Source organism: Streptopelia decaocto (assembly GCF_964273445.1).
Source record: "Streptopelia decaocto genome assembly, chromosome: 5".
Lineage (NCBI taxonomy): Eukaryota > Metazoa > Chordata > Aves > Columbiformes > Columbidae > Streptopelia > Streptopelia decaocto.
In genome coordinates this window covers 63,491,984-63,634,112 of record NC_138659.1, presented here as the reverse complement: position 1 = coordinate 63,634,112, position 142,129 = coordinate 63,491,984, and the positions used below count along the sequence as shown (strand labels likewise).

The following is a 142,129-nucleotide window of genomic DNA, read 5'->3' as shown; positions in this document are numbered from 1 at the left end:
TAAGAAAAATCTGTCCCAAAAAATTTTCTCCCTTAAGTCAGCTTACAAACAGAAGGAGGAGAATGAATGAAATTCAGCTGTTACTCTCAGCAAAGTGTGGCTGGCACATGAGATCTGGGAACCTTTGGTATTAAAGATCGCGACACTCACTAAAAAACAAGCAGTCAGCCCCCTTCCCCAAAAGACGGTTTGCCTAACTTTCACGATTGCAGAGAAACTTGAAAACATAATCTATGAAGACAAAATATATAGTTTTAAAAAATACTTTTCTATTTCAAGTCAGGTTTTTGACCTGGAGAAAGCGTGAGGAGGAATGCATTAGATTTTGTCTGTATGATGTCTCTACACTTATTGTGAAATTATTTATTTGTGTGAGAGGAGAATACAAGATTACTTTGGAACGTTTTTGTCATTTCTGTTGAATTTGTGAATTGCGTGATAGAAACCAAGTCTTGTGAACCAGTAGGATCTCTGAAAAGACGCGTGTTTCTCCTATCCAGTTCTATTTATAAAAATACCCAGCAGCTGGTGAAAAATTAAGTCTGTGTATCTCGTGCTGCCCCAGAAGTTGCGAACAGCAGCTAAATGCAAACCTGATGGGGCACGGAGATGCTGTGAGCCAGAAGCTGCATCTGTTCACTTCCACCCTGGGAAACAGATGAGTATGAAGGCAGCGAGTGGGAAACCTCTTCTGGTCCTTTCTTCGCTCTTTATTCCAAAAAATTGATGGAGGAAAACAGGTTTCCTTAAACTTTAGAGGGCATTTTGGAGGTAGGAGAGCAGCAGGACTGATTCCCTACCTTCTCGCTGAGGATTTAGAATTTTTGGAATGGTGCTGCAGCTAGTCCAAGAAGCTAAAATATTTCCACCCTTGCAACACTGAAACAAAATTAGAACATAATTTGGAATCCTTAATCAGGATCCCAAGTGGCTGTGGCCCACACAGTCTCTTCAAATTGGCAAAATTCTGAGAAGATCACAGAAACATGAAGCAAAGCAGGAAAGCCTGTGAGGTGTCAGGAAGACGCCTCCAGTCTCTGCGTCACCTCCTCCCACTGCAAAAAAGGAAAGTTTATTTGCAGTTTTACTTTTAATTGGCTAGTCATTATTTACTACACCTAATCTGTAATTGATGGCATAGATTTTACATCCTGCAAAGTTAAAATATCACTTTTTTTTCCCTAATAACTGATTTTATAAAGCTTTTCAATGTTATCATGTGCCATTTTAAAAATATACAGGATTCCAGAATGCTCCTTCAAACAGGAATCACAGAGTCTGTATAGAGTAATGTGGTAGAATAACACGTAGAGTAACACCTACATTGCACAATAACATTGCAATCTTGATGTTTAAACTGCAAGTTACAAGAAGTTAGAACCAAAAACTGATGCCTCTCTCCAATTTAAAAAAATAATAATATGAGTATGTCAAATTCTCACATGCCTCACTGAAATACAGGGAAAAATGTATATCCTGTGGACATAATATAACAGAGCTCATAATATTGCAGGGAGATATTTCCATCACATTGGTTCTTTTTGCAACTTGGGACCCTTTCTGCTGGCTTCTGCATTCAGACAGGAGCTTGGGACCTTGGGACGCTGTCAGTCTGTAGCTCCTGGGGTCCTAGAGCCCACCATAAGGGCACAACGTCCGCCGTGTCACTCAGCTCTTCTCTGCAATGGGGCAAAGCTGAAGATGAGAGGGCTGCATTCAAACTGACCGAAAGGCAGACTAGTATCGGGGAGTCAAAACTCTTTGCTTCTAACTTTGAATGCATCTCTTCATGGGGGACTTCAGCCAGGTCTCTAGTGAGTCAGGAGGTACAGTTTGAAGGCTAATTAAATACAAGAAAACTCTCCTGACTGACACTGTGGCCTTGCTATATTGTACGGTCCTTGTGCCAAATCCCTAGACCACTGTTTTCTTCTCACCCGCTTACCACTACTCAGATAAGCTTTTTATTAACTCACCTCAGCCATAGATCTAACAGCTGACAACTGCCGCGCCAGCTGCAAAGGTTACAAAGGCATCTTTAATATCTAGAGCTGGCTAGCGCACACAGTGCTTGCTGTGCAGCAGTAAAACATCACAGGAGGGTGATATGAAGCCATTTCACTCTCTTATGGGTCAAAGCTGCATCAGGGGAGGTTTAGACTGGTCATTAGGAAACATTTCCTTATTGAGAGGGTGGTCAAACACTGGAATGGGCTTCCCGAGAGGTGGTCAATACCCCAAGCCTGTCAGTGTTTAAGAGGAATATGAACAATGCCCTTAACAATGTGCTTTTAACTTTTGGTCAGCCCTGAAGTGGTCAGGACTAGACGATCGCTGTAGATCCCTTACAACTGAAATATTCTATTCTATTCTATTCTATTCTATTCTATTCTATTCTATTCTATTCTATTCTATTCTATTCTATTCTATTCTATTCTATTCTATTCTATTCTATTCTATTCTATTCTATTCTATTCTATTCTATTCTATTCTATTCTATTCTATTCTATTCTATTCTATTCTATTCTATCCTATCCTATCCTATCCTATCCTATCCTATCCTATCCTATCCTATCCTATCCTATTCTTAATTTTATGTCCATATGCCAATGAAAGCTAGAAAAAAGGCTGTGAATGCATGATTAAATATATTTGGAAAATGTGTTTGTACTCATCCACTTACATCATGCATGTTGAATAGAGAAATTTTCTCTCTCCCGCGGTTACCTGAGATCCAAAGTATTCATTTTCCATTTTTTACATTCGCAACATGGAGACTCCCTTCTCTTTCCTTTAATTGTAGTTGGCTTCATGGCATCTTTTAGTTACCACTGCTCACAACTAAAACCACATGAAGGTAAACAGTGCAATATTTTCAATCAATGGAAGTTTTTGACTACTTGTCCCCCAAAACCATTTATTACTGACTGAGTCATGCTGTCACGTTGGATGACTTCTTCTCTTCAAAGGCATAGACCTGAAGCAACTTCAACATAGATTTTCACACATATCTCTGACACATCTAATAGGTGAGAAGCTGTAATTTCAGCCAAGGGTGGGATACTGGATCTCTGTATGGATAAAAACCACCACCTCAGGCTATACCAATCCTGTGCAACCCCAAGATGCTCAAGGAAATATCAGTTCTCATGTTGACACAGTGTCACCTCAGTTTGTGCTTCTCCGTCAGACCTTACCAGGCGGCAGAAGTAACTTCCTTGCAACTTCTGTACTACCAAAAGATTAGTACCAAGTCAGGGTGTTAAGCTTTGTGATTTAAGGCTCCAGTTTAAGAAACAATGTAAATTCACTTGTATTGTTTTATACACACAAATCCCCAGGAGCAGAGCCAAATCCTCCTCTTCTCCAATGTAAACCTTATGCTGTCCGAGGTGCCAGAATTCCAGTTGCTTTGGATTTGTACTACAGCAAGCAGGATTTGCTTGGTGTTTTTTGTCTGAGATTTATTTCTTTCTCCCGATTGGCCCATCTCTGATGAGAGTTTAATATGGTAAAATGAATAACAAAAGAAAAAAAGCCACTACCCAAAGTACTCTAAAAACACCAAGTTTCCCACTTCCTTCACCATCTCACTTGTAGTTCCTCATATGGTCATATTAATTAGGGTGAACTTGTGAAGCTAAGAGTTTAAAAGGTGATCACCTTTAACCAGTTCAGAGAAAATGAATTTGTCAAGTGAGCTGACAGGCTGGTCAACCCCTACAGCTGTGTAATCCTACCAGGGCAAGTTCCCAGCTCCGTGGCAGCACTAACAATGTTCTATCTGCCGAGCTGATTACATTTTCTGCTATGTCAAACTTAACTAAAGAAGGAAAAGACAATAGAAATTTATGTTGGCATCTGCCTGCTGAAAAGATCAACAGTAGAGCCTAGGCATTAAGGAGCACAAAGACTAGAATATAACCCTAAATTACTGTTGCCTGGATTGCTCGTTATTTAAGAAGCTCCCTCTCGTACCCTTAATCCTTCCCATGAAAAATGCTACATTGACATATGAAAAGTAACATACCCGTACAGCTACAGATGTTGTTCTAGTACCACATTTTACTCCAGAATTTAAGAAGCTCCCTCTAGTATCCTTAATCCTTCCCATGAAAAATGCTACATTGACATATGAAAAGTAACACACCCGTACAGCTACAGATGTTGTTCTAGTACCACATTTTACTCCAGAATAGAAAGGAACCAGAAACAAAAGAATTTTTTGGTATTTAAACAGGAGTTTGACTCATAATGGGATTCTCTGTAGACTGTCTTTTTGAGGGCTGCAGGTGAACTCACTTCTTTGAGGTTCTCTGGACACTTCTTTTGGGTGTGGGTACCAGTAGACAGTCCTCCTGTTATAAACATCTGAACACCTCCAACAGTTACTCTCTGATCCCTCTCAGACAGGGAATTGTTGTCTTTCTCCTTCAAGGACAATTAAGGTGTAGAGCAATGAAGTTACTGTTCTGGATGACCCAAGGCATCTAGATAGGGATGGGAATGGACACCACAATTCAGAATTCAGTCCTCTGATATGGGTATTATTGATTTTTCTGAGTCAGCTTTTTTTTTTTTTTTTTTTTTTTTTTTTAATTTATGTTTTTTCATTCTGCAGCATTGAAATCCAAAAGTAGTCCATCACAGATCAGCTACATGACTTGCCTTGGAAGGGAAAGACAGGATTCTTATCTTTGATGACTCTACCATACATTTAGGTCATTGTCTAGATCTTTTTAACATATGTACCTCAGCCCATGATATAACAGTGTTTTTACCCACAGGAATTTTCATACCTGAAAGAAAAACTACTTTGAAGCTGTACAAAAGTAAATGACCTATACATGACAGAAATGAATTTATCAATATGAGAAGCAGGTAGGTTCAACAAGGGTTCTAGTATTTCAGCCCTGTGCAGAACACATCTGATGTTTAAGAAAGAATTTTACATGTTATCTTTAAGAGAGAATTTACAGCAAATTTGTGATTTAGTCCCCCGCAGTATTGTATCTAACCAGCTACATATGGGAAAATGCTCCAAAGGGTGACAAAACTTATCTTGTGGTACCTGGGAAACCTTTAAGCTTCTCAGCATTAGAAGCATGAAGAAAAGATCACACATCAATTAGCTTACTGCTGAAAATTCAACACTTCCTTGATACTTGATGCAATTTTTTGGCTGTTGCTGGGTTGGTTTGTATATGGGGAAAAAAATTACTCCAGAAGCACTACCTACTGCAAATGAGCACATAAAAACTATTTCAGAAGCTTGTTAAGTTTGTGTAGTGCTCTGTTTGCTGGATGAAGACGTGCAATGCTGAAGATGATCTATGAGAAGAAATAGAGCTTAAAGATATCTGATGATACAAGGCAGAAAGTTTTGGAGGAACAGAAAAGTAGGTATCAAAGCAACAGAGTGTCTCATTAACAACTCTTTTATTTGCTTGACTGGCACTGGGGATATAATCATGTCGTGGTTATACTGATGCTGGTAGTGAATACAGAAAGGCTTGATATTCCTTTTCCTTTACTGGGAAGGGATACCATGCAAAACTGTGGTAAAAAAGTTAGTCTGTATGTGGAAAAGAACAAGCCAAATCCTGAGATATTCAAAACACTTTCCCATTGAAATTTTAAAATGTACCATAATTGGAAAAAGAAGAAAACAAACCTCAATTGTTCCAATGAATGACTGAAAAGGGTAAAGAACTGCAGAGATACTATTAATTTCCCTTCTATGTTTTTAAAATATATTTTTAAAAATCCACATCTTCACAATTTGTTAATGAAATAGAACATAAATGTATCTGATACAGGAATTTTGCTACTTTTAATCATACTAGAGTAAGTGCAAGGCTTTGATTCTTGGGAGAAGGTAGTCTTCACAGAATGGTTGATTTTGGAAGGGACCTCTGGAGGTCTTCTGTCCAAGCCCACTGTTAAAGCAGAGTCTCCTAGAGCAGGTTGTCCAGGATCATGTCCAGTGGATAATGTCCAATTCAAATACCATGTGAATTGATATGATGGGCATCAACACTAACATAAAGGTTTTCATCCCGTTTCTCACTTGATAGTTGTGGTACATTTGTGTACAAACTCTGTGGAGATAACTTGTTGTTCTAGATCAGTAGGAGGAATAAGAATGACATAATGAGTGAATGAAGTTCTAGGGCATGAAAGAAAACACAACTCAGCTTTTGAAGTCATTACCTCTGAATTTTCAGCATGTAAAGCAGAGCATGCTAAACCTCAGATAATTTGATAATTTGTTCTTATAAAAGCATGAGGTGTGTTTTATATTATGTCAGCCAGTCCAGCATGTTCCATTTACAGCATCAAAGGGACGTGAACTTGAACCTCAGCTAAAACAGAGACCATTCTAGATAGTGCCCCAAGATTCAGCAATGTTTTAAAAACAAGTTAAATGTAAGTCTTCTGTCCTCAGTGGAAGAAGTTATCACTAGTTCTGCAAAAATAAAAGAATATCTTATGTTTCCCAGAGTAAAAAGGACACCACAGACCGAGAATCCAGTCAAAATCAGGACAACCTCACTGTATATCATGTTTATTTTAGCTGTATATCTTGAGCTAATGAAGAAATCACTTTTGCAATGGGCAAAAAGACAATATTTATAAAGGTTCAGGCAACCAAGCATTTATAATTTTACTGTAGATGCATATATCTTTCTGAGGCAACAAACATACAGCAGACTGAATATTTTTCCCCACTTGAAAGAGGAGAAAATCTGAAAAGGCTGAAAATCCATTGTGTTTTAAATACCATGAAAAGGATTGGTGCTTTTCATATCTATATTTAGTAACAATAAACATGTACACGGAGATTCATAAACCTCAAGAGGGTACTGAAACCTTTTTGTGCTCTTGTAAGAAATACCTGTTCTCTTAGTGAGGCAAAATGCAGCAACTGTTTAATGGGAAGAAGGAGATGCAACAGTTTCCCAGGAAACTATCTTGTGGTTAACACAGGTATTAAAAGATACCTTTAATTCATAAATCCTGCTAGAATCACACACCATTATTCTTCCTTTTTATTCTAGAAGGTGACAATGGGAGCCAAAGTCGCTTCACATTCCTATTAAAACTGAAGAGCCAGTTGCCCAAAAATCATGAGTCAGAGGCCCAAGGAAGACAGACCACAAAGCTGTCTCCCTCAGACAGCCCAGACCAGATCACTCAAAGTCCTGCAATAACGTGTGCTATTTCGTGTGATGGTGCATTATCTAGGATGACACATCTCCCATGGACCTGAAAAGGCAGGTGTCAAAAATGTCTGTGTTTACATGGGTGCTGATGAGGCACTTCCTTGCGTGCCTAAGTTAGTTAAAGAAGAATCTAAAGTCATACAGGTGAATCCACACTGGCAGGTTTGGTCACTTGTTTTGCACCTGCACGTATTCAAGCGTGTCACAAAAGGCAGGACGCGCCTCCCAACGCTGCTGTCAAAGCAAAGGAGTCGATCTGAGTAACAGCCTGAAGTAAAATTTTTTACTAAATTTAACCACACAAGTTATTCAGTATTCTGTCTCCTTTGCCTTTGTCCGGGTACAGAGGTATGACCAATGTGCCTGGTGACTCATACCAAGAGACAAGAATAGCATCAATGAATTACTTGAGTGTTTACAGCAGGGCTTGCCAGAAAGGTGCCTCGTTCACAATTTTAGATAAGACTCCAACTGCACTTTGTCATACGAAGTCCAATTGCTCTGAAACCTGAAAAACTCTGACTTCATTAAGCTTGTCTCAGCTAACAGTTGCTATTTCTGTACCTCACATTAGCTGAACTTCCACATGGGTCTTATATTATTTCAAGACTTGTCAGAAATCTCTCAGTGGGAGCAGTAAACGCCAATGAACTGTAAAAGTGAACCATCCGTTTCTAATAGCATACTGAAGGAGGGTGATAACTTGTTGAGTAGATTATCAGGAAACTTTCTTACATGATAAATCTCTTCCGTCATTCAAAAATAAGGAGAGACTGAAACAGGCCTGAAGAAAACAACTTATGTAATGCAAATCTTCCCAGAACCATCAGACGTTTTAGTGGGTTTTTTCCTCAATTCTAGCTTTATTACCAGAGCGTTGCTATAACTCTCCAGAGAACTGTACACACTGTATTTATGAATAGTGTAATTGTGAAACAAAAGTACCAGCTCAAATGTTTACTGTTGTTCTCGGTACTGGGACAGCAAGTTATCTGCAGATAGTATTCTAATCAGATGCAAATACAATTTCATTACATTTTAATTTGAAAAATGTTTAAATCAAGTTAAGTTTGATGGTAATAATCCTCTAAAAAGACAATGAGTGGCAAATTATTACGTCTGTGATTATAAGACTATGCATGTTGGTTTTCTTTAGGTTGTTTCTTAGGGAGGCAGCACGTGAATCTGCCTTAGAAGTACAACCACATGCACACGTGAAAAAAAGCTATTGAACTCCTCTGGAAATCTCCATGAAAAGAGTAAAATGTCTACCTAGCATTTCTAATGGTTTTAAAATATATAATGTGCCTTTCTTTTTTTTTTCTTCCTGTGGGTTATTACAAAAAATAAGTCACTCTGAATCAACATTTATGTGATAAAAACTCCAAGAACTGCAAAAAGGCTGTTCAGGCACTCTGTTTACAGATGTCTTCATTCAAGGATCTCTAATATCTCCATGCTCCCATGATCTGCGTTGCTCTACACAAATATATGTACAGACAGAAACATTGTTCAGGTATAACTGCACTGGTTTGTCTATCTCTGCCATATATAGGTGAGCTCTTCTTTTTCCGTCACCTTTTCTAGTAAGGCCACTGTGTAGCTGCTGTTCCTCAAGACCACTGCATGACTCTCTTGAGGTGGTGGCAAAGCCACCTCCTCTGTGAGTCCACTGTGGAACCTGTGGTTTCATAACTTAGCAACTTCAAACAGAAACAAGCATGACATTGCTTTTCTACCTCTAGCAAAGTAAATATAAAATGTCTGAATGTTCTGTGACCAGGTCGACACAGTCAGGTGTTGTGGAAAAAAGTCTCCACTTTGCAGCCTTTCATTTCATTCTTTTATTTCCCAATCCCATCCACTCTTCTATGCTTGTCCAACATCTGATGAGTTCATTAAACAAAATATTTTACTTGGTAAACATCTCAAAGAACTAGTTTTTTTGGTGCTGTGCAGGATAAGGGCATGGAAAATCAGACTCTTGATTCCTGACCTCCACGCAGTCCTTAGCCACCTCTTGTCTTTCTGGTGTTTCTGCCTGAATACTATTTTTTAAAATCACTTTAACAAAGCTAAAACTCAGCTCCCCCTGTGTTTTTCCAGTATTTCACCATTCTTAAATGCACAATTTCTTTTCCTTCACTTTTTCCCCTTTACTCCTGAGTCACTCCAGGATTGTTAGACCAATGAAGACCAGAACCCTCTGTGCTGGTACCACACTTACAGCTATTAAACTACATTGGAGCCTTTAGCTCCAACAGCCAGATGAAGGAAAATAAGTGGATCAATGGTGGGTTCTGCAGTGATGGTAGGATCAGGTATAAATGCAAGTCCTAGTAGATCCTAGTTCTTTTTCTAAAATATATTTTCTTTTCCTTTTGTGCATCATGTATCTGGAAACCCTTCATTTACCTCTAAAGTTTTCAGGTGATTGTAGCTCACTTTGAGTGTCTTTGCAGGAAACTCAGTTGAGCAAGTGGGAAGACCTAGTCTGACCTGGGAGAAAACTGTCACCAATGCCTGTGAATCACACAAACATGATTTGCATTTCAAGCTGACCTGGTGCATCTAGCTGTTTCATAATTAGAAATTTACTGAAATGATGCTGTGTCTGCCTACGCAGCCCTTCATAGCAAGGCACTGATTGCATTGGGGATCAGAGCAAGCAGCTTTCATCTGCATTTTGAGAGACTTGCCAGAAGAAAAAAAATACAAGTTTAGGGTGTTTTTTTTAAGTGAAAAATGATTTCTTGGAGGAAAAGAAGCAGAGTTGCTGGTCCTCAGAGTACATTTTGCAATGATACTTGCTTATTCTTATCCTGCCCCTCCAGCGACAGTGAAGCAGCAGGTGCCTTTAGCTATATCAGAAAGGGAGGCATTTGGTGCCCATAAAGTTATTACATGTGGGAAAAAAGACTCGCATTACCCAAAGGCTGCACCGTCAGGGCAGCAGTTTGGAAGCCATCCCACTTCCTCATGGTCAACAGTTGTTTTCATCTGAGGCTGCAAATCAGTCTCTGAGACTTCACTGAATTTACACTAACTCTTAATGGCCATCTGTCTAGATTACATTTCATCAAACATGATATGCTTTTAGCAAAGGGGCTGAAGGAAGAACGGGCGGGAAAACCAAGCTGCCCTGTCACCTCCTATAAGCGCTCCCCTAGGCAGACAAATCAAGGAGTGAAGCTAGCAGTGACAAGTGCTCCTAGCCAGGTCTGATAGCAACAGAGCTGAGCCTCCATGACCGTTAAAACAACACCCTTTCACTAACTGCAGCCAACCCATTTCCTTCCTTATGCTACAACCCACTGGGGGTGTGAGACTCTGAATTTGCACGTCTGAGCTCTGGTGGCAAAGAGACGCGCTAAGTGATGGCAGGTGCTTGCTCCGAGTGTACATGTGTGGCGCTTACAGAGGCTTCTGAGGAGGGAAGAAGAAGAAGAAATAAGACTGGGTGCAGCAATACAGTCTGTCCTTTCGGTTTAAAGTTGGGAAAGATATAAAACAAGACAGCTGGAAAACATCACGAGGATGGCAATCAAGGTATCAGATACTCAGCTCCTGTTTCTGGATGAGATGACTTTTAGGGGACTGTAACTTGTGTTGAATTCAATTATAACTTGTGGCTGAAAAAGCTGATTGCGGAATTTTTCTTAAATGTAAACACATTTTCCTTTGACAGTTTTTTAAATGAAATATTTCCTCTTGGATACAGCGAACCATTTTTAATTTTAATATTTTTCAAATGAAACTTCCCCTTTTGAAAATGTGTATTTTGCTAGAATTGTATTTAAAATTAAATGTCTCAAAAAAGAACACTAAATGAACTGAAATCTTAAAACAATAGAGCTTAAAGGGGAACGAAACATAAAATGTTTGTGTCCTTGAAACATTCCTGCTTAGTTTTTGTCCAGAATTCAATCACTTTCCTCTGACTTCTTTTTGAGTTGGGATGCACTGGGTGAAAATCCCCTATATTTTCCTGCAGAGTAAAGGCCATCAATAATGCTACATAACATGAGTGGAGGTTAAACTCTGCAAAGGTTGAGCAGAGACAGATGGCGGCAATAAACCTTTCCACAGACTACTGCAAAAATACACCTTTGCCACTCTTAGATCATTTTGTTTGAGGAAACCAAAGTAAAATGGCTTGGAAAGATAATACATGGTGTGTCATTGACATTAGGAGCACGCAGAAGGAGATCAGCAATGGAAAATGTACCTTCACAAGATGCTGTATCTGCTAGGGTTTTTTTCTCCTCACAACCTAAGTGTTAATCAACACAGCCAGTGGTAAAGGCTTGACTTTTGGGGCTTCACATAGTTGGAAAACTTCTTGTAGTTGTGGCGCTGACTTTTACTGCATGCATTCTTGATGGGCAGGAGGGGAATGCAGAAAGCTCCATGTTGTTTTTAGACTTACTAACCGAACAGAAGCTTTCTCCCAGATTTAACTGTGTATTCAGATCGTTGAACCTAAGTAGATTTTGTCTTTTAATAAACTTTCAGTGTCTGTAAAGAATATGAACAGAAAACTGCAGTTACTTATAATTTATAGTATACTTCTTGCAAACTTGCTACACTAAGCACACACTAACTTCCTACGTTTATATGAATTTCCGCTCTGCAGAAAAATAAAGCAAGGATGGGGCATGGTGGGTCCCTTGAGATGACGGAAAGTAAAAGGACAGTTATGGCCCCCACACTGACACTTACTGCTTTTTAGCATCTGTATCATTACACAAGTATACTAGACTGATGTATCTCCTGCATCTGTCAACATTTTTAGCACAATTCAGTCTCTAAGCTGTGTTGCCACTCAGTGAACCAGGCACCTGATCCGCACTGGAGCACCAGAAGGAGTTTGCTCCTTGAATCTGCCCTTCGCTGTGTGTCACGTAACCCTGTGGCAAAACATGCCAAAAATCCAATGCTTCATTGATTCAGAAGGATGCAGGAAAGGGGTTCTTAAGAACAGATTTGATTTCTTAGAATGCATTTAAAGACTACCTAGAGTTTCTTTGGTATCTATCAGAAAGGTTGAAAACTCTCTCAAAGCTTATACAAGTATTTTAAGTGGAAGCTTTCTAACCTGAAGCTAAATGAAATAAAATATGCACTGAAGAAAAAGAGAACTGAACCATTGTTTCACTTTTTTTTTTTTTTTTCTCTTTGTGTATTTGTAAAATGTTTTCCAATGGCTGCACAGATCCATTTATTGCAAATTGAAGCAGACCCACATCAGGCTTAATACAGCTTTGTCTTGCTTTGTATAACACAGAGTGGTTTCTTCACATCCCAATCACCCAATTGCTAAAACACTACAACATAACAGTATCTATAAAATCAATATCTTTATACCTGCTGTGGAGCAAAAGAGGTACTTGGTTCTATCAGTCCTCCATATATAGACTAGATATCTATAGTTTGTCTTAGTAACTTTTTATGCAGCAGAGAGACACAATACATGAAGAAGTCACAACAGCTGACTCAGCAAATCAGTCAGTATCGTATCATTTAATATAAATACAGGGGAATCGCCCTGTGTGTGGAATGCATTGCATTTCATTTGTATTCAGCAGTCTGAAAAAAATTCTAAACCAACATGAAAGCATCTCTGTTAGATGCCTAAAGGAGTGCGAGAAAATGTCAGGGGAGCGGTGGTTTTAATAGCAACCTCATACAGTATTTTATAGGTTTATAATTGAGAAGACTGTGTATATATATTGTGTGTGTGTGTGTGCATGTAAACACCTTCTTCCCCACATACTTGATAAACAAGCAGTGTAGTAGGATTCTGGAAATCAGTGGCTTTAATTTTTAGCATCACCATTGGCCTGTCCGGTTGATTTTGACCAAATTCATTTTCTTTCAGTGCACATTCCTCAAATACTTTGATTAAATCACTGACAGTGTTGGTGAGTCATTATGAACACCTAATCTAAGTAATTTAGCACAAAATCTGGTGGATGTTTATCTCAGTTTTCTGGATCCAGTGGAGATGAGGTGGGGCCAGCTTTGTCGTTTGACCCTGGATCAATCTGATGTCTCAGACTCGCGTGTTCTGTACAGCCCAACTCTGTACTGGAGGACAAACCAGTTCAAGGCACTGGGATGGACCTGAACACGGCTGGGGAAACCCTCAGGAGCTGGTCATCTGGCCCGTGCAGTTGGCTTGCTATACATGTCACATTTTAGCGAGAACAGCAAGTGATAGACCAGGAAGTCTGGGATGGTCCTATAGTTAATAGCTCGTGCTTAAAATGAAAAAATAAGCATGGCTGGTGTCCATTATTGTAGGAATACAGATGGTTCAAAACTGTTTTTCTAAGTAAAGGAATTAAATCACAGCGAGTTGAACAGCTTGTGGTTACTTGACAATGTAGTTTTCTCCAGCAGAAACCAAAGAAGTCTCTTTTAATTGATGTCTTCTTTCCAGAGAAGAGTGTGCTCCCTCCTAACGCTTGGATCACGGACAGGCCTGAACCAGACCACCAAGCAGCACAAATTTTGGCCAGTGGCTGATGTAAAGGCAGACTCAAATCCAGATCTATAAATCCCACCTCTGCCATTTGTCAAACTGAAGCAATTAGGGAGTGCCAAAGGTTCAAAGCTTGTGAAGTCACATTATTTTCTCTAAAAGGCTTAACAGTAACCTGTAATTTAAACACAGCTCCATGTACGCAGACCAATGCAGGAACAAACTTAGATTTCAGGAATGTATCTCAGATTTATCCTGATTTCTCAACCCTTATATTGACCTTCTTTGCAACTTGCTTTCTGTAATGGAGGAGAAGAAGACAGAAAACCTGCATTTTATTATCTGAGAACCTCTTCAGAACATAAATGGGGATATAAATGGGAAGATGGGCACAGGCCCATCCTAACGTGCTTTCTGACATAAATAGTCTGTTCTGCAGATGGTCATCAACATGATAAGTCTTCTGAAATACAATATTTTCTTTATACCCCAATTATTTTTTAGCACTAGAAATGCAAGGCATTGTATTGAGTCAACAGTGGTATCCTGGGATCACTGGATGGTATAGACAGTCCTTTCCAGCTCTCTCTGAATACATGGAAAACAGCAAGTAGGTTAAGTGTAGCCACGATTCTTTGCAGATCTCCAGTTGTTTCATGAAACAGTCTATCAAAAGACAGTAGAAAGGAGACTTTCGTCTCTTGTTCCTAATTCACTGCTGGAGACCAACGTTTCCCAGTCTTACTTCATAACCTGCCTCCAGTATGAAAATGAACTAAAAAAACCCAGACTTTTTCACATACCTGTTCCTCAGTTATTGCTTCGTTTAGAACAACATTATACATGCTAGATGTTTAATATTAGCACAGCATTAAATCACAGATGTCGAACTGAACCTACATCAAACATTTTCCAGCTCACTCAGTGGCTCTCGGCCATGCCTGGTTTGGAGAAGGTAGCAGGAGGCTGGTGGGAATGGCCAGGAGCACCACAAATTCCAGCAAAGGACAGGAGAAAGGCAGAGACAGCACTGAAACAGCCCTTCAGAAATCAGGTTAACTTCTTCCATGAGGCTGAGCTTGAGTATTACTTGCTTTCAGCCTCACGGTTTAGAAATGTTATTGCTCATCACGCAAATTTTTTTTGCCAGACTAAAATGATGAAGAAAACACAGGTGGCAATCAGATGAGCTCTTTACCTTCGAATATACAGGTTCCCACCCTAAAGATTCCACACGGGAGCAGAAGGTCCCATAGGTCTGTGGCCAGTACAGCACCCAGGCACAAAGACGATTTTGAGCCAGGCTTCTGAATCCATGGCTGAGTGACATGGAGTGGGACAGTTCATGCTCCTCATGCTCTGTTTCTTCCTGTTAGAGCTGGAGAAATGCTGTATCAAGCACTCGCTTTGGTGTTTCTACCTAGCTAAGGGCTTGGGAAGAAGTAATTCCCTCCATTATATTCAGGTTTTCTTTGCAACACAAAATGATGTGAATCATTACTTCAATTAGACACTTTTGAAACTGAGTCACTGGAGGATCACTGGTAGGGAAGTATCACTCCGATCCAACACGCACACCCTGTGAATACAAATTGACAAACAGAGGTTTAAACTCCATTTTACGAGAAAGTTCAGAGGGAACATGAGACTTGTTAACTTCCACAACAGCTTGAACAAACCTTCAGGCTGAATTTGTGATGTAACAAAGGTCTTGCTAATGCACTTTATCGCCCACAGCCCAGGTACTGCATGTGCTTCCTATTCCACGTGCCCATCACATAGTCTCTTCCCTTTGATTAAAGACAACAGATATTTTTAGACCCCATTACTTCTTTTTCTCTAATTTCTTTTGTTCATGCTTGAGGCCCCTGTAATTGGCCATGGCCACGTTCATTGTGAAAGAGGTGTGAACAGGTTGGTCTCCTGGGACTTTCCTTCGTGACTGGGCTTTTTTCCTCAATAAAGAATAAAAAAAAAGGAACAAAGAGATCGCTGAACACTTGCCTAATTAACACAAATATGTATGGCTTATCAGGGTGTTAGATGTAAGGAACATTAAAGAGGAATAAGACCTGGCTTTTCAAAAGGATTGAATTAAGCCTGTAATGGTTTGCAGACATATCCAGCAAATCTCCAGGTAATTAGGCCTGTTTCTGGCATACCAAAGCAAATTGTTTAGATATTTTTCCCTTTAAAATCACATTATCCGGAATGGCCTCATTGATAGCTGAAGGATGAAGCTCAGAGGCATAAAATACTTTGTGCAAAACAACACAACTGTAATGGTCTTTTCCACTAGTTTCTGCAAATTTCATTGTTTTTGTTGGACAAACTGCCACTAAAGAATCAGGCAGCTTTCAGAGCACATGCATCACCTACCACTGCTGAGCTGGTAACCTGGAGTGAGAAGGGGCAGCATCATCTCAGATGGATGCACAAAGAAGAGCTCAAATGACAAAGTGCTGACAGATTGCTGCTTTCTCCCTCTGCCTTCTCAAAGCCCTCTAATGTATTGTCACTTCCATTATTAGCTAAATGAAAACATACAGGGCTTTCCTGCCTGTGGAAAATGAATGTATTCCCATCTATTGCATACATGTGAAGCCAAGACAAAATTAGTAAGAACTTTGTTTTAATACCACGCTGAGAAGGTTTGATTCACTGAGTCTCCTTGCCTCAAGACATGCTGCTGCCTGAGAGCACAACTCCCACACATCCTGGTTTATTACCAAAGCTCACATTTTATAGGCAATTCTTAATCCTTATGCTATTTTGTTACTCAGACAAATTTATCTAAGTCTATCTGCAAATTTTTGCAAATACAGACTGTGCTGTCTGAGGATGAAGGAGTCTGGGACTAGCTGCATAAGGGAGTACAAACATAATGTTTTTCATTTGCTCACAAGCTGCAAGCCAGGAAACTCTTCAGACCCTTTGAAAACTCCCTTTTGCTGCACTCGTAGAGGTAAAGGCTGGTAAAATGATGCTTACTAACCCCATCGTAGTCTGAATCTTGTGATAGGAAGTGCTCTAAACTTATAAAAAGGGACTCCTGGTCTCTCTTCCCAACTGCAACTTCTTAATTCTGGGGTGGAACCCCACAAATTCTCTTTAACTCTATTTTATCGTATGTAAAATGATGGAACAACATGCATCTCTACCCTGTACATTGGCCTCCGCAGATGTGACAGGAGAGTGTATGACTTAGATCTCCATTTCATGGGAGCATTGTCTTCTGGCTGAATTTCTCAGTTTACCACAGCTGAGGATCTGTCCAAATAAGTGTGAAAGTTTTTTCATAATACCTCTTCCTTCACCAGCAATGCATAATTTAATTGTGTCTTTCTGTCGTCCCTTAAAAAAGTCCAAAATCCTATGCTTTGTTGATTCAGAAGGATGCAGGAAAGTAGGGTTCAAGAGCAGATTTGATTGGTTAGAACACATTTAAAGAATACCTAGAGTTTCTTTGGTGTCTATCAGAAAGGTTGAAAACCCTGTCAAAGCTTATATAAATATTTTAAGTGGAAGCTTTCCAACCTAAAGCTTAATGAAATAAAATATGCAGTAGAAAAAAAGAGAACTAAACCATTGATTCACATTTTTTCCTATTTGTGTATTTGTAAAATGTTTTCCAATGGCTGCACAGATCCATTTATTGCAAATTGAAGCAGACCCACATTAGGCTTAATACTTTTAAAGAGCCCCACATGATGTTCCACCGAACCACAGGGACCCGTGGGTCATCAGATGGAAACAACTGAACTGAATTTCCAAATATTTCATTATGCTGCTCACAGATACATTCATCAATTCCCCACACATCCTGCTACAACATAAAAGAACCAGACCTATAATATCCCATAGTTTACACAGTATGCATGCTACAATTCAGCATAGTAGAGAAGAGAGTGATTGGTAGGATAACTCAAAGCATCAGGTACTTACTACTTGCCATGAACAACAGGAAAGAACCAACTCCCCCACTGAGTTCTGATCTCAGTCACTTAAATGTCAACCTGAAACAGCTGCTCTGAAATTAATGGATTTACACCTGCATGGTTGAGAGCAGAATCTAATTCTGAATCTATAATTTAGAGGGGGATTGCCCTGCTACCTTGTTATTTTCCACATTTTGGATTGCTCCAAAGTGCATTCTGAATCTTTAATGTGCATCATTGATTTGTGGAAAAGGCATCATCATTAAACTAATTTGCTTTAGACAATTCCATTCACCTGGAAGTTTCAATTCTTTGTATTCAACTGAAAGAATAAAGAAGAAAGCAAAAGGAAAAGGACAGAGTCCCTGGAAAACCAGGTACTTGACTTTAGCCATCATCTAGTTATAGTGCTGAACTAAATAATCAGCTTTCCATTTCAGACTTGTTCAACATTAAACTTGAAGAAAAGTGGTAGGTAGCAGTTACGGTGCAAATTCGGTTCTATACTGCAGGAACCATGTTGTAAAGATGTTAAAAAACAGTTAAGGTATGGGTTTGTGTATAAACTATTAAAAACTCCATAGGAGAATCTCAACACTAAGTATTAATAAATTACAGTGCTCTGGGCTTCCAGATGCTCTGAGGAGCATTGCTAGGCTTACATGAAAGTGATCTTCATTATCATTAATTTTCAAATGTGAGACACAGAGGTTAATCAAATGATGCAGCTTTTAATTTTCCCCTTTTAAATCTCGGTAGAGTAGTCGTGATTTGATATTTCATCTCTAACAGTCTGCCAGCTGGAAATGCTGATGTATAATGGCAGGTTGCTTTCTCATTTTCAGACTTTGGAGTAACCAAACACATATACAGCAAAAAAGCTGTAAAAGGAGGAATAGATCCATTTAGTGCTGCTGAAGGTTTCCCATTGAAAACTCTATAAAAATACCGTGTAATAACTAGTCTGGACTTTAGTGGAAAGAGGGGAGAAAGGCCATATGAGTCTTTGCATTTCTAAAGCCTTAGGCTGAATTGTGATAAACTAGTAACATGCAATTTAACCAACTTCAGTTGAAGTGTGATGGAGGGAGAGGATGCTCTCCCTCTTTCTACCAAGCTCTACTTGCTAGCTCACCCATTTTTCTGTTGTTTTTAGAGATGCATCACAGTCATAAAATCTGATTTTGAGCAATCGCCACCTATTAATGCCACAAAGGGTAGCGCTTTCCTCGTCTAGATTCATATGTTTCTGTTAGGAAGGCTATGGCAAAAACATGGAGTCAGGTTGTTCCTAATTACTAGATGAGGTTATCCTTAGCTCTTTTTTTTACTGCATGTTGTTCAACAGCAACAACAGAAGGGTGAAGTCCACCATCCACTTAAACATAGCAATGAAGAGCCAAAGAGCCCTGGAGGGGACATGTGCTGGATGTTTTTCCAGGAAAACAAGCTAACTCTGGAAAGTTACAGATGGCTTTAAGATTGAAAGCCCATGGAGTGGGTCTCTCTCACTTCCAACCCAAATGTCAGTGTTAGCTTCTGTAACTGTTGATATTCTCAAAAATTACTTTGATATCCCACCTACATGGACCATCTGCCTGTTCTTTTTGGAGCCTGTGTGGCTGCTGGACCACCACCGGTGGCTGGGTACAACCTCACAACTGGCTGCTGGACTGTACAGCTCCCGGCAGTGAAGAGATAGGAGGAGAAAGTACTTTTATTAACAGAAAATAATAACCATAGGGAAGGTGTCCTGTGTAAACAGGCTTCGGGATGCAGCTCTATAAGTGAGCAGATCAAAGAGTAAACAACACTTGACACTGCTAATGAGTCACTTTGGCTGCGTAAAGGACAATGATTTTGCGGAGCTGCTATTTTACAGCTGCTCTATAGAAGATCTGCATTAGACTGAAGCTTTTATTTCACACTTGAAGAGAAAAGCATGGGCTGGAAAGGAGATGAGGATTCCATTCTGAATTCAGTTAAATTCTTCCTTTTCGTAAGTCAGTTATTTTCTCTTTCCGTATTTCAGTACCTGAGGTACATCCTTCTGAGGCAGCTATACTTATGACACGGCTGGTTTGATACATTAACATTTAAAGAGATATTTGAATAGATATAAAAGATAGATCTGCATTTAAACTAAGATATATACACATCACTACTGCACTGATTACTGTTTTACATATGCGAACTTCTAATAACACCATTGTGTTTAGTGGGACTATTTTGGATTTTCACTATCATAAATAAGACTGAGATACCAACTTGATTAAGAAATGATTGTAAGTATGAAAGGGTATGGCAGTGTAATTCTGGTTCACTTAGTACAGGGGTATAGATAAAGATCTGTCTATAGATTAATATCACTTGCAGGAAACCTTTCAAATGCATGATGCTGGGAAATTCAAACTTCCCTTTGTAGCCATATGGAAGCGTATGATGTCGTTCTTTTGGGAGTTTATTAGGAACATGGGTCAGCAACAGGACATATATGTAAAATGTCTATGGAAATGTTGCTCATCATCATGTGACCTGTAGAAGCTAAGGTCAAACTTAAAGCTGGATTTAATAAAGTCAACTATATTCAGCTTAGTTTCTACTTCTTTGGGAAGCTACCTTAGTTTTTTTATACTCCCAAGAAAAGTTTGAAAGATAAATTATTTTTTTTTTCCTACTCTCCTTATTGATATTGAAATAAATTTGGGAAGAAGTCATGGCAAGTTCAAAAAAAGAAAGTAAATATTGCTCTTTGGGCTGAAGAACCATGGTTTCTTTAGCATTGCTATTGACAGAAGCCAGAGAAAGGGCAGCAAATTTAAGATTTCTGACTGTCCCTGGTAACCAGCATTGCTCTCAATCAGCTGAGGATGGAGAATAGAGTGACAATTCAAGCTATCTTTTCCAATGGAGTTTCAGGTACCTCTCAAGATGGTAATGACCTGCAAGCAAAGTAAGGATGTAATATTTCAAATGTTATGAGCAAGCAGCAAACAGGGCTTTTTAAAGTGCTGATATTGTCACTATGAGGTCCAGATGAGAAAGGAAAGGGAACAAATTGACTGTACAAAATCTTCCTTAGTAATTTTAAACAATGCACTATTAGCGCTGATGTGAAGTGACTCCTAAAATGTGCGCTGATAAAACTTGGATCATCAAAATACATTGTGTTTTTGGTGTTTGAACTAAGATCTACCTGGAGAAAAATTAATTTAACAGGTGCTAGAGTTACAGACTCAGCAATGGAAATTAAGTAGATGTCCCTGCATTGGTCAGGATCATATGCTCTTGTACCTTTCTTAATGTTTCGTTTAGCCTCATTTGAGCAAAGTGAATTTCCACATTACATTCATTTCCATGTACCTCAGAAAAAAATAGTTTACATTTAAAAGCATGTTCCAATGACAGAAAGAAAGAAAACAGCAATTTTAATAGAAAATGGCTCTAGTACCTAGAATATTTAAGTAAAATCGCAAAATTAGAGAAGTTAGAAAGGTGGTGCTTTCTTGTGCTCAACTATTGTAATAGAAAGTACATTTTAGGGCAGTAAAGAAGGACGAGGTAGAAAAAAAAGGCAGAGGCAGAAATAAAAAGCCAAATAGTCATAAAAAAAATCTATAACTGAGTTGGCAAAGCTACATGCCAAGTTTCATCTAAGGACATTGAATTTCAGCTGACAGATTCATCTAATTTACTGCTTTGTTTTGGACATCAGGTTAAAATACTTTAAAGAAAAGCTAGACCAGCACAGCTATGTCCTGAGTTTTCCAAGCATGATGAGCTCAGCTTGGAGAAGAAACTGAGTATTTGACCTTACTGTGCAGAACCTGGGTTCTCAATTTTCTTTCTTTCCTATTATATTTTAAAAGGGTTGTTAAATCATGTAGCTTATCAAGAGAAAACATTTTCAGGGCAAGGATTTAAAAGCTCAAGAAGGACTTCAGACTATACTGACATAAGGACTCATGCTTAAGGGTGGAATTCAGACTGCTTACTCAGGTGGTGTTTAAGTCTAGTCTTGGAGAGCAACCAGGTCGCACTCCATCAGTGCCCAACATCAGGAGAACCTAAAAGCCACCTCCATGTCTGACATTAAGTTGAGGCACCCACAGGCATTTGGGAGGGCCAAAGCACTGGGGTGCTAGTGCTTCCCTTTGGGACAGCAGCAGTGGCCCAACAGCCCACTCCTGCTCGAGCACTCCCTCCCCCTCCATCACAGGGCTCATGCTGGGAGCCATGGCTGAGTTCCTGCTCCGTTAGGTGGCTGTTCTTAGAGTGAAACACATTCGTGGTCTGAATGTGAAGTGGACAAATGGATAACGACTGGTCCTGACTGGTGTTGATGGGCAAGAGAAGAAAGGGATTTTAGAAAGACTTCCCATGCAAATTGTTTATAAGTACCTAATCTTCCTGTACAGTCTGGGAGGAGAGAAGAGTGTCCCACTTAGGTACCATTGGCCTTTCCTACAAATGCATAGAGAAGTCCTGACATTTTTCTTACATATTCTCAATCATTTACAGGTGTAGGTATCAGTTAGCAGCTGTGGGATGAGGCATCTCTACAGTTTAGAGATTGTTGGTCCCTAAGGTGGGGTGTGTGACAAAACAACTCACGCAATTGGGTCTTTTTAGAAATTGATTTTAAGCACATGCCTAGCATCTAACCTAACACAGTCACATTAGTTATTCCTCTGTCAAATGTTTCTCCAATACAAGGTCAGCTCTTCGGCAATTGAAAAGCCCAAGCAATGGGTGTATTATCTCCAGATTCAAGCTAAGGCAGTTACTTCCACTTTACCTATGATTTCCAAGTGATAGTACATCAGGGAGCAATACTTTAAAAGTTGTTATACATGTGATATTCCTGCACAATGTGCAATAGGATTACACTGCCATATGATAAAGTGGTACATTAATATACTGGTCTGTATTTGCATAGCCCTTAAGTGACCTCTCAGATGAAGGGTGCTATGTAAACTTAAGTACACGTTAAGATCAACAAACTTTATTTCTGTCGGCTCTGTTGAAAATTTAGCTTGAATTTTCATCTCACAACTGTGATTATTAGTGTCATACCTCACTTGGCAGACCCTAATGTTAGGAGAGATGTTTGACATACAGGCAAAAATTTCCTGTCCCACTTCGCAGTAGTTTGGAAAAGTTTCTCCCATCGTCTTGTGTGTCTCAAATGAAAATCAGTAGCCTGGTTGCTGCCTATTTGCTGCGCATTCCCCGTCACAGTAGCCAAGATTTTCAGCTTCAAACAGCATCCCTGAGCCAGAATGAGCTGCAGAACCTTGCAGCTCCCAATGATTTCTCTTTGCAGCCAATGTGCAGCTAGCACCGGTTTGTCATTGCATCCTTGGTCCAACTTCGAGAGCGGACCACAAAGGCAAATGAAGTTACTAATCAAATTATATTCTCCATGGACATGTGTCCTTTTTTTCAAAACACAAATAAAAACATAGATGAAACATTTTGGAACGCTACAGCGTGATTGAAGTGGTCAACCGTGAGGATGTCTAGTAACCAAATAGCAAGTGATGCTGCAGATGAGAACTTAGATGAGCTGGCAGAACAGCCTGAGGTCTGTAGGCTCTGTTGCCTAGCCACATTTTTAAATCATGGTAATTACTCAAATAGTCTAGAAAGTCTGCTCTGTCTTTCACCTTCCCAACATAAATAAAGTCATGAACATGTTGGCTGGATTTATTTTGTGTATTTTTGCTTTCTGCACATTCTTTCTGGTTTAGGAGAGAGGTATAGTCCTCTCATCCACAGAACAGGCCCAGTCCTGGCAGTAGCTCTTCAGGATCAACCACATTTGGGGATGAAATGTACTGCATAAAAATGGCTGTTAGTGTCTCCTCAGCACTGTGCTTCAGCTTGGTTCTGGAAGGACGTCCCAAAAGGAACTTCAGTTTTCCATTTTTGTCAGTATTTCACCTTTCTGCAAAGTCAGCCTAATGCCAGTTAGCTATGATGGTATATTCTTGGAGGGTGGCTACATGACACCATCAATAATAGGTACGAAATAGGTATGAAGGGCGCAATGCTTGTTTGCTTCCTACTTGGACATCTTCCGGACAACAGAAGTTCTGGTTTCTTACATGAATAAGCAGAGTTTTTGTAGATGTAACCTGAACAAAAATGTTATCTATATGAACAAAACCTGCAATATTTTATGCGTGCTTCCGTCCTCCTGGACACCACATGACTTATCAGAAATCTTGGGTTTATATTCACGGATATTGTAGCATATCTGCTGCATGCTCTTCTACAAACTTTGCTTGTGGATTTTCTCTCAGAATTTTAAATCGACATTACAGGGAGCCAAAGTCCAAGGATTTGCAAATGTAGTGATTTAATCAACTCTAGAACCACACGCCCAGGTATATATTTTCCTACAGTTTCAAAATAAGACTTTCATAGCCAGATGATTCATTCTCTTTCTCGTCTGATGTGTAATTTTAGCAGTGTTACTTGTTGAAGAAGAAAAGCAGCCAAGGTCAAGCTTTAGCTGGAAAGCAGTACGCTGTTTTGAGGCACTTGTCATTGTCAGGGGAAGTAATGTCAAAAGAGACAGGGAAGCGAAAATCATTTTTGGATTCCAAGGTTGTGAAAGCATTTGTTAAGTATTTGTGTTGTGCAAGGCTCTTAAAAGAGGCATTCTTCTAGCTTTTTTATTTTTTTTCCTCTCTGTGAAAAACATCCAAGTTGCTTTGAATTCTCAGTGAGTTTGTCTAGAATTTGCAATACCATTCAGGTGAATTTGCTTTCGTTATTGCTGCCACCTTGGAGCTACGGTCTCTAGTTCACAGCAATGGCAAAGTAACGTAAGTTACTGTGGTCCTCACAGTATGAGGTCACTCAAATAACCCTGCTGATGACATAGGCCACAAATGTTGAACTCATCTTCTTATGTTGCTGTAACTTGACTTCACACAGAAGAATATTTAATTTTTTTGAAAATACCCTGATGCACCAAGGGCCCCCAGTTAAGGTTCAATGCCTGTGACACTGAGTCAGGGATGTTCTCAACAGCCACAAAAGCTCCTGTTGTCACCTCCACCACTTCAGTGGGGATTAGGTGTGAAGCCAAGACCCTCATCTGGGGTCATGATTTCCAGCAGCAGTTTGGTGCTCATTGGAAGACGTTTTATTACTGTTGATGCCCTTTGGTTTGGATCTGAGCTCTCTAAGGATCTTCCACAAAATGCTGATCTATGGATGTGAAAACCCGCAGCCACATCCATGCTGGAGAATGTTGTCCTGGCTGCCTAAGCAGATCTAAGAAAATCACTGATAATGAATCTTCCAGAATTTCCTTTGTATATAAACTGGTATTTTCCCTTTGTATATAAAGTGCTATTTCCCTTTTTTCCTGATAGATTTTGTTCAGTGAATTATATCCAACACAGAAGCATAGCTTTTTAAATATAGAAGACCTAACGATGCGTAGCTGTCACAAACAGTTTGTAGTTAAACATATTAAAAACGTGTTCTATACCTAAAAAAGAGATTAGTGATCTTTGTTGCCTCCATTTATAGACACCAGAAGAAAAACAGCCTGGTGTTCAGAAAGTGCTGAACAATCATCCTTTGAAAATTAGATCCATTTGAGAGAATGTTAAGTTGGGAGTCCCAGAGTTGAGTGCTTAAGCCACTTAAAAATATTTAGAACAGAGAGCTCACCTGACTAATGTGGGAACAGTAGAGCACTCCTAAGATTTACAGAGATGAAAGATTTTATGGTGGACTGGCACTGCATTGAAGATTCCTGCTTGATATATCATTTAATTTTGAACTTAAAGCTGCTTAGGTTATTTGATTTTTTTAAAATTGTGTTTGTTGAAAAATGTGCCCTGTGAAAGTGTTCATAGGTTTTAAAATCAAAGGAAAAGAAGGATTCCAGGAGATTAAAGATGAGAGTGCATTAACCCCCCCAGATTTAGGTTGACAGAGCATTGTACAGTGGACAATATCTTGCTCATATGATGGAGGAAGTGTACTACTGAACTGGCATGCATAAAAAATTTGACAATAGATATTAGCCACCTGGCCATACCATTGAAAGAATCTGTTTTAAGAAGTTGTGTAAATAAACTTTGATAGTTTGCATAATAACATGTTCTTATCTTCTCTGAAGCTGATGAGTTCAAACAGCAGGACATCGGAGATTAACAACAAGAGCTTCCTTGCAAGTGAAATTCAAATTAATCTGTACTTTGAACAGACTGGAACATTTTTTGCCATCATGAGAAACTCTCACAGATGCATGATAGATTTCTTTTATTTTTTTTTCTTCCAAGTTTTATGTATTTATTTTTTATGGTAAATGGTACCTGCAGGCTTAATTCAGGGCTTTTATCTCCTTTTTCACACTGTGGAAGGTTTTCATTAAGAATGCAGAAAATGCAATGCAACCTTTCAAATATCAGGCTAAGAAAAAAAATGATCTAGGAAATGCTTTTTACAACAGGGCTGTTTAAATATAATCACATATCTGTCATCATGCAGGCCTGCTTATAACAGGTTGTCAGTTCTCCTGGAGAGGGGGTGATCTGCAGTTAGAGGTTTTAAATAAGTAAGAGTGTAGAATTTTTCAAAAGTCTATAATGGACATCTAAGAAAAAAAAATCAATAATTTTCATCATGTATTTCTATTAAAGCAGCACTCAGCAACCCCAAGTTAGGGTTACAGCCCCACTGTGCTAGGCATGTAGTAAAAATTAGTATGTGCTTATGCAGCTATGTGTTTAATATTTATGGGCAGATCTCTGCTACAGTGAATAAGCTCTTTGCCATCAGCAGCAATGCGCTCGGACATAGTTTTGAAAAACGGGGGGCCAACAAGTAGACTCTACAAAGATCATAGTCTTCCAAAACAAACCTCTTGTAGAATTTGTCTTATACGGTATCCAGTCATAGAGACTATGTCTATACCAGCAAATTACAGCCATGTTGAACCTTTCCTTGGCACTCAGAGGATCTGGCATTGAAGAGCCCAGATGTTACCAGACTCTCTGCTTATAAACTGCCTGGCCCCAGCAGCAGCTCAGCCCTACCTTGGCAATGTTGGGAGCGGTGGTACTTGCAAGCATCAGGCAGGCCGGGGACTACCCTAACAACTTGCTTTTGCTTACCGTGCTGGCCTGAAACATCTCACTTTCATTTTATTGGACTCCCTTTGCACATAACATCCAGGTCCTGCTTCTTAGTTTATTCTTGGATTGTCGGTTCTTCTGGGCAGGCAGTTCCTGCTGTACATGGTCCTTCAGTTGCTGGGCATCTGGTGCAGCACCTCTACACCTGCCATGTACAAAGACACGCCATTTTGTCTCTGGGCAAATGCTGACGTTTAAAAATGAGTTTTCTTTCTCAGTAGGAAAAATAACATGAAAATTATTTTACTCCGATTTAGAACTGATTTCAAAAGTCAAAACTGAGAACACCCCCAAAAAGCAAAAGATATTTTAGCTGAAGTTGAACAGCTTGATATTCGGGGAGCAGGAAGATAAAGTATTCTAGAAAGTTGGACCATTACATTTTTCTAACTGAAGAAAAAAATGAAATGCCATTAAAATTGTCAGTTTTGCACAGAAATTTGTAATTTGATGAAACAATAAGCAGAAAAGCTTGCCTAAAATATTACTAAACAGTACCAACAAGGCCAGTTCTTAGTTATGGTCTCAGGGATTAGGAACCTGATATATATATACACAAAGAACTGAGTACTCTCAACTCCTACTGCCGTAAAATAAACAAACCCAAGTTAGGGAATCTGGAAAAAAAAAAATCCTAATGTATTATTTTTTTTTTGTCTGAATTGTATGTCTTAGATGCTTATTTCCCAATGTTACTGTAATGTACTAGGTGCTTCACATTTCAAGTCCCTTCATTTTACTAAAAAGGGAAAACAGCACATTGTTTCTTCCAATATTTTCCTTAGAGAAAGCATTATCTTAAAAGGAAAATCAACTAGGGGAAGGTGTGAAGGAGTTAAAAAGGCAACTTTCAGTAACAAGCCAAGCTGAGTATCCCACATATGCTGGAATGTGGCTTTGCAAGTTAGTCCTAATAAAACATGAGAAAATAAGGTTAGAACATCAGACAGGAATTCTTCAGAATTAAAGGTAAAAATAAACCAGGCCAGAGGATTCATGTACAATTGCAGAAGCTCCCCAAGAAAAGGCTTCCTGACCATCTGCCTGTCTGGGTATTCGCACTGGAGCACCCCAGGATTCCTCAGTGATGTGGAGGCCTCACAACTCCACCCCAGGACAAGGCTTCCCACCTTCTCTCCTTGAGCAGGAGATGTCGACCCTGGCAGACTGCTGGCTCCACTTACCTCGTTCGTGATCTTCCAGGTGCTCAGCGCCAAATAGCCTGATAGAAAGAAAGTTAAGAACATTGATTTGCCACTCAGACCTGCATTACAAGGGTAACAACCAGGAGACCAGGAGATGTCCTTGCGGCTTGTCCAAAGCCATGGAGTAAATTTCTATGGGGATTAAACACAGCCACAAACCCCACCTCCTGCAGACACTGCAAAGGCGACCTCTGCAACAGCCCGCGATGGGAAGGCCCATCCCTTTGCTTGCACGTGTGTAGGATCCGTTGCATTTTGGTGGAAGACAGAGCTACCACAGTGCAGGATCAAACTCTATGTCTGATGCTCTTTTGTTTTTTATCTGTTCCAATCAATTGACTCTTTATCCGTGACAACAAACTTAAAAAGCCAATAAATATTGTGAAGACAGGTGCATCTCTGGCCAACATCAACATTTTTTTCAACATGTGATCACACATCTCTATAAAAAACCTGATAAAAATCTTTGGACCCTTTAGGACTTAGATGTAGTGTTAGGGAATAGACGCGTCCAGCTCAGCTGAACTCCACGTGCCCTTCTGGAATTCCTGGACATAATCCTCACAGTTCAGGAAGGTTTTTTACTTTACTTTTTGTACATTGCTGAAGCTTCGGTGGTACAAGCAACGGGACATTTGTCTATAAACAGATAGGCAAGAGCAAGACATTGGAATGATGGAAGCAGAACTTCAAATTTTGTAGAAGTAATTTATTTTATTTTTCTGGCTTCTGAAGCTATTTTTAAAGCTGCTTTCTTAAGATTAAGCACTGCTAGGGAAATAAACCTGTCATACCGCTGTTAATATCATTTATATTACTATAATGTGTAGGAGTTCCTCTCAGGAAAAACTCCATGGCACTAGGTGTTGTGTACACAAACGAGGAGAAGAAGGTCCACTGAGAGCCTACAATGGATGCACACCACCAGGCAACAAATGATACAGTGCAGACAAGGAGATATTGTTGGTTTCAGAGCTAATGATCTTAGTCCAGGACATCCTACATGTCGACAACATTTCCGTGTTGTAAGAAAGGCTTTGCCAGCGTTGATGAGGAAATCTTTTTGGAAATTAAGGGAAGCCTCAGAGGTAGTTTCCACAAGGTTTAAAAGATTAATACTAGACAATGGTGCAGAAAGAGGAAAAAAAATCAGGGGCCAGGAGTTGGTATCTTGAAAATTAATAAAACTTCGGAGACAGGAGATGACTATGCTGTGAATGGCATGTTGAAATATGCGGAGGTGCAGCATATGCTTGTTACTAGCAAGGAGGGAGAGCTGGCAGTTGGATTCAAGAAATATTCCAGTCATCATCCCTCAGGCTACAAAACCAACACTTGACATAGTCACATTTTGGATAGCTAAGAGCAGGACAAGATTCTCTTAACTAACATGGCATGTTGAGATATGAGGTAGAAAACCTTGAACAAATGTTCAGACTAGAGAAAGGGACAAAAGATGGGGGAAAAAATCTGCAAAAGTACAGATACTGTCCAAATGCAAGGACCTAGTGAGATGCTGAAATCTGAATGAATGCTGAAGTTCTAAGGCTTGTCTGTCATCAGCAGGACTGTTTGATAAAGGAAAGGAATGACATTAAGGAATAGTGAAGAGATGATTGGGAGTTTTCAGCTGCATTTAATTCTTCAAAGGAAGATAAAGGGTGAGACTTAAGCTTGATAGAAAGAGACCATTCTGGAGGAGTGAGGAAGGGCAGGTGGTTGCTAAACTTGGTACCATCCAGAGACCAAGCGTGCAATGGGAAGGGGGAAGGAAGAGGAGTTCCCACCAAAAGCTGGAGGTGAGGAAGACAAGGACTGTTCAGCCAAAGACATGATGAAGGAGCAGTTCCCAAGGGATGCAGAAAGCCAGAAGGAAGCACAGAAGCAAAGAAAATAAAAATTTCAGAACTTAAAGACTGGTTGCATGTGTTGGAGGCAACTGGCAGGCCAAGAAGACTGAGGAGATTTGGTTAGCAAGAGATCATTAGAAACCTTGCTGAGAGCAATTTCAATGGTCAGCACAGGGACAGCCAAATCAGTGGGATGTAATATAGAAGTGAAACATAGGAAGCAGGAGCTCTTGCCAATGCACATTTCATCAGTGTAAAAAAGGGAAAGGGATAGAAAAGTTAGGAATATTCTTTTTTCGAATAAGGGAAAAACTGCATTTCTCTTGTGAGTGAAAACAGCTACAAACGATAGTCAATGGGCTGCAAGCTTTGGGAGAACTGAGAGATGAAGTTTGTCCTGGTTTAGAGTGAAAAAGATCAAGTGGTAGTTACTAAGAAGAAACTCAGCAGAGATTAATGAGAGGAGTGCAGCGATGGAGGGATAAATGCATCTATTTGCTGCCTGGGAGAAACACATGAACTCCACTGTCCAGCTGGAAGCAGGAAAATACAGGAACCTACATGTTCGGCTTTCACACGGTTTATATCATAGAGTCAAAATTTCTACTGATCTGGGTTTCCTCCCAAATTGAGGAGAATTCAGTAAACTTTAATGCTGAGATCTACTATTGTAGTACCATGCTGGAATGCAATCCTAGTGGAGCTTTCTAATCTCCTTGGCTGACAAAAAAATTGATATATCATTGTTTACAACAGTCCTCATATTGTTAAGCGGACAGGTCAGAATTGCTTCAGAATAACTCATCATTTTTTTCTGACACTTTCTTTACTTGACTGTGAGCATTTCTCAGTTTAAAATATACAAGTTTTCCAAGCTAACAACATAAACTTGGGTTTTTTTTGCAAATAGCAAATTAGCTCTTTCCTGGGACATCTTTAATCATAAATATGAATTTCCTTCAAGACTGTGAGAAGCTTCACCATACATTAAATCCAGAAGAAGCCTGATCATTTTTTTGCTTGCTGCCGCACGAGATACTCCACAAGCTTTCTGCATGTTAGGAGAAGGTGGAAAACAATGACTATGACAGGTTCATCTGAGCTGGACTGTTCTTGGAAAAGAGATGCATGCCTGCTGTCAGATATCTATTATAAGGTAGCCCCTCCTACTGTCAAGACCAAAACTGTGATATGAAGAGTCCCAGAGGGCATCACAGCGATTAGGAAACCACAGGATGTGAAAGCAAGAGAGACCCTAAACCAAGTGTGGAAGAAAAATATATAACTATGTGAAAAGCAACATACTAACATAGACCAGAAGCAGGCCACAAAGTTGCTGAGACTCTCCAGCCACTAGCATTTAAAAATATGTATTTTCTAAAATCAGAAACCTCACTGTGTGCTAGAAAAATATGCTTACACTTTTTATATATATAGCATCTATCCTACTTCACTCCTCTTGCTAAAGTTCTGTATTTTTCCTGTATTTTATGCATTTCCATATAACTTTAGCTTCCTTTGATTCGAGTCTACAAATAACAACAGCACTTTACAGCACTTCCACTGCTAAGAGCATGGCAAAAAAGCTAATTAAATCCACCTTCTTCACTCAGCTGCAGAAAGGAGAGAAAAATTTAAATGACGGGTTTCTCAGTAGCCACCAGCAAATTTCCATTGGATTTAACTGCCATTTAAGTACTGATGCTCCTACACACTGCTTGGTACATTTCAATTTTATATTCTCTCCTGTGATTCCATTTGCGGAATGTATTAAGATTTGCTGAATGTATCAAGAACATATTAAACTTCTGAAAAACTGTTACATCTCTCATTCTTAGTGATCTCTGTATTTTTTATCAACCCAAAATAACAGCTTGGAAAACAATACAGCTTTAGTCAAGTCATGAGTGTGTCACTGTGCACAAGGAGAGGGGGGGAAGGTGTAGCGGCTGCTCACACTTGCTGCTGACCATCAAACTGCTGATTCTGCTTTCCTTAAAACAGGTCACACGTGCTGTCATCTCAGATGCGGCGTTCATACCTTTGCCAGGGAAGCGATGTGCTCTCCCAAGCCTTGCTGTGTAAAGAAGATATTAAACCTGACGTGCTGCCTTCTCTTTAGTAAATATAGTGTTAGAACGGCTTTTCGATTCTCAAGGACAATAACTGCAATCATAGCTTCAAAGATAAAAAATAACATTGCAGTTCCATGGTGGATGGAACTCACAAGTGAATATACAGCACAAGGGTAGATTCGACTAAATATTTGGTTTTACTGAAGCAACCTCTTCATTATTATCTCACTACTCCTTAATATTGCAGCTTTGTTCAGTGTTTGGAAAAGATGCCCACTCTTCACCGCCTGGTGTTAGGAGCTCTGAGCACTGCTAAGCCCACGTACTCTGCTTAATGGAATGCCTGAGACAGGAAAAATAGGGAGACATTTTAAAACTAAGGGTTACAACTTGCTAATGCTTTTCCAAAAAATGGAAGAAACAACATGTGCTGCTGTAATAATACTTTAGAAAGCTATTCTTTTATGCTTCAAGGCTGCTGTGCTTGAGGAAGAGGGCAAAGGAGAACAAACTGGCTCTTGAAAGCCCAGTTACAGCAAGGGAAGAATTTTGTTACAGGTAGCAGCACACGAAACAGCCATCATGTATTGTTTTCAGTTTTTGGTGGGATTCTGTGCACAAAAAACCAGGTTGACAGGCAGAAATGAAAAAAAAAAAAATCATACGAGGCAGCAAGGTCATGATATTGAACAGCCACGGGAAGCTACTGCAGATGGGAAGGACAGGGCAGGGAGAGAAGCCTTTGAAAGCTCCATCTACCCAATCTCCAGGTAAGTTCCTCTTGGCAGTAGAATGACGAATCCCTTGCAATAACAAGAAAATATCTCAGCCCCATTAGCAAATTTCAAACGAAAGGCTCCTTTCCTTTGCTTTTAGAAACAACCTAATTAATTGTTTCCTAGAGCAGCAACTTTGCAACCACAGAAACCTCTACCGGGCAGCAGCTTCCTGACTTGCGGCAAAACGCACATAAGTTTCTACACAGAATGTAAAAGTCTGTGTAAATACAGGCTTATTGTTCTAAGAACACTTAGATAAAAGTAGGGGGTGAAGGTGTCCTTTCAGAGGTGACGACTGAAGACAAGTAAACTTTCAGCTTTGTGATCCAAGGCAAATGCTCACCAGGATGCTGAGAGATCACAGGACCTCGCCTAAGCCAGCTGAGTTAGGCTTGGCAGAAGGTTTAGATGTACTTTATAACAAAACACAGAACTTGCAAATAAATTTGTTGGAATATTTGTCAAATTCAGACTTATCGCATCAGGCTGAGATGAATGTATTTAATCTGGATGGAAATCAAAGAAAGTTAGCTGAGTTTTAGAAGTAATATGTATAAATGTTTTAAATATTTGAATAGATTAATAGACACGAGGAATAATCTTTAGCAAAGGAGGAAAAAAAAACCCAACATAGCTCCACTACTATTGCTGGGGCTCACCTATAGTAGGTATGTAAGAACTTCAGGCATATGATGCTTTCATTCTTGTATCAATTTCATCCTTGTATCAATAAAAACATAATGAGCAGCATAAATAAGGGATTAACTTCGCAGGTACAGTGGTGTCGGTCCTCAGCTGTGCTGGTGCACACGAGAAGCCTGTATGAGTACAGGCGGTCCATATGTTCTTAGTCAAAGCTGCAAAACCCAAGTAAAACAATTCTAATTAAACAATTGTATTTTTTTAGAAGCTGCTGTTCAACTAGGGCTCAACCATAATTGTTAAAATTAAACAGGCACCCACACAGTGCAAACCATGGCACCGTTTAGCCCCAGTAACACAGCTGACAAACAGCGTGTCAGAGGAGCTCAGCGCAGCGAGAGCTATTCCAGCCTCCTCTGGGGTCTCTGCAATAAACCAAAGGCCCGTGACTCATGCAGCGCAGCATTTCTCATCTCTCCTATGCGCAGAAATGGGATAAAAGCAGACCTCTTGTTTTCAGACCACTGGGTAACCCTGGAGCTGGGGAGTCCTGAGGACTGCACGCTGTTTCACCAACCCCAGGTCACCGAACGGCCGCCTGACACCCACGACTGCAGGGCCCTGTGGGAAAGGGAGTGGGAAACAAATAGTTCACGTTAATTAAAGGATTTTAATCAAGCTGTAACCCCTTAAAGCAGATTTCATAACTTCAACATCTACATCCATGTAAAGATTGACAGACAAACCCAGCCTTGAAAGAAAATTTTTAATGTTTATTTTTCCATGAAAAAGCTTTACAAGGAAAAAGAGGTTTCACAGGAGAAAGAGTACATTCTTTAATCACTGTTTATTTGTTGAATTGACATCCGAGGTTGACATTTCTTCTACAGTGTATTTATTTGTTCTCATAATATTACAGGACATTTACCTTTTATTTAAAAAGGATCATAATCCACGAATATTGTTAAGAACGCTATTAGGCAATGCTGTATGTGAAGAACTTAGACAATCTACATCAGCTGTAGATGAAGTGCCTTCAGTTTTAATTCTTCACATATTTTGTAGCAACGAATACAAAACATATTTTAAATGTTCAGATATTTGAAAGGCTTTGTATCACATGTAATGGAAAAACAGAGGTTTAGTATCTCAGAGAGCAGACAAAAATATTCCAATGTCCACAAAGCAATACTGAAGTTCTCAAGGAAGAAAAAAAATGCCTGTCTTTCCCTGTAAACCATATGGAGACGTTTATCAAGGTGTTAAGTGCTCAAATGTGACTTTCTTCACTAGTATTATACTGCTGGGATTTTTACACACCCCAGCATCTAAATGAAGTTACGTGGTTTCACAGTGAGAGAACCTCACCCTTCCCAGCTGCCTCTACACAAAACCTTCTGCTATTTAAAGAATCTTTGCTGATCTGTAGAACAGGAAAACAAAACACCGACAAAAAAATCAAAACCAACCAACCAACAAAACCCCAACAAACCACAAACCAAAACAAAGACCAACCCTCAAACACCAGGAAGCATCACCCTCACGCCTTTACATCAATGAATGTCTTGCTTTCCATCTCGTATCACAATTTCAACAAGCTGTTTGAAATCTCCCTGCCAAGTTTGTTCTGAAGTGTACAAAAGAGGTAACAATAGTTTCAGAAGTAAGTTCAGAAGACTGAGAAAAAGAAGTACTTTGTAAGAAGATTAGCTTGAGCAAAAAGCACCTTAATTTTAACTTAATTAAAAAACATGAAGGAGAAGTCTTCACAGGTTCAGAATTAGTAGAATTAAAAATCCCTGAAACTTGCAAGCCATGAAGGTCAAATACCTTATTTCCATCAGTACTCCAGTATTTCTGTAAAGAAACACTTTCAAGTATTGTTATGCAAGGCACTGATTTTTTCCTTCGGCCAGCATGATGTAATAAAAGAGCTGAATTTCTGTCACACTGGGCAGGTATTTTCTACTAACCTTGAGCACATGGATTACACCCAGTTTTACAACTATTTTTCTTTATTCTTTATAAAATAACGTAGATCCATCACAGGTTTTTATGATACAATGATTAATGGCACAAAAATGGTAATGATTTACAGAAGAGAAAGTTTTAACTCCACTAATTCTCCTTTAAAAGTGAAATTGGGTAGTTTTGAAGTTAAATATTCAAAATATAAAACATTTAGCAATTCTGTTCCTCTACCATAAATTCTAAGTGTTTAAAATCGGGAAGCTACTTCTGATACAGGCAACTCACAGGACCAATCGATTGAATTTATGGTTCAAAACCAAGTATTTAAGTTTAATCAGAAGTTTGAAAAACAAGTTCTAAAAGACATGAATGTAAAATCAATTGGGAAACATTATCTTGCTTTCCAAGAAGTCTAACAATGGCCAGACGGGTTGAGTTTCTAAATACTTAGTCGAAAGGGGGAAAAGAGAGTGTGGAATATTGCTTTTCTGAGGCATATTGAGTGCACAGCATCAAATTAAGGTAGACTTATGAACAGATTTTTACAACTGGGATTTCCTTAGCTTAAAATTGACGGTGTTTCAAAGGAACTAGGTAAGACTCAAGAAATCCTTGCAATTCTTCTGCTTAGCCCTAGGGCCTGCAATTGGACAACGAGCTTTCTGGTACACTTGAAAGCAATGGATCAGAGGTACCCTAAGCTGTAAGTAATTACAGCTGCACAAACACTGCTCAACTTATAGGCAATGTTTCTAGTTTTTCAGCTGTAACAAAAATGTGCTACCCTTTGAAAATAATTAAGCACAAACTTTAACAAGATGGCAAAATAGGGTATCTTTCACATCACCTAATAGCCCAAGTATTTAATTTATATTATTGAAATTTCCTGAAACCAAGAGCCATCAAAATCCCTGCACAGGCTACTCAAGTTTGACGGGATGCTCTGGGAGACCCAGAAACGACTTCAGGACCTCACTGGACAGGGCCAGAGGTAAAGGTTAACATTTCGACAGTAGCTGCACCAGGGTAAAGCTTGATGAAGCTGACCTGAGGACATCATCTTATTCTAATGCTACCTAGAATCATGGGGGAGGGTCCAGATAGGTCCTAGAATCCGGTAACTATCACCACGTTATTTTAGGACTACTAGTGAATCAATTGATTGAAGACTTTTGCAGTGACAGTTAGGGTAAAATTCTTGCCTTCTTTATGGAGCAAGATTTTAGAGGCTGTACACAGATGAGAGCTACAAAGCAGGTAAGCCCAGAGAGCCAGTATGCGCCAGGTCTGCCCATTTTGAGAATAACTCATGGTGTAACTCATCCCAAAACCCTCACCACAACTACACCCTTCTGGAGAGAGCTGCCAGGGAACGTTATCTTTATATGGGACAGACCTATAGCACTTGCAGTTTACATCCCAGCCCTGTAGGACTTGCTGTTTACACCCCCATCCTCAAAGCAAGGGAGAGGCAAGGAGCCACCAGAGGGAAGTATCCTACTTGGATCTCTCCACAGGAACAAGATATTGGCTGCATTTCCTTCCTGGGGAAACTATGGGAGGAAAAGATAGAGCCCAAAACCCAACCAAAATCCCCCATAATATTATGACAAAGAAACAAAGATAAACTCAGAAATTCAATCATAGGATTGCTGAATCCCTAACAAAAATAAGTGACTTTATATAAGATAGTACGAAAACTATAAAATGTAAGAACAGCTGCTTCTGACGAAAGACGGTAGTCAAATTTGGTTACATGAACATAATGGAATGTAACATATTAAAAATACCATTTCCAAATTCATGATCTGTTGCAGAATGCAAAGACAGATGTGGTGATTTAATTAAAAATTAACCAAGTCTCACATTTTCAACAACTGTGTCCTACTAATTGTCACTGTTCTTATACTTTCCCTGCTTGGGACACAGAAGCTCCTCTAATCCACGACAAACCTATTTAAATGAAAATTACAATGATTGATTCTAAATACTAAATCTTTGCTACTATAAATGAGTAATTTCAATTGATTATATGAACAACTGAGCTGGCAGATTCGAGTGGAGAGTTCCTGTGGGTGGCTGGTAAGCTGCTGTGCATGGTAAATTCTCCTTGGGTAGCACAATCACAGTCTGGAGGACACATATACACAACACATCACAGCACCTCTCACACATTATACAATGAAGAAAACTGACTTTTCAGTTGCAATATACAGTCTATGAACACACTTTTGTGGGATTTAAGCTGCAATGTGTCATTGAGGTAAGTATTAATGAGTAACAGTGATTTTAAAAAATTACAGATCCTAAGAATGTACATAAATCTCTTCTATTTTCTGCTAAACCATAAGCCATGTTCCACTAGATATATCACTCGTAACTCCACAAAGTTATATATTTAAAGCTTCCATGTATGTAGAAAACCTCACTAGGAATCAAAAATTCAAGATAATTTGTGGTCAATAATACAACTGTCTTTGCTAAAATAAACAGTCAATAATTAAAGGAACAGAAGGACACAGCCCTGCCCGAGAAGGAAAGTCACTTCATTCTGATCATCCCCCTCCTCTGAGCAAGAGATAAGGAATATGTTTTTCTTGACATTCTCACAAAAAATAGTTTTTCCCATGGTTTGAGCTGCAAGATTTGCCCACTGGAATAAAAAAAGTGCACTGAGAATATGTACAATGTACTGGAAGCCATATGCACCTTTTTCTGAGGCTAAGGAGATAAGGCATTTACATGAGGCTACAAAACTACTTTCTCATGTATTACTCATCTGGTCTGCACTTGCTTTGTATCGTGACATTACCACAGCATTACATGAACATAATGCTCTACAAGTGAAAGACACGAGAGGCAAAACGCAAACTACAAAGAAGTGCATCCAGTAGAAAAGCCCAAAATGGTGTGTGAGAACCTAATATGAAAAGGAATAAACTAAAAATGTCTGTATAAAATATGTGCCCATCAATAGCTTTACACAGTGAGCATCCCTACCCGTTCTTCGACAGAAGGGAACAAACTACAGAAAGATACTACTGTATTCAAACAACATGAGAAAGCTATTAAAACACATCATGCTTCCTCTTTGAAACCACATTCTCTTTTTCCTAGTCTAATGAAACATATTGTACTTTAATTAAATAAAATTTCTAAAAACTTCCCATGGAACGATTAACACATTCAAAACAAAAAGCTGTTCCAGAAAAGGAAACACTACAACTAAAAGCTACAAATGCCACCGAAGTTTTTTCCACTATACAATACAACCAGGACCACTATTCTTTACAGATTTGCTGTAGTGATTTATTACTTTATTAAGATCTGAAGCAAAACCTATTAGAGTGAATAGAAAGATGTTTTGAAAAGGCCTTGAATTACGTTTACCGTGAGATACAAATCTGGGAGTGCTGAGCCGTACCAACCTGCTTAGAATTTTTATACCAGGAAACACTAATAAACATACAAAGAGATAGCAGTCATCAATATATCTGATTTTTCAGTATTTAGACAGAGTAATAACATTTTCTGTTTTTCTGAATCGTATTTTGAGGATGCTTTCTGGTACTTAACTGAAACAAATTTCTTGTGCATGTCATTCTGCTTGTCTGTCTGGTTACATTTATGGCATTTGTTGCTTTACCCTGAAAGCATCTTGTAAAGCCTGGGGGAAGCAATGGCAATAGTATCTCTAAACACTATAAGCTTTTAAACCCCATGTTTTTCTAATTATAGAACATTTGAATGTCTGTACACAACAAGCAAAGCGGAAGGAGTGACTCCGGGAATGTATATGCTATTCCTTGGACAAACAAAACGTGTTATGCTGTAGCATTAAAGGCCAATCACAGTGAACACACAGATGGAGCAAGGAGCAGGAGAACTGGAGCACAGAGTCAGTTGCTCCTAAGATGATGAAGGAGAATGATCAGAGCAGTGTCCCCATGTGAAACCCACTAAGACGAGTCAGGAAAAGCAGCTTTCCCTTGTAAACTAACAGAGTAATTCCCTAAAAGGGCTTAGGACTTACTGGGTGTAGGGGGAAAGCATTTTCGGATATACAGCTTTTCTTTGTAAATAGTGGGTTGGGTGTCTTTTTGAGATGGCATCACAACTTCTGCCTCTCCTTTAGCATAAAGTGTTTCAGTGCAGTAGCAAGGAACACTCTCACTCTTTGTAGAAAGAGTAATAGTAGCATAGAAACAAACAGTCTATCACCCCTCTCTTTCCTAGTTTATATAAGATTCAGTCATCTGCCTCAAAACATGGACTTAAAAGAAAAAAATGGTTAAAACTGATATATTCCTGTTCTCCGCTAGTAAAGCTGAAACTTTTTTCCTTGAAATACAATTGTTTAAAATATGGCTACAACTAAATATTTAAAGGTCCTTTACAGTTTGATCCTGGACTTCAGCTTGATGCTTATGCAACAGTTTTCCTCCTCTGGACTATCACCCTTCCCAAGAAGCTCATAGTGGTTCTGAGTGTGTCCACATACAGGGACTAAAAGCTGAAACTCGAGAACAAAAAGGATATGACACTTAAACACACATTTATATATGTACATTTAGATAGAAAACATATCCACAATACCGCATTTAAACATTACACACTACAGTTAAATAAAGTTAGGAATACACAGTCTTTCCCCTACAGCAATACATTAATTTAAAAGTGTCAATAAGAAAATAGATTTGTTGACTTTTTTGTCTTTTAAATACTGGAATACAGGCAGAATTTGATGAACTCATCCAATTGAAATAGACAAATATAATACTCTAGTTGAAAATGAGAGAAAAAAAATCCATCTGCTGAATTTTATGTTCAAGTCAACTGTAACAGTTTGGTTTGTTATTCTGAGCTTCTGTTTTTTTTCAGTAAGCAACAGAAAATTTGGGAGCTAGCTGGACGCTGAACTAAGGTTTCCTGGCTACTATCTGAAGTTAAACAAACAAAAAATGCTGAAAGAGTGAGTTGTACTAAAGTGTAAAAAAATGATAAATGCCCAAAGCAGTTTCTTTACCTTCATCCTTCCAATAGCATTTGCAATCTGTGAACAAAGCAGCAAAGATTCCTCCTTCTTCAAAATGGCATGTGAGGATTGAGAGGCTTATGAAAGGACCTGAAAACACTACATTAAAAAAGTCGCTTAAAAAACAAACACAAGAAAAAGAATAGCCTGGGCCTTGTCTTGCTGACAGGTGAGATAATAACCATTTCTGGTACACAGAGAACTCACAGACAGACTGGCATTTCAATGGAAGGAAAAACCACACCAGTCCATATGGTTCCCTTAAAACAAAAGCCTCTCGGGTTCATGACCAACATTTCAGTAAGAAAGAGCAACAACAAATCATACTGGGGATTTACTGACAGGTGTCAGGAACAACGGTGATTGTTTTAGAAAAGATTATATAAAAATTCTTCACTACTGTACTTCATAATATATGTAAAAATACTACCTTCAAACTTAAAATCATCGTCTTAGAACTGATCCTCACGACCAGAGCACACATCCTAATCCAATAACCACTTAAGCACTGTGGAAACTCTTCAAGTAAAAACTTGCAGAGACATGCCACCCCCCATATTGCTGCTACTTCCTATGGCAAATTGAAGGAATTTAACTTGCGAAACACTTCACCACCAAAGGCAGAATTTTGGAATACAGTTTCTAAGCATCTTGTTCAATGGTTATGCTACCGCTTTTCTAGCAAAACTCAGAACCTCTAAACATGAATGCAAAGAATCCATTATTAAATGTATAGTTCTGGTTCAGCAGCCACTATTACAAATGGGGGGACTAATAGTAACTTTGAAAGACTCTGAATCATACTTCAAGAGTATAATGTTCTTCTTAATATTATGTATTTGCAAGGCAGAAGTCTTCAGTCAAGTCTTTACAGAGAAACCATAACAGTAGGAAGAGAAAGTGATTCACCCTGCTTGAAATGGTTGACATTTAATTTTTGCACTTTTGATATTCAACCATTATCTACCACTCACTATAAAATGTAAATTGGTATGTAACACAAAAACTCCAGCATGGTTTTGTGTTTTTTTTTTCTTTATATATATACAGATTAGAGAGGCACATTCTTTGTTAGAAATCAGCATGAAATTCTTCTGTAGGAACTTGATCACTTCCTTTCACAGGAATTTTTCCATGAAACTATGTTTGCATATAAGGCAGTCATTTCTAGTTAAGCAAAACACTCGGTTTACATAAAATTAGAGCTGCACCTAGTTTAAGATGTATTTTCAAAATATATGTGTCATAAATGCTGCTGCAGAAAAATAAGCAAGACACTTCTTTTATAGCCTAGAGAAAGAAGCTGTTAGTTTTGACATTCTATTAAAATTTAATAAGGGCACAAAAGGAATTTGTAAGTGTTAGTCCAAAATGATGTAGCTCTTTCAACAGTACATACAGTGCAAAGAACTTCTTACAGTAACATCACAAAGTAACACCAGCTCTTTCAAAAGGACTCTGAAAACTGTTGCTCATTGCTAAGCCTGGTATACATCCAATATATTCAGAATTGGCAACAGTCTAGAGTATTACAATATTATTGCTGCTACTGTAATAAAAAGAAATGAGGTTGTGATGATAAATTTTCACGTTAAGATGTAGGGAACTCTGCTTCATTTTACCAAGTACATAATTTCTTAGTTTTGTCATAAGCTACGGGAAAATAAAAAACAGAAAGAAGTTTTTCTCCTACAGAAATGGTGGATAGTAAAATAAAGTAAGAAATTAGCTGCCTCTGGGTTTGCTGGTTCAAAACGTGTGTATCAGTTCAACTTGAGCCAAGCTGCCTTGGTCTGTATTAGCTACCTGTAAAGGCTGACTGAACGATATTCCTCTCATCATGCAGGCACTGCTACCTTTGCTGCAATAGTAGAGGCACACTTTGATAGCCAGGGTAGCTTCAGCTGACAGGCAGCTCCTGGGTAACTGAAAGAGAATGGTAGTTTGACGAGAAACATCCTTTATTTCTCCAGTTGGACACTGTCCTTGAAGCAACCAGGTATTATCTATAAAAGAAGAGCAAATTTTATCATTAGGATATTTAAGACCGTATCTGAAACCTACAGAAAACACCAATTTTACCTATAGGACAACATGGACTTTCTTTCCATATGCAACATTAGGGAAAACTTCCTTCCTGATTCTTCCAGTTGTGGAAAAAAGAAAAGTAATTTACAAATGCTTCTTCAGCAGTCATTTAAAGATGGAGACATCCATAGCTTTGCTTCAGGACTACAGGCATATACGGAGTACATCTTACTTAAATGCCATGGATCTAAAATTTGTCCTATATGCTCTTAAAAGGGTATCAGAATTTATTCTAAGATATGCAAACAAAACTCCTTAAATTAACAGCTGCTATACATTTGTATCAGTGGTCTAATACTCCAGGTAGGTTATGTGCCATAAATGCACTAAACTGAAGGTAAATTATGGCATTTCCAAACAGAAGTGTTGGTTTTACAAGTGGGTTGCTGCAATTCAGCAACGCTCAGGCTGACCCTTACAACAGATCTTGAGTTTCACATTTATTTAAGTATTAAAGAGTATGTGAACTGAAAAATGAACAGGACAATACATGTACCTAGGTCATTGCATTGTATTCTTCATTTTACTGTGAGATGGATGAAGTGCTCTTTTTGGCATTTTTCAGAAAATACCTAAAAGTTGGCTCTAGAATTTATGAGCTTGAAATGACATGTTGAGTTTAGGTTGCTTGCATTCTCCAATTTTACTAACCCTTGAAGGCATCACATATATCTTCACTTCAACAATATTCCGAGATTCTGTAGGCCAAAGTGTGCTGACTCTCCTGGAAATAGTCTATTTGTATTCCAAAAGCACAATCTGGGATGAGAAACTACTTTAAATCATGAGGGACATAAACAAACTGCACTGCCTGTACAGTATTTGCTGATTGCTTTTAAAAGCAATCAATTTCATTAAGCTACTACAGGGACATTTGAACACTGGCCAAAAAAAGACCAGTTAAAAGAGGAGGAGATGTTCATTTTCGGATCAGTTTAACTGCATCTGCAAGCAGGGATAACTATTAACAAGTATTTACCGTTGTAAAAGCCAGTATAGCATGTAAATTCAGCCAGAGACCAATTACTAAAAATAAGTAGAATTTTAAAATCCAGCAGCATTTCTAAAAATAAATGTTTTCCAATGCAGTGCAACAACTGAGTGAACATAACTGAAATATAAATGTTCTCTCTATTGCTTTCAAAAAATCTATTGAAGGTGCAAATGGTGCAATTTCGACATCAAAAACTTGACACAGAAACTAAAGAAAATTACACTCTGGGCTCGTCTTCTTTAAAAAACTGTTTAGCAACTCATTAAACAGTCAATTAAGCTTTTCTCTGCTCTATACTGCCTTAGTGGGTCTCTTGTTCACTTCCTCCAAGAGGTAACAGTTCTCTATGCCATGCATCACCTACTTCAGGGTGCCCAGAGTTTAACAGAAAACATGTTTATCCACAAAGTCAGAAATGTCTCACAGAGTCCAAGTGCCAAGTGTCCTCCCTCCTTCAAGAACACTAGTTTTTGGTAGCAGTTTTACTTAGGCACCCAGCACCTACTATAGGATGCTTTTTACAAGTATTGACATTCCAGTGAGATAAAAAATTTTGTCCTAGAGTGTAAAGGTACTAAACTTAAAGCAAATGAGTCACACCTGAGTAACTCAATAAACTGGCAAAACTGTTTCAATCCACAAAGAATGTAGAAAAATATGGATTATTTTGTACAGTGGCTTTCACATAGTATTGCCAAGGGCACCAAAAGATCCTCCCTTTCGGGTACAGCCAGACCAGCCTGTCTGAACACCCACCAACGGTCAGCCTGTGCAAGAAGGTGTTTCAGATAACCGTGCTATTTTTGTCCTGAAGAGAATTTTAGGGAACACTCACGCAGTCTATTCTACCCGTTGTGTTATGAGCATGGTAATCTCCAGTGTAAGGGATAGCAACGATGGCTAGAATTAAACCACTCCCATTGCACACCATGTGAACACGTTCCATGTGCTCTTTTAGAACACTTCAGTTGGAAGATTTAGACTCAGGAAACTGCCATAACAAGAATATCTCCATTATTCCAATATAAGAATAATATTCCCATTTTACAGTAACCAAGGTACATAGTGACTGAAAGAATTGTCCAAGGTCACACAGGAAGTCAGCAAAAGAACTGGCAAGAAAGGCCAGTCATTTCTGCTGCCTTGACTTACCATGATTTATCTCTTACATAAGAACGTGTGCCTTATTATAGAAATATTCCAGCAGAAATATGGAAATATGAAATAAACAAGGTAGGTTCAAAGTAGTTAGGTATAAAAGTAACTAAAATACTTTTTGGACGAGACAAGAGAAAAAAAAAAAGCAATGTCTTTCAGGAATATGCTTTGGCTTCATGGTGAGCTTTCTCCAAGAACCAGACATTAGGGCTGGGATAAGCTGTTCATAGAGACAGTGGAGAGGGCGTCTCAGGAGCAAACAGCTCAACTGTTCTGGCATCAGTACCTCTGCAAGCCCTCGCTGGCAGCTTGTTCCAAGAAAGTTTAAAAGAAATAATGCAGCATGCATTAATTCAAGTGAAAAACAGTCTATCAGATGCTTTTTTTTTCAATCTTCCAACTCCAACTGTTAAATGTATCAATTCTACATAAAATGTATTATATCACAGGGTCAAATGTGAATACAGGACTGGAAGGGAGATATTGATTCATCAGACTGAGACCTCTTTTATTGCTGGCATGTCACAATACAACCCACTCTGTATCGTACCTACTTCTGTTCAACCAATGAAACAACACAAGCACTTTACCTTCTGCTGTGATAAACCAGGAACTGGGTGCTTCTTCATTTAGTTTTGAATCTGGAGGAAGAGTCAACTTTAATAAAAACTGAATTGTCTGGCCAGGAGCTACAGTAAGTGAAGGAAGTTGAACATTCGGTGCAGATTTAGGCAGTTTTGGAAGGTTTGTTACTTTATCCTTTTGCACAGGCAGGTTGTCTGGAACATCACACACTTCTGGATTCAGGATAGGCAACTGTCAGTAGAAATCAAACAAAATACTTATTTTTGTTTGTACCGAAAGCAAATAGGCTTTCACAGTACAACCACAGTTTCCAAGCTGACATGGACTAGGAAAACTATCAGGATAATATGGTTATTGTACAGAAATTTTTTGTCAGAGTGCAACAAGAAAATGACAAAGGGAAGGACAAAATTATTTTCTAAAATTGAAAAGATAATATTGATTAATCCAAATAAAAATCATATTTGCTATCAAAATCGTAAAATCCACAACTACTTTAGAACATCCACTACTTAGAGTATCCCTTAACTTAAAATTTTAACAGTTGCATTATATTTTTTCTATAAATAAAATTTATAGGTATTTTCTTCTAATTTGGCGGTGAACTACATGCTTTGGTAATAAAATCCAAGAGTTTTGTGCAGATTGCACGGTAAAGGACATTTTCCCAGAAAAGCCACTAACATGTTATATGATATTAAAATTTAAACACACATTAAGATCGTGTACTATTAAACATAAGAAACATACAAGACAGCTGGACCATTATGTCACATATATGTATATACATACGAAAACATGACAACATAGTGCCATTATAAGATGGACAGGAGCACGAATTTGTTTTGCCTTCATGTTTATAAGCAAATACAGCAGTGCTCAATTATGACAGTGGTTTTGAATTGGTAACTTGGAAGCCTGCTATGTATCCTGCTTTAAGTCACTGACCTCCCCAAACCATCTCTTATGGCTTAATTACAGCACTTGGTGATCTATTTCAACGTCTACTTGTTATAAAGGGAGCTGGCAATTGCTCATGAAATGCTCTTCATACTGAAAAACTGGAATGTATTTTTAATAACTCATGTTTCTGTATTGTTATTTTCCAGAGAATCATTCATCTCTTTGTTTTCATGCAATAGTTACCTTTCCAAAGACTAAAGCAGTCAACAACTGTGCTGACAGGCAATGTTTATTTGCCAAATCATCACATTCTGTGAATATAGCTACTGTACCCCAAAAGTTTATTACCTATATGATTTTTATACTACTTGCCAAAGTCTGTAATAGTAATTTATATCAAGAAACACCACTATAAGCCTGTTTAGTAAGTATTACTTGCCGTGGAAAGAATTTTTGTTTCCAAATCCAGCACTTTAATCTGATGATTATTTGTGTCTGCAACATACATCAAGCGGCCGTTTTCTTCAACACACAAACCTCCCGGTTCATTAAAAGTTGACTGTGTAAAGCTGGAACCGATAACATTGCCTGCTTCTCCTGTGCCTGCCAGGGTAGCACAGTTCTTCATCTTGGGATCTACGACCTTAATCTAAGATTAAAAGAGACACAAAAAAACTTAACTGAAAAAAAAACCCACCAGGATTTAGAAGTTTTGCATTATCTTATGACCCACATTTTCAGAAAACAGCACTAACTTTGACTACCTTAGCTACCAAGTGTGTGTCCTGTTATATTTTATGAAATGACATCCATCATCATCTTTTTTCCCCACCATTCCTTACCGGACTTTACCTTTCCTTCTGGTCTTCATTCAGTGTTCTCTTTCATAATTTCAAAGGCACCTACCCCTCTGGTATAAAAGTAGTTGAATGACTTGTTTCACTTGTGTCTGTTGCCCTTCTAGAAACATTTGCAAAATAATAAGAGCATAACAAAACTGGCAATCTAACTTTTTTTGCTAAAAATAGATGAGTTTTTTCTTAAAGTAATAGCAAAAAAGTGTATAATGCTTTATACAGTACCTGAAACAAAATTTCATTTGCCACATAAATTTCAGTAGGTATTTAGTGTTATGAATTTATTTGCAAATTAAAATAAATTACTTTTAATGCATTTCTCAATGTACAGTTAACAACCTTCTAGATACAAAAGCTTATACAACATCACATAAGAACAATCATGCAAAACAATCCCTCTAATCTCAGAGTTCCATGGAGACAACCCACACCACTTCTCAAAACTTGGGTGGCTTTTTTAAGGGAAAAGCAAGTCCTCTTGTATTTCCTGCTTTATCAGGCCTGCAGTATCCCTGACTAAGCACTCCCAGCTCTCTTGCCCTAGTTCAGCATCTTGGGAAAGACATAAGGGTCTTTAGTCTAACTGTAACTTGGCACTTTAAATTCACGGTCCCCAAGGGATCATCATATCAACAGGGCAGCATGTGACAGCAAAACAATGGTAAAGACCCATAAGGGAAGGAAGGAAAGAAAAAGAACTCACAAAGGAACTTGTATCATTTATTTACTCAGCTTAACTGAACCAAGCACAAACTCTGTATGTTCCTAAAATAATCCTTTGCAGTAGTACAAATTGCAAAGCCTGTATATAACAAGCTACTATATACTTACCTTATGATTATAGGAATCTGCTACATAGAGCAGTTTTCTTTTCTTGTCCCATGTTACTCCTAAGGGATGCTGCAGCTTTGCATTTATGCCCACTCCATCCACATCACCAAAGGCAAACAAATTCTGAAAAAGTATTTTATTAAATTAATACATTTGATTACTCAATGATGACATGAATTTAAATGATTGTAATTAAATGGAAATCACTCAAAATATAATTTTAAAAAATCAAGACAAATTAAAAACAAGGATACTGAAAATGTGAAGTGTGGATGCTAACCATGGAAATGGAAACTCTTATATTTCAGTTCTCAATATGAATCCAGCTGGCTTTAATGACCACACAATGCTGAATCAAGTTCGCTATTTTAAAAACAAGTAATTTGTTATCTGAGGAGCAACAATCTGTACTACAACCTGAGCGTCACAACCTGCACACATTTGCATTCCAAGCAGTGAAGTTAAGAAATTGATGGCCATGGAAACTGATTTACCCTCTCACCCCAAAAGTGGTTCCTCCAGGTCAGGCTTGAGCAATACTAGTAGGGCAGTGTGGGGGAGTTTGAAGTGATTACCAATGGATCTCTCTCTCCTCCTACAAGGTGTTTCACTGCTCCGTCTTTCAGAGAGATGGTTCGCACGGTGCTGCTCTCGCTATCCGCTACAAAAAGGCAGTTCCATGGTTCCTCAGCAGCCAGAGAAAGACCCGAAGGCTGCGCAAAGCCTGCCTTGTGCGGGTATGCGTTGTTTCTGTTCTCTTCATTCCCACTCCCGGCGAATCGAAGGCAGACTCCTTTCTTTAAATCGCTAAAGGAAAATAGCACACAAGTTCAAGCATGGGTCTGAAATACTTCAGACATTATGCATAAGCAGAAGATACAGGACAAGTACTTGTGAGTTACAAAACCAACTGTACTGCAGCGTAAGGAATTATTCAATGCCTTTGTGCTAACTTTATTTCATCTCAGTTGACCATTTATCACTAGATAATTCAGCAAATGCAAGGAAAAGTAACAGTCAATTATACAAATGTACCTTGCCAAGTCATAGTTTTCATTTCATCTAACAGATGTGGGAAAAAGCAGCCCGACTTTAAAGGACACATGACTTTTAAGTCTGAACAGAAGCAGCAAGCTTCAAGCTAAGTACAGGCTGAGAAAAAATATTTTTAGTGTAATTTGATTATCTCTCTTTGGGGTTTGAAAGTTGTTTATCACGACAAAAAGCAATTTCACACGTCTCTAATTACAGCTGCTTACCTTCCCTTTGGTAGTTTTCCACCTTCCAGCATCAGGGCCCATACCTGATGAGTGCCTGCCATTGCTATCCATAAAACATCATCTTCCTGGGCCCCTGAAACTTGAAAACAATTGATGCATAAAAACAGATGAAAAGAAAAATCTTTGGGAATGTTTTACAAAACAAAGAAATCACCAAACCAACTCTCTGTCCCCAATACTCCAGCTCACCTTCTGCCATGGGAAAAATCACAATAAACATAACCAAAAAAACCCACAAATAACTAAAATAAAAACAAGCCCCAAAAAGAACAAAAAAGTGTCAAAAAAAAAAAAAACAAACCAAAACAATTTAAAAAAAAAAAAACCAAAAAACAAAAAAGAATGAGAGAGAATGTCTTTCATCTACCAAGCACTCTCTTCTATTTTTCTTCTGTACTCTTCCCAAGGATCTAAAGAAAATATTTTTTCAATATCTCTGCCTGGTGAAGGCAATACTTTCAACACTCTCTATTGGGCTCATGTTTCATCTGTTAAGGCTTTTTACTCTAATTCTGCACACTGAAAGGCTTATCAAATATGAGACACAGGCAAAAAGTATTGCTATTAATTTCAAATTTTACTGAATATGTAAGAGCAATAGAGAGAAGATCCTTTTTACAACTAGAGAACAAGACAGGAAAAATAAGAGTACCATAACCATCATAAATTTTAATGCAACTTAAATATTTTCTACTGGATGGCAATTAGAACAAGGAGAATGGATGCATGCATGGAAACAGCACAAGCATACTGAATTGTGGAAAATATGTCAGAACTTTAATAAAAAACCATAAATATAAAATTAGAAAAGGAAAAATGCTGCCTATAGTTGCACAGCTAAAGTGTTTTATCACACAATAGTCCTGACACTACATAGTTTAATTCTTTATGTTCTGAAACAAAAGACAGAAAAAAACTCTTCTTTGAGGATTAAATAGTTTGAGGACATGTCACCATTGTCATCCTTGCACTGTTCTCACAGGAGAAGGGGGCCAGGAAGAACTAGCATGCTAAAATTATGGTAATACCATCATTATCACAACTCTTTATCATCCTTGAATGGAAAGAATTTATTTTTAAAGAATTTATAATAAAAAACCCATAAGACAACAAAGCAAATCTTCTAAATTTATTCAGTTAAGCACCACATTCCAACCTATCTTGAGCTGTTTTAAAAATCCAGTGTAGTTTCTCCTTATTAGGGTATGTGCTTTCTTATCTTTAGTGCTGCCCACATCAAAGCAAAGTATGGCTTGCAAATGTGATATACTCATGTTATAAAGATTTACTAATAATGAACTAGAGATCTGCATGCACTGGTGTTCGTTCCATAGTATATGATTCTTCAGTTATTATACGTTACATATTCCGTTCCAGAATCTGCCTCTGCTATGTATCTGTGTTTTAAGAATTCACAGTCCTGTTTGCACACATACACAACTTTAAATAGGTCAGTAACACTGCTGACCATTAACTGTGAGTCGATGTGAACACACAAAAAACACTTAATTTCGTACCAGTCAAGAGCAATATCTGTTTGAAGAGATTCCATTGCCAGGACTGCCCACGCTTCCAGCTTCCCTGTCTGGGGACTGCATGCTTACTTCCAGTCTGGGAATTAAAAGCCTGGCAATCAAAATTACATTTTGTGGCTGGCACCACTGACATGTTCTAAGTATATGTAAGTTTGAAAATATTATTCTTTTCTACTAATTTTATCTCTAAAAAAAGAAATAAAAAGGAAGGAGTCTGTTAGTACACTCATCCTCTGGAAAAACTCAAGAGGCAAGAAAAAAAAAAGGGTTATACAATACACCCTTCAGTTTACAGATAGGCACACTGCCTATGCACATGTGTGAATGCAAGTCTCGACTTCAATTAAGTCAACGGAAGTTTGGCAAATTAAATCCAAACCTGACTGTCAGAACAACCAGAAAATCATTGTGCTGCTTCAGTGAGACAGAGAAAGCAAAGCCCCAAAGGAATGCCTTTGCACCATGAGTCTGGACTGTTACAAGTATGCACCATCCTTATTGGAGGAGTAAAAACTAATTTTCTTCTTTTTTCCCCTGTGCTACCTGTCACTATTTCACATAGTGTTGCATCATGCAAACAGCATAACCCCTTATGAAACAAAATGCTTCTGGAATTTTCCTCCTTAGTTAACACACCTGCCCTCTCACCAAGGGAAAATCCTTGGACATAGATATTAAGGGGGTGTCATACAATAGGGAGCTAAAAATTCTGACTATAAAGAAATATTTTCTCTTTCTTTCCCACGTTTTCCAACTCAGGCTTTCTGACTGTAACGGCAGTAAATACTTCAAAAAAATACAAAGCAAAAATGATAGCATTTGTTAACATGAAAACTAGTTTAGATTATTTAGTGTTAGGATAAATCACTATAACTATAGAAAAAGCTAAGACTGGTTATGCGTTTTGTTCATTCCTATCTAAGCAAAGCACTTGAGGTACTTCAGCACTGGTCCCCCCTGACCCCCAACGCCCACATTCCATGTTTGAAAGCACTTTCAGCACTAAATGAGAACAGTAAAAAACTGTGTCTCATTCAACCCCCGCATGCCTGACAAAGACTCTGTAAGACTTGTCAAGGATGTTTATTTTCAGCAACTCTGCATCTGGAATTCTGCATTAAAAACAGTATCTAGTACTTGAAGTAGTGATTAGAAATTTGATTTGTAGTTTTAACTCCTTTATCATGAGCAGACATTTAATTCACAGAAAAAGAGTACAGACTGTAGAACAAAGAGAATGAGAAATCATAAATCCAGGTAAAAGTATCATAACTTTTTATAGAGGGCATTTCAAATCACGGACTTCAAAATGTTACTAAGTTTGACATCTATTAAGATGGTAACTCTGCTAATCAAATGCTTCTCTTTACTGCAGAAAGCACACATACACACATACACCCATTTTGTCAGGAGGCAGGGAAGTTCAATTTACTAGAAAAGTATCTGTCAAACTAAATTGTGTGGGATTACTGTTGGATATTCAGTGACAACTCCAACTGCATCCTTATGTTCAGCCTTCAGTCTTCGTATGCTTCTGTCAAAGGCATGCGTATACTAAAATACTAACGTAAATATCTAATTTCTTGACCTATTTCTATAGTGAACATGTGAAATATTAATCACTGTTGATGCTATTACTGTTCAGCAGTACCATAACCTCCTTAATCTCCTAGTTTTGGCTTGGAATACAGAATCAGAGCATTCAGTCAGCTGTTTAACTGGCTTCCTGTGCAGATAAAGTTTGTTGGGCTGATCGCACAAAACCCAGAAGTTCTGAAAGTTTATCCCTCCTCAGTTTTCTCTCAAATGGTTAGAGGAAAAATAAGAAATTCCAGTTTAGGAGTAAGTATGAAAGCTGCTTAAGGATAACAGAACCCATACACAAATTATGTTAGGACACGTGAAAACTTCAGTTAAATCCAAACTGTTCATATAGAGCCTGTGCTCACCCAGAAGTGCTTACTGCTGAAGGGATTATTGCTGTATTTTTTGTAAAATTGGGGAAAAATCACCATGAATAATTAAGAAAAAAAAAAAGTTTCCTCTGGAATGCCGCGGTACTAATAATCCTCTAGCAAAAACACTGAGAGGAAGAAGATCTTACATACTTCTACCTTCTAAGGGCTATAAAAATTGTACCAGTATAAGGTACTGTATTTTCATTAAAATAATATCTATGTAAAACCTAAACTGACATAAAAATTTCCAACTAGTTTTCTGAAAACATGGTCAATACTGTACTTGGGAGTTTCTATAAATAGATGACAATCATGCAATTTAAGACCAGATTTTGGAATGTGAAGCACACGGTTATGTCACCAAGCACAAGTCATTGTCCTGTTCCTTCTAGCAAGAATGCAGCTATCAAGAACATTTCATGCTCAGATCAACTGTGCATTTAAGTGTCACTTGCTTTCAACACCCACTGAATAAAAATAGAAGGGGACAACAGAGAAAGCTAAAAAAGCACACAGTAATTTAATAATGTACTTTAGAGCTGCTGGCCCTCCCCTTGTATTTCCTGCACAATCTATGTCAATGTAAATTTCAGCAGCAACTTCAATGAAGCCAGAACTTAATCTATGGAGTTCATTCAAGAATGTTAAAAGTGGGAGAGTAAAACACAAGCTCAGTGGGCACAACTAAAGAAATAAGAAAAAGATTACAAGGAAGAATACTGCCTGCCTGAATCCTAGAAAATTCTAGCATGTGTTTAACCCCCCTATCTTAAAGACAGATATTTGTGCCAACTTTCTTTTAAATGGTATTTCACAGTCACTTAACCTTTTTGCCTCAGACTTCAGCATCTGTATAAAATGGGGAAACAAAAGCCTGTTACCTCAGGGAAATACTATGAGGATGCTTGAAATCATGCTACTTAGTCATATCTGTTCTGAATATTAACTTATCGGCACCCTCATAACTCTTTACCTCAACATTTTTTGTTTCACAACAAATTATACATTAAAATTTAAAAATGCAAACAATGAAGACTCTGAATTGATCAACACATACTCCAAACTGTATGTAGAAGTAATCTCAAGAAATATAAATGATGCAGAAAAAAGTTTCACTTGAGGTTACCTTTCCACTTGAGACACTGAAAAAGGTCAGCATAAGCAGTTCAATACTGTCCAGTGCAATACATAAACAGCTTAAACTTTTTTTCTCTCTTTGATGTTCTGGATAGCATAGCTTTGGACATTAAAAGGAAACTCACAGGAGCATCACTTGTTTAAAAAATAGAAAATCCATAAATCTATCTTCTGAAAGAAAAAAAATGCATCTTGTACACAGTTTAAGCTACACAGAGTTAAGGAAAATGGGAAGCTATGATGCTATTTCCTGCATGCTATGCCAGTTAACACAGAAGTCAAACTTCTGAATTCTGTAACAATGAAGCTAAGATGTTGAGGTGTACATGATGTCCTGGCAACTAGCACAGAGATACATATAAGCATATGTTAAAAAATGGGCACTGCTGCATGGATGCAAACAAAAGTAATGTATGAAACTCTCATTGATTACTTCATCCATCCAAATGCCTAAAGAGACCCTGGCAAACCAGTTCTAATGTGCTGACAATAGGGTCTCTACTTGCAGGACAGCACAACAGCATCACCAACCGAAGGCTGGGTCACTCCTCAGGGCAGTGAAGACTCCCTACAGAACTGTGCTTTGTGTGTATTTACTGAATAACAAACACATCCTGTGACATAGTGGACAGTAACCCAAGATCCCACTAGGCTCAAGCAATTTGCAGTAACAGTACAACTTGGACAAACTCTGCTGCAGTGTTGACAAATTCTTTTGATGTCTGGCAACAAACTTACAAAAGTCACTGCAGTTCATGGCAGTATCTGTGCTGTAAGACAAATGCTTTGCAGACTACAAGACACAGCCCTGGCTTCGTGCTCTGGGACAGACTCCTGGTAGCATGCTACTCAATAGAACCCTCCGTTTTGACAACTCTCTCTGTTTATAGGAGGATTTTTCTAGTTTCCTAAGGAGTTTTATATAGCTATTACAGCAATTTAGTTTTTTCCTAGCTAACTTTACTCACACAAAACCATATTAAAAAAAAAAATCTTAAAAAGAAACTGAAAGCAACCTCACCGCCACCATTCTATCAATTTGGCCTACTACTCTCTCAAAGAAGGAAGTTAAATTGATTTAATCTCTTCTTAACTGTCAGGTTATATTATATTTTCTAGAGATCTAAATAGACAACTGACTGGTAGGTTCTAGCTGAATATGAAAAAATCTGAAGAGTGTGAATTCAGGATATTTGTTTTTATGTAAACACTTACAAAAATTCAGCAGTCTGTGTTGAATAGTGCAGTTGACTAATCCTCTACAGGTGACTAATTCAGTGATTACTGTGTTCATGTTGATAACAATAACATCAATTAACATTCAACAAGCAGAGCTCTCAAAAATTATCAACAGGTATTCAAATACTGGCAGATGCAGAAGAAAGTATTATGAAAAATAAAAAGTAAAATTATAGGATATTTTGCATAGTTCTGTTAACAAGCTTGAGTTTCTGAGGCACTGATGAGTTATGAGCTGTTGTCTTTGCTGATCTGTGGAACAGCTCTGCAATAACATCCCACAGAGTTCAGCTTGCTGGTTCAAGGTACCTTGAAAACTACCATCTAGTTACACAACAGCCTGCTGGTTCACAAAAGGAAAATCAGATTGGATAAAACTCTGAAAAACTCATGCCTTCAGGAACAGCCACCCACATCCGGTGAGATTCTCTTTCAGATACTCCTCCTTTCTCTTGCAAGTATGATTTCATATGTTCAACATAGACTGTAAGGATCATTGACAAAGGCTTTCAAAAGAGTGCCCTGTAGGTTTGTTGCTAAAAGTGTTAAATGAAGAAATTAATGCTAGTTGCTTATTTAAGTAGTCAAAGCTGCTGGAGGTCCAGTGTCCATACTGACAATGTATTTGTACCAGAAGACTTGTATGCAAAGAGAATTTACGAAATAGATTCATGTTCCCGCAAACTAAATCTGTGTTTTCCTGCTTTGTTACTGACCCAAGATAACAAATGCTGACAGGTCAGCCAAATGTTCTAATTTACTAACCTTGCAAAGTACCTCTAATTTAAGGTTATCAGATTTAAATCATGCTACTTCCCCGCCCCATTCATCTGCAGATTCCAGAAATGCCAATACTGGAAGTCAATTTTTATGCCTGAAATGCTGACTCAAGGGTTTTGTGCCACATTAAAGCACTGTTCTGTCACTGCTAAGAAACTGGCATCTGCACCTTCTAAATTATCTTGAAATAGAAACATGAGAAACAGAATATCAACTCAGAGTCAATAACAATTGAAACCATGGCAGTTAGGCAATGTCAGGCTCAGGTGTGTGCTAAGTGAATCAAGAAAGCTACTTAAAACCTCAGAAGCCAATTCTTGCATCCTATTATACAAAGATCTAATTTAGACCTCCTGACGCTTGCAAGGTTATTTCTGAGGTGTTCCTCTCCTATCTGATTGAATCTATCATGATCTTGAGTCTAATGATTTTGTGTCACCTAAATAGGAATAAACAGAGGTCCCCAACTGAAATTATTTTTATTTCTTTAGCTCAGATATTTACAAGTGGTCAGTCATGTCTGTATAGTCAAGGAAAGGAACTTCTAAACAATCACAGAATGTTAGGGACTGGAAGGGACCTCGAAAGCTCATCCAGTCCAATCCCCCTGCTGGAGCAGGAGCACCCAGATGAGGTTACACAGGAAATGTGTCCAGGCGGGTTTTGAATACCCACTTCCTGTAAAACACAGTTGCTTCTTAAGTGATCCTGGCCTAAAGCACTGGCCTAACAAAAGCAAACACAATTTCCTTCTTTATTTGGGCCCAGTAACAATATAACCTGCTACAGAAGAATTTTTCTTCACATCAAGTAACAGTTCACATTTTTTCAGGATCCAAAGCAGAACTGCAGTTATCACTTGAATATGAAAACATGGTCTTTTAGACTCAGTTGTAAAGTAATTTTTTTTCATATGTCAAACTATTACCAAAACAGGAAATCATGAAGCAAACAGTCATGTATGTGTAAATATGAGATGTTAAAAGCTGATACAATACTTGAATTTCCGAAGACCACATCCCACGGAGAGCTGATAGCCTGTTCTTCTCCTTTTGCTCCACCTTCCTTATCAACACCTTGTATTCCAATGCCTGCTACAGTGGTCACCACCTCTAATTCCAGGTCAATCTACAAGAAGCAAAATTATAGACACTGAATGTACAACATTACCGTGACTAAAGTTATATATATATATACATATATATATATATAATCTGAGGTAGATGTCAAAAAATAAACCCCAAATCCTAACAAATTTCAGGTATTTGTTTATGTAGGAAAATAACTAATTTTACCACAATGCTTGCCAATGTCGGGAGAAAGGGTGAAGCATTGGGCAGCAGGAAAACCATGGGCCTGGAATTCTCTTCCACACGCACTAAAATTTAACACCACTTTGTCAAGGTTTGCTCAGCAGTTGTAGAAGAAAGCATCAACATTTTCAAGAGAAATACTCTGGTGGACAATGGATATGGATGTTTTATTTTAAGCTTCTACAGGCATATGACACAAAAATCCAGATACTGTAACATTATCTCCCATCTCTATATAATATAAAGAATCTGATTCTACTGGAAGTGAAACAAAAACAATTTTTGCTTCCAGTACTAAGAATAGACATTTCTTGTAACAGGCAACTAAGAGTCATTAGGAAAAAAAAAAAAATCAAGTTACCCTAGAACAAGTAATGCATTTCAGCTTCATTTGAAAGGAAGCGCAAAACTATATGTAGCCCTTTAAAAAATAAACTGCACAAAGCATTTATTTGTAAGACACTGGGCCAAATTTCCTTCCTGCTGTTGAGGGTATTTGGAGAGTAATTAATTTGGTGTAAATTTTCACCGTGTGTAAGCAGTATAAGGTGTAGGAGATTAAATTTTGAATTTCCTTACGGAAAATTTACCTTTCTAATTAGGTGATTTTCTGTATCAGCTACATAAATAACATTATTTTTAATAGCAATCCCTTGTGGTGAGTTGAAAGCTGCCTCTGAAAATCTTCCATCTCTCCTTCCACTGTTTGGACCTATAAATGAAACAAAGCAAAACTCAAAAGTAATTTTAGAAAAAAGCCCTTAAAATAGACTGCATGCATTTAAACCTGTAAGAGAATTACATATTCTAAGAAATGCTTTCACAGCACCTTTTGCAGTTTACATTATTAATATTTTGTGTAGTCTCATTTTAGTCACTGTGCTATGTAATTAAAATAGCCTGGTGCTACTAATTTTTGAACACATTCTCCGCAAGTTCTCTGCTTCTTTAAGTGCCTCTTCCAAACAGAAGTCTTAGCAGGGATCTAAATTGCTCCTGTTCCCTTGCACTGAAGGACAACAGCAACAACAGATGACAGAAATTAAAAACTCTATATTTTTTTATTCCTGACTACATCAAAGCAAGCCAGCAGGAAAAACTTAATTCCCAAAGTCATCTCCATTTCAATGGTTTAGGTTTTGGTGTAATCACAAATAAAACTAATATTTGATTAGCAGCTTCTTCTCATTCATAAATACAATTATGAAAAAGATGACATGGAACTAATTACACAAAAGAACAGTGAGACAGACCAAGTGACAGTCTTCTGCACAGAACAATCAAGAAATAGAAAGGAACATGACCTGAATATGACAGTATGAAGGCAAGCATCGTATTTCACTGGGAGTAACATTTAAAGTGCATTAGCGGTATGTGTCAGCAGAAGACATTTAGATACATGAGTTATGTGTGCATCATGATTTATGATGCAAATATAGTAATTTCAACCTCTGTGCACGCCCACATTTACTACTGTATTATCGACTTCATTGCATTATCTTCTGCCCACTGAATCATTTAACTGAGTCACTGAAATACACGAACTTTTACAACCTGCTGTCAGAAGACAAATTAGGGCTTTACAGCCATGAAGCACTGAGGTGCTGCTGTGTCAGATTCCAGGAGTGCCCCTTGAGAAGCCTCAGGGTGCACATCCCCAGGGAGGGGAGCAACACAATGCTACAGGAGAGCTACTGGCTCCAAGGTCAGGACACTTTCCTCTGAATTGCTGTTTAATGACTGTCCCAGAACACTAATGGGCACCTTGTCAGCAGAGACTCCATCTCACACATCAAACAGAAATGAAATCCTCTCACTTTTGTCATAAGAAATCCTGTTTGTATTTCCTGCAGGAGAAAGGTATTAAGACTAATGCCTTTATCAGGTTAACTTGGATAATTAGTCTGTATATCCAGTGCACTCTTACTTCAAATAGTAAGATGATTTCTAACTTCTTTTTTTCTCTAAGTGGCAGTACCACTGGTATTTTCATGTGGTTTGCAGAATCCTGCCATGGGACAGGAATAAGCCAATATCAGACTAAGTAATATAGGACACATTGGCACACAGGTCCTAACTGTGAGTCTTAAATGAACCATTGTTTTCGACCATTTGGGCATTCAGCTACTTCCTAAACCTGTCTATTATGGTTGCTCACAGATGGACTGTCCTAATGGCTATGTACCTGATGCATCAAGATGTAACTCTGACCACTGTAACAGCATAAAAAAAGAAAAAGCCTGAATATTTCATTTATGAAAGAGTAAAGCATATAAAGTATGCAAGTTCAACTACATTTTCTTTATCTGTATTGTAAAGCAGATAGTAATTTTACAAAAACAGTTAAAGAGATTAGTTTTTGTGAGCTGAAATGTTACTAATATAAACTTTGAATCAAATGTAACTAAATTTTAAATACATTCACTATTTTCATAACTTGTTTATATGTTTGGCCTCAGTTTTGGTGAGAAAACAGGCCTCTTAATATATACTAAGGCAACTTCATTTTCAGGTGCCTATGTACTAGTGCAATGCCACTGTTCTTAATATCTCTCTTCTCTTCCAAAAAACAGAAGGGGATCCTATACAGGAATGCTCTTGATCTAAAAAACAACAACAACAACAACAAACACCCTCCAAAAACCTCCCCACATGGCACAATTCAACATTCATTCTTCTGTTGGAAAGGGAGGCATTACTGTCTCTTTTCTTTTCCCTACCTTGCTGCTGTATGTGGATGTTAGTCCCTTAAATCAAAACCCATGTGCAACTCTTTCAGAAGAATAGAAGATGTATTTTTTGTAATTCATATTGGACATCACAAAAATACAAGACTTAGTCAATGAAACAAGGAAAAAAAATCGGATACCTCAAACAGTTGCATGAACAGAGCCTCTCATTGACAGTACTATGCTATATACCCCTATATCCAGTAAAAGTGATATTAGTAGAAAAAAATATTTCTGATAGTGCATGTAAACTGTTAGGTCCTCTAAGAAAAGACTCAGTGTAGTAGGCCCAGTGAACACAATCTAATCCTAAACTAAAATTGCTATAATAAACTTTTATACCCTTACCTCCAATAATGTGCAGAATTTGTCCATTTTTTCGAGTGACCAAAATCCTATGATGTCCAGTGTCTGCTATTACCAGCCTTTCTCCTGAATCATCCACAGTCACTTTGCCAGGAAAGAGCAGGGGCGACGGGGGGAGGGAGTCTCTGTACAGCTTTATTCCAATGTTGTTATCTTTGATTTGTCCTCTCTCCTTGTAGAATTTCAGTGTTATAGAAGTAAATAAAAACAACTTCTCTCTGTGTCCCTCTCCAACAAGCGAAAACAGCATATTTCCGCGAGGCCCAAGGATGACCAGAGTTGGCCAGCAGGACACTTCTAGTTCATGCCAGAGTGTTGCATCTGCATCATTTACTACAGGGTGGGCAATATCATACCTCAGAATGGCACTTTTAATGTTATCCAGAACTTTTTCATTTGGGAATTTTGCTGAATGGACTCCAACAATAATAAAACCATCTGAAAGGAAAAATAAAGTTGTGCATTGAAACATATTTGTATTTGAATTTAAAAAAAAAAAAAAAAGTAAAAATGAAGCACAGTTATCTCACAATGTGACTGACTGCTTTCTAGACTGAAAGAGTATTTGAACCAATAAAAAGCAATAACGTCCTAGTAGGAATATAGATAGCCATCTATACAAAATACTGACACTTGGAAATAACATTTCAATAAAATGACTGAACCTTAGGACCATTACTTCCCCAGCTGGTTGATATTTAGTATGTCCCAGACAGTTCTTAGTTCTTGAAATTCTTCATACTAAGGTAAAAGATACTTTCAAAATCATTATGGGTAACCTGTAGCTGTTCAACTGATAATTTGTTGTTTCTCAGATGTTTATAATATCTGTTTTTTGACTCCTATGCACAACTATGGTGTTTTAGAAAATGAATTCGTTTCCACAGTTAACTAGGAATGACAAATGCAACGGCGAACTCTGGAAGCCCAGAGTTACCTTGGCATACTTAATTCTAGATAAACAGTAAAAAAAAAAATAATAATGTATAGGTTTCTGAAATCAATACAGTATTCTATATATTCTATATTTGGTTAATAAAGACAATGAAATGTTTCGATTTTCCCATAGCAGGGATAACTGAACTTAAAGTCCTAGTAAGAAGGTGTTGCATAGGCATAAAGTAATATAATTCTGCTTATATACACTACATACATAATCCCAAACTTAAAATCAATCAAAAGTACACAATTATGAGCTTCCTTGAATTGCTTAGTTATTTTCTTATTTTTATGAAATTCAAACAGAGAAATAAAAATCTATGGCTCAGATGTCAGATGCTTTTCCCTTGTGATAAGAAGTAAATCCACTTCCACCCCATGTAGACAATTATGTGAGCAGCCCCAGATTTTCCACTTGCCTTTCCTACCCAACAGAAAAAGAATTAAGAGCTTTCCTTCAGTGAAACCTCTTTCTAGTATTTTCTAGAAGCAAATAAAAAAAGGACAAAAAAAGGCAAAAAAAAAAGGCTACATCCTTTATTGCAGGGCTTTAAATTATGTTTTACTAGCATGATCTCTACCAAATGAAGTAAACTGAGCACATCACATCAGTACCACACTTTGTCTCACTTTGTACTTAAAGAACACTATTAGCCACAAGCATGGTTTTGCATAGTCAATTGCCAATTCTAACTGAAGTAAGGAACAGTAACCATGCAGATGTAGAAAGCTGCAATACAGTAATTTTAAACCAGAACTATTAATCTAATGCAAACTCTTAGACACTAGCCTTACTACTTATCCAAAAGTCACTCATATTTCTGGATAGTGCAAACATTTTGTAACCAGAAATAACAAATGAGATCTTTCTACCTCTTTGTCCAAGTAGTTTTAAATTTTTATGTCACCTTTGTGTTATTTTGATGAGAGGAGTGAAATTAAATGGAAAAGGAAAATATCCTTAGAGTTGACGCCAAACTTGAGTCAACTTTACCACAGTATTAGAAAGTATTTTGACAACAAAAAAGAGTACTTACTCTTCCCCAGTCAGGTCTATAAAAACATTTAGCATTTATAAACCCTTTTATCAATACCACTGAAATACCTGTGGCATTTCCTTCCTTCCTTCACACAGTCACAATGTCTACAGGTGGATTCCTATAGTATCGTATTTTTTCACTAAAACACGTAAAACCAAAAAGCAAAGAAGACATGGAGTCTGTACAGGGTAGTATGGAAGAAGAACAGACATTATCCAATCTAATCCAATTCTGATGATGCTTATATGCCAAAATAAGGTGTGTGTAGATCCTTGAAGAACTTCACGAAGTTCTTAAATCAGACTAATTTACGCTCGTCCAAACACTCACTGCAATTGAAAATGTTGTCTTGTGCTACTACAGACAAAGTAGGTTTGGTTGAATAGCTATTAAATTTAGATAAGCAGAATACAATTTAGTTGTAAAGGATAAAGGCACATGTGTAAAGTGAATCTCTAACTAAGCAAGTTCTGCTATTTGGTGCTTACTCTAATATTGTTATGCTTTATCTTAAACCACAGCCAAGGGAAATGGCCCTCCTGAAAGGACACTCATCTGGAAGAGATGCTGCACAGTAAAAGACTTAATTGAATATAACAATTTCACAGATACATTATTAAAATTCATTACAACTGATACAGTATTTATCAATCCTATAGGCTCAGCATGTTGCAATTTCAGACAGCTGAAGTAGCAGTATCATTAACTGCTGAACTCTAAACAGCAGGTCTAATATTTAATCTGTAATAGGATCAGCAGCAGCTCTTATATTTGTCCTTCAAAAATATCATTAAAGCTAGAAAGACAATTCTATACTAACACCTGAATAGCACAAATAAGTTACAACATCCTCTCATGACGAAAACTATTGTGGAAACTGGCAGGTGCTGTACTGAGATACAAGAATATGCGCACCATTTAAAACACTTTACTTGAAGGATTAAAACAGCACAACACTGGACTTATGCCAAGCTATTCCTGAATATTAAAAAGTACTCCCTCTTATAGAAGTCATTTCTGGACTGCTGATAACATGAACTGAATACGCACTGGGGTTTAAAATAACTTTCTGAATGCCACTTGGAACACAGAAATAGCACAACTGAAGATAGCAGCAAGAACATATCAGATAGAGATGCTAGGCGACATTTAATCCGATGGAAAGCAGGCTTCATTTTGAAACACATCTCCTGAAGTTCCGGACGCTGGAACTGTAGATACGTTCAGTGATAGATATAATGGTTTAGGATCACCCTAAAACCACAGTTTCCTGTGTTCAGACACCTCATGTCTGATAATCACACCGCTGAAGTTTCAACATACTCCATGTAAGAGGGCATTTGAATCACATTTTAAAAAAAGTAATCAGAGTATCAAAAATGTACGTACACAATGTACAGTCAAAAAAGATACTATAGCAATAATAAGGTTTGTTCTTAGCTATACAGAAAAATATAGGCAACATTCCTTCAAATATTCAAGCAATACATTAAACATCCAAATGCATTATGAGATATTGCTTTGTCAGAATAAGATGCTTGTTTTCATTCTGACTAATAGTGTCTGCTAGGTCAGCACCCTCTGCCACTTCTGTAGAACAGTAAATATATACATGAAAGGTGTAAATAAATGCTATGTTTACAAATCTGAAGTTTACTAAAGGAAAGTTTCTCTATATATTTAATCAGACTTGCTGCTGCCAAAATAAATGGTGTCGCTCATCTTTTGCACCAAAATATTTTTTTTTGCACTCAAAAGGTGACATATTTCAGAATTAACCCAACCAAAATTGAAGGGACTTCCACTAAGTAAAGAAAAGAACAGACTAAAATGGAATGAAATTCCAGAATAAGGCTGAATATCAAGATAGCTGCATTAATATATCTAGACATTCTTAAAGCATTTGTGATATGTTTGACATCCTTCCTACTCTAGTTTTTTCTTCCAGCTTTTACCTTTCTCAAGCCTCTCAAGTCAACAACTCTCTTTTTTCTCCTAGTGGTTAGCAAATCATGTTTGCCTTTAGTGAAGAAGTATTTTTTGCTGGCTTAAAACACCACGACTCTTACTGCCTTGATATATATATACATACAACTGTAATGCTAAAAGAACAAAGAAAGATTAAATAATTCTGAAAAGGCCAACGATAAAAATATGAAAACAGCAGAAAACAACCAAAAGGGAGATCTTTAGTGAAAAACACCAATGTATTTCTTACTTTGTTTGAACCAACAAGCACCTTAATCTGTTCCTGTATCCAACTGCTATCCTCTGTTTCCTAACAGATTAAATGCAAGATTAATGTTCCACACACCTGCTCTTCTTTCCTTTTACCTTCACTTTCATCCCAAGTATCTTTTTTTTCTCACTCCAGTTCCTGTAGCAACATGATAACTCAAATCCAAAAAGAACTTATTAGGATAGCTCAAATGCAGAAAGAGTTTAACACCTACAAGCAAAGTACTTTCATCAAGCAATAGCAACTATGACAGGAAGTTTTATACAAGTCAAACAAAAAAATTCATCTCAAAATGGACGTCCAGTTCAGAGTGCTCCAGCCTCTTCTACACCAGTTAGGAGATGTTCGATTGTTTTAAAGAGAAAGCTTGTGGGGAGAGGTTGTTAAAATGAAAAAAGGTAACAAATGAAAAAAATGCTGCCAAAATTAAAAACAATCAGAAACACAAATGGAAAATCAGAAACTTAAACATAATGTTATTTACTACATCTATATATTTAATATAAATTCTTAGGGCTGAAAGCAACACTGTTCTTCACCTCACTGTTCAGTCTATTAAAATATCCAAGATAAGTGAGTAGCTGATACCTTCTGTGTAAGACCACAGTGTATCTCTGACAAGTCATCATGATGACGTGAGACTGCATTCTAAACAGTAATTACCCTGCACTTTTATTCACTCAGAGAGCGAGAAGATAGATTTCATCTCAGATGTGAATTTAAAGAACTTAATTCCCTCTCCAGAACACAGGACTACTAACGGTATACAATGTGATGCCAATACAAAAAAAAAATCTAAACCAAACTTACATATGTTATTTCAGTCAAAATAGAAAAAACCCAAATAATATTATCAGTTCTACCACCTTTACTATGTTCTGCTCACAGCTGGTTCCTAAACCAAGTGTAGAGGTTCACAGACACAGATTAACTTTAAGCTCATATCTTACATCCTCACATAGCTTTTTGCAAACAGCTTTATTTATGAGGATATCAGATTTGGGCTTTAAGCACATATCCTGTTTCTTTAATTATACAGACACAACAGATACCTTATTTAACCCCATTTAAAAATGTGATAAGAGTACACACAGTCACCCTTTTTAGGCTACTTAAAAGATTAGAAGACAATTTCAGGCACCCCTGAAATTTTGCCAGCTGTTTAGTAACCAGCAACAAAGTGACTCAGCTACTCCGCCTGCAACGCTGCCAGGAAATTCTGTTCCAAGCCAGCCAAAGCACTTTTACCTTTATCAGAGTACTGGTGCTCTAACGCGTGGAGATCAGGCAGCAGGTGCAAGCAATTGATGCAGCAGTAAGTAAAGAAATCCAACACCACAACTTTTCCACAAAGGTCTTTGTGAAGAGAAATAGGACCTTCAGTGTTTAACCATTGTAGATCTGGAATTCAGAGAATAGTGATACCCGGTTAGAGGAAGGGTAGGGAAAGGTAGACACCCTCATTTGCACAACACCACACAATGTTCTTGGTACAGTTCACCTAAAAAAAAATCCAACATCGCTTTCAACGCAAGTATAATAGAAAAATCGAACCAAAAGTCTTATATTTATCCAACTCATCCTTATGTTCCACAATTCTTCATAATTAGTAAGTTAAAATAAATATTATTAACAAGATTTAATGTAATATTGAAAGTGTGGTTTATATATTCATATAGGTGCCTTTTAATTGAAAGAGCATGCAAGCCTCAGAACAATTTTCATACATTTTAAAACATGATTTATGTTATTCAACTGCTAACAATGCCATACAGGTAAAAACTGTTTATTTACAACTCACACAAATGCTAGTGAACTAAAAAACTGTTAAACTCTTAATGATTTTTCCAACAGTTTTTTAAAGAACTAATTTCAGAAACGACTGAAATATTTTTGTGTTTATAGTTCTGATCTTAATTTTCAAAGTCTGAAATGACAGATACAAATTAATCCTGTTATATGGGAAGAAACACAACCCTTTCAGATATACCCCGTAGTACTCCCCAGCAGTTATTTTAACCACTTGATATGAGACATGAAGACACTGTTTTCTCACTGGTAATTGATATTCCTCTGATCCCATAAGAAACTGATATCAAGATATGAAAGAAATATTCTAGGATAACATTTATGAAAATAATGGAGGGGGAAACAGATTTATGTGATACAATGCCAAGGCAAACTACATTTTTGAAAGATTACATTTTAAACCAATCTAAAAATCCTCAGAACTTCCACCCTGATAGTTTCAGCAAACTATTAATAAGATCTTACTGCCCCAGGAGAAGTTATTGCTGCTGAAGCCAGCAGGAGGCTTGTTTTCCGTTTCACTAAGAGGAGGACTGGTCTCTATGTTCATATATTTATATATATAAATGGATACATATGCATTCAGATTTGTTGAAAATAATAATTTATCAAATTTATGCAATATTTCCGCATAAGGGCAATGCTTTACTGTTTATATTTTAAAGAAAAGAGAAACTTATTTATTTTATGGTATTGCTCCCCTTTTTACCAGAATTAAAATACCTTTCATAAGAAAATATTATAACAGAAATGAAAAATGTTGGCTACCTATTTTAGCTCTTTTTAGAGGAGACAATAAGCTTTGACAGAGCACAGAAAATGAAACAATACTAATGACAAAAGTCTAGACAAAAAGAACATTCACTTTGTTCCATTGGTTGCAAGCCAGAATTCATTCCCATGATACGCATGTGATTTTTAACCCTGAAGTTCTCCTCCTGAGGGGTCTGTCTTGCAGTCAGATGTGAGCTCCCACAGTTCCAGAGAGCCTCACTGAGGGTACAAGGACTATGAGCAGGACTTGCAAGATCTTACAAGACTCAACGTTTGATTTCACACAAGAAGAGATAGAGAAATGTGGGAAATGGGCATACCACTGAAGGAGGGTGAAATCTCCAGCACTGTTTGTACTATCAGGGACATGGAAATTGACAAGCACAGGTAAGTCATGGGCAAAGAGAGCTGGGAAATATCCTAAGTGTCTGCAGTGAAACCAAGGCAGCTCAGGAGGAAGCTGTGAGAGTTGGTAAGGTTCTTACTATGTCCACAGGAGATGTCGATATATTATACAGAAAGGAAAGGCTTTATTTAAAAAAAAAAAGTAAATTAATGAAGCTATTAGAAATTTCGAAGAGAGGCTTTAAAGAACAGGGTTTTGCAACCAGAAGCATGAGGAACATTTATAAAGAGGTTCCTTTTTCTTGTCGTTTGCTCCTGGTGCTTTCAGGAGTAGCATTTCCTGTAACTAGAAATGCATTTTTAAAAAGGCAGCTAAGGGGGCCGTAAGTGCATGGCCCTCACAGGTGGCGGGACTCCAAGGAAAACGCCGCAGGGTGAGCGCCAGAGCTCAGCCACCTCTACCAGGTGAGTCCCCGCCGCCGCCCGCCCGGCGGGCCCGGGACGCCGAACCGCGCTCGGGCCCCGCCACCCACCTCCGCCGAGCTCGGGCACCGTCAGGTCCCGCTCCCGGCTGTCCATCTTCTTCAGGTACTGGTAGACCAAGTTCTCCTTCTCCTGGGGAGTATCGGCGTCGAGCAGGGCGTACTCCAGCTGTGTCTGGGCGGGCAGCAGCCCCGCCAGCCCCCCCGCCGCCATGGCGCCTCCTGGGCGAGCCCTGTTTACCGGCCTGGCGTTTCACCGCCGCACATTCGGCACGTCCCACAACGCTGGGGAGGAAAATTGTAATTAAAAAAAAAAAAAAAAAACACAAACAAAACCACAAAACAAAAACCTGAGCACAAACAAGTAATAACTCGTCTGTCTTAAAGGGAGGGGCCTCCTCATTCATTCCGTGTTTTTACATAGCTTTGATATTCACATCAGCATATTCGCGAAGAGAATCCCCAGTGGTGATTCTAGATCAGCAGATTCAACACAGACTGCTTTTCACGCCCAGCTGCTTTTTTATTTATAAGTGGAGTAGATGTAAAAATAGAACACTACCGCCAGAAAGTACAAACAAAACACTGACAATGTAAACGCTTGGATTTATTTTTTTTTGAGGGGGTTGCGGAAAGTTGTGCGACAGACACGGTGACGAAGCTGCGGAAGCGAATGCGTTGCCGCGGCGGCAAACAGCTGAGGAAAAGGCGCTGAGGAGGAGGAGCCCGCGGCCTTCGGGAACGGCGGGACAGGCCGGGAGGCGGCGGCCTCGGTGCCCAGGGAGGCAACGTGGAGCAGCGGCCTTCGGTGCCCGCGGCGGGAGACTCCGAGGAGGCAGCGGTGGGGAGCGCGGCCCCTCCCGGCAGTGCCGTGCCGGTGTCGGCCTTCGCCGTGCAGGAACTCGCAGCCGAACTCTTCTTCTGCAGTGAGGTGGAGATCAGAGGAGCCGGGCTTCACCTTCCGAGGCCGGGTTAGGTGCTTACGAGAGGGATAACTTAAGGCAATGGCTCACCCTGCAAGTCTTTCTACATCCTGCAGGCTCTGGGTTTGTCTAACAGGAGTAATTACAAATACTGAAAGAGACGCTCATTAAATTATTTTTAGGGTAGTATCCACCATGCTTCTGCCCCATCACGGACTGATCTTTCGTTTGTGGCCCAGTATTGCTTATTTAAAATGGAGTTCAAGTGCTTTTCTGCAGGTAGTGAAGGCGCAAGGAAAGAGAGAACATATTAGAGGAAGAAAAGGTAGATTTGTGAACTGTTGTTTAAAAGCAAGCAGAATATTTCATGTGTTGCCATGTCTGAAGATGCTTTATTGGAAGAGGACATTTGGGAGTACAAATCTATTAGGAAGCAAAAGCATCAGAGTAATTCACAGAGCATCTCTACACCTGTGCAGAAAGTAGGTGATGGCAAGTGCAGGCCAAAAAGAAAGAGAAATGGAAATAAAAAAAAATCTGTAGAAAAACCTGATGATCTTCAGAAAAGCGAGCAGAAATCAAGGCCAAATCCAGATGTAGATCAATGTAAAGATGACAGCAGTGTGCACTCCCAGGAAAGCGTGAGTACCCTCATGGAGCAGAGCTCACAAAATGCAAAGCCTGTTCATGATGGATATTGCCCGAGCTGCCAGATGCCTTTCTCTTTGCTATTGGTCCAGACACCTCGGTGGCATGTTGCTGAATGTTTGGATACTCCAGGATCCACTCAAAAAGGTATGAATAGGGTAAGAAAGAAGCCTTCAGAAAAGGGTTAAAGGCTGCTCACATAGCGTTGCTGTAAACTTTGATCTTCATATTTAGTTCAAAATCTGAGATGGTAGTTGGTGTGATTTTTAGAATGTTATCACTGATTATTTGTCAGTATTTTTTTTTTATATGAATATTTTCAGTTCTTTGTAAAGAATGTGGAAATTGGCATGAAAATCTCATATCAGAATCCAATCTCGAAACATTGTAGAATAGCAATAAAGACTCACGGTTGTTTATCAAGCTCCAGTTTTAGTAGTTTATTGAAGGAATTGAAGGTGTATATTTACCTTTTTAAAATAATGGAACCTGTTTCAATGACTGAGTTAACCCCCCTTCAATTAAGAGGCTATGTTTGACACCAAATTTATTTCTCTTTAGGTATAAATTTTATTATTGTGTGTCTCTGTTGCTGTGCAACTTCTCCAGTTGCGTATGGACAGTTGGAAGCTGTAATCAGTCTGTTAGGCTAATTTACTTGCAGTGTTAGTCCTGATTCATTATGCTTTAGAAATTTTTATACAGAATTATACATGAACGTTTCTGTATCGTAAAACAATGCTGTTTTGTTTTGAGTTCTGTACAAGAGGAATAAAACTGACTCATTCCAATTGCTAGTTTCATGTGGGGAAATACCATGTCTGAAGAGATCCAGGTGTCCCACTTATGTTCTTAATGCACCTCATAACTTTTGAAAAGAGGAAAGCATACAGTCAGGAGACTCAAGTAAAGGTTGTTTTAGGTAACACGGTCACTTTGCTTTTCATCTTTGCAACTTTCATTGAAGTTTCTTCTTCGGAACAGTAAAATGTGAGCCTTCTGATCCCGATTTTGGCAGGACTTCTAGTTTGAGGCAAATGTGCTAACACCTCATTTCCATCTCTTACTTCTATAATTAACAGATTAAAAATCCTGTTTGATTGATACATTCGCCTTAAATCATCAAAAGTTAGGCTGGCAAACTCTCAGCAAAAAAGGCTTAGGGAACAGACACAGCTGTTTTGCTGGCGCCTGAATTGTGAATACTTTTTTCACAACAGTGAATACATGACCTATGTATTGTGTTTGTGGGGTTTGTTTGTTTGATTTGGTTTTTGTGTGTGTTTGTTTGTTTTGGTTTTAATTTAATATGTAACCCAGCAGACAATTTGAAATGGACTTTCAGGTTGATTCAGAATCGAGATTTGGTTTGTTTTGAAACCCATCTACTGGCCTTTTCTGGTGCTACTGATTTGAACTCATTGTTTGAATGTGAGACAGTTCTAAACTAGAAGCCAAATGATTACATTGGCACAGCATTGCAACAGGGTTAAGTACTCTTGTTAGAGGACTGTATTAATTCAGGTATAGTGCTGTGTTAGCAGCAGCTGTTTTGGTTTAGGTTGGACCATTCTCATTTCTAGCTAGCTCAGGGCAGGAGGTCTTGGCAGCTTGAAAACTAGTTTTTGCTTGTGCCATCTGTCCTCCACTATCTGCATTTATAAGAAAAAGCTTCTAAATCGTGTGTCATGTGAAAATTTTATTTTAATAATTATGCCAACTGTATTTGCAAATATATTAACATTACTTTTCCGTTTTACTGTTTTCATAGAGTGTCCTGATGGATTACTGTGCAATTCCACTATCCCATCCCACTACAAGCGCTATAGCCATTTTCTACTTGCAGCAAGCAGAGCAGGGGATTATCTTGGGGACTCTTCAGCAAGCACTTTGGAAGAGCAGATGATATATTCTACTGCTGTAAAGCCCATCTGTTCCCCAAGTCATGCAGAAATTTCACAGAATGAGAAACCATCTAATAATGTAAAAAATGTCACAAATGATGCCTCTTTGTTGATGGTACAGAGTTCACCACAAATGAAGTCTCTAAATATAATCAGTAAAAGTACTTCCTCTTTTGCAGATATTCAAAAGTCTGAACAGACAGGTCAGCTTACACAAACCACAGATAATAGTTGTAAGTTTGAATTTTATGACTTTGCAGCCTCTCAAGAAAGTGGAACAGAAGATCTTTGTAGTCAGAAAGATACAAGTCAGCTAAGTCTACTACAGTCAAAAGCTGACTTCAGTGATTGTGAAATTTCCTATTCTCCACTGAGTACTTTTGAGGAAAGTGAAGAGGAAAGTGAGGAAGAGAAGAAGAAAGTAAAAATATCACAAAATAAATTATTTGAAGTCCAGAACTTTGAAGATGAAGAATCTAATTCTGTGGTGTTTAAAACACCTGATGAACTTTTCTTAAACCAGAAGCCTCAGTATGAGCTCACCAAAATGGGAAACTTCATAACTAAAAAAACCCACTGTGAGGAAGTGAATACAATGAACCATCTAGATCACAGTGTGAAGACTGTTTCTCAGCGTCTCATGAACAGCAAGTTTTGTAATTCATCATGTGTAGATCATCAGCAAGAGGTACTACCCAGTGGATCCTCTTTTCCTCTTAATTGTGAGGATGTTGAGCAGCTGGAATTCATTTCCTCTGCTGCTAAAGTAGGAAACACAGAGTCAGAAGATACTGGTGCTTTGGATTCTGCATACATGAGTTTTGCTGAGACCTCATCAGTGCTAGTCAGAGGAGGTGTTGGGTCTCCTCTGACACAGAAAAGTAATGTTTTGAGGGACCCAAGTAACACTTTAACTAATGCAGATAAAATGATTGCCAACGCAGTCGAAAAAACATCTCATCAGGAGAGTTTGCAGTCAGTACTGGAGAAAGAAGGAAATCTTAATACAGCTGCTGTGTGCTTTCCCAGCCCCACCTCTAAAACAGGGTCATCTCTTTCTTTAGCAAGTATGAATGCCAAGTCCAGTTCTGCAAAAGAACTTAAACAAATGGACATTGGTGTTTTCTTTGGGTTAAAACCCAAAATAAAAGAGGAAAGCAAAGGAGAGACTCGTTTGAGTCAGGGAAATCAGATACCAAGTTCAGTAACTCCCAATGGAAAGAGGCCCAGACAGGGAAAAAGGAAAGCAGAAGGGTCTGTGGAAGATGTAGGAGCAGTTACAGAAAGTTCAAGTGTAAATGGAGCCTGTGCAAATGTAAGTTCTGGTGGCCAACGAAGGTGGAGAAAAAAGGTAAAAGAATTACCTGTTGCAGGTGAAGGAACAGGAAAAAAACACTGCCCATTCTACAAGAAAATACCAGGTAAGAGAGAAAACTCTTGGTTTTTGTAGAGGTTAACAAATTTTGGTGTGAGTTGTATTTTTTTCCTAATTTTAGGCTTCAGTATTCTTCACTCTTCATTATTTAGAGTGCAGCTCATAATGAATTCTTTCCCCTGTCTAAGCTGAGAAAATCTTATGTAGGTGCAGATATTCAGAAGGTCAGCGATGGCTTACTTAGTGAAGTACAGTGAAATTGTTATCTCAGGAAGATGATTTCAAGGACTGACTTTTGCATGTTTTTGGCATAGTAAAAACCATAAGTATTGAAAGATGGATCTCCTTTTTTAAATAATTTTGAATATATCCCTTGTTACTATTGATTCCTAATTCCTGTATTTAATATTTTATGTTGCTTCAGTTGTGCCTGAAAAGAGCGCTGTCAATAGCAATTCTTTCCTTACACTAAGCTTATGATCGAGTTTAGTTTTATATTTGAAATTCATGAGTATTAGAAATATGACGTACTACAACTGTGAAAACAAATGAGAACCAAGTAGAAGAGTTTAACTAAGGAAACAGCCAAGAATTTCTCAGAATCTCATAAAGCAATCACATAAAACACAGGATGATGGATCAGTGGCTTAGAAAGCTTCAGATCCTCTCAGTTCTCTTGATCAGTTATTGTGGGTTCCACGGGCTTGGAGAATTTTCCACATATAAATTTGAAGAGCAGACTGCTGTGCCCACAATGCAATTTTAAATTTGCTTTGTTATTATCTATATTATCTTTATTCTGATTTTTGTCACTATATCTGAATTATATTTGACTGTATTTTCTGTGTTACTAATGATATGTATTTGTCCCTATGGCCTAATAGAATTTAGCATCCGTGAAATTTTCAATCTGTTTCCTCTCAGACACTTGGGGTTTTTTTGGTTTGTGATTTTTAATTAGCTATGGGTTTGGGTTTGGTTGGTTTGTTGTTGTTTTTTTTAATTGCAAATACTTGAAGTTCTAGCTTCAAGTAAGTAAAACTTTTTCTGGTTCTTATAGAAGATGTGGGAAATTCCTGTAACATAAAATAAAAAATATCTTAGTGCTACCAGATGAATTAGTTTTCTGCACCATTTGGTGGTTTTAGAAAGTATAACCCAGTGTGAAAGGACCATTTGTCAGTAAGTTTGCCTTTTTTAAAAACTTACGTTTGCAGAGAATGGGGCTATCTTCTATACAGCTGTTTTTGTGCAACATCTTTATACAAACAGCACCTCACTGAAAGCATACAAGGGCAAATCGGTCACATTTGATCTCAGCAGATACATTGAAAGACCCCCAGATTGCTTTCTCATTAGTGACATGGTAGCATATTTTAAGAGAAATATCAAGTGTAGAATAATTGAGAAATTGAAGTTTGATCACAAAGTGCATTTTGTTAAGCTGTAGTTACCTGTTTTATTTTGTGTTATGACATTGATACTGGTTTTTAATCTACGTGAACTTTCAAAAATACCAGCTGAATGCAGATAAATGTGTTTTATTTGCTTAACTAGTTGTCCTGTGTATACAATAGCAGCTGAACAGCAGATGTTTGGGAGACCTATGGAAGTATTTGTTCGTGGACACTTTGCTAAGCTTTTATTTTAATAAGTGAAAATGCTTTTTGTGACTGTTTACTGATACAGAAACCATGTGCATCTTTAAATGGTTCCTTCAAGTGTGTGGAGTTTAACTGTATTCCCTCTTAATTTGGAAGAAAGAAAAAAGAACAAAAGGAACTTCTAATTAGAAACTAGTTCTGAACTATGCACGTTTACTGACTCATTTCTCTTCCCGTTTTGCTGTAGGAACGGGTTTTACAGTTGATGCCTTCCAGTATGGAGAAATTGAAGGCTGCACAGCTTATTTCCTTACTCATTTTCACTCTGATCACTATTGTGGGCTAACAAAAAACTTCACATTTCCAATCTACTGTAATAAGGTAAGGCCTTTCAAGATTACTAGAGGTTATCAAATCCATATGCAACTGCAATCACTTTTATACTGATGAAAGTAAATGGGAGATCAGAGGGTCAATTGTTGGGTCAATTAGGCACAGCGGATGTGAATAGAGAATCTGGATTTCCCTTCTAAGAAATTCTTACCCTGATTTGACTGATAAGAAGATGATTAGTGAAACTTCCCTGTCTAGATAGCATGAAAAAATTCAGGTTTAAAAGGATCTCTAGAGGCCATATGGTCTCATCTCCTGCACAATGTTGGTCCAACTTCAAAGTTAGGTCAGACTGCAGAGAGCGTGATTCGGTTGAATTTTGAAAATAGGACAGATTCCACTATGTCTCCTTGCAACCTGTTGCAGCGCTTACCCACTCTGAAATATTTTCATAATATACAATTGAAATATCCATTTTTGCAACTTGTTCTTTGTGTGTGCATCATGGAGAGGAATGTCTCCATCTTCTCTATAACTCTATTCAAATGATGGAAGTCTGAATTTAGATTCCACTGAAGACATCTTTTCTGCTCATTCAGTAAATGGAATTCTTTTAGCTGGGTCCTGTGTATTCTGTGCTTCAGGCTTCTGCTACCATTAGCTATCATATGTCCAAACAACACTTCTTTACTCATAACATGGTAGGGCACCTTGCCTAATCAACCCATCCAGAACCTCTATCAAAAATCTCTTTCTGATTTACTCTGGAAGTCTCCTGGAAAGCTCGTGTCCTGTGTTGCCCTTCCAGTAGGTGTTGGCCTGACTGCAGTTCTGTGTGCTAAGATGCAGGGCCTGCGACCTGGAAATTTCCTCAGTTGTTTAAAGAAGGCTTCACACACCTCCTCTTATTGACTTGGCAGTCTGTAACAGAAGTTATTCCAGGGGGAATTCCAGTTTGCCTCCTCTCTGATTCCAATCCATAACCTGTTGACAGGCTTCTAAAAGTTTTCTTTTTTAAAACAGCTTTTTTTCAGTTTGCTTTTTGAGGCTTGAAATGCTACTGAAAGGCATGATTATACCCAGGATCTCATAGTTTCTCTCTAAGCCAGACAGTCTGGCTTTGAGAGCCTTTTTTCTAAAATAAACAAAGGCTTTTTTTAGATTTTGTTCCTATTCCATATTAAATCCTTTCCCTGTTACAGATTACTGGCAACCTGGTGAAGACCAAACTTCGAGTGAAAGAGGAGTACATCCATGTGCTGCCGATGGACACAGAGTGCATAGTCAATGGGATCAAAGTGTTGTTGCTCGATGCAAATCAGTACGTATCGTTACATTTGTTGTGAAATATTTGTATGTACAGAATATTGAAGATAAATAGCTCTACAGATACAGATTATGTTCCCATGATTTTTAGGTTTCACTGGCTCCGAGAAAAGGATGAAAGTACTTCACATTCCTGAGTTGGCTTAGTAACATGCATTTTCACTTCAGAAGTGAATTAGGCATGTATGAGTCTAATTTCTTGCAAGTAGTTAGCTTTTGAAATAAGGGAGTTATTTTTTTACAATTTTTGATAATATTAGCTTAATTTTTTTGTTGTTGTAATGAGTACATTGTGTTAACCGTACACAGCTTGATAAGTTTTAAGCTTGTTGAAAGATTGAATGATTTTTCTAGTGGTCTGAACACTTTAGTTTTTGGTGTCTAGTTGAGAACAACTTCGATTTGACTATCAAATGTGTTAGGTGTCTGTAGCTGCAACTGAAGATAGTGAAATCATCAGCTAAAGAAAAATGTGCTTTGCATCCCGGGAGAGACAAAACCCAGCCAACATTTTGCAAATTGAATTTTAAAGAAAAGCCTGTTGAAATGTGCAACAAGACTTCTGCTGGATTCAGTAAGAAAGGGTGAGATTTTTGTCCCACGTTACACTGGCACTGTGTGGTAATGCTGGATTTAAATTTAAGTAACACCTGACTTCCAGGCCTGTGCTCTTGCCATTCTGCCTCTTGGTGCCTTATTTGGCTGTGGGCTAGAGGACAAGTCCTTTCCCTGAAGTATATATTGAAATGCAGCACTGTGTCACAGCTGGTTTGAATATTACTTATCTTAAGATTTGTTTATAGTTGGAGAGATAAGATTCCATGAAGTCCTTTGAGAACCCTTTCTGGGAATGAAGGAAGCCTTGTTGCTTATGTAATTTGGCCACTTCTTATTTTTCCTATTTGTCTCTATGATCCTCTGCTTCAATTTAAAAGGCATATAAAACTTAGGTACAAAGTTCAACTTTTTGGAGAGGTCATTGTTTTAGCTCTGATTCATGCCAGCTTTTCCTCTTTTGAGATTTCATTTACCCTTTACAGATGATTCATGTCCAAAATAGTGCTGCTCTGGTTTTCCAGTCTGAGCACTTGCCCTTACGACAGCTTTGGCGAGGAACTGCAGAAGATGCAATGGATTTGCTGTGGCCAATAAGAGAATTGTATTTATAACGAGGGAATTCTGGATGGAGGATAATGTTTAAAATCTGCAAATAAAATTTAAAAGGAAATGCTTCAGTAAGTCCTGCAGGAATGAAGATGCATCTGCAGTAACACAATTCTGTTTCTCCTGAATAGGAATGCTGCTTCTCTTTGGTGTGCTGTTTCCTCTTTAAATCAAGTAATAGAACCTCCGAGATTGCAGCTGAGTTAGCATCTTTGTCATGCCTAGAAGACTGAGCATCCCAAAGAGCCGTTAATGCTTGATTACTTTACTGGTGGTGTGATTTTTCCCCCCCACCCCCTCCATCTCAACTGAGAACTTAAGTCTAGATTTTCTATGGCCATAAGGTTGGCTTTAGAATTCCTTTAGAAATTTGGGATTTCTAGCTAAATTAGGCTGCATAGTAGCTGTGATTTTAAAAAGCTGTTCTGTGCATCTTCCTGCTACTGAAGGGTGGCATATCTCAAAAGGCAGCTTATCAGTTTAGAGAACTAACAACATTTGGGTGGGCTTTTTCTTTGTTCCAGTTGTCCAGGCGCAACAATGATCCTTTTCTGTCTACCCAGTGGAACAGTTATCCTGCACACAGGAGACTTCAGGGCAGATCCTTCTATGGAGCGCTACCCTGCTTTAGTTGGTCAACAAGTCCACACCCTTTACCTCGATACCACGTAAGTTATGTTTAACTTTTTTTTGTTTAATATATAACCCTCTTTTCAGTGTAGTAAGACTTTATATGAGCCAAATAAATGTAAGTATAAATGACACTACTGTTTTAACAATTGGTAGCTCTGTTCAGTCTTCTATAAAAACAGATATGTATTGAAAGTCCGTGTATGTCTAACTTGTTCAATTGCTATGCTGTTACATGAGAGAGAACAAAAGTGGGTAGTGGAAAAGATGCTAAGGTATTTGCTGAGATGGGTTTATTTTTTATAAGTGGTATTAAATTCTAGGTGTCAAATTGATGCATTGTGTTCAGCTCTGAAACAAAAGTTTCACGGAACACTGGTCTTATGTGGATTCAACTGTTATGAAAAGGAGTGCAGAGGAATTCAAATAGTGAAAGAATGCCAAATGCTTAAGTCAGTTGTCCAGGTTTTCATTAGACCTTTCTCTGACTCATGTATATAAAATTATTTTTCTGTGTATGATGACTAATGCCCAGCTGCAGCCTTTTATTTCTGTTCCATATGTTTCTGCAAATGAATTATACATTATGTTATGCTTTGTATGCATGACTAAAAATAGACGTAAGGATGTAATTAGTATGTGATACAAATATCTTGCTTGAAAGAGCACTCAGTATTTATAGAGAAAAAATGCAGAACTGAGTGTCAGTGTTATACAAGTTAATAGCTGTAGAGAAAAGATGGATATACTCAATGTGAATTTTATTGCAACAATTTTTTTCTGGGTACCTCAGTGATTTCTAAGAAATAGATTGCAAGTAGACTGAAATAACAGGGAAGGATTACATCTTTTTCATTACTTTGTTATTCCATGCATGCAGTTTTGAGGGCCTTGATAAATTCAGATGTCTTCCATCTTGTGTAATGAAGTGTGTGTCTTGTTTCCATGCCCTAGATACTGTAGTCCGGAATACACTTTTCCTTCTCAACAAGAGGTTATCCAGTTTGCTGTCAATACTGCCTTTGAGACAGTTACTTTAAACCCACGTACTCTAGTTGTCTGTGGCACGTATTCCATTGGAAAAGAAAAAGTTTTTTTAGGTATGTAAAAAAAGTGTACTGGATAAAATAACTAAATAAATATCCAAATTGCTGTTAAAAGACCTTTTCTTGGAGATAGAAAGAGTTGCTTAGTCTTGATGGTCAAGTGTTGTGTAAATAAGTTAAATACATGTGGTAATTCTGTTGCAACTTTTTTAGTTTTCTAATCAATAAGTTTTAACTTTCTGAAAGACACGTTTTTCTGCCATGTTTACAACCGCCTGAACATACAGAAGGCAAATTTGGTTACTAAATGAATGGAGCTATTTAATTGATTGTGGTAAGAAAATTGCTGATGGCAATTAAAAAAACATAAATGAGGTCTTAATGACATTTGTGTTAATAATTTGCTGTTGTTAAGAAACAGCAAAGTGATATAGTTATTCTTAAACTTGTATTTTGCTAACAGTTTTTCCTTCCAGTTTTATATCACATATTTTCCTAAATATTTATATTAATCATTTTTAATGAAATCAGTTTTAACAAGGCATTCCCAAAACCAGAACACATCTTTTCTTAGTTAATGAAAATCTTGTGTGCTATGCTTCACCTGGTTACTGCATTAGGAATCAACATGATTTCCCAAATGCCCACTCTAGAGCAGGCAGTTGCGTACCGTTTGTGCTTTTGAGTGTATTTAGTCATCAATACAAAATTTACTTTCACTGAAATTTAGTCTGTCTTGAAACATGAGCTGTTTGTTGCATGTTCCAAAAGAGGCACATTTCTGGTTTCTTTGAAACCAGTACCAATTGGCCTTAGTAACATTCTATGAAAGAAATATGACTTGGAACTTATCAATGTACTTCTGCTCTCTTTCTTTTTCCAATTGTCATATACAGTTCTGGTGCTAAAATGTAGGAGCCAGGCTTTTTTAACAGCAATTACGGGTTTCTCTTCTCAATTTTAGAATATGAAAACTGTATCATATGGAAGATTATTTTTTTTCATAGTAAAAATGATCCAGCACAGAAATTAGGAAAATCTCCAAAACAAGCAAAAAATTAACTCTTGAAATTTTCTTATTTCTTCCCAATTAATCTTAAAGCAATTGCTGAAGTTCTGGGTTCAAAAGCAAGTATGTCCCGCGATAAGTACAAAACGCTGCAGTGCTTGGAGTCAGCCGCTGTTAGTTCCCTCATCAGCGTGGACTGGGGTGGTACTTTGCTTCATGTTCTTCCCATGATGCAAATTAATTTTAAGGTAAGTTCAGAAAATAAAGTCTGTTGATTAACCTGCTGGTTGACCTTACTCTTGGGCTCTTCCAACCAGTGTTGTGTTTGGTGCTTTTTAACCTCTTGTCACATGGTATTTATTTAGTAAAGTTTTGATGTGTAGCAATACACAGAAAATGAAATGCAATTAAACATTAATAACTGTCTCCAAACGTGATGCACAGAAAGTGTAATTTCACTTCAATGCGATGCTTGTACAAGATAAGACGAGGTTTGTTCAAAGGCTTGCTCTTTGCGGGCCTTTTTGAAGTAGATTTGTGTAATGACTGCAGGATCTGTCCTGTTAGCAATTAATATGTCATGACATGGAGTTCCTGTTTCCAGCCAGTCTTTTATCTGGTATGATGTAGTTAAAAACGAAAAAGATTCTTTTGCCTGTGAGTCTCTCTGTTTTGAGGCAGCACATGAACATGGGCAACTTCCAGTTTGGTGTTTGATGAAAGAGCAATAGGGTTCTCCATGCTCTTCTCCGTTCAGTTTTCTTGTATTTATAATCATATTTTCACCTTTTAAAAGAATATTGTCCTTCTGATTATTTACAGGGGGTTAAGGATACTTGAAAATCAGTGGAAACACACACATTAAAAAATACACACATTGAGTGAGTGAAGGACACACCTCATATATACACATGCTTCAGTTTTTCCACACACAGTCTAACATTTGTAGCAAAAGAAGTAAACCAATTTATTTTAAGGCATCGTTTTGTCTAAGTTGACTTCAAATACACATTTCAGCTGAGATTTGAGACAAGAGGCTTTTGTTGTTGAGAGTTTTTGTGGGAATTTCTTAGTTAGGAAAGGTGACTAATTCCTGGGCAAAAAGAAAGTTTTTCTAAAGAGACTTCAAAATACAGAATGGCATTAAGGCAAAGCAGCAGGCTCTAGATTAAAGGTAACCTCAAAGGAAAACAGTGGTTGCTTATGCCTTATGGACTTGGATTCATTTATTGTTTTGCTTCAGGCCTGCTGTGCCATCTCAAGCAAATCCTTGAGAGCAGGACGGTATTTAGCTGCAGGACCGGTCAAGCTCAGAATTGACCTAAAAAGGAGAAAAAGAGGCTTTACAATTTGGGTGGGAGCTGCAGGAGATGGAACTTAATATCTTAGTGTTTTAGTTGTTGTTCTATAATCTCTTCCATGGTGGGCAGAAAACGAGTAATGGAAATGTGTATGGATTTATTTTTAATGTGTTGTGTTGTCTTAAGCAGTAACATATTTTAGTTTCTTCTGCAGATTTTTGGGTTGCTACGTGATTTTGCTGTCACACGTACGGCGTGGTCACATAGCTGGACGTTCAGGCAGAGGGTGTGGTTATACAATGAGGATGGCGGGACAGCCTTACTTCTCAGAGAAAGGCAGTTGTATCATGTGCAGAGTCTCACCTCAGAGAACAGGAGGTTCTAGACAAATCTGCAGCGTACCAGAAGCAACGTCTGGACCCTGGAAAGGGCCAGGAAAAATTAAAGGCTCCATGGTCTAGTGATCGAGAGTCCTAGTGAAAGAGTCATGGCCCTTTGTACTTGGGCTTTGACTTCATGCGTGAAGTTATTGGAATGTGCTCTCATGTTGTCATCAGTAATTTTGTGTCCATCTAAGCTGGGCCTGCTAAACATCCTGTGATGCCAGTAGCTATGTGAATGCCCAGGTGGCATTTAGTATCAGTTAAATGTGGAGAATGTTAAATGCTTAAAGATGAGGTCATGTTTGTTTATGCTATTTCTGCTCCAGCAGCATCTGTAAACATGATCTTAGTAAAGATGATATTTTTAAGAATAAATTATCTGATTACTTGTAATCTTTCTCTAGTTAAAGAACAATGAATTATACTGGCCTGTTTTCGCAGACTGTGATGTCATCATCCCCAGTTGCGTGTTTTTGTTTTGTGTAGGATTATACAGGTTTTGTCCCAAGTTACTGGCTCATTACTGGGAAAGACAGAGTTTTAATGATCCTCATCACTAAATGCTAATGCCTTCATTATCTTCTGAGTCTCTTCTACCTCTTCTGTTTTATTTGATCCCCAGCCCTATTCAAAAACACAATCCTGCTTTTTAATTTGGGCTAATCTCCTGCTTGTACAGTTTCAGCTATGAGCCTACAAATCCATGAAATCCTTATGGGAGTGTTTGCAGTCAAAACTTCACATTCAGTCCTTATTTAGTAAATTGAGTACATCTGTGATCTTGTCCATCAGTTGCCTTTTTAGTAGAATGCAAATAGCCAAATCCTGATGGTATATTATAGTTATCTCCCAGAAGCCCCAGCTTTATACCCTTTTTTCCCCCTTATGCTTTTTACTAATAGAGTAAATGAAACCTGTCTGTGTTCCAGGCTTGATAGTTTTAAGAACTGTATGCATTATTATTCTGCCTTTTATTATTGAAAAACTTTGCTGTTTCTAGATAAAGAACAAAAAAGCTGCATAAGGTACATGGGTTTACCACAACTGAAGCCTTGTTTGCAGTAACTGTTGATAAAACTGTGCCCAAGCAAAGCTCTCATGTTTCCATAGCTGACTGCTCCCAAGACAACCTGCATGCCACATCTTCCCTTTCTACCCCATGTAGAAAGGAAACAAGTTCATGGTTTTGAGATGCTCCTGCATATATTTCCTTGTTAACAGACTTTCTGCTATGATCAGGGTCTCGTTTTTTTCCTGATCATTGAGTCTCCAGATTGCTCAAAAACATTCTGGGTTGTTGGTTTTTTTTTTGTTTGTTTGTTTTTGTTTTTTTTTTTTTTTTTATAACATTGGTGGTTTTTTTGACTGCTTATTCAGGAATTTTAGAAGTATTTTTGCAGTCTTCATATTGTGAATATTTTTTCCTTGTGGTGGCATTGTCCAACTGTTTAATTGCAGTTTTGAGGCTATCCGAAATCTGTTTTTCTCCATGTTGATTTTCAGGAGTAATATCAAGCATGTTTTTTTCATTTTGGAGTCAGCTGTTTTATTATTTGTGAACAACTAGCTTAGCTGTTCATGTATGATTTATAGACAAACACTGTATTGATTCAGCAGGGAGCGTCATTCACCTAAAAGTCATAGGCGCTTAGAAAAGTACAGAAACCTCTCTGTCTTTCCCTGTTACCAGAGTTTAAAGACTATTGTTGGTACCTTCTACCTAGAACTGAAGCAAACAAAAATGAATAGTGACCATAATAGTGTTAAATCCACCATGAAAAACAGGTGGATCAGTGAATGTTTTTCTGACAGATTGACCTTTTTTTTGTAAACCTGCAGCATCCTTGCAATATGTGCTTATACCTGAGATTTTTACTTGGCCAGAGACTCAGTGACAACGTATGGTGCATTTGTCTTTTCTGTGTGAGCTATCTGTGTCAAGATACTTGTATTTCTATACAAATGCAGCCACAGTGAGGGAAACTGTGCTATCTGGCCTGAATGTTTCCATCACCTTTTATCTTTGTTTATTTGAATATTGAATTCTGAGCAGTTTTCTATCACTGCATCAGGAATTCTGTCACTGCCCCAAAAATCTGTTGAAGAAACAAGTTCATATTTGAGGAAAAAAGCATGTCTTTTCTGCTTTATAAATTCATATAGGTAGTCTCGATCTGTAGTTAGAATGAAAGCAGTCCCATTCGTAATATTGAATACCTGGCCAGGTATCACCAGACTTCTGTATTTTTATCTAGGCCTTATGACAGACCAATACTTGAGATGAATGTTTGGCTAAGATGTGTGTAGTTCGAAGGGTAAAACTAGAAAGAATAAGCCATAGGGGATCAGAAGCAGCAAAAATACAGTGGCAGAGGAATAAGTTTATTGTGTTGTTGGATTGTGTGGGGTTCTTTTTGTTCATTTGGGTGTTTTTTTTTTTTTCCAATGTAGAGCTCTGGCTTTCTTGAGTTTGTTTATTAGGAGTTGATACCAAACTGAGATTACATGCTCAGATGAATGTTCTGGGTATTTTTAATGGATTGACATCTACATACATTTTAAAAAATATAATTTTTATATGTGTCATGTTATTTATTAAAATATTTATAAAAATAAACTGTGGATTGCTGCAATCTTGCAAGTATACTTGATATTGATGTGGTGCTTCACTGCTGTACTTGAATTTACTCATTATGAGGATTGCTGTGTGTACTGATGAGTAGCTGTTCATGAATAAGCCAAATGAGTTGTGTTAGGGCTGATTGTAAATTAACTGTTTAACTATGTTTGAGTCTTCTCTTATCTTAAGGAATCTGTCCTGCTGACTTCAGCAACACTGTAGATAACAGGCTGTCGTGGTGATTGAAAGAGGTCAATTTAGCAATGAAATATCCTTTTAATTTTAAAAGGATGAAGGTTTAGAACAGTGTTCGCTAAAGAAATAAAAGAATAAATTGGAATGTGTATTTAAAGTGGATTTGTTATAAATAAGCACAGTAGTAACTTGTTTCGCGGAAAGAGGCCATCTTTTCTAAAATGCATGCGTGGTTCTTTTGCAACAAACAGTTTTTTGTAACAATAAAAAATTGAGGCTCCTGCCACTTGAATATGCAGTGGGAGATTTCCAGAGAACTGGGCTTTCAGGTCTGTGCACCTCTCCTCTGCTGCTCAGCTCACTACTGGCCCGTACTCTCATTGAGGTGAAATTTTCAGAACTGCTTATGATTGAAAAGCACAAATAATTTCTGATGAGATCAAAATTACATCCTTAATGTGAATGTTTCACACTTGATATGTAACAATTTGAAAACAGATTAGCGTTGGTTAATATAGTAATCATTGTATTTGAAGTACTGTATTTAGATTTAATTAAAACAAGGGGAGAAAATATATTAATTACTACCTTAAGCTACGTTAATCTTCCTAAACTGAAGTGTGAAGGAGAATTAGACCACTACGGCTGCATCTTTAATCTAGTGAGGACAGAAGATTAGCAGTGTATTAAGAACCATGGCAGCTGGCCATACTGCCCGTTGCTGAGTGAAGCGCGTGTTGTGGTAGTGTTTTTTTGTTCTTTTATGTACCTAGTTTGATGGATTTTGTATTTTGCTACTGGGCATTATGCTGAAGGTGCTATTAAGTGTGACAGTGTCACAGGCAGTTTTCTGCTTCCCTGCTTAATAATTTTCAAGTGTCTGACAAGTTGGTTAGTGTTCTATCACAGCATATCTATCCCCATCTCCTCACCTTTTCAATATCAGTCCTTATTTTGTATTTTTCTTCCTGCTGCTGATATAAAGTTTATGATTTTGAGTTCTATAGTCTTGCAGGGCTTTCAAATCGACAATGTGCCTTGAAGCTTTTATACAGAACACATGAAAATGATTTTCTAATTTTGATTTGAAATAGTACTGACTTCACTTTATCCAGGAATAGGATTGTACATTCCTTATGCTTCCCTCTCATATTTTTCCTGATCCTAGATAAAACAACATTGAAGGCTAACTTAGCCAACGTGGAAACTTTTTCAAGCTAACTTTTTTTTTTTTTTTAGAGTAAAGAAATAAGAGGTGGTTTCCTTCCTATAACAAATGGGGACGTGGTAAAACATGGTTTGGTGCTCAGAGAAATACTCAACTCATGCACTGGATTGCTGTGAGATTTTGGGTAACTTGCTTAATTAACCCTGAGCACTTCTGGACATAAGCAGATCTCAGGATCTCAGTGGCACTTTGCGTTAACCAGATGATTTTGCACTGAAGTCAGATTTCACCATCTTGTATCACCATTTGGCTGCAAGAGTGCTGACTTCTCACTGAGAGGAGGAAATCAATGACTTGGAGAGCAAGTTCTGTAAGAAGATGGGATTATGCCTTATGTGTTCTGATCTGTAATGCATAGCTATTAATATGTGCTTATTCAGGTGAAGCAATTGAGATGCTAAAGTACAAGGTGCTCTGCAAATGGTAATATTTATCATTAATAATTTCAAGGCAGATGGCATTTAAAATAAAAAGAGTTAATATCAAAACCTTAAAATAAAATTTAGTCTGAGGTCTCTCCATTATGAAATCTCCAACCTTTAGACTTATAAGATACTTAATGGGATTAAGTATATGCTATATTCTTTTCACAGAGTTTGCAGGATCACTTATATAAGTTTTCTGAGAATTTTGATCAAGTTCTGGCTTTCAAACCTACTGGATGGACCTACTCTGATTCATGCCTTTCTCTGGTGGATATCAAACCTCAGACAAGAGGAAGGATCACTATATATGGTATAAGTGTGGTAAAGATTCAGTGCATTTGATTTTGTGTGGATCCTTTTCATAATTGTATTCTGCAAACTCCTACTGTTCTTTGTAACCAATGCTTTTTCTGATAAATCATTGAGAAGCTGAACAGATGGTCTCTCCATGAGAGGTCTGGGAACTGAGTAGTTGAGAACACTGCGGATTTTTACATACATTTTGCTCCTGTCCTCCTTGTGCAAATAAAGGCTTTTATCTGACACAGGTAGAGACTTCAGGGGTGAAGTCTTGGCCCAGCTGATGCTGCTGACAGTGCAGCTCCAGAGCCAAGACTTTGTTCCATACTCTACTCATTTGTGAGAAACTGTAGGTCTTCCTCTCAGTTCTTTTCCGTGGGTGGAGTTGAATCTCTTGTCATTCATTCAACCAAATCCTCGCTGTCACTCCGTTTGCACGGATGAATTACTTGGTAACTTAATGCAGGGTAATTTTCCATAAGAAAAATCTGGAGTTTCATTTTACCTCAGCTATAAACTTTAGATCTCAAATATGAATTTAAAAAAAAATATTATCTAAAGTATTTCTTAGCTGGAATGCTTACAAAACTGTTTTGGCAAGAAACGGAGTAAACTAACAGATTGCTGTTGTTTGTTTCATTTCAGGGATTCCTTACAGTGAACACAGCAGTTACCTGGAAATGAAGCGTTTTGTTCAATGGTTGAAGCCACAGAAAATCATCCCCACTGTAAATGTCGGTGACTGGAGAGCCAGAAGCTCGATGGAGAAGCATTTTAGAGACTGGATGATTGAGGGTAATAGGCATAAATAAATATAAGGAAGAATGTATATTTCAAAGGAGGTAGACTGGAGTGGGAACTGTGAGTTCCTGTGAGTTTTATTTAACTCCATTTTCCACAGAGCTTTCTTTAGGGAGGACTAAGCTGCCGTTTTCCTGAGAAAGCTGAATTTTTTAAAAAATGCACCTTGCTTGCTTATATACCTACTACTTATTTTTTCCATAACTTAGTAACTTCTTTGCAAATATCTATTTCAGGTTATTTTTATTTTACTCCTTTTTCCCCGTTCTTAGTTTTCCTCAGCTTATGGAGATGCTCAGATGTATAATGCTGGGAAAGAAAACGCTTCCAGGTTACTCATTTCTGAAAATAAGTTAATTGTAAGAAGTGAGACAATATCAAGCTTATGTCACATGCTATCGATTCAGGCTTCAGAGAAGCTTGTTTCATGAGGCAGAACTGGCTGCAGTTTAAATCATGTAAGCAAAATTTACTTGACTCAGGCTCTTGCAGCCTATGTACTTTAGAAAATGATTTTTATAAAAGGCATTGCTACCTACATTCCATTCCAGATTTTTAGGTTTGTTTTTTGGGAGTTTTCTGGGGTTTGTTTGTTTGTTTGGTTTGTGTTTTTTTTTTTTTTTGTGTGTATGTGTTGGTTGTTTTTTTAATAAAGAATGTACATGATGTACATGAAGCCTGTGTGTTCTTTCTGAGCAAAATACTTTATTTTCCAATACTGTAGTTGCTGATCTGAGAACCTGTCTGTGGGATCTTTGGTGACTGTTCTGTATATGTTGGTTGTGTAAGATTGTTCCTGTGTCCGGTATTGCAAATTCTCAGCACGTGGTCAAAGCACAGAAGCGGTTCCTCTCTCCTACAATGCGTTTGGGTTTGCAGGCTTGTTACTTGAATTCTGGAAAAACAAGAAAGGCAAATGTTAGTACTGGCAGCAGAAAGGTAAATTTCATTTTGCATTTTTTCCCCTTGAATCCTACCAGATTATCAGTGCTGTATTTCTGATACTGAAGTATATGTCAGGACACACTAGTATTTTAAGCACTAAAATAAAATGCTTTCCAAACTTCCAGGACTTACGGAAGTTGCATCATGTGTAAAGAATCACTCCCCAGCCCCCCAGAATAGCTTGTCTGAAAAGCTTCGGTGCAATTTTTTGTTGGTAAAGCATTTATTTAATGTATAAACAGATCCTTGTAGGTGACAAGGTCTGTAATGTGAAGTCACTTGGTTTTATTTCTGTATTTTGTGAGAAATAGCTGTATGAAAGTCTGGGAAGTCACTCTTACATTGATTCATAATTATTTCAGTACATTAGTACATTCACTGAAATATGGCATTGTTAAATGCTTCTGTTTAAATTAAGCAAAGGAATTTGATTTTTTTTTTTTTTAAATTTTAGATATTGCATTATTCTAGCTAAATACTGCAAGAACTGATAACTGTCTTGGATTGGTGTGCTCGTTCTTAGGATTCCACTCCTTTGTGGAGCAGGTGTGTGAAAATGCATCTTTTACAGCCCTTCCAAATACCAGACCTGAATTAATGCCTTGTACAAGAGAGCAAATTTGGGCATTCTGTTGGGCAAGTAAATGCTTCTAGTAGTTGCATCGTTCAGGAATTAAACGTGGTTTTTTGGCCTGTGAAGTCTTATTCCTGACTAATTTTGCACCAAGTAAGAGGGGCTGGAGTAAGTACCCTAAAGTCAAAATCTTAATCACAGTTCTGACATCTTCTTGCTGCCATAGTTGCATTTTTCAAGACCGAGTATTCCTGATGAGAATGCGTGTGGGCTCTCAGCGTGCTGGTGCTGTTACAGGTTTGTGATGCCGTGAGTTCACCTGCATGCCAGTGACAACCAGAATAATGGGCTTTCGGTGCAGCTGAGAGGTGTGAGACACCTGCTGCCTCCGTGGCTCTTTGCTTCCTGCCGTTGGTTTCGACTCTGTTGCCCAGAATGAAGGACTTATTTATAATTTTTTTCTGAAAGCAAACTTACTTCTGAAACAAACCACCAAAATGATGTATCTTGGAAGATGTTGACATTGGCATCTGCTGGGCTGACCCAGTTAATCCTGCTGTGATTCGGAACAGATAGTGGCAGGCTTATGTCAGTCAGCAGAGCAGAATGAGCTTGTGCTGGGTTCCTTTTTGTCCCTATGTGCTCGGGTGTTTTTCCCATTGCCCTCTCCGTCATAGGTATTCCTGCATCAATCTGCTGGTTGCTTTCATTTCTCCTTCTTTTTGGTTTGCATTTGCCCTCCTACCAGCTATTTTTTGTGGATAGACTTGAATCCTGCAGCATTTCATCCACCTTCTTGTAGGAGATCTCCACGTTACCCAGTTACTTGGACTTCTTTGTATGGAAAAACATATTTTTGGAATCAAAACTCAGGAAGAAATTACTGGTTTTGTTCTTATAGTAAAGGAAGATAGCTAACAGGCTTGGATTGCTTAGATTGCCCAGGAGGACATAAAGGGATTTCCACATCTGCTTTAACTAAACAAGAAGACCTTTTCTCTTGTGTAGGTTGTTCCAAGGGATGGGTCTCTGATCACAGCAGGTTCGGTCTGTTGGGAGCACAGACCTGTGATAAACCTGATTTCAGCCTTATTGCACAGGTGTCATTAATTAGCACTTAGCGGCTCCACGTTTTGCAATGAGTGAATTTTTTTTCAGTCTTCTGGCTGTGTTGGCATTAAAGATGCAGGAGCGGAAGCATTAGTTATTTTTGTTCAGAGTGGTGGCTCTGACTACAGCAAAGGTCCTGCTTCAAAGTCAATAGATGTGGATTTTTGGTCTCTTGTGCTATAGAAAGACTAGACCAGGGTCCCCTGGACAGTGGGGTGGATGAGCTGGTCTGTGTCCTTCACATCAAGTGAGTGTCACTGACACAAATAATACCAGATTTTACTAAAGCGAGATGGGCCAGTGAGCATCCCAGAGGCTCTTCCAGTTCGCTGGTGCTGACAGACTCGGGGCGGAGGGCAAAGCAAAGGGCCAGCCATAACACTCGCTCGATCAGCGCCCAGAATGGTTTTCAAAGCCAACCGCTCTAGAGAATCACTTTGTATTTCCCATCAGGACTCCTGCTCTGATTACATATCACCCCCATAGGCAGATAAATGAGCTAAAAGCAACACTGTTTGCGCGGGGCGGAGGGAAGCAGCTCGCCGCTGGGCTGGCTCGGGCAAGGGCTTGCGGGCTGGCTGGGATAGATGAAAGCAGCTACGTGCGCTGGGGCCCACGGTCATCCCTGAGGAGGCTTCTGGGAAGGCAAAGATGAAAACATTGCAAAACAAAACTATACAGACAAAGGCAACTTCAAGGTGCCAGGTATCTTTTTAAACCACGATGTGAAATAGCAACTGATGATAGTAACTGGGAGTGGAGAAAGGAGCTGAGGTCTCAATGGGATGGTTAAAGCGTTTCTCTTATCTGATCAAGCCTGTTTACTCACATGTACTTGGTAAAGGCTATTAAGATAAATCACAGTTTAAGTTTGTTTTTTAAGATAACATGACTTAAGATCTGTCCTTCAGGCAATTAGGGATTGATTTTTACTGAGACTGTGTTTTGAATCTGAAGGGTGCTTAGGGAGGTTACACGTGAGACTTGTTACCATCTCAGGATAAAGATGCAGTTATTGCCTTGATGTGTTTTCTGTGTGTTTTGAATAACTTTCGGTGAATTTTCTTTGGTAGGAGATAAAAAGCAGGTGAGTTCTGAGAACAGGAGAATGCAGCCTAAACTTCCCCATCCTCCCTTAGCTACAGAAAAACAGCTGCTGCTCATTTCAGAAATGAAACAAATAAGAGCATCTTTCAAGGGTGGGGCACAGGCTGCTTTATGTCCTTAGTGAAGTGATCTAATTTGAAATTGTATTCAATATCTGCTGTGTTTGCAAAACTCTCAGTATTGCTAAAACATACAATGTTAGTATTTGGGGGGAAATACGACAGGGATCCTTGAAAGTTTGTCAGTACAAATATTTGGAATTGGAGCTCTTAAGTTTCACCTGTTGGTTCAAGTTATAAATGTGCATACTGAATTGAATGCTCTCCCCAGAAGTGCATAGAAAAGCCAGAAGGAGCTTACAGCATTCGAACAGGAATGGAAAAGGGACGAGATGGGCTGTCGCTGTTTGTAGGTAAGGACGGCACAGAAGAGCTCGCTGCCTGCCCGCCCAGTCCAGCCCAGCCCTGGCTGCCTCCTCTCTTTCCCCTCTCTGCTCTGAACCTTTACCCGCTGCTGTGCAGTGACACCTTGTTATCGCATCCCCAGCAAATACTTTGGCAGGGAAGAGGCTTTTCCACTCTGTCACATCTGCCGTGGTATCTCCAAGCCGATAGTGACATGTTTGTGCCAGTTTCCAATGAGTACTTACATAAACCAAACAGTTCTTAAAACCTCTAAGCTTTTGCGTTTGGCATTTGAATTTAACTTTCTTTCTGCATGCTGCATTGGTTGTTAAGGATGGAAGAGGGAAAAAATTCACCATCTTGGGGGAAAAAGATAGCAGCGGTGCACCCAAGGAAAAGGTGATGCAAGGACACAAATGCCAACAAGGGTGACTTTGGAGCTGAGTTCAGCAAGATCAAAGCCGCCCGTGAGGTTCTGCATGTACCAACTCCAGCTGCTCCCACCCCTCCAGGCCACCCACCGCCTTCCTCCATGCAGAGACAGTGATTCCAGTGAACTCTGTTGTGGGAAGCAACATTCATGTTTTCTGACCCCTCCAGGCATTTGTCAGCTCCTAGCAGCGACCTCCCCGAAGGCAGCACTGCCAGCAGCAGGATCTAACCCACTTTCCAGCTCCTGTTTTGGAGAAGAGATGAGCGGAGGCATTTATCCCAGCAGGACTGCCTCAATCAGAGAAAGACAAGCTGGATTTCACTTGTTACTGCGGTTGTGTTATTTGCTTGGCTCTCTGCCCTGCTCCTGGTTACATCTACTGCTGTAGCAAGGGAGGTAATGCTGAAATTACTTTTTTGTACTGCTACCCAGTGACCATCTGAGGAGTTGAGGTCTGTGGCACAGCAGGAGCCTGGGTTTTCTCCTGTACCTTCATGGTCACTCACAGCACAGCTCATTTCTCCCAGCCCCTCTGCAGAGAGAGTCTCTGGGGAGAACAGCACCCCTCAGCATCGCTGGGACAGGGACCCGATGGCCCTGGGGGTAGAAATGGGGCAGCATTGGATGTTTCATCACGGTGCCAGAGAGACCTGACGTGTTTACTCTGAGTTATTTCAATGCTCTAGCTGGCCTTGCGGAGCAGATACTACTGGCACTTGTCTGATGCCAGGGAATAACCTTAAGTTGATGATTTTTTTTGAATCACCAAATATAACAAAAATGTACTTACAGCAGAGAACCCCAGTTTTACTGTCTTTGACTGGATTTTTTCCTACCCCCAGCCCCCCTTGCTGTTTATAGCTATTCTCATGACTCAGTTTTCCTTCCTCTCTGTTGTCCCCCCCACCTACCTTTCCACTACGGAGGATTTCTCAGAAATGTTAAGCTGCCAGAATTCATCTTTATTCTTAGAAATAGGAGCACAAGGACATCTGCTTGGAAGCAAAATGCCATCTGTGCAGAATGATGTATAAGATAGAATAGGGCAAATTGGAGGGCAGAAGGCCAGAATTTCTATGGGGCATCTAATGAAATGAGGTTATTTTGGAAAAATGAGTCCTGGTGTGGAATATGTGACTGGTCAGTAGGGGCTGCTGAGGAGCAAATACTTGAAAACATGGGCTCCTCCTGGGAGAAAAAATAATTACACCTTCATGGCTGATGGTGGTCATATCCTGCCAACAGCCCTAGGGATGCATAAACTATGGCTTTATATTCTGTTTTATAGGCATAGACAGAAACAGATTTCATGGGAAAACCTCCAGAAACAGAAGAAAAGAAAGGATGTATCTTGGTGATGAGCACTGTGGTCGGGTGGGTTTCAGGACTGACGCTGCCTAGAGCACTGGAGCTGGTCGGTGCACAGATTTGGGGTGTTCAAGTGCCCAGAAATCCTGGGCAAATGTACAAGACCCTTTCAGTCTGCCAGAACATTTCCAGGTAAGAAAGGACACGAGAGAGAAATGCAGACATGCGGTGGGCCTTTCCAAAAGGGTTTCATAGCATATGACTAATATTTCAGCCCTTTTCACAGAAAAGTAAGGGCAGGCAAGGCATATGATCTAACCCTTCCAAGCTTTTTTCCCCTTGTCTCATTTTTCTTTTAGGATTACAAGAGGTGGAGGTTTAGATTTACTTGTTTTTCTCTTCTGGAACAAGGACTTGGGGATTTCTCTTTTACAAGGAACTTCTGCCATGTGGAGAAAGGTCAGTATCCCTTTTGCTGCCTTATTTATTTGTGTGTGTGTGTTGTTTTTCCGTTTCCCAGGGCCATTGGAGACAGGCCTGCACCACACTGTGGTGGTTCCAGATAGCTCTGCTCTAGACACCATCTACAACAGAAGTGGGCTCCCAGGACAGATGGTCTCCATCTCCAGCTGTTTGGCTGATGTGAACTCACAGGAGCTCTGCTGCATCCTTAGCACTCACGTCAGCGGTTGTCTCAGGTTTTCGGCTAGGCTTGATTACAAACCGTGTAATTATCCTACAGCACTGCCTGAGATTGTATGTGCTTAAACCTGTTTTATGCAGCAGCAGTTTGTCTGGCAGAATCATCATCGATGGCCTCTGTCGCTGCAGCACCTATGACTATGTGAAAGGATGAAGGAGGTTGTAGTAAGGTGGGTATTGGTCTCTTCTTCCACGTAGCAAGTGATAAGACAAGAGGAAATGTCCTAAAGTTGCCCCAAGAGAGGTTTAAATTGGATATTAGGAAAAATTTCTTTCCGGAGAGGGTTGTCAGGCATTGGAACAGGCTGCCCAGGGAAGTGGTGGAGTCACCATTCCTGGAGGGGTTTAAAAGACACACAGATGATGAAGTTCTTCGGGATATGGTTTAGTGACAGCGTTAAGTTAATGGTTGGACTCATTGATCTTAAAGGTCTTTTCCAACCAAAATGATTCTATGTCTGGTCGGGTACCCCAGGTTGGAGTGACTCTAAATAACGCATTGTGGCCAGACACTGCACTTACACACAGCTTGTGTGTGGCTCGGTTCAGGGTGGACACACCACAGATACCCCCTCCCAGCTGGACTTGTGCTCTCTGCATCAGCGTATCACTGCATCCCCAGCTCTGGGTAGCGTTGCCCTTGAGGGGAAGCGCGGGGGTTGTGTGGTCTGGTTTGTGCTTGCTGTACAATGGGCTTTTTATTTTACTTTTAACTTCAATGACCTCACACCAATTTGGAGACTTCTCTTACCATTACTTTCTCTGTGTTCTGGAACTTGCTTTTGTCCTGGAAAATTGCCGTTTTCCTGCTGGAGAATGGTACTAGAGTGGTACAAAGGGCATGATTCATATTTGAGAGTTCAGGGAGGGGAAAATTAGCAGCCACTAATGAATGAATGCAGCATGGTAATGTGCTGTGAATTAACAGCCAAAGAAACAACCTAAAGGCACTGGCTATATGCAGTGACAGGAAATAAAATAGTTAGCGAGGAGCATGTTGATCATTAGCTAATCACATAATCCGCGTTGCGGTTGGTTGGGTTTTGTCTCTTGTATGCCCGGTTTGCAGATGCTGAGAGATTCCAAGGGGCACGTTTTGCAGCCAGCACTGGCCCCTGCTTCCAAGCTTAAATTACACGTTTAAAATGCCTGTAGGTGACCTAGAAAAATCACCTGTTACAGATAGCATGGCCTAAAGACATTCCCTTCAGGCCTTCTGGGACTAAAAGTGAGCACTAGGTAACACCATGCATGTATGCATTTCCCTTTGCTGTTGCTTCTAGAAGCAGCCCAGAGATTTACCAGAATTTGCTCATTTGAAGAAAGGTAAAATTTTCACATTGGGCAAAATATAACAGAAGGAAATTGATCTTGCTTTTTTTTAAGGGTAGTTGTGTTTTTTTTTTTTTTTAAAAAAGGACTGTGTGGTGACTCAGCTGCAGGTTGCTGGAAAGTGACAGGCAGTCTGAGGAGGATGAGGAGGGGCTGTGACAGGAGAAAATGAGGTATTCACAGAATACAATGTGTTGTAAAATGTTAACACATTTATTAATCATATGTGGGCAGACAACTTCACACACCCTACCAGAATTTACTGTACCGATGTCAATTCTGTATTGTATCTGTGTTATGAATCAGCCAACATGTGACATTAATTATCTGCATTTATCATTGTGCAAACTGACATAATGATCAGTTACAGGGTAACATATCAGTAACTGTTTACCAAAGTACAGAAGTAATACTCCAGTTTTCTGAAATATTCTGGAATCATTTTGTCTGTGCTATATCTACCCAAATCCTATTTTTCTCCAGAAGTAACATTCCTCCATGGCCAAGAGGTGCAGCACACGTTGTCAACACCCGCTTCAGCAGCACTGCCGTGTGCAGGTTTCCCGGCGGTGGATCTCCTCCCGCCACCACGCACAGGTCACAGCTTCTTTGGTGAGTTCACCTCTTTTTGGAAACGTTTCTCTACGAAGTTCCAGGAGACTGTTTTATGGCTGTCTCACCTTTGTTGACCCATAACTGGAAAAGAAGGTATTCATCTCGCAGTTCAGTGACATATGACCACTTTCCGGAAACGTTTGAAAAAATGTTGAAAGAATGCAGGATGTCTGGTCCAAAAAGAAGAGAAAAGTGAAAACAGGCACAAGAAACACCTTCCAGAATGAAGTTTTCTCAGGAGACAGTAGAAATCAAGTATTCCCCATGCCCACTGAAAACAGAAAGATCAGGCTTATTTTCTAAAAAGGTCATCTAGGATAAATACTAGGAAAAAACTTCCCAATCATACAGAGAAGTGAGTGGAACAACACAGGAAGGTTGGGACTTTCCTTTTCTAAAGTGCAGAAGAGCTTAGGCAAACCTTGGGCAGGAAAGGTTAAGGGTGACATCCTCAGTGGATACTCTTGGCCTGGATGAACTGCGATTTTAGGATTCAGGCCTAGGGAACTGTCCTAGCAGGCTGACACAGTCACAGAGTGGGAAGAAGCCCTGTATGGTGATGGACAGCCATCCCATCCATCCCTCAGGGGCTCCCTAGGCAGAAATGGATTTGTTGTGCTCAAAGAGCAGTGCGGAGCAAAGGAGTCCCACAGCAGTTTTGGAGAAGAGCTCCCAAGGAATGTCTTTTCTTCCATTTTCAGCCTCTGTAGTTCCAGAACTGGGGTTTCCCTCTGTCTTGATGCAGAATTCAGCACAAACAGGCCTTTGAACACCACTGAAACAGAAATAGCAAAAAGCGATCCTTTCCCACCTTGAGAAATAAGCATGTCCCAAACATTCCTGTCTCAAAAGTAGAAGAGACGGGTTGTGTGGAAACGTTCAGCCTGGAAATTAGTATTTTTCATAGGTGCTGAGGATGAGTTACCGATGCTCTCTGACTACATAAAATTTTATAACAATTTTTTTTTTTAAAGTCCAGATTTTATTTTAAAGGAAGTATACAAAGAACATTTGTCAAATTTACTGCTGAAGTAAGTGGCATCAACACTGCTTTTAGTGAGTGTAGTTTCTTACTGTAGTAGCTGACTTAGCCCAATTCAATTGGAGGCTGGACAAATACCTCCTTTGGGCCAAATCCACCTTAATCAAAGCTTATATAAATCTCTTAATATCAATAATCCCAGGTCTGATAAGCCTGGTAGTTATTTTGGTTGTATCTAGCAAGATAAAATTATCTGTACTCAAAAGCATTGGTTCAGTTTGTTGCCACATCATTTATATTAACACAATCTATCTAGCAACATATGTGTATATATACATGTATTATATGTGTAAATACACTTGCACACAAATATGTATATACAAATGTGTACATATCCATATAGAGAACAGGTATGTATTTTGCATACATGCCATATCCCAGTATGTTTCTGTAAGCAACAGAGGTCACTGTAATACAGGACAAAGCTCCCTGTTGACATCTACTAAAATCACCCCTGCAGGCAGTTTCACGTCCAGCACCAACACCTGAAAAACAGCCATGTTTCTATGATGGCAAAGGAAACAAGGCATTCACAAAGAAATATTGACAGGAAATGTCTTTGTTTGGGAAACAAATGAGCACTTGCTCTAGAAACGCCATGGTACCAGTGACATCCTTATGGGAGTACTTGGTATCATCAGAACTCTTGCAGTGAACAGTGTGTGCACATCATTTCTCTCAGCTGGGAAGCTGTCTTTACTGATAACACTTTCACAGAGCAGGCCAGCCCTCTTCTCTCCCAAATCCATTAACTCATCCTCACTTAGGGCTTGTTTCGGCTGCCAATGAACCTGAACGTGTTCCAGACACATTCCTTTTTTTTCCAACCAGCTATTTTTCCTGTCATCCCTTGAGTGTATTTTTGTGGCTGTAATATAAAAGGAGGCCCCACTGAATCACTACACACTTTATTTACCAGTCTTCCTTCTAACACTACAGCTCTCAGCTTGCCTTTGCCTTTCTGTAGCTAAGGGGAAACCAGGGAAAACATGGCTTTGCTCCAAATGTAAGATGTTTCCCACCTCTAACTGATGAGGAGTTCAGAATAAATCAATGTAACTCAGCGTAAAGGGGCGAGCAGGGGTGTGAACCAGTATTTCCTACTGAAATACGAAGTATACATAGTGCAAAGGTTTAATAAAAGATTTGACCCTCTATTTTTTTCATGTAACTGAAATACAAGTCAAACACGTGCCATTCATGTCAACAAAACAAGTTATTAGGACATAAAATAAAAATTAAATCCACATTCTCTATTCTTTGTACTTCATCAAGAAAAGATGTCTGGCATCTCTATTGGATAAAGATTAACTCCATATACTACATATCACATTTTCTCCCTGATCTTTTCCCTTGAACTTCGGCACTTACTTAGTCAATGATGTCTTTTTGTTCAGGAACATGAGCAACCTTTAACATGGAAGATATCTGAATGTGGAATCCTACAAACAGTAAGTTTCACCTTAAAAAAGAAAAAGAAATGAGATAAATTTTTATACCTTGTTATATCTGATCAACATTTGTGCTACTACCTGACGTGTATTTTAACCAGCTAAATAAAAATGCCCTGTTAAAAGAGGTGAGTATTTTTTCCTTGCTGAAATTAGCTTGCTTTTCTTTAGATGGCAACAGAACCTGATGACCTCAACTTTCTCAGCAAAACTCAAATATGAATGTGTTCCGTTATGGGTCAGAAAACCTGCATACTGAAATATGGCTCCATCTGTGACAAACATAGGTATCAACATGTAGTAGATCACAGTGGCGTAAAGGCACCACTTGGAAATCTCCCACATTCTTCAAAAAAAGGGGTATCACACTAGGAGATGCGTAGCGCTTGATAACCATGAGGAGGCAGGAGTTTGGGCTCTACCCTCAGTACCCAAAACAACTATGATCAACTACACATCAGCTGGAGGCAACTGTTCATTTCCCAAAGTTTGCGATTCACGGACCTTAGCCAAAAACTACCATGTAACTCTAAGTCATGCTTGCCCAGCAGTATCTCTTGGGGTTCCTCAGACTTTGAGATCAAGTCCTTTAACACAGTGGTGCTGACCTTGCATTCCCCAAATAGCCCAGGAATAAGAGATGCGACATCAGAATGATGCTGAAGAGCTATTTGTTACTGAAGTCATTAATGCCACACTCAAAACAGAGTAAACTGAAACACAAAGAGCAACTTGCTTTCTCTTTTGGCTTCATTCATGTGACTATCACCTTCAGGCTGGTCAAGCTCACCTCCTTTCTTGTGGACCTGCTGATGAAGAAGTAAGCCTCCTCCACGTCCTGGGGTTGCAGATCATTCACTGCCACTATATGGTCTCCATGATTAAACAAACATCCCAGTCGGCAAGGACCAGCCCACTGTGAGACACTGGGGTATTTGGATGACAGACAATAAAGAAAACATATGGGATGTCCAGTTACTGTGAACAGAACGGCAATGGCTGAACAGGATTGCAGTTTTGGTACTGCCCTCTGGAAATGACACACAGCTTGGTTGAATGACCTTGCATCTTTTTGATCTGGTTCTAGCTGAAACCAAGCTGCTTCAGCCATCCAAACAGGTCCTCCTAAAAGCACACGTGACATTGCAGCCTGTTAGGAAGTGTGACTGGTGCTATTAAAGCAAGGTCACCAGTGGGAGCTGGGGATTCCAGTCCAAAAGCAGGTGGCCAGGCTCACCGCAGGTCCATGTGTGCTGCTGCAGGTGTTCTAGCCCTGTGTTTGAGATTATTTCCAAAGTCATCCCAATATAATGGAATTAAAACTTATTATCACATGTTTTATCTATGATATAACTGCAAGGATCCATTGCTGTCCTGACAGGACCCTTACAGAAATTCCAGTATCTCTTTCCTGCTGGTCTCTGATAGACTCTCCTTGATGACAAGCTATTTAGAACTAGCTGATCTAACAGTCAGATCTAGGGCTCTGTTCCAAATTCTTTCAATATGAATTTCCACTGAGAAAGCTCTGTAAATTTACATGTAGATCCAATTATTAGAATGGGGTCCCATTTCCAGTCCCTTTTACAATGGTATTTTTTTCTTCTTGCTGTCAGTGGCCAAAACAAAGCGATTTTCTGTGCACAGAGTGCCCCTGATCAGTGTGAAGATGAGAGAATAGCAAAGTCTCAGTGCTGCGTGGCAGCGAAAGATCAACTGGTAGCACACGAGTATGCATTGAGCCTTTTTTCTACTCCCTCTTCTTTATCCTATTCATTCATATTGACAGTCTAGGGAGAGCGCTAATTTCCAATGAGACTAATAAGTATGTGCTGTAGCCTGTAACACCTACTTGTTAAAATCTCTGTCTAGCACTCATTCTTACCACTAAACCAGTGCTGGGATTAATTTGGAGATAATTTTATGCTGGCATCTACCACAAGTCAGGTTAATTTAGGTAACAATTTTTCACTTACAGCTCACACTCGAGAGTCTCAGAATGCTTTGCAGGTGCTACTGCTTAAATTACTTAAAGTGGTGTGATGTAGGTTAATAATATAAGGAACACAGGCTAATAGGTTAAAGGGAAAAAAGATAAGAAAGGATTTCATGAAATAGAGTGAATCACTGATTTGGCAATAATTCCTTCTGTGCCCATAAGTTCCATGTTGTCACCCTTTCCAATGACAGGCAGGTTTTATGTCTTTCCAAAGGACTGTCACCTCTTTCCACAAATCCCTTTTTTCTTCACAAGACTTAAGTGTACATAAGGGGGTACAGAAGTCAAATAAATGGGACTTGAAGTCTATTCCTTGTATGTGCTTCCTAATTTTTGGCTTTGTCATCAATAACAAAGGGTTATCAGCCACCTATACTAAAGCCTGTGAGATTTTTAGTTGAAAGGCCCTGTTTACCCTATCACAAGATATATCCCTGCGATGTATCTCTGAGACATTCCATCATGGTGGTTCACCAAATCAAAGCTTAAACTGAATAGCAGTAATTAATTAGGTGATTTCACACCAATGTTAGAAGAAAAGCATTTGTAGTGGGACTTCATCACTAATTATTACACAGCATGCTAAGGGGTCTTGATTCTATATAGCCCTTTTTATCAGCAGTTGAAATAAACAGAAACTCAAGCACATGAAGAGCCAGAGCAGAAAGGAATCACTGCAGTACCCGCACACTGTCCTTGCCCTGTTCTGCACTGTGAAAACTGTACATGGATGTGTACGGTTGTACACTTCTGTACCTACACTGATTGTTTCTCATTCACATCTGACAAGCACCATCACAAGACATCCAGAACTTACCATATTTGTCCTGATGCTTCAGTAAGTTTTAGGTAACTGTTAATATCAGCCAGGGGGACGAAAATATCCAACTTCTGTAGCTGGGTCTCATCTGTAACTTGACTGCGAGAGAAAACATCAGAGACCAGCCATGCTCTACCAGTACCTCAACTGAAACCCACAGAGAAGACAAGTCTGTTTTCTCTGTAATGAAAACTGGAGAAGACATTTACCTGAGCAGTATAGACAACTGAATCACTGAAAGTGGTAATGAATTTCCTGTTGTCTGAAGGGTCGTCTGATGGCTGGTGCTGCCTTCTAGGAGTTTTAGGTCTCTGCTTGCTTCCAAGTCTCTTGGACATGCACCATTGTCTTGGTGTTTGAGAGGAGGCAGGAGCCTACCACCTCTGCACTTGAACTGGCAACCGTCGTCCCGCAACCTACTGAAAAGAAACGGTGATAAAAAATGAACTCATTTGGCTGTTCCAGGTGCTTTTGTTGTGTTTGAAACTGGATCAAATAGCCATCAGCAAAGCACAGAATAACAAGTTATTGTAGAATATCCAGTGGACAAAATTACAGCTAAGTAAAATAAACTCCTTCTAAAAATGGACTGTAAATCCCCAAATTAACATTTTCAATATCTAAAGACTACTTATTAAGCCTGAAAACATTCCAGCTAACAACACGCCTTGACAAGGAAAGTCAATGCAGGTTGTTTGCCTTGGCTGTACTGGCTTCTGCAGGGATGTAATGCTGTCTCCTGGAAGATACAATAACTTGGATGTGCTTGAACACTTTCTAGGTTTATTTGATAAGCCTTATAATGCCTGGAGCCAAACAAGGCTGGGGTCAGCAGCAAAAGCTGATCTTGGTATATTTTAACTCAGATGGCATAGGCTTGTGAGGTTTCTATAGTAATTCCCTCCAGGGGCTCTCAAAGCCACAGAGGAGCTTGAATAAATCTATTGGAATAAACTGGTTTGTGGGTCTGTATTTCCAATTGCCTCCCACTACGTAGCATAAGACTTGACTGTCTGTAGGTGGCAGGTCACATCTAATGGCTCTGGCTCAAGAGGTTTGGTTTTACTGTGCAGACACACTTTTCCAATTTTCAGTATACTGTGCTATACTGTGGAGATTGCAAAGTTTCCTTGTGGCATTACAACTGTGACACAAAGTTCAGGCCTTTGTGATATACCAAACACTGAACCTTCAAAGAACTCAGCATCCCTCTTTGGATGGGAAAATGGAAGGAAGGAGATGACCTACTCAGGAGCACACAGCTTCTTATTGGAAAAGCTGAGAAATAATGTTCCATGTCTACCTTTCTCTCTTAACCACTCGATAATGCTGCCTGCTTTGTAGAGTACCTGTCCGAAAGGTTGCTGGAGCTTGGCTGCGGTATCTGAGTAAACTGATGGGCTGTTATGAAGAAGAAGTATGAGTCAACCAAAAGTGCTGCATCCTATAGTCAGAGCCTGTCTAAATGCATGAGTTTAAAATGTGAGTTTAAATTTCATGTTGATGAGTTTAAATTTCACTCTAGTATTCCCACAAGCTCCAAACCAAGACCAAAGGACTCATTCAAGCAAGATGCAGCCTTTACATATTGTTATGCAAATACCACAAATGACAGCTCTATCTTTACCAATGTGTCACTTTTAATTTACAAAACCTTAATGAAGTTGTTACTTACAGTGATTTCATTGACATATAAATGTTCTCCTTTACTGGGTTCTTCTGCACTGGCTTCTCTTGCACAGGGACATCATCTTCACCTGTGCGGTCTGGCTGTGATAGTTCAGTAGTGCACTGTTGGAAAGACATAACAGCATGAGACGTAAATATCCTTGTTCTGCCTACAGAAAAAAATCTTCTTAATTTCCTTATTTTGTTCAGTGCTCATGCTGTTTAAACACATTGGCTAATATAGTTTGGCTTTCCCCAGATAAGTCACTTCCCAGAAACCATGAGCTAGAAAGGTGATTGAAACTGAGAAGTTAATGTTATCTGTTATTACTGACACCGACATTTGTTTTCCTTTCAGGATGGATGGAACATAACGAGCTATATTCTCCAGTACTACCACAAAAAAATTTGTTACATTTTCATTTAAGCATGTTGAAAAAGGAGTCTTGTACTTTGGGTGTGCTTAACTTAAAGATTATATGAGAAAATGATACTGTTCATGTCCTTCATTTCACTATACAGTCTTTGGAGAGAGGCAGTGACTTCTGCAGAGGACTGGCCACTTACCTTCTCCTGACCACTAATTACATGGGAAGCCTAGAAAAATCAGCCTCCTAAATGAGTTGCCAAAATCTGCTTAAAATTACCAGTATGATTCCTCCTGCTCCCTTGTTTTACAGTGAAATGTATAACAGATACCAAAGTATTTAAGTATTTCACAGCATTTTTTAAGTACTGCTTCATTTTGTGCAGCTTACTGATGCTTCTACAGAATTACATGTTAAAATACATAAAAATAATATACAGCTACATTTTCTAAATGAAGTTTCCACTTTTGCAAAAAAAACCCACAACCCAAACCTGTGATGCAATAGCCAAAAGCCATTCACAATGAAACAGTCAATTTGGGGAATTTCAACAAAATCAGCAATGTTTTTGTCAAAATGCCACTTTCTACCAGAAAGATCCTTTGAATGAGTCTAGTGTATTTTTTCTTGTACAAATGAAAGATCTATTACCTACTGTTTTATCTACTTATTTCTTTTACAAGGTGCTAGTAGTTCCTCATATCAGTTCTTCTTTGGCTCATTAAATGTCTCCTGCCTCTTTGGAACTATTAACAAACCAGCAGAACTCACAACTGATTAACTACCTTTGCTAAAATACTGCTGGGAGTTTGGTAATAGTCTTCTTCATCCTTTTTGATGTCTTCATCTGTATCCGACAATGGCAGATTTTCCTCACTCTTTCCCAGATTTTTATCCTGTTAAAAGAACGGGTTTGTATTGAACAGGTTCAGTTATACAGATTATTTAATGTGTATTTTTCCATTTACATGGAGATGTAATAGAACCAGCAAATATCCACAGAAAACATGGGAACACAAGTTTCTCCTTGAACAAAGACATACTCAGAGCCAGTCTGATTTGTGAACGTGGTTTCTGTAGTTGTGCTCCTTCTTATACTTTTGAGATCCACTGCACATGGACAAAACTGGCCATTAATATCTGTACTTTTCCTAGATGGGTTTGTGGTAACCAGAGAGTTGCAATTGACTGCCTGTTCACAACATGTTATATTGTTTAAAAATCAATTGGGTTAAACAATTAATGCATGAATCTGCATACATTAGGGTCTCTTGTGTGCAAAATAATTTTCATTTAGTTCTAAAACCCTTACACTAGAAAAAAAATCTGTAGGAAATCTAGAAGTGGATCAGGAGACATTTTCCTTTTTAAGCACATTTTAACTGCTATCAAGTAAAGAAGGAATGTGGGATTTCCCTGACTAACGAGAAGTCTGTTAACTCATACTTCTCCATGAACTTGAACATACAGAGAGCTGGAGATCTGGCATTGAATCCTTTGTGTTCTGAATGATATTCTGCCTTCATAAATACCTGAAATACTAAGTTTGCAACAATTTGGTAAGTCAAGGAGAAATTAATCCCTCCAGCAAGTTTACCTTTCTGAGTCACAAAGATAAATTATTTACTTTTATGTCTCCTTGTTGACTTCACTATAATGAAGAGTATGGTAATTAGTATTTAGCTGCCTCCCAATAAAATTCCCCATGCCATGTTTGCGATGCGACTGTTTTTTATCTCTCCACTTACATCCTTGGTTTCCATGGTGATCATTTTAATAATTGCTAAACATGTCACACAATATATTACTGTTTTCAAGGTAAAGTAAATTAAACTAATTACTCTCTTACATGTAGAGAGAAGAAACTGGCATTGAATAGAAATTAAAGATGATGAATGTATCTTTGTTCTTTGCTGGTATAAATGACATAAAAAGCACATGCAGTAGGACTCAGAACAAACCTACAAACGGTCCTTCAAGAGGTGCCTAAGAAAACTCCAGCAGGAACAAGACTGGCTCTGTGGTCATGACATAAAGTCACAAACGAGTTTCCTAGCGAGTTTTCAGGGGCTTTGGATCAATCAAATGAGTAAACACTTGCAGAAAAGAAAGGTAATAGGAGGTGATTTTATGAGATCCTCTATCTCCTAGGAAATTTCAGAGAGTGGACAGCACCCATCAGCACCCAAACTGACCCTTTGGTCACTGACAGTGGCTGCCTTTTGCCAAACGCAGTGTTTCCCCTTGGCACCATTGCAGTTTATTGGGACAATGAGCAGGAGAAGGTGAAGCTGCAGCAGCTCTGTGTTTCCCTAAAGCAGTTTGCCAGCGTCTCCATTCCTCCAGCTGCTTTACAACCAGAGCAGCACAGTTAACCTCAATGTACAGTTATTCTCAGACATACAGCCAAGCAAGTTCTTTCAGTCTCTGTTGAACCATGGTGTGGATTTGTAAGGAGCCATTGAAGGAGGAATGTTGTTTTTACAACTGATCTGGCACCTGACTCCAGCGGGGGGGAAGGACTGAGAGACATCAGACTATGAATCCTTAATGTAAAACAAAGTCTCTTAGAACTGATTCCTGTATTTAAATAGTTAATCTAGGGGGAAGGGTAGCCGAAGAGCCAGGAATCCATATTTTAAATAAATTGATAAGGAGAAGGGGCTTGCTAGAATTAGATGAATGAAATATGTAAACTGAGGCAGGCATCAGGTAGTCTGTAAACCCTGAAGTGCCCAACCAATGGGGGATGGGAGAAGGAATTTGTAGCTGTGATTTGGGAGGGATACAAGCAGGGGCTTTTTGCCCTATTCCGTGTGCTTACCATTAGATAGGACACTCGGTTTTGCAAAATCATTAATAAAATGTGCTTTTCTGAGAAATCCTTCCTGAGTCTATTATATTGGCAAGATGATCACTTCCTACAGGTTTACATGGGAGAGAAAGAGATGATGGAGAAAATTGTCTGTAGCACAAGATAGAAAAGATACCTGGAGAACAACTGAGTAATTGTTCATTTTAGGCTCCTTAGGGAAAGGGTCCAAATTTATGCGTTGCCCTTGGATAGAGGAGTTTGTCTTTCAAAAAATCAAGTATGTCTAACAGATATTAAAACCAGACTTTTGACAAAGGTGCCCAGGTGCCTGCAATATGGCAATGAGCAGCACAGGGTAATACACATTAGGGCTCCTTATTTTGATGCATTTCAGGTATCAGAAACAGCTGATACCTGTGGTAGAAACAGCTGATACTGAATAGCTGAGTCAGAAGTGGTTTGGTAGCTCCAAAATGTGGACTGAAAGGGAGGCAGGTGCCCAGACCTTTCCTGCGTGGCTGGGTACCTGCCTGCACCACCCAGCTGACATTGATAGACCTGTTTACATGAGGAACAGCTACTGACCAAAGAGTTTTCAAGATCTGGATGAGGGAACTACCGATAAAAAGCAAAATGAATCAGATAGATACTAGAAATGTGGAGTCATACTTCTGTCAGGATGTAAATACAAGGGATTAAGCTGGAAGTCAGCTGTCTAGACATCACTGAGCAGAGAATAGATCCAGAGATGTTAGCAGATGCTGCACTTATGAGACAAGTGAAATATTTTTATCAAATCAACAAACAATTTTGTTTCTTGTTAGCTCTATGGAAAGATTATTTATTTTCACACATTCTGGAACAGGAATATGAGCTTCCTGTTATTCTTTCTGCTTCAGGCTGAAAAGGTAAAATCCAAATTCCTCATCTTTTAACCCTCATGGTCAGTCTGTCCTAGCTCGAATAGCTGCATATAGTATACACTTTCTGAGGCACCATAAATATGAGAAGAATTAATGAATGAAACAGAAAAGGTATGTGTAAGAAAGAGACAGAAAGAGCACCTTGGTATGCACCCAAAGCAGCACTGGTTAAGTCAGACTAAGGGTTAAGGCAATGCATTTCAGAGCTCAGACTCACAGCTGAATTATTGCAGCTTCATAAATTACTGTGCATCAGCTGAGCTGTGCTAACTGCCCACGGCATTGCAATGTAGTTTCAACTATTTTCACTCCTTTCCACTGAATTTAGCTGTGTTATCTCATACTTGCTGCCAGCCTGTACACATGGATGGTGACTGCAGCATGTGACTTACTTAGCTATGATAGCAGAACAGATTCTTTTCCCTTTATCTCAGCCATTCTAAATCATAGCATAAACTGCTAATAAATATGGCTTTAAACTCAGCTGCCAAACAGCATCCTGGCGTGGCGGAGCCTTGGTTGTGCCTTCTGTTCTGCTGACTCTGCTGCAAAGGCTGTAATCCAGGGCAGAGAATGGGTGAAACCCACCTGAAACTGCTGCAGGTGTTTGTTCAGGGAACACAGGTCAGAACACTTAGCCAATTATAAGTGAAAACATCCAGCATTGTATCTTTTAAAATCATTCCTCCCAGATATAGAAGCTAAATTACTTGAAGTCGTATTTATGCTTACAAAAGGTCAGTCCTCAGGTATGCCTTGATTTAACAACCCCTTGGTCTGTAGTTCAGTTACACTGATTAAATTGCTACTGGCAGAGGCTGCAGAAAGGAACCATTTAGGAGGACTGAGGCACAGCCAAGAAATGTGATGGGAGGAGCAAATCCTCAAGCAATGCAACTTCAGAGTTTTCCTCACTAAGTTTGTGAGAGCTGCCACAAGTTGCAATTGCTGCACAGAAACTCTGAGGATCTGCCTACAAGAGATAAAGTAAACAAAGGGTATATCGAGAAAGTTCTTACAAGGTTATTTTCAGTGATAAACAAGAAAACAGACTAAATTAGGAAACTTTCATAGTGAAAACCAGTGCTCTGGGAAAGTAGATGAATAATCTGTAGTTACAGATAGTCAGGTAAGATAAAAGCCAATAGTAATTTCTACTGACTGAACATGTCAAGAGCTGTTTGATTTGTTCTGCTCACCAGACTTGGAAAAATTCCTCTTGGTGAGTCACACTGAGTCTGATGAGGGCCAGGATCTGAATTAGGCCTGTTCTTGTCTTCTGAAGGTCCATTCTCCTATATAGAAGAGAAAAAAGTTGACTCCTTGTAAAGGTGCTTCACCTGAATTCAGCTTCCTCCAGCTGTGCCATTTGCATACAACTTTGTGACTAGAGAAAACCAGCCCTCCCTTGACTGCTATTCAGCTTGGCACCAGAGGACGAGGGCTGCAATTGCTCTGGGACAGCAGCAATGCCTGCCTTCCTTTCTGTTTAAATATTGAGGGGGAAGATCTGGAAGGCACAGAGGAACTGGACCTCAGCTCCCCTCCAGGCTTCACAGCCTGAAGAGGAAGACAAAGAAATGCACACTCACAATATAGGAGGAATTTGGGAGGCAGCTATCAAAACAATCATCACATGGCATTGCCAAAGCATGTCAAAGTAAATCTGCAGGGGCTTATTTTATGCCAAATAATCTCTGCCAGTCAGTTGAGACAGCCAAAGAATATTGTTTCTCATTGCCATCAACCTCTACTTTGCTACCTGCCTTTACTTGCATGCAGACTTTGCTCAGACGTCTTTCCTTTGTGGGGACACTGACGTTATAATCCAGGTCCTACTCAGGATCCCCACCAGAGAGCAGAACAGACCACCCGGGCACCCATTGCACAAGCTCTATAGAACTTTTGATGGAATAAAGCAACTATACAAATCAAATTTCATAGTCACCCCTAGGACCAAACGCATTATTAAGGATGGCTAATCTGTTTACCTTCTGGTAGCTTTGCCTTTCTGGAAAATTGGTTTTATCTGCAGAATTCAAGAATAGTGGCAAAGAGGCTGGCCGGCTTCTGATTTCTGGATTTGGAAGATCTTGGTTCTAGAAATAAGATAGCAGCAGTGTAAGGAGACAAGCACCAGATGGGCATGGACTACAATGTACCAACACATCCCACTAGTCCAAATTTTACTTTTAATGGCTCAGAGTGGTTGTCTACATGGCATTTTTCAGGCAGATATAAATTTGCCCTGCTTGTACTTTGAGCCGAGTGGAAGCTGTAGGGAAGTACATTAGGCCTGGCTGGCTGACAAGGTGCAGAAACTTGGGCCTGAGCTTGAACTAACAGAGCTTCCAGCTGCTCCTACATTGACAGACTAGATGAGGATCAGTTTGTAAAACAGCATGTAAATATAACCAAAAAGCACAAGGTAAGAATAACACACAAGTTTTCTTTCCGATGCATCAAAGGTGCAATTCATTGCACCATAATGTCAACCATCTCCTAATTTCCTTGTGGCTTACTCTTCAAAGAGAGTCCTTCAATGTAAAATCAATCCCAGCACAGATTGTGCAATGCCTGCTTAATGCATGAAGTCAGGGTACAGCATTTATATGGAAAATGAATATCTGATGAATCAAGGCAAGAGTCAACTTGCAAGGCCAAAATCAGTAAAAATCCTTTGCACAGGTTTCTAATGAAATCACAAACTTCTTTCTTTCTAAAATCAAGTGCAGTAACATGTCACCTGAGGGCAGCATCCATCTCTTTTTGCCTCCTTGCAGACTGAAGATATCGCAGTGACCCAGTCCTCTGTTTCCTGCCTGTAGGTTGGAACAACAGAAATGAAAACCTGCTCACAGGTAAAACACAAGGAAATCCCATTTGCCTACTCACTTCTTCCTATGGGGCACAAAATAATGCTTCCTGAAGTCAATGCAGATAATCTGGACTTTCCTTTCGAGAGAGAGTGCTCGGCTGGCCATAGCCAGATGGCAAAGTTTGACCTCAGAGAGGTGCAGCCCAGGACTGGGGGCTAAAAGATATTCAGGGGGGGCTGTGTATGTGTGCAGGAGACACGGAGAGGGAGAGAGATGGAGAGGTGGGACAGCGCTTTCTGCTTCATTTTCTGTGTGTAATGCTGCTCAGCAAGTAGCTAAAGACAGCTGACAAGGCTTGAGAATTTGTTTGGGCAAGCAGGAGGAGAAACAAGCCACGAAAGTACCTCCTGAAGCCCCGTTTCATGCTTGCGGTGGATTTAGTCGGATTAATTCTGGAACGCTTCCCACCCAGCGTGGGCTGTGAGAGCAGTGCCCTGGGCGAAGGCATGGGGTGGCACGCTCAGGTAACACACAGGTATGTGTTTTTCTTCAGCGCTTATCAGCATTTCACACATCAGCTGCTCTTCTGCATAAAGGCAGAAAACCCCCTGAGATGCTTGTGGCTGGGAAATGGGAGAAGCTGGGAAGTGGCAGCAGAGGAGCACTGTGCCAAATATGCTCCCTCACCTAACCAAGCTTTGGCTGATCACAACAGCAGCAGTTTCTGCCCTTGCTGAGGACGGGATTGCAGCCTGGGAGAGCAGGGAGCTGTAAACGCCCCAGTCAGTCCTTTTGGGATCTCTTTTACCTCAGGGAATTTTCCCCTTCAATCTCCTTCCCTTGACTAACAACCTACTTTCCAGGGGAAGATTATTTCCTGTGTTTTATCCATAAGGAGCAGAAGTTTTCCTCACTCTGAGGAGCTCCTGGGTGAGAAGACAAAGCTCTCTGCTATTCCTTGACCCTTAATTGGGACAGTTTGACGGGGCACAGCTGCACTGATGTACTGCTGCTGCCCCACTGCCAGCCACGTGCTCCCACCACTTCCACAGCCACAGGGAAGGTCAGCTCACCTGTCTGAACAGCAAAAATTAACCTGTCCATGGGGCAAAAAAAACCCAGCAGAGAAAAGTGCAGTATTCCACTGGATCAACCAGCTGGATGGTTTCATACGGGAGCTGAGCCATCAGTAGCTGAGACACAGGCAGGGGTGGGAGAGCAGGATCTTGCCTTGGGGCAGTAGCTTAGTGATAATTTAACTGTAACGTCATATTGTATTTGCACATATTTGATGCCTACCTGCTGCTCCCAATGAGGTAGTACCGTCTGTTTCCAGTACTGACGGACATCACCTGCTCAGGAAGGCATTTAAACATCTTCCTCACTGTTTCCATAACTTCAGAATTGCTTATGCCAACTTCGATATTTATGATTCTGTTAAGATAACCATATGAAACATCCTATATAACTATACATACAAACATACACACACACACATATATATATGTGTGTCTGTGCATGTTTTACTCCAGCACAGCATAATATGATATCTGCATGGGAAAAGGTAAACATTTTTCCACAGAGAAAATTCTCAAGTAAATAAGCGCACACATCCAAAACAGATGGTCTTTAAATGAAGAAAACTTCCAAGCAAAAAAATAAAATCAACTTTTGCAAAGACTCATATCCAGATTTTGGATCCTCATTTCTGAAAAAGGGGCTGTTGGTCTCACACAGAATCTTGAAAGTAAATGATAGTAAGAGGGATTCCTGGCAGACGTTTTTGAGCCACTACAGAACAATACTTCCGATTTGAAAGTTACTGTGTATTAACAGTGTTTTAATGTGGGGGGAAGACGAACAGCTAAGAAGTGCTCTTAATGGATACTTAAATGGAAGCGCTACTTCCATTAACTCGTAAGAAGTTAAATTAGTAGAAATAATAACAACAATAATGAAGGTAATAATGTAACCACACACCACTGAGCAAGCTGCAAATTATTTGAAAGCTTCACAATGTAAATCCTTTTAATAGAAGATGCACAACAGCAATGTGAATCCCGTGACCTCCATGCCTAACAATTCCAGGAGCCCGGAGTATTAGGCTCCAAGTCTGACTGGTAAAATCTATAAATTTCCTTTTACATTTACTGTTCCCCTTCTGTGTATCTCATACCACATATGACATGGTGAAGGGTGATAGAACAAAGCCCGTAACACCCCACCTTGCTGCAGTGAGCACTGTGCTGAGAGGAATTAAATGATCAACCCAAATGAGCCAAGCAGAGCAATTTCTTGGTGCACTAAGAGGCAGTGGGGCAGCCAGCATCAACCCCAAGGGCTACGTGGAAGCCAGGAGACCTCTGCACAATTTGCACAGCACTTTGTAAAGCCATAAGGTGGGACAGGTTGCACAGTTAAGAGTGGCATAGCCCATCCTTGCTATGCCATCCATAGCTCTTCCTTACATGTGAGTGAAGGCACAGCACTGTCCTCACAGGAGATAAAATATCATTTACTACAGCCATGCAGCCTTTGGGATCATGGAGCCAAGATCTCTGGTTTGTAGATACCACATCATCAGAATCACTCACATAAATGTATCAAATTTCATCAAAGCAATTTAGGATTTTTACTTCTACATATATCCTACATTGTAGGTTGCACTCAAAGCCTACAAAAGTCCAAGGGTCTCTTTTCTGGACTACAGTGGGATTTGGATCAAGAACCTCAATCAGAAACAAATGGCTGTACAATCAACGGACATTTAAGAGTGTTGATACATGACTTAAAACAAAAAGGTGATGCATTTGAGTTACATACTGATCAACAGCTATGGAGCCTTTTATGCTCTGGCCTTTTAGATACTTCAGCATGTAATTGCCATTGCTGGATTTAGACAGGATGAAAAATCGCCTTTTCCAGGAATTCTGCCAAAGAGAAAGTAATTTGTCTCATTAAAATTCAGGAGAAGAGAAAGAACAGGTGCTTGTTGAGGGATTGCTGGAATATGACTAATCTGTGCTAGTGTACCTGTGAGTTGAAAAGTGGAAGAGGTGGTGATTTGATGAGGAATCCGTGCTTGCAGACTCCACCTTCAGGACATAATGTATTTTGAGCTGTCACTAGTCAAAGAGAAATGAATGGCACCATTATTTACTTTGTTGTTAATTAATCTATTATTAAAAACCTGGTTGAACTGGAACTTGTTATGGAATGCTGGGTTTCTGTGTTTAAATGGCCACAAAGCACATTACAATTTGAGAAGACAAACACAAACCAAAGCTATAAAATACAGGGCTAGGCCATGATGTCAATGTTACTGCTGACAACTGGTGCAAACTGTAAATAAAGGACAGTGACAATGCAGAGGGCTAGGAAAACATAACGACTCCCTGTCTTATTTGGCTGGTCTTATTTAACTTCTGAAGTCTGGTCTTATTTAATTTCACAATCAGTGATCTGAAAGACAGTAAACAGCCCCCTAATGAAACTTGTAGATGGCATTCAAGTTGGATAGGTTGCAAACACAGGATAGGTCATCTTAAACTGTGAATCATGATGTGACAACAGGAAAAAGTCTTACAAGGAAAATATGAGCTAAAACCTCTGGTGGGGGGAAATGCTTGAATGTATTTGTTCACAACCCTGCATACTCTGCAGCCAGCTGTAGCTTAAGAGTCACATTTCCTAATCACTGTTGGATTTCTGATCAAAATCTCAGTTTTATTAATGCACTTTAAAACCCAATGAAAGGAGTAGCAATCTCATTCATTTTTTTTCAGCTATAAACCATATATAAGAAATGCGGATTTTTTAAGAATTCAGTGACTGCAAGGAGGACAGTCAACCTCATTTTGGATCTGCCAGTAAGAGGCAGTTGAGAATATACATAAGTTCTGGGAAAGACAGCAATATAACATGACCAGACTTCGTGGTGATGCAAGAAATGCTTGGTTCTGAAATCCCTTTTACTACTGACTTCAGTGGAGACAAGGCTTCATCATCAGTGCCTTGGAGATACTGATTGTATATTACAGTTCCCACTTAATTTTTAAGGATTTTTAACACTTTTTACAAATGTCAGTTCAACCTCTGTGTTAGGGACAAGAAAAATTCTGCTATAAAGGGAAATGCTGCATTCAGGACAGATTCTGTAATGGGGAAAGAAGAGGGTCAAAATTAAGAGACAGTTTAGGTCCAGATGAGATCTCCAAATTTTTCAGTATGCTGTTTTCTCTTGGTTTTCACCTATTGTTTACTACAAAGTCCTTGGCAGCTGGAGTATTATATATCAATAAGAGTGGATTGAAACCTGATTCAACCTTAATACTGACAAACCTTAGTAATTTACTAAATCTTGTACCTGCAGAATTTCTTTTACTTGTAGAAGCCATCCTGGCTGTTTTTCCACCCAGATAGCAGAGAGCAAAAACCTTGAAGCTAATTCCTTTCGCTTTGCTTCCTGCTGAGCAGCATTTCACTGAATGCACGGTTGCCTGAGAAAACAAGCATCTCACAAGTGTTTATTTTCATAGTGATTCATGTGATTCATGTGATTAAACTAAATAAAAATGAACATAGAAAACTCTATAATGAAATACATACATGATCATAATAATCCATTAAGAATATTATCATATTTAATATTTTATATTATAAAGGAAATGATACATTATATGCTATAATACTATAAAATATTTATTCTATTAAAGTGTACTTACAAAACTATTAATAATAAAAATTACAAATTTATACAGGCCAAGAGACAATTTGCCCGGGAAATGGTGAGACCTGCCAACAGAACTTCATTTTGCCCCTTCCTTTGCACTTGACACAATACCTGTATAAAATATGCATAGTTTGGCCTAAGGAGTTTAAAATCTATTTAGAAAATCTAGTCATGATACTATGGTAATTATAATAATTTGCAAGTCTGTAGCAATCTTAATACAATGCCCTCAGAGCAACTTATCAACCGTGATGAAATAAACTTCATAGCTTTCAAAGAGGTGCATTAGTGTTATGATTTTTCAGAGGGGTAAACAGACAGTATCTGTTTTTATTTATGTCAACTTGCTTTTGCAATGTGTCCTCCAACATTACCAGGGAAATGGGGCTAATCTGCCTTTTGGTCCTTTCCTTTTAGAAACGCACCATTTGGGTGTCAGGATAGCAGAACCACATGTCCAATACAATGCTATTTCTTTGCAGCCAATTCTGCCAATCGATTGCATGCACAGCACTGCTTTTTGCACACTGAATGTTTTTTAATTATGTCACTATTCCTTGCTGGTTTATCTAGATCTAGTTTCCATTATTTACTAACATTTCCAATTTGTAATACTATGTGTGTTTGTAAGGTCATTGAGGAATTTTTTCTGAAGTTTCCCTTTGCCCCAAAGCTCTCATTTCTTGCAAAATCAAATCCTTTTCTTTCAGTGACTTGGCTTGAAGTTGTCTCTTAGCTACAACAAGGTTACACAATCTCCAACATGCGTTCCACCTGAAGCTGCAGAGCCTCTCTTGGGAAAATGTGAAGGATTGCAAGTGTTGTTCTCTAGTACTTTGCTGAGCTCCCTGGCTGGACTGAGAGATTTCAGGAGCTTCCTTTGTTTCTGTTTATTTAGTGATTCACTCTGTGGTGCCAGAAGTAAACATGGTACGGTCAGGAGTGGGGGTAGAAATGGTTGGTAATTTTTTGGCCTCACTCACCTGACATGGGGTGTGTTACACCCCAAATTTTACTACTGACACACAAATAAAGCTACAGACTTCCACAGCTCCCGTTCCAGGCAATGCCACACTGTAAATGAGAATGACCCACTGCAAACTTCCATCCTCTATACATCTCTGCAGAGCATTTCTGATAGTGGTTTTTTGGTCTTTTTTTTTTTACGGAAAACTTTGAGATTTGAAATCTGACATGACTTTTTGGGAGAAAGATTTATTGCACAAATGCTGTGACAGACTGTTAAACAAAATTACTGCTAGGGTTTTCATCTATTGCCTACCAAAACAAAAGGACAAAAAAGCAATTTCCAAAACTAAAAATGACTGCACACAAAGTCAAATTGTTAGTGTCAATAGTAGGGGCACACGCCTGGGGTTACAATGAAAGGCAATGTAATATTCTTTTCAACATGACTGACAGAGTCACCGAGACTGGCAAATGATGCAGTTCTTGCAAAACAATGTTCCAAGAACCTATGACAGGATAAAAGTCTCTTCCGGGTTTTGGTAAAAGTCAAGATTTGCAGGTGGGAAGAAAAAAACCTGTGAGATGACAATTGTACTATATCACTCTGCATGTTGGGAAAAAGTTCTTAATTAAAGACACAGTTATAATGTGTCTTTGCAAAAGAAAGCAACATTTTAAACACATTATATCTGCTTCATAATAGCCAATACCAATTCCATGATTACACTCCCTCAGATTTTTGTATGTCTGACATTAAGAGATTTGATTGCTTTCAACCTTTTGAAATGCAATGAGGCATTTCAGTCAAAATGCAAATGAAATGTTGCAAATGATTAAGATATAAAAATATAATGCCAAGGTAAGGAAAACAAACTGTGTTAATACTTACAGATAAAATGTCTTTATGGTGTAGAAGACCTTAGAGAAATATACCTTTAAGTATTTCCAGGTTCCCCGTATTGCCTCCTGCAGCAAACACGATGTGTCCTTGCCCTGCATGGTGACTGCCTTCTTATAGTCCGTGTATAAACACAAGCACTGTGAAATATGACCCACAAGGAAATTCCTGTTTCTGCCATGGGAGGCAAATGAAAGACTGTTCTGAAAGGGGAAATCCAGGAGATTAATAATCACTTACGAGAAATAAAAAAATATGCACATTTGAGGCAGCTTTAGCTGTCTCTCTTGCAGAAAAAAGGCCTGGACACAGCTTGGTTTTTGCTTCAGCTTTCTAAACAGTCCCTTTATTTCCCCTGAGCTGTGTCTAAAATATTGTATCCACTCATGACTGGAAGATAAAGCAACGTTAAGAACCCTAAAAGATCATAAAGTACCATAAAATGTAACAAAGTTCAGATTTAAAGAACAGCATTTACTAAAACACACAACGGTGAAGCAGGATTTCTCATGCTACTGATACGATGACAATGTAATATCACTATAAGGTCAATGTCTGTCTTGGTTATAGGTGATTTTTTTTTAATTAACTCCAGAAACGTCCAGCATATCATTAATGATTTTACATGCTAAACCATTTGGCTAATCCTGCACATGGCAAGGACAGAAAATTGTTATAAATTTGATCAGGAAACAGGTTAAAATGCCCTACAGGTTGTAGGTGGCTGTTGAGCTACCTGGCCTTGCTCAAGTGGTGAGGTCAGGCTTCCTTGACTGTGATGGGCTCCTGCAGGTGCTTGGGCTGTGGTTGGAAATTTTATTCTGAAACAATATTAATGCTTTTTGGACATGACCTGAAGTAAGTTTCCATCTAGCAGACACTGGTCTCAACACATGGGAATGTTTTTCTCTCTTTCACTACCACTTAAGTTATCTTTCCGAGTTGCTTTTCCTCTCTGGCAGTGCCTTCAGGTATTTTACACTGATCTTTGCATAGTTCATACTCCAGAACTAGACCAAGGTTTGTTTAAGATTCAGCCTCAGCATCTTCCTTTCATTGTAAATCAGCAGGTAGAATTCCTGTGCTCCTTCGTGCCACACTATCATCTTTTTCCAGGAAAGCTCCTCTCTACCAGGAGATCTCTTGGAAGTGCTGAGAGTTGCCTTGTTGGCTTGGCCGTTAGACCCCTGAAGAGCTTCAAACAACACCACTACTTTGTTTCTTTTCTTAGACAGACAGCTACCAGTTCATCTATTAGTTGGAAATTCCCAACCTGCCTTTATTTAGTGTCTGTCCTGGTAAATGTACAAGAAAATCTGATAAAGACCCACTCTGTCCAGGTTTGTTTTTGTTAGACATCATGTCCAAGAGGGCAAATAGCTTTTCCTGCTCTCAGAGGAAACTCACAAATACTAACTCCTCTCATCCTTTCTTGGCAGTGCCTTGTAGGCTAGACCAGGGACTATTTCTAGCAATTTTTATATTTTCCCAATGCTTCTAAGCTAAAATAAATTTGCTATAGCTTTTTAAAAATAAAATATCATTCCTAAAGAACTTTTAAGAAAAAAAAGCACTACTCAAGAGGAAAGGTGCTCCTTACCTCTTATGCTGTTAAATTCTTTGGCATTATTTTAAATTACCTGTTTCAGAGCCCCTGCTTGCTGCTTTTTTGTTCCGAAGACTCTCTGGCTTCAGAGCTGCAATTCACTGCAATAAGAGGATGGTTTTGGAAACAGGGGAATACTGTTAAAAGAAATTTCAAACCAGGCTAAACCTTAAGCAAATAAACACTAATGAATGAATTATAAAGTCATGAAAGAGCTTCCAGACAAGTAACAAATACTGAAATGTTGACTGGACATACGGTTGGGCTTCAGGATCTTATAGGTCTTTTCCAACCCAAATGATTCTATGATTCTGTGACACGTTTCTCATGGTAAAACAGGAATATCTCTAAAGCCAGAAAATAGTTTAAGATGGAGCTATTTGCCAGAAGTAACAGGAAGAACATTTCCATATGAACTGCTAGACCACTGTACAGTTTACTAGATAAGACATCTTATACACAGGGCAAGATTAAGTTCTGGTACATCAGGATACTTCCATTAAAATATTTTCAATAATTTTGGTTTACTCTAAAAGAAGAATTGGTCTGCCTAACCCAAGTTGCCCAAAGCCAGCTTACTTTTCTAAACTGCTTTTCAACTCACACTTTAAACCTCACCTTGAAAAGAGGCCGAAGATCATCTGCATTCTCAGCTGAGAAAGGTTTTGGGATGTATTTCCGTTGGTTTTCACTTCACCAGACTGAGGGACAAACATGCAGACATCCATAGGCAATTTTTAAAAAATGTCTTTATTGATTCTGTGCTCAAGACATCCATTAAAAAAACCCTGTAAATTTGACTTATGAAAAAAATATATGCCTTACTATGCCACAGTATTTGTAAGAAAATAAACTTAATAATTTAGTAACTTGGCTTTAATAGTATGCATTTATTTTCTTAGAAGATTTCAAAATCATAGAGAGAACATTAACTGGGAAAAGGATGAACAACTAATCATTTATCAGTTTAACCAAGTCATTAAACTTTTTTTTTTTGAGCTAGTTACCAACTTTAAAGAGAATATAAAAAGTAGGAATATAAACATCACAGACCTAACTCCAATATACAAAATCAAGACCACACAATAACTAAAAAGGCACCTCTTGTTTCTGATTCAAGTAAGTATTCCCAGTCTTCGCAAAATTCCTCACAAACAGAACCTATATCTAAACATACATTTTCCCTGCAATATATAACTCTATCATTTCAACATGAAATTTTAATGTTTTATAACAAAGCCTTGGCATTAACTTTCTGTTGGTTCAAAACTTCTGAATCAACAAGCAGACATTTTTTATTTCTGCAGGCAGAAAAACGGCAATACCACTGTTTCAGGATGTTCTATCAGTTAATTGCCATTTGCAAGGCAAAAATCTTTACAATAGCACTTTAATAAGGCAAAATCCAATTACAGTTTGCCAATCTTCTACAGAGATTTTCATTTTGATTTTTCTATTTGTTACATTTCCATATTATTCAGGTAAATCACTTACAAATATTGATTTTTTTATTTATCCATCTTATGCTAGAGTCATAACTAAGTAAATTGACTTCCAGATTAAGCACAGAACAACCATTAGTGTTCATGAATAATGTTCATAAAAAGGGAATTAATATATTCAACTAAGAAACTCCCTTTTAAATAGCTACAAACTGTTTAGTCATTGTACAAACCCACAATATGATGGTCTTTGGAAATTTGCAAGGAAGTTATGGTTCCATGAGCTAGCAGTGAAAAAAAAGATAGTCTCTCACGATTTAATGTTTTTGTTCTTAATTTACAATCTGTTTTTTGGAATAAATCTTTATGGGTCAGGTAGCTATCTCAGAACATCTTCAGTAGCCATAAATCATGACAGCCACACTAACGGAAATCAAGATACAGTAATTAGTATTCGCTGTCAGGTTGGCCCACAGCATTTATTTCTTCTTTAAAATCTTGTATATTGTCCATCCATCAGATACCTCAGCTTATACAATGTAAAAATCTAGTGTAATTACATCTCTGATATTAAAACTGTGTTACTTCAGTTTATAATCAAATGCCCACCCAAAACCATATCCTGAACTTTCATCACTGGCTGCATTAAAATACGCATTCAGAAGTAAAGCTCCTTAGTGAGCATAGAGACCACGCAGGGAATCTGCTTCTTCTCACTGAAGCGTGGATCATCAGACTGGGATTCAAAATTTGTGGCAACCACATAGTTGACCCGTGTGAGGATCTGCATGATCTCAAGTTGTTTTCCATGCTCGTTCAGCACAGAGCACAGAGACTGCACAAACCAGGAGCCTCTTCCAGGATTCCTCCAGGAGTAATAACCTTACAAGAAAGACAGATGAGAAAGTACATGGGGTTATTCATCCTCTTTTTTCTTATTATCTTGTACTGAAGAATGGAATGGCAGGGAGATGTGTAGTAATAATTTGTGTGAAAGCTTCTGGGCAGAGAGATGCACATAGAGGAAAAAAAAATACACACAGAGAAAGCTTAATTCTTATCACTTGTGTCATACATCTTCCTTCACTAAAGTGAAGAATAATGTGTATTATCTTTCCAAACCTCACAATACTACAATACCATTCTATACTTTTGCATTTGGGAAACTGCAAGAAGTAAGATTTCATGTTTTTCCTCTCTAAGAATAAATAAGTTCTGTGCTGTAACTGTTCCTCTTCCTGCTTTCATCACATCTTCAACAGACTCGCTAAACTGGGACAGGGAGGGACAGGATTCCCAGAAAACAGTACTGCCTTTGCTACCTGTCATGTTTGTGTCTTCTCACCTGCTGAATTTGGGCTTTCTCCTGTTTCCGCTATAGCTCGTGTAAAAGGGGTGGATACAACACACTGGCCCAACATACACTGGGCCTTATAGTGTTTTGTCCATCATCATACAACGTATCATCAATGAGGGTCAGTCTCCAATCAAGTAAATATGAGTGGTAAGTTTTTAGGCTTCTATCCCCTCCCTGACCCCCTTTCCTTTACCTGGCACTGTGGAATATGCAAACAGGAAATCTGCTTCTACTGGGATCTTGTATCTTGGATTGGCATCTGTTTCCAGAGTGTCATTTGCAGGTCCAGAGTCCGTTTGTATCCCTTCGTCAAATTCAGAGCCTCTGCATGCCTGAAAGCAGTGAAGACAAAGAGAACTCGACCAATAAGGAGAAACACGGTGTTATAAGTATTCATTAACATTTTTTAAAGGATACAGTTTTAAGCAGTACTTTGCATGTATTAGAAGCAGAAATGCATTTCTAGCAGAAATCTAATTGTTCAGTGATAAAGTTACTAGCTTATTAATTTTAAAATATACATCCCATACAGTAAAGGAAGGTAATGGTGTTGCAGGCTGTAGATCTCAGTGGATTGTCAAAGTGCCAAATCATCATTAGCTTATTCTAACCATGGTTAATTTTACTATTCTAGAGTCATCCTCAGCATTCAGTTATTACACAATGTCTTGCGTAGCATGACTTTGGACATTTTCTTTACAGTGGACTACACATTGTCTTTGGTTCTTGATGCACTGCTGTAGCATATTTCACAGATAAGAGCAGACAACCAACATCGCATGTTTTCCCTACTGCAGCAGCAGGATACTATATTTACCTTAGAGCTATTACCTGAATGAAGAATAACTTGGGTTTGCCTATAAGGCTTTTACACTTGTCTCCTCTGAATAGCGCAGTCAAACTCTTGATAGCCATGGGTCCGTCAGTGCCATAGATGAGACCTTCTTCCCCATGGCTTAGAAGGATACAGGCAAAACAAGCAGCATCACTGTGGTTCTCCTCAGCAGCTGCAAATCAAATACTGCTTAGCCAAAAGAAATCAACATTTTAAACTAAAATTGTAGTTAGCAAACACATTTTTCTAAAGACTAAACATACACTGCCCCTTTCCTGGAAGGCATAAGGAGGAATGGATAAAGATGACACAACCCACCTTTTACTAATGTGATGAGTACCTTAAATACATGAATGCATCCTTCACTTGATTCTGAGCCCAGCCCACTGGAGCCAACAGGCTGGACTCTTATCTAATGTGACAAGGCACTTCACTTAATATGACAAGAAAACTGTATTTCTGAATTGACGCTGGAGGAAGAGGTGGGGAATTAAGCCTAATCCGTTCAGAAACCAAATCCTTCGCTATGGATAATTGTGCGTAGGGGGGGTTAAGCAACCTGTTCTAATTTAACCTGTTCTGAGCAAAGGGCAGATTCAGTGACTTCCATGGGTATTTTCCACTCTATGATTCTAAATTTTTACCTTGCTTCAGTAATTTTTCCATATCATCACGGCTTCTGTCATTGTATGTGTGAACATCAAAACCCAAGTTTCTAAAACTCTTTGCTAGATCTCCAGCATCTTTATCAGTGCCATTGCGTGTACCCATTCCTGCCAGAAAACAAAAAATATGGTTGACTGCACATCACACAATTCAAAATAATTCACGTGTTCAAGGGTAAATTTTTAGGTTTATAATTAAGAAACATAAACAATGTCATGGTGACAGGATTTTAAAGTAATCCTCTAACAGCATTCTCAGCATTGAGAACAAATTGTGAGATTTGTTTTAATGCAAAATAATGCAAGGTTCAACGTTAATGCATACCCTAAAAATTGTTGGCCTGCCTCCAACACCTTGCAACATAGGATGTCTGTGGATGATTCTATCTCCTTTTGGTTATACAGTGTAACATACACACAAAGCACTCCAAGGAAAATCTTTTGAAAAGAGTCCCTCTGATACCCACATAAATGAATGTAAATTCTTCGGACTAAACACGTAAGTCAGCGTATTTGCCAAGTGTATAGGAAAAGACCTATAAAGTTGCCTATAGCACAATATCTGTCTGCTTTGAAACTATACCTGGTCTGAAAAGTTAAATGCAGGAGTGTGAACAGAGCACAGCTACAGCTATTAACTTTTGTAGCTCATGGCTGCAGCTCAGGGACAGAAAAGTTAGAACATGGGCTGAAGATGCCAAAGTTCAAATTTTAACAACACATCCTTAAATTCTGGGACAAAGGTTTAGTTGGAAGTTGGTAGAACAAGGTTATGTGCTCTCTCAAACGTATATTGCAAAGAAGCTGCAAAGAGCTGCTCTAATATGAGAGTTAAAGAACAGGAAAAAATTGTAGGAACAACTGTTTATCAAAAAAGATAAACAAATTCATTAAAATTCTATGTCTTAAAAATAAAATGCTTATTGATTAATGAAAATATAAAAATTCTCAAGTCTGTAATGAATATCATCAAGGCAAGAACATTACCTGTTTTGTCTTCAAAATTTTTGTTGTTTATAATAATACATTTGCCAACTTTCTTGTAATCCATATTATACTGGAATGTGGGTGTAACAATTCGGTACTGATTACTGAGAGAGGACTTTGGCTGTTCTTCTTTTCCATTCTTGTTTTTTCTAGGTGAACCAAACAAAAATTGTTGTTAGTGGCCCAGTCACATGCAGTGTGCCTATTTATCTTAATTCAAACTATTTGGGAAGCCCTACCCAATGTTCTTTTTCTTCTCTAATGTTTGTTTTCTTCCTTCATATTTCAGATTGAGCCACAAAGATCTTGTGATTTCCATGAAGTGATGCTGGTATGCAATTGGATTCTGATGACGGTAAAATGACTCTAGAGGGAATTGCAGCCAACAGTGGTAAACACAGATCCTGACCCACAGATTAAACAAGTGGCCTAAACACGGAGTCAAGCTGGCAATAATCTTTCATCAACTGTGGTTCTGGACATATTTTACTTTTACTGTAAATAATTCATGGAAGAATAGACACATCTCCCCTAACAATTATTCCAAGCACAAGAAGATACACAGTTTACCCAAGGGTGTGATAGGAGTTGTTTATTAAATCACTATCATCCTTAAATTCTCTGAAGATTAAGACCCAGCAGTAGGTAGTTTCTGCTGATATAGGTTATAGATGTGAACAGGTCATGTGTTAATTTGGAGTGCCAAACTGCAGTCTGAACCTATACAAAAAACGAATCAAATTTTAGTGAAATCATCAATACCTGAACCTCACTTCAAACCAAAATGAGCTATAAATATTCAGTTAATCTGACTGTGTATCTCTGTTAATATGACCTTTCTGCTATGTGCAGGAGTTCTTAGATTGGATTAGAAAAAGATGCAAAGGGTTTTATGAATGGTTTTATGAAATGCAGGTCCTGCTTGACCAACCTCATCTCCTCCTACGACGAGGTGACCCACTTGTGGATGGTGGAAAGGCTGTGGATATTGTCTAGCCAGACTTCAGCAAAGCCTTTGACACCATTTCCCTCAGCATTCTCCTGGAGAAAGTGGCTGCTCATGGCTTGGACTGGCATACGCTTCGCTAGGTAAAACACTGGCTGGATGGCCAGGCCCAAAGAGTTGCAGTGGATGGAGTCAAATCCAGTTGGTGGCCCATAGTATTTATTGCTGCTGTCTGAGAGGAAAACATAACCTACTTTTGCAGCACAAATAACTGTATAATACAGTTTGTTTCTAACAAAATTTGATTTTTCCTATAATCTCAATTAACTTAAGTACTTTCACTATTCTCACTCTGACATCTTTCTAAATAATTATTAAGCTATTTGCTTCAATAATAGCCTGTAGACATGGGATTGCTGCAAATTGATTAAATGTTGTTTAAGTAATCTCCTTTCTTACCTTCTTGATTTAACAATTGTTGTCTTTTAGCTTCAAGTGTCTTCTTTTTTATTACTAAAGGACAAGACTAATTGGAAACTGCAACAAACCTTCTCTAGATGGATTCATCATGTTTAAGTGCTACTGCAATTCTATTTTCAAAAAGCTTCTTCTCCTTCAGTGTCCTCCTGTTCAAAGGGCCAAATCAAATAGCTGTACCCGGCAGGATTTCTCTGTGCTTTTTTCACATGTGACCATCCTAATATCACCTCCTCTGTTAGACTGCTCTTAGAGACTACAAAACATGATATTGAATCATATGTACTTGAGGCTTTTGGCCAATACTCTGGAAGTACATTTTTTCTAGTAAATTGCAAGTATTGGTATTCTCCTTGCATACTGCTTCTTGAGGGCTCTGGAAGCAATACTTACATATGCTTTGCCTCAAGAAAATATTTCAATCATTTTAAAGAATTATCTGCAGCTGTATAATGTTAATATTACATTTGACTTTCAAAGAGATCATGCATTCTTATTTTAGCCTAAAATTCCCCCTGGTCTTACATAACTAGACAGCTCTTTGGCAAAGACAGAAAAAGAAATTTCAAAACAACAAATAAGCACTCAGGTTGATGAAGAGGCTGATTTCCTCAGTCCACACTGGATTCAAGTTTCTACAGATTTATGTGGCTTCACTGGCTTCCTGAAAAAGCTGTATGACTAACACTGGGTGTTACACACAACAGGATGTTTACAAGCGAATTGTACACAAATTTTTGTTTATGTCCAACGCACGAACAGTTGTGAACACTCGGGACAGATCCACATGAACACAACAGTGTGAAGTTTGCACTCTCCGTTCTCCTAAAGTGCTGTAAATGATCTAATTCTAGTCCAGAAGTCACGCAGCCATCTTACCCCCCCAACAAAAAAAAAGCCTCACTGAAAACAGCAGCTGGGGTTAACTAGCATAATAATGTAGCCAACACAACTTCTCTGAAATTATTTACCTTTGGAGTTCAATAGTTTGTATTCATTCATGCAGAAATACTTAGGAGTTTAAGGGAGGTAGCTATTACTGCTGGTATTCCCAAAAGTACACCAGAAGCTCTGTGCCGGTAAATGCCCCAGATAAGCCTTGTCAGCACACCTAATTCTATCATTTCCCCATTCCGTTACAGAGGACAGTGTGGTTTTGTTCTAACGACTCCTTTCAAGCTCAACAGGCTAAGACGACACTAAGCGACCAGGGCACGCTTTGTAGGGTTACGCCTACTGCTTCTTTACTGGCAGAAAATAAAAAGTTCCAGAAATCTTTTGATGTCTGTCCAAACTGAACAAAGAGGGAAGCAGAGGCTGTGGAGTTTACATATCCTGGGCCTGCAGTCCAGAGAAGAACTGGTTTTGGAAGATTCTGTTTGTTGTGCCAACATAGTGCAATATGGGAATTGCCTGGCTGGACTTAACTGATGGCATAAGGTCCAACTCTTCAGTTTCAACAAGCTAAATCAGACCTTGTAGTAATGACTAATAAGGTGATAAATATGTAATAATCAGTCCATAAGGGAAAAGCCCTGTCAGTGACAGTCTGGCTTATGACTGAAAGCCTAAAGCTTTCCAACTAATTTTTTATTTTCTGGGCTTTGAACTGAACACATGTTAATATAAATGTTTACTGCTGTTGTTCTTACTAAGTGTTCTAATCACCATATTTTCCAAAAGGGTTTCCACAGGTTCGTTATGGGCTGTTACATAACGTTTTAAACTATTTGCCCTCAGTTTTATTTCATTCTGCTTCTCTGACATCCAGTATCTTTAATTTCCCCCTTTTGAGATTTAAACTTGCCCAGACTAAATAGAAACTTCAATTTCATGACTGGTTACTCTTTCTTCGGCTTTTAATTAGAGCTGTGCAGTAACTCCTCACTTCATTATTACTCACTGATCTTTCCCTTAGACAGAAATATTCTTCCTATCAGGGCTCTCACATATTTCATCCTCTCTCCCCTTGGTCAAGAGGTCAGCAAAACAGAAACTCCACTCTGGCACCCTCATATAGCTTGCGCATTTTCACCCCTACTGTGTCTCTAAATGCAGCCCTTAGGCTTGACAGCAGCATGACTGTGAACATGATTTCATCGAGTCCAGACTCTATCGGCGTCAACCATGGGAAAATCATTATTATCAACTTCTCACTTTTCAAATATGAAATTAAAGTTACCCATAGCATTTATCATTTTGTGGTTGAACTTTTAAATAGTAAAGGCCAAATTTCTTCTTATCACCACCAGTGGCTAAAATTCTGTCAAAATCAATGGAGATACATTATTGCACCAGTAGTGAACTTGATTGTCTACAGGACTGCTACTTATCACAACAAACTTCCTTTTCTGTTACACTTTAGGTAAATTATTATTTCAGTATGTATGGATATCAAAATTTGAGGATAAAAATATCATTGTTTATATTTAGCTATACCTAAAGATTATTTTCAATAACAATACTACAGAAAGCAGTATCTCTTAGCAGTGGAGATTTCCTCTCATTTGGCTTCCTTTCTACTGGGATTTCCTGCACTTTCTTTGCTATTGTATATTATGACATACCAACATCCTAAGAATCCATGTGCAAGAGATGGATCTCCTTGTGTGTTACAGTCTCTCATCATCTCTCTCACCAGCTCCAGCCAAGCTCTGGGGCTTGAGTCTGCCAGCCCTCCAGAGTAACTCATGTTTCAGCGAGAACCAGCTGCTGGACTTCAAGTTCAGCATGATACGTTTCCATGGGGAGGGTCTTCATTTTCCATCACATTACACAACTAATGCCAGCTGTGCAGTTTGGTATTTACTACCGTTGTGTAACGGCCAGTGACTGTAAAAAAACCTTCTGCTCTAGCAAAACTGGTCTGCCGCAACAACACGGACTCCCCTTGGAACCATATCTGCATAATGCAGGGAAAGTTCTCAAGAGAACAGTGGATGAAAGGAAAACATTAAGAAGAAAGTGCAATCTCTAAGGTAGAAACTGTTACACCAATCCATTGACTAAACCTCAGCATTAACAATTATTAAAAAGAGGATGATAGTAACTGACAGACAATAGCGTTCTTCTGAAAATGAGTTGCTTGGCCTTAAAAGCAATTTGACATTTAGCATACAGAAGAAACAGCTCTCCCTGGAAAAAAAACAATCACTGAAATAGACATATGGGCAGAGGATTAGATTAATAAAGACAAATCCACAATCACCACTTCCCAGTCAAAGGATAGGAGGAGTTTCCTATTTGGTTTTTTTCCTGTTTGTTTGTTTTTCTCAGAGGAAATTAATGTCTTATCAAAATGAACTCTAAAGATTATATTACAGAGGGATATCCAGGCTTTCAAAAGAGCTATAATCCCTTTCTCTCCCAAGAAAGTTAGGGACTTTTGTTGCTGTACTGAGAAATGTAAGCAGATAAAAAAACCTCTACAATTATGATACTATTCAATTTAAGGAAGCTGACATTCAGAGGTGGGTGGAAAAAGCTAAGCTGATTACATTCATTTCTTTTGGAAGTACATAAACAAAAAAGAAGAGAACTGTCTTATTCTCAGTCTATGAAGTTCAGTAAATTTGGGCTTTACTTCATAAAGAATAAACCAGAACATTGTGATAGTTCTTTCTCTGGCACACTTCTTTAATACAATGTGCAATCATATATCATTTTCGAATAACTGATAACAGATGCCTGTTAAAAAGAAAATTTGCCTTCAAAAACATGCTGTCACATATCTCAGGATCCCTTCTAGAGTCCCCATGCTTTTTGGCATTGGACAATCGTTTTATTCTAGTTTCCATCGCACTGTCAGCCTTTCTCTTGGCGCAGGCAAGACGACTGTAGCTGTGGTACAGTGACAAAGTCCACAGTACAAATCTTCTCAGGTAACCCATCAACTTCCACCAGAACTTTCATACACTTAATGTTGTGGGATGTAAGGTATCTTAAAACTGTAGTGCTCTTCATTCTATTGCATACAACGGAGATGTTTCCCTCCTGACTTTTACATTTGGGGACCTCTTTAAAGGCTTCATTTGAATGAACTCCCCATTGAGTTACAATACTGTGAAGTAAGTGTGCAGGACAATATATTAGTTTTAAGACCTCTGAAGAAACTTGCCTAGCCTATAATGCTGATTTAATCTTATGCAGTTTGTGTGGTTCTATGATGCTCTTTCTGTCAAAAACTCCCCACTCCTTCAATTATTTCATGCACCATATAAATAATGTTTGTGACTACTGCTCATCACAAGTGCTAAGTTTGCCCTCATGGGGAAAAATCCTGGATTGCCTTTTTTTTCTTAATAGAATGTTAAAGGATAGACAGGAAACAATGAAAATGCAAAGAGGATTGTGTTTGAATTCATAAAGCATCACCAAGCTATGTGTAGTAAAACTGAGTGTGCTGGAGACCAATTCAGAGTTATTCTTCCAAAAGAAATCAATAGGAAACAGAGTTCATAAATCAAACACATCAAGTTTCAATATTTTGTTCTGTTTCTACCTCAGTCTCAATAATTAGTGGTCTAGTCATATGTCTGATGCTTTCTGATGATCACGCACTAATATGTCTTACTCCCACATAACCTTCTCTCCAAACTGCCAGCTTTAATACTTTTATCTAGACTAATTTCACCATATATAGTACACCTCTAATTATTGTACACCCTCCTTTTTTTCCTCTTGAAACCTCTTGGCAATAACAAGCAAAAGACACTTGTTAAACCTGACTAGAGCTTTTTAGATCTTAAGTTCTTTATGGCAGACTCTTTGTTCTTTGTCAGATCCATTTTGGCAAAGTGTCACACAGATTTAGAGCTGCATGCAAATAATGGATTATCCTGTTGCCTTTTCCCATGAATATTGCATCAGGTTGGCAGTGCAGCAACATTTCTGGACAAGAAGAGTGTGTCACTACTTGAATTGTCTTTTATAAAAAATGAATAGACACATGCTGTGGACTGTGGAGTTGTCATATATAGGGACAGGAGTTGGACTCGATCCTTGTGGGTCCCTTCCAACTCAGGACATTCTATGATTCCTTTATAGTCAAAAATAAAAAACCAAATGAGGACTAATCATTAACCATAAGGCTAGACCAAATACTATAACTGTATTACACTGCATTTGATGGTGTGACCCTGGGTCACACACTAAGAAGGCACAGAATCACACAGAATCACAGAATGGTTTGGGTTGGAAGGGACCTCTGGAGATCATCCAGTCCAACCCACCTGCTAAAACAGGTTCACCAGAGCAGATTGCACAGGAATGTGTCCAGGTGGGTTTAGAATGTCTCCAGAGAAGGAGACTCCACAACCTCTCTAAAACACCAAGCGAAGCCTACGATAAACACTAACCAGAGCTGCTGCAGAAGACACTGACGTCTGGGAGATCCCAATTCTATTTCCAACCTGACTGTCACAGGCTATGGACTCACAAACCTTTTCTCCTGAACACACCCCAATGGCAGGTGCAATTTCCATCTCTCTCTTTACAGGCAGATAACACTTTACTAAGGACTCTTTTGAAAGAAAATAATTGTAAATCAATAAAATAAATAATATCCCTTACAACATTTTTTTAAACAAAGGTTACTCAGGCTTCAAAACTATGTGCCAGGAGATAGAAGAGTTTCATAGTTGAAGCAAAAATCTCCTGAGGAAAAAGGGGCAATACTAATTATATAGGAGGAAGTTCAAGTAAATGTTGCTTACTATAAATTTCCCTACTGAAAGTTATTAGCAAATGACTGATGACTTTGATAGACTAGCACCAACAAAACAACCAGGCCTTAGAAGGCTATTTTTAAGCATTCTCCAGATAAATGTCAAAAGAAAATTAAATAAAAATTACTGAATATTAATGTCAGAGTCTTTTCAACGTAATAGAAAGTCTTCATTTAGAAGACAAAGGAAAAAATGGTCCTACAAAAATGAACATAAATGTTCCCCAAAAAGCATTTAAACATATTATGGAATGGAGATGTCTTACACAGGAGACATGAAAACTGACAGCTGCAATTTAGAATAGCAAACAAAACCAACATGATACAATACAATACAAAAAAACCCAGAAAAGTTAAACACAAAAACTAATAAAACTGTCCTAGACTTCTGTTCCCTTTAATGGTCTTGTTTTGTCTGTTAAACAAATTTTAAATTATGGTGAAACATGCCAAACATATTCAAAACTTATTTTTGTTCTTACTATGACATATATAGCAGCACCACTATAGGCTGTGCAAAAAATCTGCAAAATAAAATGTTTTAATTCTTTAAAAGAAATCTTGGCATTTCCCTAAGTTTCCTGTGGCAGACTATATCACCTCCAACGGTTGAACACAGGCCACTAAAATATTTGCTAAGACTATATGCTTGCTATGTTTTTCTCAGTTAACTTGATAAAAAGAATTAAACAAACCAAAATGCTCACTTCCATGATGTTTTTTACCCATCACTTAAATTGTGCTCTGGATGGAGAACTGAGTGTGAATCCTGCTTCTGCTGTTGAATAACTTTGGGAAAGTAACTCCATATCTCTAGGTCTTAGATTTTCCATTACAAAATGGAGCCTAAACAAACTTATTTCATAAAACGACTGCAGATCTCATGGCTTATTTCCAGGGGTAACATAAACCATAGAATTAATTTAAAATACACTATTTTGCATATTTGTACAATGTTTAGGCCCAGAATGCGTGAGGCAGTTTACTGCCACGTCTCTTGGAAAAACACGTTTGAAACAAAGGCATTCCAACTGTCCGCTTTGAAGGTTTGCGGTGAAGCTCAGTCCAGAAACAAATTCCTACCTTTGGTGGCTGCACATTAGCTTCCCTGAAGAGATAAAGCTGCTAGTACCTGCACACAACTATACAATATCAACTGCAAAAAAATGACAGTGTTGCAGCCCACAGGTATTTTCCCAAAGTATATTATAGCCCTAAAGGCCTCTGGGTCCTTGGTTTAACAGTCAAGATATCACAGCTCATCACATTGCAGCTACTCATGTGAACTACAGCAATAGCTATTTGTATGTTCCTTTGAAACCGCAACCTAAAGTGTATAAGCTTGAATCACAACAAGGCCTCGCGTACCACAGAACTTCACAACTGCAAGTCTCAGAAATGAACAAAATCAGCCAGTGAGCTGCAACACGCTAATTGCAGGAACTGCCTCACCTGAGTGTGAGCACACTGCTCATTGGATCTCTTGCAGAGCCACAAACCCTTATTCAGTAGTTTCTGCAAATCTGCAGCTTCTGTTTAACCTGCAGAACATCTTTTAGATTTCTATCCAACCATAAATCCTTTAAAGATCCATTTAAAGATCCATTGGATCCATATATGAATTCTTTGCTTACAAATAGTGCCTCCTATCTTATGATCTTCCATCACCTATATATTTGTATAGTACATTAGGTATTTGTATAGTACAAGCAAATTATCTTTTAACTATTTAGTTAGAGAAACTAAATACATTTAAAATCCCTCATTATAAGATAATGTACACATTCTGAGCTACTCTTGTAGCTTTTCTGTCCCAATTTAGTTTCAGACACTTCTCCAATTAGGGTGCAGAATCTTCCCTAAGAACTTGGAAAACACAGAAACCCAGTCCCGGACAGCTGGAAACTCACTGTGTAATGAAATAAGTTGAGCTGTTTGGAACAGCAAATCTCAGATTACAACTTCTGGCATAGTTTGAGTATTATATCTATCTTTGCAGTTCTGATAGTTACATCTAAATATGTCTTAATCTCCTTTTAACTATGTGTTAGTAATAGCCTTAATATAATTCAAATCAAAACCATGGATGCAATTTTATTTATTACAGAAAACCGAAGCATATGAAGCACACTGGGGCTAAGCCAGCTACACTTTGTAAAAAAAAGTTTCAACACAGACTATTATGTCTAATATTGTCCATATTTTGCAATAGTTTAAAAAAAGAGAAGAGGAAAAAAAAAAAGAAAGTAGCTGCACTTAATATTTTAAATATCATTTTTGTGGTGTAATGCCTGCAGCAGAGAGGACCAAAACAGAGTAAGTTCTAAACTCTTAACCATCAATTTGTAATTAACCTTCAGCTTCCTAATAAACTGCATGGTAATTGCTGTGCAGGCCTCATAATACTCTATGCAACATCATATTCGAATAACATTCAAAAGGTAAAATGTTACAAATAAAGCATATTGCTTGCTGAAAGGCTTTCTGCTCATTTCTAGAAAACGTGCACATATGTACCTTCCATGGGTATTCTGGAAACTGAAATCTTGCATAATTGTATCCTGGGTAGTATAATGTACATAGCCAATTGCCAAATATACAAAAAAAAAATGATAAAGTCTCTCTTATCTAACATAGGTACTAAGAACAATTAACAGGTATATATTATTATATGGACTGCTTGGAAAATGACTCAAAATAAAGCAACCTCCCCCAACTACTGTTTCTCAGAGAATACTATGGCAAGGATTAGCAGTTGCAAGATGCCTGTAGAGTTATAATTAGCTTGATACGAACACTGACACTAAACTCTTTTAGGGTATTCATTCATGAGATTTCCAAACAGGTGGCAGAGAAGGAAGGAGATAACACTGCACAGTACCTTGGCTCATCATCAAATGGTACTCCACACTGCATCTGAAAACAGCTTCAGCTTGTCCTCAAGAGCAAGTCTAATCTTCTTTGCTACTGCTAGGAACCCACCATGCTCAGGGCTACATGGGAGAGGGAAACAGGCTGCTTTCTGTGTTCAGGCCCAAAGATTCGCATGTGTCAGCAGTGGGTCACGCTGGACCTTTCCATGGGGCTATTCAAACCCTCGTTGCTCTCACCCTGCAAGCTGAGGTCATGCAGGCCTGACCCACCTTTGCTGACAAGTGGAAAATAGGCTCCCACGGCTCTGGTTCTATCATTGTTCCTATGTAACAGCATAGGAAAACACAGCAGATCTTGAGATGGAGGTGGGATGGCAGAATTGACTTTGCAATATATCTTTCATCCTTCCCTGGAAACCCAACCCACCACTACTACAATATTATACAATGACCAGTTCTAACAAAACAATGCAAATTAGCATGCAAAGTTTATATAACCTCTCTGTATTCTAATTCATAAACTATTTCCTGTATATTAACCCTTAAACAGTTTTAGTTTATCATTAATTTGGCTTAATTTGTTTTTTATTCCATTGAAAGCTTAAAAATGACAGTACATATAGCTCTCCTCCAAATTTTGTATGATGACAGCCCAGAGTTTCTTGTACTGAAGGAAATAATTTAATATACTAAAAGGGAATTAGGATACTTGACTCACTGTTGTGATTGCTACAGATACAGTTCATGGATAAGCCGGTGTTTGCTGTGCTTCACATGACAAAGTCTCTAAGGAGACTGGAAACAAATATTGACTGCTGATTAATGAATACTTACACTTTAGACTATTTCAAGATACTTGGGCATTTCCTGAATGGTATATCTAGTAATCATCCAAGGGAAAGTACATGCACTGACCAAAATTTTCACTAATTGTTAAAACCTCCTGCAGTGTTTTCCAGAAATTAAGTTCCAGATCTAACAAAAATTGCAATAATAAAAAACCCCAAAACAAAACCAACTAACAAAACCAAAAAACCCCAACCTCTGGCTTAAAAGAGAGTAATGAAAATTAAACACCCCTGTTGCTCTATGATAAAATCTCTTTATTGTCTTCATATGAATTAACTTTGACAGACTATAGGTGCCAGAACCTATTGCTTCTGAAATTCTATGTTCAGCGCTTTGAGGGAAAGCACACTGATATTTAGCTTGTGTGAAGCAGAACCCACATACTCCAAAAAACATTAAAATTATATTCTGCTAGACTTTGGAGTTAGGATAGTAAAAGGAAAGATCACCACCCATTTACAGGACAGACTAAGGTGCACAGTGATTTGCGTAGAGACACTGAGGAAATGCGAGGCTGAACCAAAAGCTCAGTTCAGACCTCTGAGTTGCAGCCCAGAGCTCACCTTCAGATAAGGATTCATCAGCTATTATTCTGTAACAGATATGGATTTTGAATTTTAAAACTGTAAAAGTTATGATAAAAAGATGAGCTATCGTTCAAGGCATCATCTGGATTTGAACACAATTTCAAGGCAGGAACAGGTGATGTTCATGCAGTGGTAAAATCTGGGCTTCCCCACTTTGATGCCCTGTAACCCAAACAAACACTGTATACATGAAAAGAAAACCTATACATCCGTGAATCTTTTTGATCTAAATACTAGTTTACAAACCTGGTAGATATCATAACTATATAACTATTGCAGCTATTGAACTATACTAAATACACACTGATGCTTCCAGCAAACTTTCACATTAATTAAAATGAAAAGTCTCAAACTTTATAGCGACCTGACTTGGCAGAAACAAAGACATTACAGATATCTTGGGCTTGCAGCGTTGAACAGCTGAAGAACTCGGTGATTATATGTCAGTGTACCCTACAAGCCTCTCAAATTCCTTACTGGGATTGTGTTGCAATATATTTCATGTTTCTGCATTAAGGGCACTACGGAATCAGAGAGTTTCAATTGTAAGTATTTGCAAGAATTCTTAAATACATATTTAAATTATGTTTTCTGTTTGCAGATGAGAAGGGACTGTAAAACAAGACAGTTGGGCTGGAGTAGATAAAAGTAACCAGAGGACAAATTGCTCCATACAATTAAATTAGAATAAAACTGGTACCTAGATACTATTAACACCACCACTCTTCTGCACTATGCTTCTTCACTGAAGCCCACAAACAGACATGATTATTGACAGTGCAAGTGCAAGTCTACTGAGAATGGGGATTTTCAGACGCATTTAAAAAACCCCAAAACAACAAAAATATCAAACCACAACAAAACAAACAAACAAAATAAAACACAAAACAAACCCAAACCCAGGGCAACACAAAAAATCCCACCAAACTACTTTTATTAGGAGTAAGAGAAGTCTTAGCTCTACTTAACACAGTGGAACCACAATTTTATTCCATTTCGTGTTACATTATGTTTCCTGGATGCTAAAATAGCTTTGCTGCTATCAATCTCCCTAACAGAGGTCCCCAATAAAAAGACAAAAGATACCAAATGAAGACATTAAATCATCCTGTGGGGAAGTGAGATTATTTTTAAAGCCTCAAAAGTATAAGAGGAGCACATTCAGAACAGAAAAGAAAGATTTCCATGGGAAAAATTCTACTAGTTTCTATCACATAAAAAAATAAAATAAACATTTGAGATCCTCAGCTCAATCTTTGCTTAACCATGGTTTAAAATTTCACTGCGTGCCGGCTTGCCGGAGTGTATCCAGCTATTTCTGCTTTCTGAAACACAACTTTTTGCTCAACTCCAGCGCTCCCTAATTTTTGGCCACATTTTTGCAGTATGCAAAATTGATACCCTCCTGCCATCTAGTGGCTAAAACCCCCCAAACCAGCCACCGGCGGCAGGTGTTAATTCAAAACAGTTCTTGCAACACTTTTCCCCACCAAATAGTCCTTCCTCACCAACATTAACTCAGTGCTAGCGCTTTTTCAAGGAAAATGAAATATGTAGAAGATAATTTTGCTAAATTGTGGTGCAGTCAGAAGAATCTGCCCACTCCGTAGCTTGTTCTGAGCCTCGTGGCCACTATGGTAAAGCAGGCTCACAGACTTCTCAGAAAGAAATACTTTGTAGTAAATCAGATTATCACTAATTTCTACTTATTGCTCTTGCTACATAAATCTCTAGACACAGCCAGAGAACGGTGAATTGGAGCTGTGAAGCTACTGGAAACAGCTGGTCTTTCTGCACGGCTTTAAATTCAGTTTCGCACTGCTCTGTTCCCTTAAATTAAAATTAATGTGCTTATTTAACAATACAAAGTACTTGTTTTCCTATTGAGCTTATATATTTTAAGTAATAATAAATACACTATAGAACTTCATTGAAACTACTGCACAGCTGGTAAAAACTGCATTGCTAAAACAAAACAAGTGACTATAAAATTGTAGTCAGTCTAAAGCTTTCTAGACAACTTATTTTACAGATATTAATTCGATGTTGCCAAAACGAAGCCTTGGCAATCAAGACATAGAGCTGGTTCTAACTAATAGTACATCTGGCCTATTTTCTGGTACTGACTAGTAATGAATTTTAAGAAAACAAACAAAAGAAATCAGATACAGAATATATTCTCACAGAATATGTTTTCACCTAATTTAGGAACATCTTGCACCATATATTTTTATGTCACTATTCCCACTGGACTTTTCTTCCACAAATATAATAATCTTTTCTGAACTTATTTAAAATCTTGACATGTGCATCTCAAACTGATGTATAGATAAATTATTTGAAAAATTTCTTATAGAAAAAAAATTATAGAATTATTGCCTTTCCTTCAGAAATTATTAACTATGGGTTGGATAATTTAATATAATATTAGCACATCTCCTCTTACAAAGAAGACCAGTTCAGATATTAAAACACAGTTTATAAAGTTTAAAGTAAACCTTTGAAAAATGTTCGGCAAGATTTAGAAACATATTTCACATTGTCTATTTGGCATGACATGATTCTGTTAAAATTAGTAATACACATACACATCATAAAACATATTTGAGGAACGATAAAATGAGACAAAGTTATTTGCTTAACAGCACATCAGAATTCTTCTAAAACTAAAGCACCTTCACTTCTCGCACAGATTTCTTACCTCCATTAGACTCAAAATAAGCAGCAAAAAATAAAATTATATTCTCCATGTACTTTCTCTGAATTCTACTGCTCAATTAAATAGGAAAAGAACCCCTAAAAATCTCTCTATAACTACAATAGTCTTTGTAATAAACACCTTTAACAAAATCTTTCTAAATCCATGAAGTTCACAATGTGAAGTAGCCATTTGCTGACATTCAATAGCACTTGTAAATTTTACATGTTCATTTTTCATATTCTGCTTTTCCAATCACACCTAGTGTTTTCAGGAGTATAGACAAGCAGTACATAGTTCTCACTTCCTAAACATTTAATGAAAGTAAGCTTATGCTTCAGTGAGACTACTATGCTTTAAAATTAAATGCTTTTAATTTAATCTGTAATGGGTTACATCTCTAGACTCAGTGAGGCTGCTTTGTGCTGCAACCTAGATGGCACATCCAGGCTTTAAATCAACTTAAATAGCCAGCAGGGGATTCCAATGATGCAGGAGATCAGCTGAGTTGAATGCAGTAAAATAGATAATTAATGGCATATTTAATTCCCAGCTCCACCAAAGGGCAATGGATGAAGGACTATAATTGGTGCTAAATGAACTTAGTGGTCTCTTAACTACCAAATAAAGCTTATAGGAGATACTATAGGTCTCCCTATAGGGAGTAGGTCCCTATATAGCATTAAGGTACAGACCACATACATTAACCCTATACAACATAAACCAACTCCCTATCCAGACCATCTATGACCTTGTGGACATGGCACACTGAACACCAAAATCCCATTAGAAGGGTGGCATGACAGCTGATACAATAACAGGAACAAAAGCGGTAACTTACTTTCCAAAAATTGAGAATCTGCTACTTCTATCTGGCCTTGCATCAACTACATCACCACGATCTTCATCACCTCCCTCTTGAGTAGAGCGATCAACCTGCTCATCTCCCGACATCTACAAATAAAAGCACAATAATGTAAGCATCCCTCCCTCAATGAATACTATCATTTTAGAAATGCTTCTATAAAACAAACAGTTACACCAGGTACACGTGAGGTGGTTAGTCAGTTATGTCATATAATACTTCATCAAGTAAGAGCGGGTGTAGATTTCTGGTACTTAGATGCTTAGCCATCTGTTTTACCTTGTGGCAGTTACCAAATGTGACTTGTCTAATATCAGCCTCAATAACGAAGACAAGAACAAAAGTAAAAATAATGTTATGGTGAAGAATCTTATGACTAACTCCCAGACATTTTTTCGTGGTCTAGAAAGAAGGGTGTTGGGAAGAATGCAAGGACAACTAATATAAAAATATTTGTAATCGCAATTCAGTGCTAAGACACCCAGAGATCTCCTGTGTATTCATGTACACATATACAGTCAAATGTGCCTAAGAGAAAAAACCCTATATTACCTTCAATGGATGGGATCTTAGGTTTTCATTTCTCTGTTTTGTCTATATCAACACTTAAAATGAATTTTATATTCTTCTCATGATTAATTAATACATGTACAATTGTTAGGGAGAAAAAAAAAACACAACAGCTGTGAAGCATTTCTTGGAAATTAAAAGGTATTTTCATTACATAAAGCAACCTCTTACAGAAATTGCTACACTTCAGCCAATATTTTTGTTGTTACTCCAGTGTAAGCTTGGACTATCTTCACCCATCTCAAAAGCAAATCAGGGCACTGCTAGACACACACAGCTGAGCTAATCTAATGACTTTTTCCTGATGAAAAAATGGTCTTTCTCTGAGGTGCCCAATCAGGAAGTTTATTTAGATCATTAAGCTGGCAGAAAACTACAAAAAATGAGTAATTTTTCTGATACCACAACGATTTGCACCAGCTCAGCACAGGGCGAGAAGACCAACAGAGAAGGCAGCACAGCACTGAGCCACTTGTCCAGCTCCGGCTTTTCATGAGGGAAAGCATCAGCAACTCCTACCCCTTCCCCATATTTTGGCAGATTAAAATCACTCTTGTAATACATTTACTCAGAAGAGCGCATCTTTACACCTGGTCTGAAAACCACCCTGGTCACCTTGCTCAGAGGCTGCCAGCGCCACCCCCACCGGGTTCCGGGTCACTGGCCGGGAACAGCAGTTCCCGAAAGCTGGGGTGTAGACGTGGCTTTGACAAAAAAAATACATTTTAAAATAATCTTTTAAGAAACTCTAAGAGCGCACAGGCCCCAGGTGGGCAGAGAGGCGAAGCAGCCTCACAACAAGGAGGGCACAGCCCCACACTAAGGGAGGTGAAGCCTCACAACAAGGAGGGCACAGCCCCACACCAAGAGAGGTGCAGCCTCACAAGGAGGGCACAGCCCCACACTAAGGGAGGTGAAGCCTCACAACAAGGAGGGCACAGCCCCACACCAAGAGAGGTGCAGCCTCACAAGGAGGGCACAGCCCCACACTAAGGGAGGTGAAGCCCCACACCATGGAAGGGGCAGCCCCGAGCGGAGGAAACCAGCACCGCCACCGCTTCAGCCGCACACACCGCAAACCCCGCTGCAAGTAACTTCTGCCCCCTCTCAGGAAATGGTCTTACGGCCGGTGAATCCACCCGAAGGACCCGACTACCCAGTGCGGGGAGCGCCGCTTCCTCCCACCCCTCAGCCCCCGGGCGTCATCTGCAGTACAGAGCAGCGGGCCGGGGTGCCGGCCAGAGGGGACACGAGAGAAGACACGGGGAAGTGGGAAGGCGGCGGCGGCTGCTGCTGGAGAGAGGCGGGAAAGGCGGGAAGGCGGCGGGCCGGGCCCGGGGCCCAGGGCAGTGGAGCGGAGCGGGCTCCCGGGGTCGAGCAGGGAGGGCGGGCGAGGGGCAGGGGCCGGGAAGGGGCCGCCGCTTGCCTTGGCTTGGCGACGGGCTCCGGCGAGGCTGAAGCGAAAGCGAAAGCTGCGGGGTGGTGTTCCGCCGGCCCGGGCCTTCCGCCCGCTGCGGTGGGACTGCGGTGGGGCCTCGGCCTCCGCCTCCGCCCAGTACGGCGGCCGTGGGCCGGGTGTGGGGCTGGGGGAAGCGAGGGCTCCTCCAGCCCCGCTCCCCGGGCAGGGTGCTCGGGTGCTGCCCCGGGCCCTCCTGGCTTCCCTGGCAATGACGACTTCATCGCCTCAAAAAGGAAATTACCACTTTTTAATAGCTGTGTGCTGTCACACCCTCACGAAAGAAAAGCCTAAAGTGTCGTGGTGACACGAGATTTTCTAGATCTAAGGATATTTTTTTCCCTCATATAAACTTCAGTGGCATTTCCTTATCTTTCCAATTATTCAGTGTGTTGCATCTCTGCTAATTACGATATCCCGCTGTGTAGCCATTGCATCAGGCCCAGCAGTCCAGGACACGGACTGAAGATTGGCACAGTCTTGCTAATTACTCCTGGATGTGAACTCCGATCCTGCTAAATCACACACCTTCCCAGCAGTGTGTGGTGTTTAACATTCACTACCTGAAGAGATTTACATCAAAGAGATGTTTTTTTCAGTGTAACCGCCTCATAATTGGCACAAAACGACAGACGTGGTAACAAACAGTCTTTTGCTTCATGACAGGTCATTGTTTCGGTGCGATGGAGAAGCGTCTGAACGGCACCGCGGCTCTTGCCGTGTGTCCGTGTGCTGCTGCTGGGGACACTCTGTTTTGTGGGATTGTGCCTGTAGCTCCTGGTTGGATATGTAGCCAAAGTTTTCTCCTGAAAATCAAACTAACAGAATCCCATGGTTCCTCTCACACCATCTGTTAGCTGCTTCTTTTCAAGAAGCCAGCACCGCTTCTGAATCCATAATGGATCATTATGGATGGCAAAGACACTGGAAATGTATAGATCTTCAGGTAAATGTGTGGAGAGGAGATCAATGAGACTGTGCTGTCGCCAGCAATGACTGATAGTGGCACCTGAACTTTAGACCATCCAAATGTGCTTTCCTGATGATGTGTATGGGGGTTACTTAGGAACTCCAGAAGCTATTTGCCAGCCGTGACCTTCTATATCTTGATAAAAATGTTTATCCATTGCCATCTGGCCCCCACAGCTGAATTAGCAGACCTAGAAATGACTTTTTTCTAAAAGTCATTGTATTGCTATTGAAAAAGTTGTATCTGACAATGCTTGCCAGTTTTCAAGAGTTTACTAGTAGAATTGTGTATGGGGAATTTCTGACTGAAACTGTTGATGAAACCTCTATTTCTGTTTTCTTTTTGCATTGGTTGCTGGCATTCACAAAGAGAAAGGTTGATTCCTCAGTGAGCTGCAATATCTTTGTTAGCTACATGTTAGATTAACCAATTCTAATGCAGTATACCGTGCTAGATTTTTCAGAAAATCTTGCTTGTTTTCAGTAATGAATAAGAGAGAAATTAAAAAAATAGTAGAAGGAAGCATCTTGCTTCAGGGCATGGAGTGATTGCTGCCTGGGGAAGGGTCAGGAAGGAAATAATTTTTCATGTAGAATATTGCACAGCTGGCCATATAGATTACTGGGCAGGGGGAAGAGCCAGCAATGTATTACCTATAGCATCAGCATTCGTTTTCTTATCCCCTGAGACTCACTCAACTCCCTAAAAGGTTAATAATGAAGCCTTTGACTGGATATTTGCATTGTAGGAAATAAGCATTTAACTACCTTGTAAGCAGCTGCAGGATGACAATGGAATGTGCCTTTGGGAAACTGAAAGGTAGGCAGCAGGTACAAACTAGAAGGCTTAAGGCAACTAAGTAGTACCTGTCTGGAATAACAACTGGGTGCTGTGTTCTGCACAACATCTGTGGAAACAAGGATGAGGCTGTGCTGAGACCTAGGAGGCAGGTGTGGGGATACTTTCAGGATGGAGGATTCGAGCAACTCACAAGGTGTTGTCTCCTAAGTGACAATTGTTAGACTTTTATATATTTTGCAAGAAAGGACGGGTTAGATACGCTATAGGGAATATGAAGGCTGTGCGGTGCAATTTGGCACACCACAACTTCATGAAATTTATGAGTTTTTAAACTTGGGTCATTTTTAGGTTGTGATACATGCTAAATGGGAACATTTGGACACTGGAGGTCTCATTGTATGCACATGGGCTGTGC

At 38.8% G+C, this 142,129-nt stretch overlaps 4 protein-coding genes and 2 long non-coding RNA genes across 10 annotated transcripts; 3 read left to right on the top strand and 3 right to left on the bottom strand.

Moving 5' to 3' along the window:
* Positions 1-39,890: 39,890 nt before the first annotated feature.
* NHLRC2 (NHL repeat containing 2) lies at positions 39,891-68,077 on the bottom strand. Its single transcript, XM_082053524.1, has 11 exons — positions 67,808-68,077; positions 65,595-65,747; positions 60,111-60,566; positions 57,624-57,745; positions 56,719-56,848; positions 49,051-49,150; positions 48,367-48,598; positions 47,792-47,914; positions 46,543-46,752; positions 45,206-45,431; positions 39,891-42,381 (listed from the first exon to the last, which is right to left on the bottom strand). The coding sequence occupies exons 1-11, from the start codon at positions 67,968-67,970 to the stop codon at positions 42,125-42,127; spliced, it is 2,172 nt and encodes a 723-aa protein (XP_081909650.1). The 5' UTR covers positions 67,971-68,077; the 3' UTR covers positions 39,891-42,124.
* A 395-nt stretch (positions 68,078-68,472) lies between these two features.
* Positions 68,473-87,647, top strand: DCLRE1A (DNA cross-link repair 1A). 2 transcript variants are annotated; one of them, XM_082054877.1, is made up of 9 exons: positions 68,473-69,474; positions 71,099-72,652; positions 74,458-74,591; positions 75,746-75,864; positions 77,558-77,701; positions 78,618-78,763; positions 79,812-79,966; positions 86,039-86,180; positions 86,816-87,647. In XM_082054877.1, exons 1-9 carry the CDS (start codon positions 69,057-69,059, stop codon positions 86,980-86,982), a joined length of 2,979 nt encoding a protein of 992 aa, XP_081911003.1. In that variant the 5' UTR covers positions 68,473-69,056; the 3' UTR covers positions 86,983-87,647. The 2 variants fall into 2 exon arrangements, with proteins under 2 accessions (XP_081911003.1, XP_081911004.1); XM_082054878.1 differs by lacking the exons at positions 86,039-86,180; positions 86,816-87,647 and adding an exon at positions 84,469-86,027.
* Positions 87,648-87,849: 202 nt separating this feature from the next.
* On the top strand, positions 87,850-89,045 carry LOC309440144. The gene is made up of 3 exons (XR_014184140.1): positions 87,850-87,910; positions 88,371-88,462; positions 88,717-89,045. It is a non-coding gene; the product is annotated as an uncharacterized lncRNA (long non-coding RNA).
* A 3,791-nt stretch (positions 89,046-92,836) lies between these two features.
* Positions 92,837-98,445, top strand: LOC309440143. Of its 2 annotated transcripts, XR_014184138.1 has the most exons (5): positions 92,837-93,044; positions 93,212-93,311; positions 95,370-95,498; positions 97,941-97,994; positions 98,166-98,445. It is a non-coding gene; the product is annotated as an uncharacterized lncRNA (long non-coding RNA). The 2 variants fall into 2 exon arrangements; XR_014184139.1 differs by lacking the exons at positions 97,941-97,994; positions 98,166-98,445 and having other exon boundaries at positions 95,370-97,118.
* Positions 97,413-113,884, bottom strand: PLEKHS1 (pleckstrin homology domain containing S1). Its single transcript, XM_082053525.1, has 13 exons — positions 113,773-113,884; positions 112,440-112,531; positions 112,230-112,336; positions 110,706-110,840; positions 109,334-109,409; positions 108,579-108,686; positions 107,787-107,882; positions 103,635-103,745; positions 102,489-102,604; positions 101,023-101,232; positions 100,811-100,912; positions 98,785-98,920; positions 97,413-98,005 (listed from the first exon to the last, which is right to left on the bottom strand). The coding sequence occupies exons 1-13, from the start codon at positions 113,801-113,803 to the stop codon at positions 97,937-97,939; spliced, it is 1,389 nt and encodes a 462-aa protein (XP_081909651.1). The 5' UTR covers positions 113,804-113,884; the 3' UTR covers positions 97,413-97,936.
* Positions 113,885-118,334: 4,450 nt separating this feature from the next.
* Positions 118,335-139,919, bottom strand: CASP7 (caspase 7). Of its 3 annotated transcripts, none has more exons than XM_082053013.1 (7): positions 139,914-139,919; positions 137,894-138,006; positions 122,898-123,046; positions 121,890-122,018; positions 121,242-121,417; positions 120,604-120,742; positions 118,335-119,935 (listed from the first exon to the last, which is right to left on the bottom strand). In XM_082053013.1, the coding sequence occupies exons 2-7, from the start codon at positions 138,004-138,006 to the stop codon at positions 119,712-119,714; spliced, it is 930 nt and encodes a 309-aa protein (XP_081909139.1). In that variant the 5' UTR covers positions 139,914-139,919; the 3' UTR covers positions 118,335-119,711. The 3 variants fall into 3 exon arrangements, with proteins under 3 accessions (XP_081909139.1, XP_081909138.1, XP_081909140.1); XM_082053012.1 differs by lacking the exon at positions 139,914-139,919 and adding an exon at positions 139,500-139,517; XM_082053014.1 differs by lacking the exon at positions 139,914-139,919 and adding an exon at positions 139,072-139,207 and having other exon boundaries at positions 137,894-138,008.
* Between the last annotated feature and the right edge of the window lie 2,210 nt (positions 139,920-142,129).

Excerpts from the sequence above, each read along its gene's own strand:
- DCLRE1A (XM_082054877.1), top strand. The coding sequence starts at position 69,057 with ATGTCTGAAGATGCTTTATTGGAAGAGGACATTTGGGAGTACAAATCT. Across the intron at positions 69,475-71,098 it reads TCCAGGATCCACTCAAAAAG|AGTGTCCTGATGGATTACTG; the intron begins GTATGAATAGGG and ends CTGTTTTCATAG. Across the intron at positions 75,865-77,557 it reads TTGTTGCTCGATGCAAATCA|TTGTCCAGGCGCAACAATGA; the intron begins GTACGTATCGTT and ends TCTTTGTTCCAG.
- CASP7 (XM_082053012.1), bottom strand. Across the intron at positions 122,019-122,897 it reads AAATTTTGAAGACAAAACAG|GAATGGGTACACGCAATGGC; the intron begins GTAATGTTCTTG and ends GTTTTCTGGCAG. Across the intron at positions 121,418-121,889 it reads GGAAAAATTACTGAAGCAAG|CTGCTGAGGAGAACCACAGT; the intron begins GTAAAAATTTAG and ends TTTGATTTGCAG.
- PLEKHS1 (XM_082053525.1), bottom strand. The coding sequence starts at position 113,803 with ATGGCTTCTACAAGTAAAAGAAATTCTGCAG. Across the intron at positions 108,687-109,333 it reads GAGATGGATGCTGCCCTCAG|AACCAAGATCTTCCAAATCC; the intron begins GTGACATGTTAC and ends TCTTATTTCTAG. Across the intron at positions 100,913-101,022 it reads CAGTTGTCTATACTGCTCAG|TCAAGTTACAGATGAGACCC; the intron begins GTAAATGTCTTC and ends TTTCTCTCGCAG.
- NHLRC2 (XM_082053524.1), bottom strand. The coding sequence starts at position 67,970 with ATGGCGGCGGGGGGGCTGGCGGGGCTGCTGCCCGCCCAGACACAGCTG. Across the intron at positions 47,915-48,366 it reads GAGGAGAGAGAGATCCATTG|AATTTGTTTGCCTTTGGTGA; the intron begins GTAATCACTTCA and ends ATACTTTTTCAG. Across the intron at positions 45,432-46,542 it reads AAACAAAAATTCTTTCCACG|TTGCCTATCCTGAATCCAGA; the intron begins GCAAGTAATACT and ends TTCTACTGACAG.